Raw genomic sequence first — 128,551 nt, forward strand, 5'->3', positions numbered from 1 at the left:
ATAAACGAGGCTTGATCGGATGCTCTTGACTTGCTTCAATCTCTCTTTGTCTCCCCCGTGTTCTCTTCATCCCCGTTCCCCTTCCAGGTACACCCCACGGATTGAATAGCAGGCTGGATCATAAATAGTATGACACTGAATGTCACCTGATCACAACTGTGCTTAGTAGGCCTTCTCTCTCTTTCACTGTAGGATTGTGGGTGATCATCTCCCAACAACAAGCAATTATGAAGGAAATACCATCTGCAGAAAAGGAGAAAAAGGTGTGATGGATCACTTAAAAAGAGATGTATAAATGTGGGAAATAGTGCAAAATCTGTAGAAAATAACCAGTTGAATAATACTGTACCAGTGCCAGCAATGAATCTGCTTAATGACAATGCAATGCCTCATTTCCATGAAATCTTCAAAAGTAAGTAAAAGCAAGTGTCACTGGTTCCTTGTTAAAACTGCATACAAAGAATAAAATTCCATTGAGCCAATGGATGGCAGTGATTCTTTTAATGATTGAAAGCATCTTCCACAATAAACATCTTCCCTCTTGTCTGCCTCACACCAGCCATGATGGTTTTCAAAAGTACATGCAAGATAATTTGTAGGTTCTGACCAAAATGGTGGAGTGGTAAGTGGCAGAGAAAGAGCCTCTTAGTCACTGTCCAGACACTAAAATATAGCAATGTGAGGAAGACAAGAAGGAGAGAGGTGGGTCCCCAGAGCCCAGGAAAGATCTGAAGCATGAATTTAAGCCCACAGACAGAATGAAGACAAAAACTTCAATGAAAAAGAAGGCGGTACCTAGGCAGTGCCTTCTCCTTGAGACAGAACTCACTGCACAAGAGGAACATGGCAGAAAACTTTCCTGGTAGAGAAAAAGAACCTGACATACAAATAAATGGCACATACAGAACTCTAATTAGCCATGATCAAAAAATATCTACAGCCAGGCATATCATAGTTAAGATTCCAGAAATTCCACACAAGAATAGAACCTTAAAAGCTGTTAGGGAAAATAAACAGACCACTTATAAAGGAAAGCCCATCAGAATCACAACTGACTTCTCAGCACAAACTCAAGGAGATCTTGGAGTGAACCGTTTCAAGTTCTAACAAAAAATAGCCTTTAACCCAGATTGATGTACCTGTAAAACTATCTTTTAAAACTTATGGAGAAACAAGATACTTCCATGACAAAGAACATCTGAGGAAGTTTATGACCACTCAACAGCACTCCAAAATGTTTTGAAGGATATTCCAGAAAGAGATGATAAGACTACAACTCCATGAACCACAATAGAAAGAATCCACCAGGCCAGGCAAACAATCAAACAGAGAGAAGAATAAAAAAAAAGAGGGAGAGAGCTAACAACAGGAAAATAATACAATAAGGGCAAGTCCATATATATCAATTATTATATATTAATGGTCTCAATTCACCAATCAAAAGACACAGACTGGCAGAATGGATTAAGAAGCAACAATATGTTGCATAAAGACAACACATTTAATTCAAAAAGAAATTCATAGACTGAATGTCAAAGGTTGGAAAATAATACTCCACATGACAGGAACCCAGAAAAAAAGCAGGCATAGATATTCTATTTTCAGATAAAGTGAATTTCAAGACAAGACTGATTATGAAAGATAAATAAGATTACCACATCCTTGTAAAGAGAATAATCCAGTGCGAAGAGATAACAATTATAAATATATATGCAACAAATTCTGGTGCATCTAATTGTATAAAACAAATAGTAACAGCATGAAAAATCAAATAAGCACTAATATAATTATATCAGGGAATCACAATACCTTATTGTCACAAAAAGACAGATCAGATTGACAAAAAAAATTAACAAGGAAATATTAGAACTGATCCAAACTTTTGGAAAAAAATAATATAGTGGATGTCTACAGAGTCTTTCAACACACACACACACACACACAAACATAACATCAGAAAATATATTTTTCTGAGCTGCACATGGGACATTCTCCACAAATAGACTACATGTTAGCTCACAGAACATGCTTAAATAAATGCAAAGGAATTGAAAGGAATCTATACTAAAGATTATAGCTTACCATCTCTGCCTCATGTCTGCTACTCCACTTCTCTTATTTTCTAGAAGTTTGAGGTTCACCATTAAATGGTATATTTGCACTTGTTCTGTTTTCCTGATACAGGTATTTACTGCTATAAATTTTTCTCTTATGATTGCTTTCATTGTGTCTCATAAGTTCCAATATGTTGTATTATCATTATCACTTAATTATAGAAGCTAATTTCATCTGTGACCCATTGCTTGTTCAGGAGGGTACTATTTAATTTCCATATGTTTATGAAGTTCTTATGGTTTCTTTTGCCATTGACTTCTGATTTCACTGCAGCATTCTATAAACAGGACATTACGGTCTCATAATGTACATGTGATATACCCAGAAAAACTCTCTCAAAATTAATGGAGAAATAAGATGCTTCCAAGACAAGGAGGAACTGTGGGAGTTCATGGCTACCAACCCAACCCTACAGAGAGTGCTAAAAACATTCCAGAGAGAGAGAGAGGAAGGGATACCAGGATTCCAGCAACAGTGTCAGAGAGGCCTCAATGAACAGGGCAGACAGTGGAATGACAGAGTCAGGTGGACAAATTATAGCAGTAAAGTGGAGTAGCAGACATGAGGCAGAGATGGTAAGCTACACTGTAAAAGCTACACTACTGATACACTATAAAAAAGGGCAGAGGTCATTGTTAATAGTGTATAAGGATTTAAAAGACACAGTAGTCTTATCAACCTGTTTAGTTTGAATTTAATTTGTTCCGGTCTGTCCACTCATCTCAAATTTGAGGGCATAGACATCTGACCCAAAAATAGCATGTTATACCATGGTAACTATCCTTAATTTCTCTTAACTTAAACTGAAACCCTGTATTACTTACTTACATTGTCTTACTATGACTGATCTTATTTGAATCCAATTCATTAGACTGTGGTTTTGCCTTGGCTGATTTTATTTGAATTTGGTATGCTTGATAGTATCAACCCTAAAATTAGAGGCAAATACTCTGAAGATGACAAGATATAAAAGATACCCATACCGGTATTGATTATTAACTGCTCTCAAGTCCTACAATGTTTTCAAAATTGTGTTTTTATAAAAATAACTATGTAATACTATGCTTAACTATATTAAGCCTGATGATGTGGACACATCTATTGAAAATAACAAGGGAAAGCATAGTAACTACTGTAGATCACCTAATATTGTGGTCTTATGTGTCTCTTCTATTGCATGTTTTTCTAAGAATTTGTTTTGCTGTCTTGTTATGATTTGTTTTCCCTATAATACAGAGAGGATAGATATACATGTAGAAATTCACACACGAGAAGATTTTTTTAAAACTATTTACGGGAGCAGATTATATAATGCAAGATGTAATGAACAGATACTCTGAAGAAGAAGAGACACGAAGAAACCCAATGCTAATTCTGTAGCATAATAAAATCTAACAATACTATTATTCACTGATCAGAGTTCAATTTCAGCATATGTAAAGATAAGGACAGCTACTCCAAAGAGAATGAGAGATACTATGGTAGTTATTATTGTCTTCCCCAATGTCAGATCTTGAAGACCTAAAAAGCCTTCATCATCCTGTGATGATTTGATTAGTTCTATAATGTGCAGTATGTATTTAATGTATGTGAAGATGGGGACAACTATTTGGAAGAAACTAGAGACAAGTAGATAAACAGTGAAGATCTCCAGTAGACTTGCTCTCTAGCTCTGTGGATTTCAGGGAAATGTGCAAATACATATAAAATGTGTATTAAAGAAAGGTGTATATATTTACAGGGGGTGGGAGACAGACAGAATGTGCATAGACCCAAAATAGTTTCTCTACCACCCAGTACAATTCCCAATAGGGTTCTTTTTTTTGCATTTTTGTTTCATATTTTAATTTCTGCTTTCTATTCAAAATGAGAACTCCTTTCATCAAAGTAAACTTTAGAACATTTATGTTAGGGTTTACTTAAGTATGGCAGAACATTCAGAAGATCTTAGCATGCGTCCACTTGAATTAAATGGTGCTGTAATAAGCCTAAATGATTAAATAATATTTGTTTGAAATACAGAAATTCTGAAAAGTCATTTCATGTCCTAGAAAAATAGTTTTATTTTTCAATAACAATATCATTAATATAATGAATTTAAAACATGAAACCAAACATTTTGCATTATATTTTAGGTGAAATAAGCAAGCAAACCTACTCTTTTCCTAGTCTTTGGCATAACAACACAAGCCGCGCTCCAAACTATCAAATCAGCAGCTTACAAATTGCCTATTACAAATCGGCAGTTTACAAACTGCCTATTGTTCAATTCGCAGTCCCGGATGGAAGGAACAAAATGATGTGGCAGTTTATTCAAACAGTGTAAAAAAAAAATCTGTGCAGGGAGGCCAAGCCTACGAAACTCCCTTATTTCACAAAGATCTGTTTCACTTCCTGCATTCAAAACGCCTGGCTCTTGATGCTCCCTGCATGTTGCCACCTAGTGTCCAACACCGTTGCAAGGATTCCTAGAATGGGATCTGCACGTTGGTTAGGTTAGTTAAAACCGCACCACCCGGCGCCCCGCGGCCTTCCCCTGCAGCCCAGGGTCACACGGTCTTGTCCGCTAGCGCCCTAGCGACAATGCCCGCGGGCACGGTGTCCTCGCGCTGGGCTCGAGCCTGTGCAGGAGAATGGAGCCCAGGGAGAGCGCGGTCACCAGCTGGGAGGTCCGGCTGCCCCAGCCGTTACTGGTATCCTCCTTCTATGGCTCTGAGGATGAAACTCAGGTGCTTATGGATCTTTGGTCTGTGTTTAGCAGCTAGTAAATTCTCCAAAGTCCCATCTATAAAAGACCCACAATTTATCCAACAGTGTGTTGCGCTCCACAACGAATTTCGAGGCAAAGTCATTCCTTCCGCGGCCGATATGAAATATTTGGTGAGAAAAAGAGGGGCTGAGCTTGTATTTCTCTGAGTCATCCTAAGATATCTAAGAGATTGCACCTTTCATGGATTTACTTGTCTGAATGGTCTGAACTCTGCCTGTAGTTTAAAGAAAATCACAGTTTAACTGTGATTGGATGAGAAAGGACAGTTTGAAGCTGTTTTGTTCCCTAGACTAAGCTTCTTTGGGACAGGGAGGGAAGGTGGTGGTTGAAATATGATGGTTTAAGTTGCTTCATCATTCTCTCTCTCTCTCTCTCTCTCTCTCTCTTTCTGAGGAGAAGTAAGTTTCATATACATTTGGAACATAATATAAATTGATCTCTTTAATGCAGAATTGTTAAAAATATTTTAATATGTAATGTTTCTCTTAATCTTCAACAGACTGGAGAAGTTAAAGGTATTTATTTGCTATGTAGTTTTTCTAGTATTTAATTGACTATAGACTTTTTAAAGACTATACTATGAAAATGCTATTTAAATGTGTGTACATTTATATATTTACACATACATTCCATATAATCACACATATATGCTATATTTTCTAAAGCAAAAATAAAAAGATGAATGTAAAACTAATTTAAATGTACACAGAAACCTAACAAAGAAGAGAGGCAATAGGTTACAGGAGACAAGAACAAAAATGTATCTTCTTTAAATTTACTTTGTTCTATAATTTAACTTGGTAAATTTGCAACTTTTTATGTAACTTTAATATTTTATCCCAGAGAAAAAATATCCTTTAGAAACAAAATTTTAAAAATAAAACTCACATATCAAATTGACCTCATACATATACTTAAAAATTACGTAAGTGACTTCACACTGTATTTTATGATACAAAAAAACTGTAATTATGTTAGTTTTTAAAACTCAAGAATTTCAGCATGAGGAGTAGACATAGGACATATTCAAAATTAAAATACTCTAATTGCTAAATCAGAGTTGAAATGTTAACATGAGTTCATGATTTCTTTATTAGTTATTTCCCAGCTTTGTCCCTTGAAAAAGTATAGGATCAATGATCACCATTAGCAGTAAGAATTAGTAACACCTATATTTTTGTATTTTTACCCTGATAGAAGATTTCTGCGGAGGAAAAACAAATGGGTGAATTCAGATGTGGGACAGAAAATATACAGGCACAACCTGGAACACTGCTAAAGTACTAGAAAGAAAGGAAGCCCTGAAGGTTAATAGAGCCAAATTTTTTTAAAAAAGACTAAGACATCTTTTCTTTTTTTTTTTTTGTTTTTTTGTTTTTTTGTTTTCTTCTCTTTTCTTTTTCCTTTTTCAATACAGAGGATGGAATTCAGGAGTACTGTGCCACTGAGCTGCATCCCAGCCCTTTTTTGTTTTGTAACAGGAGTTCACCAAGTTGCTCAGGTGACCCTCAAACTCGCAGTCCTCCTGTCTCAGCCTCCTGAGTAGCTGGACTCTTCTTACAAGGACGTAGAAGTGTGCGAATGCAGTTAGTCTTTCTATAATAATGAAAAAACACTGAAGAAAGCTTTTTTTAAAAAATTCATATTCTTTAAAATCATTGAAGAACTAAGGACTTGGAATAACTAGACAAGGGATTTAAATAACAAAATATGTTAAGGAACTAAGAGAAATACAGAGGCAACATGAGCAGAGAGTGCAAAATGTCAGCAAATCAATTGAAACTTAAGAACCAAGTGGAAATTCTAAAATTGAAAAGCAATAACTGAAAGGAAGTGTAGACTTTTTAAAAGACTAAATGCAGCTCCAGAAATGATTGGTAAATACAAAGATAGGTTATTAGAAATTACTCACTCTGAAGCACTAACAAAAACGACAATAACTACGAAAACAGAATATAATACTAGAACAACTCCAAATAGTCTAATGTACATGTTCAGGTATTCCTCATTTAATGCCCGAGTTCTTGTCCTGCAACCAGAATTGGTTGCTAAGTGAGGAATTTCATTACAATATTCAGAACATGAAATGGTCAAAGGAAACTCTAACTTTATGACTTTGCTTGTATTTGCATAACTTTTACATGCAGCATTACTATGTATAGTAGAACAGCAAATCTCAGTACAGTACTGCAGAGTATAATCAGCAAAATTACAGTACTACACCATATAAAAAGCCACCAAAAGGCCAGTCTGCCACTCACATTCCTGTGTCATGAGTCTGAGAGGGTTGCCTTATTTTTATTGGGGCGGGGGGATTGCAAGTCTCCAGAGATAGAAGTAAATTTTAACAGTCTATAACCAGGTAGGTCATTTAAGGAGGAACGTCTGTATTAGAAGGAAATAGGAAAGAAATCATATATATAATGAACAGAACTTTTCAAACTCTATGGAAAATATAAAGTCACAGATGCAAAGTCATCAAAACTCAACCAGACTAAGTATAAGGAACTCACAACTGACATATGAGGGACAAATTAGTATCAGCAAAAGATAGGAAAAATCTTGAAACAAATTTGAGTCTGGGAATGAAATGTAATATTCCCTAAAACATAACTGTAATACTGCATTACCCTCATTCAACATAGAAAGTAAACTATAAAGAGAAAATGATTTAAAGAAAACTAAAGCAAAAGACATTTGTAGGCAAAAATAAATGCTAAGTATGAAAATACAAAATAATATAGCTCTGTAAGAAATAACAAAGTTTTTGAGCCTTCCGGGAAAAGATCTCAGATGAAATCCAGACTTGAGAGAAGAGTTACAAACAGCAAATGTGGACTTTTTAGCATAATAAATCTCTTTCATGTTTCTTTCATACTATTGGCTATTTAGAGGAACTGTAAGGCATTCGAGATGATTTAATAGAGGCACCCAGCCTTAACCTGTCTCCTTCACAAAGAAGAACCAGGGAGTAAGTATATAACTGCATTTGGTGGTGAACAGCCATAGATGAACACAGATGAACACTCACTGCTGGACCTTTCACTTCAGTGAATCAGGAGAACAGCCCCAGCTATTACCCCACTAAAGGAAAAGAGGCCCCAATAGGAATTTGCCTGGATCTGGCCAGGAACCACTCCCACTAGCTCAGGAACCACTCCCACTAGTGGCAAGCACTGTAACTGTAAGGGTATGGGGTGAAAAGCCCTAGATATCACATCACCCTCCAGGTACATCTAACTGGAAGTATGCAAGTCTTGTTCCTGGGTGTGTGCTCCCACAGTAGCAATAGAGTTTCTGTTACTACTGCACCGTCATGGTTCCATGAAGGAACTATGCCCGCTGCTCCTACACCTGTCTGACCATCCACTGCTGTCAGGACCGTGTCTGAGAACCACAGAGGGGCTACTGTTGTTTCAGCCATCACTTCTTTCATGAAGCATCTGAATTTAAACCATCATCTGGTCAGAGGACAGGTGCTTCAGACATCTCACCACTACTGGTGCAGCAAATGCCAGAGCTCCTTACAAGTAACAGATGCACCACGAGTAGTGTCCAAGGAGACCCTCATCCCAGATAAGGTCTTCCTCTTCTATCCCTAAAGTGTGCAATGTGCACCAAACACATAAACACTGTTATCTACATGAGGCCTGCCTGAATTACTAGTGTCCCCTATGGTCTCGCATACCATAAAAGAGAAAGGGTCTCTCCAACACAAGCGTGGTACCTACTGTGCTCAAATGGGCTAATCACAGTGAAAGAACCTACAGGAAAACTATATTATGGTGTCCTGATGGAAATAAAGCTAGCATTGTGTCACAAAGCAATAACACAAAACACATCTTTAAATAAAAGCTACTTACAGTAATGGCCATCCCATTGAAGTGGAGGAATACATGATCAACTATATATGCAAATTTTTATATAGGACATAAGAAATATGAAATTCAAAGTGATAAGGTAGCCCCCAAACATCATAACTCACTGTTACCATACTCCAAATAAATTTAAATGGATGAACCCGTGATAAAAATTTCCAAAAAATGACTTTTTGAAAAGTTTTATATCCAAGAGAATACAGATAAACAGTTAAGTGAAATTTGCATCCGAATGAATTGGGATTTGAATGAAAACTTCAGCAAAGAAGACAGAAATTTTTAAAAGGAACCAAAACAAAAATCTGGAAAATTCAGAGCTTAATAAGTAAACTAATACTAATCAATTGAAAGCCTCAATAGCAGTCTATGTAAAACAGAAGAAAGAAAATCAGAGCTCAAAGACAGGCATATGAAGTATCTTTCTCAGACAGAAATTTTAAAAAGAGAAAAAGTGAGAAAGCATAGAGTCTTCGAGATACTTGAGACACCAGGCTATCGCGGCTTTCTTCAGGACATCTGACCTGTTTTCTCCATGGTGCTCTTTTATCTTGCTTTTTTTTCCTCTTTTTCTCAGCCCAAGTTCACTCTACAGTGTGAACTTCTCTATCATTCTTCACTTTGACTTTTTCCACTGAAATTTGCTAGCATTTAAAAAAGAATGGGACATCATTAAGCAAACAGATACCTACATCTCGAAATACCTGAAAGCAAACAGATAAAGGAAAGGAAAATCTGGTCAATGAAATAATAGCATAATTTCCCAATCTTCAGAAACCATATAGATCCATGTGCCGGAGGTTTACAGAACCTAACTGTGCATAACTAGAAAAGATCTTCTCTATGATACAGCCAAACTGTCAAAATGTAAGAAAAAGAAAACCCAAGTCACAGTAGAGGGAAACCCATTCAATGCCAGGTCACTTAGCAGAATCTCTATAACTCAGAAGAACATCATTGATGTATTTTAAATTCTGAAAGAAAATAACTTCCAACCAAGGTTATTATGTTCAACAAGGTTATACTTAGGGGAAAAAAGAGAAATAAAGACATTCAAACACAGTAAAAATAGGAAATTCAAGATCACAAAACGTTCCCTGCAAAAGATCCTTATAGAATTCATGCATTCTGAAGTGAAAGATACAATTGTGTGGAAATACAAATCCTACGTACATTGTATTTATACAAAAGAGAAAAGAAAAAATCAAATTCTATTAATGCAGTAAAACATCAAACTACAAAGATGAACAAAAACAGCTGCACATGGTGATGTATGCCTATAATCTCAGCAATTGGGAGGATGAAGAAGGAGAATCACACGACTGGCAAGTTAGAGAGAACTTGTCTCAAAACAAAACATTGTTTTAAAGACGTAGGGATTAATCCAATGCAAAAGTCCTGGGTTCAATTCCTAACAACACACACACATAGAGTAGGACACAAAACAAGTACTTACACTTTTATTCAAGCACTTTGTGGATATAAATTTCATTAACTTTGAAATAAACACATGTTAATAAAATAGAAATTTTAGAAAGATTAACAATAGAGAAGAGAAAGACAAGCAAATAGCTAATGACAGGGCAATGTCGTAAGAAGTACGTCAGCTGCTATGAAGCACAGTTTTATATAATCACTGACCTCTCCCCCAAAAAACATTTCCCTCTGGTCTTTTCTTCACCTTGTAGAGTAGACTCCATGTTTCAATATTTCCATTGTTTTTCACAGTCACCATTCCTTTTTTTTCTCTTTCATCATTCATCAAACTGTCTCTTAAAAACTCAAAACACAGGGCTGTAAGCACAAAAGATGGGAGACAGAAAAAGGTTTACATCCTAGGCAAAAAAAAACTAGTAAAAATGGAAAAATTTAAGATTACTAATGTGTGTTAATAAAAAGAACAATCAATGAGTACTTTTTATAATAAATTTGCTGAGCTCTGAATTACTAGATTTCTTCTGCCTTCTTTTATTCACATTCAGAGTATTTGTTGAGTGCCCACAATGTACCAGACCATCTACTATGTACTGCCAATAGAAAAATGAACTGTCATAAATGAATAGTGTATATATTTAAATATAAAGAAATTTAAATCACCATGAACATAACAAAACTGTATTTATTAAATTAATAATCTAAAACAATTGAGTATAGTAATTAGAATGATTTTGATATAATTGAATATGAAAACTTTTATTTTTTATTGTATTTTTCAGAGTTGGGATCATGGTTTAGCAAAGGTGGCTGAAGCATGGGCAAAACAATGCAGATTTGAACATAATAAATGTTTAAAAATACCCTATCAATGCTACCGAGATTTTGCACATATTGGAGAAAATCTTTGGTTAGGTGGATTGGCACTATTTACTCCAAAATATGCGATTACTAAATGGTATAATGAATCTCAACACTTTGATTTTAATAATCTATCGTGTTCTAATATTTGTGGCCATTATACACAGGTAAATATCTGAAAGTTTATTATTTTTTTATTTGTGCACATTTCAATTGAAAGACCTTGTTTAAGAGTTTTATCTTTAATTTGTTTTCAGTTTCTGAAAAATTCACCTTAATTTGAAAGGCAATATTTATGTTAGATATAGAATTTTGTGTAGTGGGTTTTTTTTTTCCAACTTGAAAATCTTAATAGCCAGGATAAAGAAAAATACCAACAACAAATGCTGGAGAAGCTACGGGGGAAAAGGAGCTCTTCTGCACTGTTGGTGGGAGTGCAGACTGCTGTAACCACTGTGTAGATCAGTTTGGAGGTTCCTCAAAAAGCTGAGTTGGAAGTTCCATTTGACCCAGCTATTTCACTTTTAGGCAAATTCCCAGAAGGACTGAAAGCATCATATCACAGTGATATATGTGCACCCAGGTTTATAGCAGCACAGTTTGTAATAGCCAGCTAAATGCCCATCAACTGAGAAATGGATAAAAAAAGATGTGGTACTTTTATACAATGGAGTATTATTCAGCTGTAAAGAATGATCACATTGAAATATTTATAAGTGGATGCAACTTGAGAGCATATTCATAAGTGAAATAAGTCAAATTCACATGAGTAAATACTGTATTGTCTCCTTAGTGTAAGAAATGTAAGAGTAGATAAGATACAAAATCCTCAATAAATACAGTGAAGTGATCAGAATCTGCTTAAAGAGAAAAAATAATATCTCAGGGAAAAAAAGGAAGGGAAAAGAAAAAATATCTAAATTTGTATAAACACACTTAGGAGGATAGCTAAGATGACTGTGCTACAAATTCTATAAGTTCGTAGAACAAAGCAGTTAATATTCATAAGATTGAACAATTTTGCATGTTTATGTCAGGTGACCTGAGGAGAACTTGAAGATCACTATGTAAAATACCAACCTTAGTTCTGTTCCTACCACCATGTTTTGAAGGCCTGTATCATTGTTTTGGGCTCTTTGCTATTGTTATTTTTTTGTCTTTTTTGTTTTTCTAGTAATCTATTTTGTTTTCCGCTCTAATGCAGAAAAGATAGGTATACATGTAGAGCCTTATACATGCCTAGAACTTCTCCTAAACAGTTTATTATGTGTGATGAAATGAACAGTTATTTTGAAGAAGAACAGACATTACGGTATCCATTGCTGATTTCATATCATCATGCCATGAAATCCAATAATGCTTCTATTCTTTGTTTAGAGTGGTTTTAATCTGTTTTGTATTGTTTAACTTCAACATAAATGAAGGTATGGACAGCTATTTTGAAGAGAACAAGAGACATTATGGCAGCCATTTTTAATTTTCATATTGTCTGGTTTTGAAGGCCTGTAATGCCTTCATTACCGTGTTCTTATCAGTTTTATACTATTTTGTTTTGAATGAATTCATTGTATATGAAGATATAGACAACCATTTAGAAGAAAACAAGGGACATTATGGTAGCCACTATAGATCTCCTGTTGTCTTGTTTTGAAATCTGTATCACTTACATTGTTTATTTCTGATCTGCTTTGTTCTGTTTTGTTATGTTTAGTTTTACCCCTTTTTAAAAATAAAATAACTTTTTTAAAAAAAGGAAATCTTACTCTGCTATCATTATGTTGCATTACTTCTAACAAGAAATCTACTGTAATCCTTTCTTTTGTCCTTTTGTATGTAAAACTTTTTATTCACCTTTTTTCTTAATCATCTGTCTTAAGAAACTTAGTAATAAATGTACCATGGTTTTCTTTATCTTTCCTTGCTGCAGTTGATTGAATTCTTAGAGTTCTAAATACATAGTTTAAACCAAATTTTTAAAAATATTGATCATTGCTTCTTAAACTATTTCTATCACTGTCTCCCTTCCAGTGTCCAGTTACTTATGTGGATCACTTGTATTTACCCCAGGGGTTTCTAAATTTAATCTAATCTAATTAGTGCAAATTAGTAATGCAGAATAATAGATTTTCTTTTGGTATATTAGTGCATGTATATGATACACTGTGATTATTTCCTCCGCCTTGTTCCCTCTCCCTACCTCTCACCTCTTTTTCTGTTCATCACTTACTTATCTCTAGTAGACTAAATTCTATAAACCTGTCAGTTCCCTCACACATACCTTTTTCATAGACACTCCATATAAAATAAAACCTGTTATTTTTAACTTTGTGAGCTTGACTTATTTTACTTAACAAGATGGCCTCCAGTTCTACCCATTTTCCTGAAAATGACATGGTTTCCATCTTCTTCATGCTTGAATAAAACCTTACTGTGGGTATATATACCACAATTCCTTAATCCATTCATCTGTTGATAAACATCTAGCCTATTTCCACAGCTTTGCCATTGTTACTTGTGTTGCAATGAACACAGGTGTGCAGGTTTCACTCTAATAAGTTGTATTTAATTCTTTTGGAAATATAGAGAGGAGAGGTTCGGTTGGAACAATGGTCTATCTATGTTTAGTTTTTTGAGAGACTTCTAAACTGATGTCCATAATGGATGTACTAGATTACTGTCTTAGTTCCTTTTCTCATGAGGGAGGCAAAATATTCAATACTCAAAGTGAAAGGAGGAAAGATTTGCTGTAGCTCACAGTTTGTGGAAGTTTCAGTCCATAGCTGACTGCCTTCAAGACAGGTGGGCACAGCCGAGGAATAAAAGCAGCAGTCCGTGGCAAGGGAGGGGTGGCATAAAGTAGCAAGCTATGGCAGTAGCCCTCTTTCTGTACCTTCTGTTCCATCCAGGATACCGGCCTTAGGGCAGATAGCCTCAGGTGGGGCACTCTAATTCAGCATCACACCACTAACCACGGCTTCTCATGTTGTTCCCACCGTCACACACCCTAGACCCAGCCACTCCGTGAAAGCTCCACCTATAACCTCATGAGGCTTTGGGGAACATCTAGATTAAAGCCATAATGATTGGGATTCCGTTTCACTCTGCTCCTCACCAGCATTTGTCTCATGGATTCTTGATGATAGACAGTCTAATGGAGGTGAAATGAAATCTCAGAGTAGTTTTGATCTGCATTTCCTAATGGCAAAAGAAAATGTTGAATTTTTCTCATATCATAATTGGCCAGCTGTGCTTCTACTTTTAAAAAATTATCTATTTATTTGTGCAATTACTGAGTGGCCTACTTGATTTTTTTGCTGTTCTTTGATGTATATATATATATAGTTTCAATGTTATTCTTCTGTTGGATGTATAGTTATCAAAATTTTCTTTTATTTAATGAAGGCTATGTCTTCACTTTTATTTCTTTTACCATACAGATTGTTTTTAATTTATTTTTGCTATTGTTTTCTTGTTACCTGAGTGCTTTTCAGGAAGCCTTTCCTGTGAGTAAGGCTTTTAAGTGTTTCCCTTATATTTTCTTCTCTTTTTGTTGTTTTTTGGTTTTTGCTTGTTTTCCTTTTGTTGTTTGTTTGGTTTGATTTTTTTATTTTTTTGAAGCAGGATCTTGCCATGTAGTTCAGGCTGGCTTTGAACTCACGGTGTACCCCAGCTGGTCTTGAACTTGCACCCGAGCAAGTTCAGCCTCCCGAGTGCTGGAATTACAGGGTGCACCACTGTGCCTGAATCTATCTATGTTTCCTTCTAGCAGTTAAATGCTTCAGATGTTGTACCCATGTCTTTGATTTATTTTGAATTGATTTTAGTACAAGACCGGGATCTACTTTCAATAGTTTGCATATGGATATCCAGTTTCACCAGCACCATTTGTTAAACAGGGTGTTTTTTCTCTAATATGTTTTTGGCACCTTTGTCAAAATTCATACTAGAATAGTGTCTGGCATTGATTTGCTTTTGTGGCATAGGTTTGTTTTTATGCCTTCTGCCATGTTCCCTGTTCTGAAAGTTTCTGTGTCAGCAGCACGTTGTCTATGCTGCTGTTGACAGCAATATATTTTTAATCAAGTAAGGTGACACAGTACTGCGTCCTCCCCTGCTCAGGACTAATTTGGCTACTGGGTCTTTTGTGATTTCATATGAACTTGAGAGTTATTTTCCTAGTTCTGTGAAGAATGTGATATGATGGGAATTTCATTGACTCATTTCTTTTGATAATGTGGTTATTTTAACAGTATTGTACTTACCAACTATGAACAATGGCGGTCTTTCCATTTTCTAACATTTTCTTCAATTTATTTTACTAATAATTTGTAATTTTTATTGTAGAGCTTTTTACTTCCTCGTGTAGTTTAATTCTAGGTATTTTGTTTGTTTATGAAACTACCGTGCATGAAGTTGTTTTCCTGATTTCTTGCTCATCAGACTCACTAATAGTGTACAAAAAATTGTTGACTTCTTGGTATCAGTTTTGTATCCTGCACTTTGCTTGAATTCTTATGTCAGATCTAAAAGTCTTTGGTAGATTTTTTAGCATTCTTTAGTTAAAAGATCATCTCTGCAAGCAAGGATAATTTTACTTCTTTTACTATTTGTATCTGTTTAGTTTATTTCTTTTGCACACTTGCTTGGGGTATAATTTCATGTTTACAGTGAATATTTATGAGATCAAATACACTTTACTGATTCCTGGTTGTACAGAAAATACTTTCATTTTTTTTTCTCCATTCAAGATGTTGTTTTCTGTAGACTTCTGATATACAGCTTTTATTATTTTGCAGAAAAATAATTCTATACGCATTTTCTTTGGGCTTTTTATTAGGAAAAAGTTAGATTTTTTTATCAGTGACTTTTTCAGTATTTATTGAGATGATTATGTAATTTATACCTTTGACATATTTATGTGATATATTACACTGATTGTTTTAGATATATTGAAACATCCCTGGAATGAAACCAACTTTGTTATGGCATATGATCTTTTTAATGTGTTTTGAATTCTGTTTGAATCTTATTGAAGATTTTTGCACCCAGGTTTATCAAGGATCTTGGTCTGTAGTTTTCTTCTTTTGCTTATATGATTTTGATATAAGCAAAATACAGACTTCATATAAGGAAAATACAGGCTTTCTTGATTGATTTTGGAAACACTCCTTCCCTCTCTTATAAAAAAATTTGAAGAGCATTGATGTTAGTGTTTATTTAAAGGTCTGTTAAAACTCAGTAGCAAATCCATCTAGTTCTGGGGTTTTCCTTTAAGAGAGTTTTGTTTTTAACTTCAATTTCATTGCTTGAATTTTTTGTCTATTTAGATTTTGTATGTTCTCGGTTCAATTTTTGTAGTCACGTGTATCTAGATATTTGTGCATTTTTCCGTATTCTACAGTTAGTTTCTTGTAAGCCTATGGATTTTGGTGGTACTTACTGTGGTTCTGACTTTTTCTTTACTTTATTAACTTGGGTCTTCCATCTTTTTCCTGTGATTAGTTTGGATAAGGATGTGTCAATCTTATCTATTTCAGGAACAAATTCTTGATTCATTGATCCTTTATATTATTCTTTTAGTCTGTTTTAATAAGTTCAGCTCTGATTTTATTTTATTTTTTTTCTTCTACAGGTTTTGGTTTTGATTTGTTCTTGTTTTTCTAGGATCTTGGGATGTATCTTTATTTGTTTGAGATTATTTTTCTAGACATTCACAACTACAAAATTCCATTGAACTGCTTTTAGGGTATCTTAAAGGTTCTGAATGTTTCCATTATTATTTAATTTTAGAAATTTATTAATTTCCATACTTCTTAAATGACATGCTGACCATATAAGAGTATGCTGTTCAATCTTCATGAATTTGTGTAGTTTTTGTGATTTATTGATGATTTCTAGTTTCCTTCTATTGTGTTCTGATAAGTTGTATAAGATCATTTCTATTTTTTGTATCTATTAAGACTTGATTTGTGACCTAAAATATAATCTATTTAGAAGAGTTCTGAGAGTTGCACATTCTGTTGTTGGCGAGTATAGTCTATAGATATTTGTTAAATTCATTTGATGTACAGTGTTGTTTAACTCTGACTTTTTGTTGGACTTTTATCTGAATGATATATCTATTTATGAGTAAAGGGTATTAAAGCCATTCAGTATAACTGTTCTGAGGTATATTTATTCATGAGTAGTGCTCATGTTATGAAATTGGATGCACTGACATTCCTTCTTGGCATTGTTCCCTTTACCAATGTATATTGACCTTTGTTTTTTCTTGTTAATTTTACTTTGAAGTTTGTATGGTTTGATAATCCTGCTTGCTTTTGAATTCCAAGAACTCGAAGTATCATTTTCTACCCTTTCATTTTCAGTCTTTATGAATTGGAGGTGAGATGTGTTTCTTACATTACACATATATTTTACATTTGGATCTTGTTTTTAATCTAATCTGTCAGTCCGTGCAATTTGACTGGAGAATTAAGACACTGCACTGTGTGTGTGTGTGTGTGTGTGTGTGTGTGTGTGTGTGTCCAACAACAAAAAGGCCTAATATTTCTCTCTTTGGAGGTATTTAGAATGAGGACAATATTTTTCCCAAAGTATCTATTATAGGACACCATCTGATGTAAGTAGTATTGTGAAAACTTTAGTAAAAAATTCTCCATCTCAGCCTCTGTCCAAGAAGGACAAATTGCTTTTGCAAGTCTGAAGGCGAAACTCAACCCGTAAGGCAAAGTTTTCAGTGTTAAAACTAAATTACACCAATATCTAAGGCTTTTGCACCCATAAAAGAGGGCATGGCTAGTGTTGGAACTGCCCACCAAGCTTCTCACATACCTTGCCCATTGATTTGTCAGGATTGCTGGCCACATGCCTGGCAAGTGTCTTCACTACAGGACATACTCTTAATGGTTTTGCTCAGCGCAGAGGTGGTGGGGTGCACAGCATCTGGCTTGGTTGAGAAGCCACTGACACATAGCTTTCCACCAGCTCCAAAAGAAATGCTCCTGACCCTAACCCCTATCCCTGACAAAACTTTACACAGCAGGATTCTTTTCCTTTCTAAATCCAACTCTTTTTTTAAAAATCCCTTCACCTAGCTGAATGTGCTGTGTAAATGCCAGTTGCATTTTCTTTGCAGGGCAAACATGTAGGGCCTTTCCAGACCCTAGAGTTTCCTACAGCCCAGGACCGCCACTGAGTTGTTTCTCTTTTGCTCATTATCTTAGTTACTTTGTGTCATAGCTATCATTCTCCTCAGTCCAAGCTGAATCTTAAAGAGGCTGCCTTCTGCTCCCTCAGAAGCAGCTGCTGCATCTTACAGATAGTAAATGTGGGAGCACATGTGTACTCCCAGCACTCTGGAAGGCCAAGGAAGGATGGAAATTGGAGCCCAGCCTAGGCAACTTAGTGGCTTACCAAGACCCTGTCTCGAAATTTAAAAAGAAAAATGATCCTAGGATGTAGCTCAGTGCAAAGATCCTGGGTCCAGCTACCAGTCACACACACACACACACACACACACACACACACACACACACACAGCAGAGGTGTTTTTCTTTCCTTCAAGGCCTGTGAGACTTCTTAAAATGGAGACTTCTTAAAATGGGGGCTTCTTAAAGTGGCTCCTCACGCCAGCACTGTTTAAATCTGCTGAGCCATTGTGTCTCCTACACTCAGGCACTGACAAGACTCAGGTTGTCTTTGTGCTCAGGCTGTGTACTTGTCAGGTAGCAGAGTACATTCTTGGGTGTGTGCAGGCCTCTCCCACTGAGCTGGAAACTGTTTGGTGCTGGTGCGTACTATTTTATTATTTCACTTATTATTTTAATACCAACATTCTGTGTTGCACCTGGATGCGAGCTCGCTCAAGTTGTCTTCCAGGGATTTCCTACAGTTATCCCATTTCCTCAGTCATAACAGTCAACTTGGACGAGTATCCCAGAGAAATTTGTGAGTTTTTCTGCCTCTAGTCTTCTATGAATATTTATATTTTTTGATGTTCTTGTTGAATTTTTTTCTTGAATTTCTTTCTCTGTGATTAATTTCAGATAGTTAGGTAGCTATGTCTTTAAATTAGATCTTAATGTTTGCATTTGTAGAAGATTAATTGGGTATTGTTTGTGTCTTCAATAAATATACTACTTAGTATATTCCTTATTTCACTCAACTTTTGGGGTCACATATAGCTTTTTAAATATATAATATAAATAAGAATTTTATGTTTTCTTTGATAAGCCTAGCTCTGCATTAGTTTTGAAGAAATATTTTGTTCTTCATTATCAACGAAATTTTCTCGCCTTTTATTTTGTCATGTATATGTCCTTATACACCTAACATTGTAAAATTTGACCCTTTGGGGTATTAATTTCATTTGGGTTGTTCATTCATTTTTAAATCAGGGCTTAGCTATATATTTTAGTCTTGATTTGAATTCACTAGTATCCCAGACTGGCCTTGAACTCACTGGGATCCTCCTCCTCAGTTTCCTGTATACTGAGATTGCAGGAAAGCAAGACCACACCTAGCAATTTATTTTTATTCCTATAAATATTCATGAGCATCTTCTAGGATATAGTTAATTTATACACTTGATGCTTTTGATTATTGCTTTTAAAACATGCTACGTGGAATGAATGCAATGTTTGGTCTAGGAATAGTTGTATCTCACTACTTAAGCAAGATTCTTCTAAACGCCCTACAAAATGCTCTGAGAATTTTGAAGTGTTCCACTCAAGATAGTAAGGACATGTCCTGCTCTTGCCTTGGATGAGCCTTGGCGTATTTCCTTCTAGCTTTTACAGGTAATCCTTTCCTAGGCCTACACTAGTTTCTTCACATGAATGCCCTGCTGAATAGCTGGTGAGAATCATCTGCATACACCACAATGTGTTACTGTATTATTCTCACCTCTTCAATACCATTCCCTATAAACACCTATCACCGTAGTCTCCCCAGACTCTCAATTCAGACTCTCAACTACATGAGTACTTCAAGCTTTTCCTGGTAATCCTCTTCCTAAGTTCCACAATGGGAAACTATCACAAGGAATAAGCTGTAACAATTGTACAATACACCCCTTATCTCCCAAACTCTCAGAGTGTTAGCATTTGCTATCTATGTCTAGTGTCTTAAAAACCATTACTTCCTGAACTTTTCCAAATTTTTTGGTGGTTTCAGGTAGGCATAGAACTTTAGACATGTTACTCTTTTATGATGAGAGGTGCAAATCACCTTTTTGCCAATTGTAGCCTGGATACCAAGCTCCTAAGGCATGTTCAAGAAATAAAAAGGGCTTTCTATGCCAAACTTTCCAACCTGTAGAAATTGAATTAATACTTAGTGTTCTAAGGCAATTCCTCTTTATTGGAGGTTAAGTGAACAAGAAAGCAGCAGTTTTCATGTTCCCCTTGTGCTTATTTTCATTATTATTGTAGCTCCACAAGAGGATGGTCTTCTAAGTCTGGACATCCTCTAGGACATCAGAAGAGAGGATGTTGGCAAAGAGTATGACCTGGCTATTACTGGTAAAATTGATAGAGAGAAAGCAAATGTCAGAATTACTGATAACAAGCAGAATGTGGCATCAAAGCTAAATCATGGCTTTTATTTTTGTTTCCTCATTTGTTGCAAGGAAAGGAACTTATTCCCAAATGTCTTCTCCCTAACAACTGTTAAGTAAGAAATGAGAGCTTCCTCTTCACCGCCAAATTTACACATACACTTAAATAGTTAGAAACAGGTACATTCTTCTTATTGATTTGACAACCATATCTTGCTTAATATTCTAAACAAAATGAGACAAAAATGTTTTACATTTACCATTCATTGATATAACAAAAGCGTATTTGGTATTTTTATTAATATTATTCCACTCAATTTCCTGAAAGCAGTATATTTTAAAGCTGTTCAAAGTGACTTTTTCACATTTCCAAAGCTACGAAAAAAACACTAAACATCTTAAGAAAATAGAATTTTGTGGTTTATTCATGAAGCAAAATTTTAAACATGGTTTCTTTAAAATGTGTACTCTTGCATTTGCATACTTTATCAACTTTTTATAAACTTGGAAAAGAAAAGCATCTTTCATCTTGTTCGATCATAGTTTATAGTAAGTGAGAAACTAGTTTGAAATTGACCTGTCCCTCCTAGCCACAGGTGATGAGAAGCAAAACTCATCTCTTAACATTCGGTTCACTAGATTTTTCATTGAATTGTGGTATCTATCAGGCAACCACAGAGCCATTAAAATATAATTTTTAAAATTATGAATTGTGTCTATACCACATTTATGAAAAATCCATTTTGTGGACTAGCTTAATATGCTTTTTTTAGGACAAATGTCAAGTAGAAACAAAAAAATTATGTATGTTGTCAAACTTTCTTTGATTTATTGTTTCACAAGTTCAATAAATCAAGTATTTTTCCATTTTTTCTATTTGAAAAACAGAGCAAATTCCATTGTTACAAAGGACTAGCAATTTTTTCACCTCTTCATCACTCTCCTATGATGAGTTTTCCACTCTTGAGTAACATGCGTATTTCATGATTAAGTAAAAATAAATACCATCTTTATGGCAGAATTTGTTTTTTAGAAACTCAATATGTTCTTAATCCATCCTACCTATCTCTTGTAACTTGACATCAATAAGAATTTATGTAAAACTATAAAATTAGAAATGCAATAATTAAGCAGATTTTTATGAGAAAAATAAGATTATTTGTTCACTTATAGTCTGATTTTAATGTTGATTATATAATATGTCTATGGGTAGAATTAAAATTTCCTAAATCATGTAGAAGAAATTACAATTTTGGCTACATATTGTGGTTTAGACTATATATTTTCCTTTCGATTTGTGAGAATTATCTCTGAAGAAAAACTAGTTTGGTAACTCATATAAATGCAACTTAAAGAAAAAGTCACATAAACTTAAAGGTTATAGAAAAAATATAGTGAATATTTACATATTATTTTTAATAGCATGACAAAGATTATATCTGTTCCAATGATGAATTGTTACATAGAATTGCTTCATATATGTTGGTTTATAATTTCTTCCCTTACAGGTAGTTTGGGCCAATTCATATAAAGTTGGTTGTGCAGCTGCATCTTGCGCTAACTTTGGGGGAGCTACATTTGCAATGTTTGTGTGTAACTATGGACCTGGGTAAGTTATTTTGCTCTTAAAATTATGTTATGTTGATGTTATGTTACATGTTAATTATTTACCAAAAAGTACCATATACAGGAAATAAATATTTTTGTATTTTTTCTATAGTACTTTACTTACTTATTTAATTATTTAGGTTTTCTGAAACAGAGTCTCACTATATATCCTGCTCTGGCTTGAAACTGTGATCCTCAGGTCTCAGCCTCTCAGGTGCTGGGATTATAGACATTCTCTACCACCTCAGCAGCACTTAATGATTTTATTGCTTTATTCTCGCCTTACAAAAATAAAGCACATTCAATTGCACTATAGTATTTCTTTGATAACCAAAGTTTCTCCTTGTTTCTACTAAGAAATGATCCTTTGTGGCTATGACAAAATGGATTGAATATTACAAGATGTCTATATTTCCGATAAGAAAAATCTCCCTCTAGAGTACTAACAAGACAAGATAGGTGAAAATAGGAAGTGGTGAAAGAACACTGCCTTGTGTAAAGCACTTTACTGGAAATGACATATTTAAATGAGAGTGAAAATGAGAGAAATTGTTGCATAAATTTAAAAAAGAGGAAATATAAAATTAACTGCCACGATTCTATCTAAATGCTGGAACACAAAAGAATTTGACAAATTCTTATCTAATGTAATGGTAACATAAGTAGAATGAAAAATTATCCAGAATGATGGCAAGAGCACTAATTTCTGAAAAAAGAAAATGATAATTTTCATGCCCTCCTAACAATTAGTTATCTAAATGGAAACATAATACAAACAAAAGTAAAATTTTGAAATTCTAATTCCAATGGGTCTATATAAAAAATAGAAAAACAATTAATAATATGATTCTTCAACAACAAAAAAATTTTTTACAGCAAAAATTTTAAAATAAAATCTAGGAATGATGAAAATCCAGACTAAGAAAATCTATACACTATTGGCAACAAGGAACAGGTACATGCCAAAAATACGTTGATAGATAAAAATGTGTGCATCTACTTCTGATTTTCACTTAGATGCACAAATAGTAAAAATATATCACCTAAAATGTCAGAGTCGAGTACAGTTTTCATAGATATTAAAGAACAGCAGAGTTACTGCCATTTATTACCATGTTGTCTTTTATGGACATTAATCACTGAATTTGAAAGGAAAATACAAAATTATTAATAAGATATTAAGACTCAAGATTTCCTGAGCAAATCATATTTTCAGTTCCAAGCAAATCATGTACATAATAGATTTCTTATAGATTTTTGGAAGCCTAAGAAGATACTGTAAAAGCACTGCTTACCAAGCAATAGGGACCAAAATGCTCCACCACTAAAACAACCACCACAAAGAGAAAACAGACAAAATGCAGTACAAGGAGCAACACTGTTTAAGTACGTGTCATACAGTGAAGGACTAATGGAGGGAAATTGAGAGAATATTGGACCTTCTGAACTGAACTGAAGAAACAAAGCCAAGTGCAAAGAAGCCAATACAGCTAGAGATTATGGGGAAAAAGTACAAGAAAAGAAGTAAACATAAAAAGAACCCTGGAGATCTGAAACTGGTATGTCTTCCATGCCCAGCATATATGGTTGTCCTGTGTCTGTGAGGAAATTGAAATTAGCATAGGAAACATGTGAAGGAATTAGAAAATACAGCTCTTGTGGGCTGGGGATTTAGCTCAGCGGCATAAGCACCTGCCTTGCCAGCAGGCGGTCGTGAGTTCAATCCCCAGTACTGACAAAAAAAAAAAAAAAATACAGCTCTTGGCACTCACACAGGAAGCAGAACCAGGGGGCTCCAGACTGAGGTAACAATTCTACAGTAAAATTTTGAAAACTCAGAATGTTCCCAGGTAACATAAGTCCATAGAGAAATAATATGATATCCAGAACCTAACACAATGTCTGCTATCTACTTAAATATTACCAAGCATGTGAAGCAGACAAATGAAATTTATATAGAGAAAAATAATAAATCATTTGAAACTGATATAAAATTTTAAAAGTATTTGAATTAGTAAGGAAAGAATAAAGTAGTCCTTATAATTGTATTTCATATTTTCAAAAGTGAAAAGGAGACATATAAGATATTAAAAATAGAAGTTGAAAAAAAATAAGTTAATGGTAGACTAGATATTCCAGAAGAGACTAGTGAACTCAAAGGCATAACAGTACAAACCATCGCAACAGGTTTCTAAAGGGAAAGAAAATCCAAGGATGATGAAGAGGGTGTCAGCTGCCTATGTGATAACTTTAGTGTCAATTGATTGTCTCAAAAGAAGTGAGACACAGTAAACTATTTAAAAAAATATGAACAAATCTTTACAAGTTTAATGAAATTTGTAAATTTATACATCCAAGAAGTTTATCAGACTCCCTTATAGAAAACATAAATACTAGTACACCAAGTACCTTATAATCCAAACTTTCAAGATCAATAAGAAAGAGAAAAATTTTTAAGTATCAGGATAGCACAGATATGTTACACACAACAGAACAAAATAATAATGACAATATCTTTTTTAAATTTTATTTTGAATGTAGTAAAAACACAACAGAACAAGACAGAACAAAACCAATCGACAAGCGTAGTGACGTTGGTACAGAACTTCACATCAGGATACTGGGATAGTAGTAATAGGTACTATGGTATATCTCGTTATCTTCACAATAGTTGTCCAGTCAGGTATAGTGAAATCAAACCAATAACAGAATGTTGTAAAACCAGTTGAAGGAGAATATTAAATAGAGCAAAACACTCATTACAAAATGTAACATTGAAAATAACCATTGCCTTCAAACAGAACATAGAAACTCCCCATGCTTGCTATATTGCATGTGGTCATCCTCCCAAGAGATGCTCAGAACTCTGTCCCCAGGTGCTGATGGGGGATGAGGGAGATGTTTGATTCTCAGCCCGAGTGCCGGTAGGCTCACGGGAACAGCTAACTGGTTCACCTCTGAGAGGCACCAGGGGCACTTGCTAAGACGGCGCGCAATTGCCTTCTATACAGCAGCCTAAGTCCCAACATCCACAGGAGTTTTTTTGTTTTTTTTTTTACCTTCTGGAAACAATAAGACAGTAGATAACAATAACTTTAAATACAGAAAGAAGAGAATATATCTACTAAGAATTTTGTATCCACATCTTTCAAAACTAAAGGTGAGGAGACTGAGGGAGGAGGATCTCCAGTTCAAGGCCAGCCTGAACTATATAGTGTATAAAAGAAAAAGAAAGAAGAAAAAAAGAAAGAGAAAGAAAGGAAGAAACAAAGAAAGAAAGAAAGAAAGAAAGAAGACAGCAAGAGAGAGAGAAAGGAAAGAAGGAAGCCTACAAACCTCTGCACATGACTAAATACTTGGGTAATGTGTATGCTATGCTGTTTTTCTTAATATTCTCTTTCAAAAATAATCATTTAATCAAAGATGCTAATGATGTGTTTTAATGGCTATTACATACATGAAGTTAAAATTCATGATAAGTATAAAAGTCTGAGAGGCCAAATGGAAGTGTACCATGCTAAGGTTCTTGTACTTCATGTAAACTGAGATAACTGTAAGAGATGCATACTATAAACTCTAAAGAGTCTAATAAAAAGAGAAATAGCAAATAAGTTTACAAAGCAATTATAGTGAAGTTTTTAAAAATACTTGATTAATCTAAGGAAAAGCAGTGAAAGAGGAAGGGGAAAAGAACAGAGGAGATAAAGAAGATGACAACTTCAAAAATAATTACGTCAATAGCTATCTCAAGTGGAAATGGTATAAATGTCCAAATTGAAAGACAAAGATTGAATATTGGGTAAGAAATTGGGAATTAGTTTTATTGCTGCTTATAGGAAATATACTCTAAACATAAAAACACAGATTAAAAGTAAAAGAATGATTTACCATGCTAACATTGGTTAAAAGAATCCTAAATGCTATTATCATCATATGATGTATAATTTAAGCATAAGATATTAACAGGCGTAAAAGTCATTTCAAAATGTTAAGAGGGTTAATTAAGAGAACTTAAGAATCCTAAATATTTGCACTTCATATGAAGCAAAAACAAGTAGAACTAAAAAGAGAAATAGATAATGCAAAATTAGTATCAGAGAGCTTAACACTCTTAACCGTAATAGTATAAGCAAGTAGACAGATGATCATCGAGGTCATAGCTTAGCACAACACGCTGAACCCACTTTACCTGACTGACCCTGACAGACTGCATCATCCACTAATAACAGAATACATTTTATTCAACACACATGGAATATTTACCAAAATAGGTTGCATTTTGGGTCATAAAACAAGTCTTTATAAATTTAAGTAGATTAAATATATATAAAATGTATTTTCTGAGCATAATGGCAAAAGACTGCAAATTAAATTCAAAGTAAAAAGAATAAATGAAATAATAAAGTCAGAAATAAATGAAATAATAAAATTAATAGAGAAAATTTTAAAATCTCAAGGTGTTTGTTTGAGCAATAAAACTGATAATTCTTAGACCACATTGATTAGGGAGAAAAAGATGAAAGTCAAACATTAGATTACAGCACCACATATTTCTCAAACATTAAAATGATGATATTAGTAATATTTATACCAATAATTTACATTTTAAATAAAATTGAAATATTCCTCAAAAGATACAAATTATAATGAAATAAAAATTACAGTGCAATATGTCTCACAAACATAGGAACAAAATCTTTGACCAAAATTTAGCAACTGACCCAGAAAAAGCATAAAATACCTTGTCCAAATGGGATTTATTCCAGGAATTTAGAGATCATTTAACATTCTAAAATCAATCCAAGTAAATTGTAATGTTAATCAGCCTAAAAATAAGGATCATACAATCATTTAAATCGATTCAGAGAAACTCAAATTTATTCCTGATATAAACTCCCAGCAAACTAAAAACAGAATATCTTAAGCCTAATAAAGAATATCTACGAAAAAACTTGCAGTTCACTTTATAACACACAGCAAAATCTTTTTTTGTAAAATACTAAATAATAAATATGTTAAGCTTTGTGTGCCATATTCAATATCTATTATTTGTTAATCTTCCTTTTCTTGTTTTCAGTTACCCTTTATAAATGCAAACAAATCCCTGATTTACAGACTGCGCAAAAACAGCCCGTGTAGTCTATGTGTCATATTTTATGACTTCAGGCTTATAAGTCTATGTAGAAAACTCAATAGAATCTACCAAAATTTTGGGGGGCCTGATCAGTTTGGCTATTTCTTGGAATACAAAAATCAATACACAAAAGTCCACTGCATGTCCACAAAATAGAAATGAATAATCAGAAATTGAATTAAAATAGCAATACCACTTATAATAACACCAGAAATTATCTAGGGATTAACCTGGAAAAATAGGTGATAGACCTCTATGCTGAAAACAACATTAGAGAAATTAACAAAGGTAAAACTAACTAGAGAAATGTACACTTTCATGAATTTGAAGACTCACCATTTGTTTACTAAATTGATCTATGAATTTCAATACAATCTTAATAAAGACCTCAGAAGACTTTTATTATAGAAATTAACAAACTGATCATCAAATTCATATGCAAAAGCTAAACACTTAGAATTACCAAAATGTTTTAAAAAGAATAACTTGAGGAGTTAACATCACTGCTTTCAATAATTATTTAAACTACAGAGAAATCACAGCATTATGGTGTGGCATAAAATTATACAAGATCATTTTACAGAATAAAGCCTAGAAATGAGTTGACACATGGATAAACACATGTATTCAATTTATATTTTATAAGGCAATGCAGAAGAAAAGCAATAGATTTTCAGTAAATGATGCTGAAACAGTTATCCGTATGGGAAAAGAAGTTTGGAATTATACAAGATACCAAAAAAAAAAAAAAAATTCAAAATAGACTGCAGACCTAAATGAAAAATCTAAAACTATAAAGCTTTTGAATGAGAACTTTGTGACCTTTACGTAGTCAAAGATATTTCTAACTACCATATCAAAAGCATGATTCATAAAAGAATGAATTAATACATTGAATATTATTAAAATTTAAAACATCCAAAGACATTAAAAGAATGCAAAAATAATCAATAAACTGGAAGAAAGTCTGGAAAACATATCAAATAATGGACATACTGATAATAAGGAAAAAACACTGACACCTCAATATTCTAAAAAATTTTAAACTTACTCTTGAGAAATAAACACCTGAAAAAATGATTAATCACTAAGGAAAAGCAACTAAAACCATAATATATTACCACTACTGAATTATTAGAATGGCTAGAAGCTGGCCATTGCATGTGCTGAAGAGGACATGAAGGACTTGGAGTTCTCCCTTACTGTTAAGTAGGTATTCGTTTAAGGATTTATGCACAAATGGTCTAAATGTCCATACCCACTTCATTAGAAGTTACCAAGAGCCTGAACAACTCAAATGTCTACCAACAGTTGAATAAACTGCAGTATTCTTCAGTCAAATACCATTTGTATTATTATGATTGTCTTTGCGTATTCGAGGTAAGTAACACTTTTGTAAGTCTTTCACATGCACAGAAATGAAAAATCAGGAGAGGTTTGTCAAAATGCTTTGGCTTATATAATTTAAAACTAGGCAAAATAACTATAAACTCTGCATAGGTGGTCAGGTGCTACCAGAACTAGATAAGATGACTATAGTACTGTACTTTTAAATTAAACTACAGAACATTATTTCATTTGAAATTTAAATTTTACTTATTCCATTTACCACAGAAATAATTATAACATCTATGATAAAAATTTTGTGGCTTTCATATTCTACTACACTGGGTTCATACATAATTTATGATTTATGTGTTTGGGAACATCCTGTAAAGAACATCCTGTAAACTACTGACATCCAGTAGTTTATTTTTCACACACAAAAATAATTGACTGTAAAGTTTTGACAAAAGTTACTGCTGTTTTCTCTTTTCAGTATTCATGAGTGAGAGACAAAACAACCTTGGTAAATTACATACAAATTAGCAAATTAATAGTCATTTGGCTGTAAGTATTTCTTCTTTTCACAGAGGAAATTTTAAAAATGATCTCCCTTACACACAAGGACCACCCTGCACGATGTGCTCAACAGAAGAGAGATGTGTAAACAAGCTCTGCCGTGAGTAAAATAGAAAACAAAATCATAACATTATTATAAATTCATTATATTTTTAAATATGGTCCTCCAACTTACAATTTATGGATAAGATTTGATTGCTTCTGACAATGAATCATGAATGATTTATCATAAAGGATCGCATTTAAATTCAGATGATCCTTCCCATCTTCACTATTTTCCCTCTGACGCTAAAGGACAGAAAAAAATGAGATACAACCATGATCCAGTTTGCTGGACCAAAGTACCTACTGGCTGAAATGTTTATTTTATAATTCCTTCTATTCATTTTCTTTTATTAATTATTAGAATAATGACTTATTTATCAGTAAACATTAATCAATGCCCAAAATTAGCTGTGAAGTAAAATTAACATATTTGTCTTCCAGTATCAGGAGGTTTTTTTGTTGTCGTTCAACACAAATATTCTTTCTTAGGATGGAATATTCTGCTGGAAAAAGATGCTTATGTGTGTAACCATGAAAGGAAAGAGATACAAAAATAGTGTTTATCCAATTATTTTATTTCTATGAAGTTCAAAATGAGGTAAAATTAATCTGTGTTTTTAGTTGGTACAGAGAGTTACTGTGGAGGAATTAGTGTTTGAGAGACTACAGTAAAAGGGCTTCCTGCACCTATGCTGTGGCTACTTCGTGCGTGCTCTTTGTAATAATTCATCAGTCTTTCCATTTATCGGATATAAATTTCAAGAGAATATAGTAGAAGTTCCCTTCAATTTCAGATTTAATTAAAAGTAGTTTTAAAAATAAATTCATCATTTATATCCTATTTATAAGCTGATGTTTTCTAGTCAAAGAGAAAAGTAACAACGCATTGGTTTATTTTACTTTCTACCCAGCTTCCTAGTCAGTCACTATTTGCCTGACTTTGTCTCCCTCCTAATTCTCTTACTTCTCTCCAAACTGTTTTATACATAGAAACTCAAGTCAAATAAAATGATTTTTTTTCTTAAATTCCTCAGTGCCTTTTTATTACAATGAAAGAAAAATTTGATTCTGTATCGTGTGACTAACATGACTAAGCACAATCTAGTTCAGGTCTCTTCTCTCCTACTGGACATTTGTTTTCCTCTCAGAAACAGATAGCAAACTCCAGGATCCCTGACGGTTTCTTTTTTTCATTCATTTTGTTTTCTTTTCTCTTGGTTTTGGTAGAGCGATCTGGTTTTTGTTGTGGGGTGCATTGTTTTCAAACATCTAGAAGTGGAAACTGGTTTTCAACTTCTTGAATAAGACCTAGCTATAGTGTTAGCTCTGAGCGGCACACACTATAAGTCTGGAAACTTTGGCTTTTTTTTTAACGTATTGAAAGTCCTCAAGCATATAAAAAAAATGCATGGTATCCTATCGGAAAGGTGACTTCGAGAAGCCACTTCGCTGCTTCAGCTCCGACGGAGCCATATGTAAATGTTGGCATGATGTTGAACCCTGCTGATATCATACAGCAGAGGAATTACCTAGAAGAACCAAAGAAACCAGACAATTGTGAGAAATACTAATAAATTGTTTTGATTTTAAGTTTTGGAGAAGTTTGCTTCACAGCAGTAGATGATGGAAACACTTATGAGGCTTGGAAAATTTTTATTAAACACTTAACATGTGAGACAAAATGTAAACGTTTCCACCTTTTCTCTGATAGTAAAGGTTGTTTATCTGAATTCAAATAAAATTTAGTTATGGATGGGTTCAATTTATGTAAGGTTAGTCAACTTCAGCTGTCCCTGCTCCAGGAGTGTAGACTCCCAGAGATTTCCAATGAGATGCTGGTATGTTCCATTGAGGCCACTTCCCTGCTGGATTTTGACTTCTGCTCTTTAAGGCTTTAGTGTCATGAAATGGCTGAACACGTCTCTGCTTTCCAGAGCCTTCAGTCTAGGTGTCCAGCCTCTTGTTCTTCACACCATCAATATTAAACAAGTTACTAGAGTACAGAACAGGCACGTCCTGTCCATTCTCCTCTCCTCTTCATCACACCTGGATCTTGATCCTTCAATTCTCCAGTTGTATCTCTCTAGCTCTGCAACTCTAGCAAAAGCTTTACTGTATCCATTTCCAAATATCAGGCTCTGCCTGGGCAAAATCCAGGTTTTCAGCCTTATTCTTGAGCCCAGAATCAGGAGCGTCTCAGGAAAAAAAAAAAAAAGCAGCCTTTCTTATACCAACTTCTATCTGTATGAATCTCCTGCTTTGAAATCTCCCTCTAGTTTGCTGCTCTAAGGAAATTCTGAGGCTTTAACACTGAGTTTTGTTAGACTTAGGAACGATTTTCTAGCTGTGGTTGATGGGAGCTTTTGTCAAGGAGATGGAAGCAGCCACTGACAATGGACTCTAAAACAGCACCACAGTCTGCATGGGTCATAGGCCTGACTGGAGGTGTTTCCCAATTTGCTCTTTTTTCCAAATTATTCAGGTATTCTCAGCCCTTTGCAAATTAAAATTAGGAAAAGCTATCAATTCCACTAAATTGATTTTGGTTAGCATTACATTAAATGCATAGGTAAACTGGGAAGATTTATAAATTTGGCAAGAATTGACATCTTCACAACATTCACTATTTCCTCATATTAAAAGTTCATTTAAGATTTCTCAGAGCTGGGTGTGGTGGCTCATGCCTGTAATCCCCAGCACTCAGAAGGCTGAGGCAGCAGGATCATTGGGAATTCGAGACCAGCCTAGGTTACAAAGTGAGCTCATGACCAGCCTGAATTACATACAGAGACCCTGACTCAAAAAGACAAGAAAAAAAGTTCATTTAGTATTTCTAAAATGGCTTTAAGTTTTAAAATTTTCCCAGAAAAAAACACTGTACATCGAATTAGAATCTTTAGTGACATAGAAGTATTTATATTATATTTAAAATTACATTTCCTAATAAATTTGGCTGATTTAAAAAATATAAATGTTCTGACCCAGGAGTCTATTACCCAGGAAACTTGCTAAACTCTTTTGTTATTTCCAATAATTTATTGATTCACTTGAATTTTCCCTAATAATCACGTTACCTGAAGGATAAAGGCATATCTTGTCCTTTCTTCTAATCTTTATATCCAATATTTGTTTTATTAATAGTAACAGGCAGCGGATTCTCCAGGACAATGTTGTATATAAACTGTAAGAGAGGATACCCTTCTCTTAACTGACTTAAAAGACCATGTTTCAATGTTATGCATATTTACCTTATGTTGTTTTAAATTTGTCCTCAGTACCAGGTTACGGAAGTAGTCTCAACTCCAAATTTTTCTAACGATTTCTTAACTTCAAAGAATCTTTAAGTAGAGCAAATTTGCTCTATTAAAATGGCCCTATAGTTTTTCCTTAAGTGTCTAAATGTTGTAAATTTATTAAAGGAGCGTGAAAGCAATTACAGTCATACTGTATAATTTCAAAAGGTACCAGGAGTTAAGTAATGAATCAATAATCCAGTATTACACTGGAAAGTCTTGTGAATCTCACAGGATATTTTATCATAACTATATTAAAGAAAAAAGAAAATTATGAGATTCACTTAGATTTATTTATTTCACTTGTAGATAATGACAAGTATCAGTTCCAGGTTGCTTTTTGGAATAAAAGTTATTAGAAACCATTGACTAACTCAGCATGTGCACTGCATGTGAGAATGAAAGTGCAATTAGGAACATGTAAGGGCTTAATATGGTCAACATGCACATCAGTCACTGACAGAAGATTAAATTCATTGTATATTTTACAAATCTCAGCCTTCAAATTGCTAATTGAGCTTTAATTGGATTTTGCTCTAATTTAACTGTTAACATAAACCAAAAATATTTACTGAAATATGAGTGAGAGATGTGATGGTCATGTAATAGGTTCTACTTACATCTATTAACTAAATGTAAGTCATTGATTTTCAGACACTACAATTCTACTAGAATATTGCTGAATAAATTTGAAATGTTAAAATAATCCAGTATTAAACCACTCTTCCTTTCCTGTGGTAAATTAGATTTGGCCATTCAGTTTTCTTTATAGATATACAGCATCTTAAGATTTTTTATTTTTAATTTCTGCATTTAATTTTAGAATTACCTTTGGCCTAGAGTTTTCCTTCTTCATTTCCCCCTACATGACTTTGACTTCAGACTTATAGTAGTTGTGGAATATGTTGGAAGATAAGAATGTTTATGTCTTTTAATATTTTGGTTACAGTTTAGTAGGATTCTGATTATCTTTAATTTTGAGAAGACATTTTTATAAAAATATTTGTTATATTTGTATGTGTGTATTATGTTTATAAATTTTAATTACTGGGTTAATTTCTTCAATGATTATGTGATATATAAGTTTGGGGAAGGCATTAGCAACTTCTCATACATTTGTCTCTCCTCTAGCTACAGATACGTTATATTTAGGTACTATAACTTTTGACTTATGTATTTTCTCTTTCTTATTGATCACTATTAAAAACCAACCTTTATTTTACTTAACTTCACTTTTTCGGGCAGGAGCTATGGCATAATGTTTAAATAGATAGGTATTGAGTCAGTGACAATTCAGGAGGTGATTATTATCATATGATAAATCATACAAAGTGATTCGAGTCCAAAAACAAAGTAGAGACTCAATAAATTTTAACTAGTATTATAATTAAGTTCCTGATTATTTATTATCAATTGACCCAATTTATATTTTCCATTGTAATTACCACTGTCTGAAATGATTAACTTTTAGATTTTTCTCCACATTACTATAAAAGACTTTCATTTATTCATTTATTTATTGACAGTCATTACATCTGAAGCTCAGACTCATCCTCAATATATAGTAGAAAATGAATGAAAATGAACAAATCAATGGAAAAATAGCAAATTAAAAAAATGAGTTCCTACTCTTTTGAAGATCACTATGTAAAATAACAACCTCAGTTACGTTCCTACCACCTTGTTTTGAAGTCTTGTTTCATCATTGTTTTGGACTCTTTGTTATTGTTATTTACTTGTCTTTTTTGTTTCTTATTTTTGTAGTAACTTGTTTTGTTCTTCCCTCTAATACAGAAAGGATAGATATACATATAAAGGCTTATACATGCCTAGAATTTCTCCTAAACAGTTTATGAGAATCGATTGTATTATGTGTATGAAATAAACAGCTATTTTGTAGAAAAAGAGACATTATGGCATCCATTGCTGATTTCCTACCATCATGCTGTGAAATCCAGTAATAGTATTATTCTGTGTTCAGAGTGGTTTTAGTCTGTCTTGTATTATTTAATTTCAGCATACATGAAGGTGTGAACAGCTATTTTGAAGATAATAAGAGATATTATGGCAGTTGATTTTCCTGTTGTCTGGTTTTGAAGGCCTGTAATGCCTTCATTACCTTGGTCTGATCAGTTTCATACTATTTTGTTTTGTGTGAATTTGTGTATGAATATATAGACAACTATTTAGAAGAAAACAAGAGACATTATGGTAGTTAATACAGATCTCCTGTTGCCTTGCTTTGAAATCTGTGTCAGTTACATTGGTTTCTTCTGATCTGGTTTGTTCTATTTTGTTCTGTTTTACCCTCTTTAAAATAAAAAAAATTACAAATAAAAAAAACAATGAGTTCCTTTAAAAATCAGATATTATTGCAATGGTAAAGTCAGGCACATTTTTGATATAGAAAAGGTGTGAGCAAAATTTGGGGCAAAGAATACTACAAAGATAAAAATTATATTTAAAACTCAAAATCAAGGAATTACATTTTGTCAGGGGTTTGAATTGGACATGGTGAAGCACCAAAAATACAGTTAACTACTTTGTAGCTTTTTCTAGTTTAGATTCTTATGCCTTTAATATAAAAAGTGTTCTAGAAGTATTATAAGCAAGACACCATTGGCAGGCATTTTATAAGATTTTGATGTGCTACAGGGCTTGTGTAGAAACTTTCATTTACCTAAGTTAAAAAATCAAACTAATTTTTCTAAATTGATTATCTTGTTCTTAAGTCAGAAAAACGAGTGAATGCTTTTCATTTTATTTTTTCTTATATTTAAGATCTCTAAAACCTATTGCACTTGCCATAGTACATGTCAAATATTTTAATATTGATTCAATGATTGCTTCCCCCCTGTGATTAAATTGAGCTTTTAATTGTTCCATTTTATTGACAGAACGTAAAGACCTGAAGCCAACGGGGAAAGCACCTCAGCAGATAGTATACAATGTACTTAGCCTAGGTTTTATTCTTCTGAGAGCAATTTAATTGTCATTTATACGTGAGAAAAATGCTTAAATTTTATAATAAAGGAATACTTAATGGTTAAATGTAACTCATTAGAAGTTTAATTCTCTATTAAGTCTTCTGTACTCTTGTCTGTTATCTAAATTTAATGTGTTTTATTTAAAATATACTGTAATTGTATAATGTAAAATGTAAAGTTGTAAAATTATAAATTGTGTCATGTAAAATAATTGTAATTTGGAAAACAGAAAACAATAAAATAAACTCTTAAGCTATTTTTTTTAAATTACTTTTCACATGTCTGGAAAGAGTCTCAATCTCTAATTTTCTAATGGACATGAATTTTTAAAATATTAAATTGTGCCTTAATAAATGGATTAAATCAACTCATTAAATTTCGTAAGTAAAATTAATAAGTACATATGATTTCAAAAGTAAATTTATTTCTTGAAAATTATAATTAATTTTTTAGGATATTGTATTTAAAAATATGTCATATATAAAAAAGAATGTAAATGATGTACCTTTTTTTTGGTACCAGGGGTAAAACTCATGACCTTGCACTTGCCAACCAGGCACTTATGCCGCTGAGCTAAATCCAGCAATAGTGTACCTTTTTAAAGCTGTACAAAATTATCTATCATATAGTATTGCAACTTTCCTACAAACCAAAGAATTATGCAATTCTAGCATTTCTTTTGTCTAAGGAAAAAAATCAAAAGCATTATTCAATGAATTGTTTTAAATGTCACAAATGCTGAATTATTGATTCTTATAAACCATTTTTTTATCTAAGACCAGGCACATTCCACCCTATGTATTTAAAAGCACTATTAAATGGATTTCTAACAAGACTGAGAATTGTTTTGTATATATTGCCAAATATTTAGGAATTTCTACATAACTGGGAGATTCTTGCTATTTTTCACAATGAAACTTAGTGGGAAACATGATAAAACTAAGGTTTACTGGGTGTGGTGGAGCACCCCTATAATCCTAGCTTTTGGGAGGCTGAAGCAGGTAGATCACCATGAGTTCTACACCAATCTGGGCTACATAATGAGTTCAAGGCCAGCCTGAACTGCATTAGCAAGACCTTGTGTCAAAAACCAAAACAATAACAACATCAAAAACTAAGATATGTACAGAACAGGAAGTTGGTGACTTTCAACTCAAATCTAAAGTTACATACATGTAACACTCATTATGTATATTTTTATTTTACTCATTCTATATATTTTTATCATTGAAGATACATATGATAAAAACTAAACAGGGTGAAAGATAAAGGAATTAGAAAATAAGTACTAAGAGGATATATTTAAGGCAGGAAGGTAATAAAACCACTTTTGGCACTTGCATATGGTTTGCTGGCACTATCATCTGTATAATTAATTTAAATTTCTCTTTCAGCTGTAGTGCCAATATGCATCATCATTCTGAATTGACTGGTTTAGCTAAACCTACATAACATAATCTATAATTAAATTTACCTGGGCTCACAAATGACTGCAAGGGAAAGACGTAGAATATATAATCATCACTCTCAGTGGAGCTCCCATCACACCTCAGGAAACTCACACACCATGAGTCCATGTTATCCAGTCAAAACTGACAGACACTCAGCCCTGGACACATCAGAGACACCACACTGATTATTGTCACAACAGCTTAATAAACAGTTTTAGGCATGCACAACAAAGCTGGCACCACGCTAAGTATTAAAAATTAGTTTTAGTTCTTGTCAATGTAAGTGAAAATGATATCGTATTTTGATTTAATAATAATAATGACAAGCATTGAGTAGTGTTTATAATATTTCAAGCATGGATTTACATATTATAAGTAATATAATTTTTTCAATAATTCTGTGAGGTAAATACTAATTTTTGCTTCATACACTCATAGATCTAAACATATTTTCATAAACGGCATTCCAATTTATCAAGACACTGAGAGTTATTTTGTTGTTTTACTTTGTTTTGTTTTGTTTGAGACAGGGTCTCACTATGTAGCCCAGGCTGGCCTCAAACTCACAGTGATCATCCTGCCTCTGCCTCCCCAGTGCTGAGATTATAAGCATGTGCCACCACATCCAGCCTTGAAAGTTATTAAAGTAGGTTTGAAATGCAATCTTTTCATGAAGTTGAATTGTTCAGGCATCTAGCCACATTAAGTACTGACCTGAAAAACATAGGAGTTGTGTATATTTAGGAGTAATATTTGTATATAAATACTCGATGTTATGACCTCTTGGATCAGGACAACCTGTATTTGAAATCATCAGACTTATATTTGTCATGGAATTTGTTTATATACAATCTGCCTTTAGTACGTGAAAATAGAAGTAGCATGAATATTTCTACCATACTGGTGCGGTTTTTTTCTTTTTTGTGTTTTTTCCCTAGCCCTTTGATGGTTTTTTTCTTTTACTTATTTTTCTTTGGAAATGACCTACTCATCTATGTACATTTTTCTAATGGTGTTGGTAACACTTATTTTTTCAGAAATTTTTAATGATTCCTAGCATGTCAGGAATTTTAATCCTGTGACATTTATCCAGCAAGTATCTTTGTCTGTTGTTTTCCTCTTACATTTTAATGAAGTAAAGTTCATATTTCTATTTCCAATGTTGGCTTTTATGTGTAGTACCACCATAATTTTCCCTTATACAGTTCTTCATGTGCCATTATTAAAACAACATATTTACACTACAGAAAAGATCAATTCAGGATTTATGGAAAATAATAGGAAAAGAGTCAATAAATTTTAAAACAATGTATCTTTCCAATAGTACCTATACACAGATAAAAATACATTTCAGGCTCTTTAGCTTTGTTATAGTAATTCTCACTAAATAAGCATGAATAGAAAATTCTGAACCAGCTACTTTTCATTAAAACCAGAAAGTTACAAATTACAGTTAGTTTTCTTAAAATGTCAAGTATAGTGTACAGAAACAATACTTGAGGGATTTTTTACTGTCCAAAATCATTCAATATAAGCAAAAAGCTTAATTGCTTTGTTTCTAATGCATTCCTAGTTTTTAAAAGGAAGTACTATCTGTTAACCAAAACAACATAAAAATGGGTATCACAAATTCAGCAGCAAAGTTTAAGTAAAATAAATGAAAAATATAATTTTCCACATTTCTTGTAAACAAATAAGTAGTTTTGTCAATATTCTCTAACATTTCAAGTACCTTCAAGCAGCTTAATGTGCTAAATTATTGTAAAACTAAGGAAGTTAAAAACTGCAGAGCCAGCTATTTGCTTACTGCTGAGACACAATATGTGACACTCATAATCTAAAGAAAGAAAGGTTTATTTTGTCTCGCTTGTTGTTGGGATTTTAATCTGTATTCTGGCTCCAAGGCAAGACTGCGTGGCAAAGTGGCATAGCAGTGGATAAACAAATCATGACACGGTGGCAAGAAGAGAGAGATAGAGGAAGAGTGGGGGAGATATACCATTGCAAGCCACACCCCCAGTGATCCACTTTCTGGGAACCTGCTTTGCCTCCCAACATTTTATTCAGTTATAAAAATATTACTGGATTAACCCTGAAAGTGCCACCTATGAGCCTATGAGGCTTTACGTGGACATCTAGACATGAACCATAGCAAGTTCCAAATTTTAATATTCAAAAAGTCACAAGCAGCAAAATCTTACTAAAAATATAGCACACCTTTTGATCCTGAGGTAAAAATTATCATTTAGTATTATGTAGGCTGCCACTGGAAAAGGTAAGTTCCTGCACACCATCCCAAGCCCCAGGAGAGTTTAAGATCCTCGCTCCCAGAAATCAAGGACCCACACAGCTTACAGCCACACTAGATGGGGCTCTGAAGGTATCGGCCTGCCTGGGCCACACCCAGTGACTTTGTTTCAATCTAGGGAACTGCACTGCTGCCAGAGGAGGTGAGATCCTGCATACCATCCCAAGCCCTGGGAGAGTTTAAGATCATTGCTCCCAGTGATCAAGGACCCGTCCAGCTTCCAGCCCTAGTAAGCTAGGCTTGGGAGGGTTTGCAGCCTGACTACATTACACCCAGCCACCTTCTTCAATCAGAGGAGTTGAGGGAATATGAAGTGGGTTCCAGTGCATTGGTCCTAGCCTGGGGAGAGCTTTAGACATCCACAGTGGTTAGGTGCCCACCCAGCTTCCTGGAACACTGGAAGTGGCACAGAAGGTTCTGTGGATCTGACTGGACCATGCTCAGCAATGTCCATTCAGTTCCAGGAGCCCAGGGCACAGGAGATAATTTCCAGCATGCCCATAGGAAGCCTTGGAACATCAATTGAAACACAGAAATAAAGGGAAATGATAAAACAAAAGACCAAAATGCAATCTCAAACCTCCAGCCCATCCCAAGAAAGCCTAAGAGCCATGTACATAGAAGAAAATATATGCCATACACCTGAAACCTGAAATGATAGCAACTAAAATAAAGAAGCAACTACGGAAACCTTTAAAGGAATTGAAACTAGAAATAATCTCCCAGGTAAAAGAAGAAATTATAAAAGTAGTGAAAGAGATGCAGAACACATCTAAAGAAGACACAATTTAAAAATTAAAGGAACAAAACAAAAGATTTCCTGGATGAACATATAAGAAACAAATATAAGATACAAACAGAATACATGAAGCAGAGTCAAAGGGATATACAGGAAATCAAAAATTCCATTGAAAGTTGTAAAAACCACCTCAGTGAAAGTGAAGATAGAATTGCAGACCTCGAACACAAGATTTCAGCTAGTGAACAGAAAAGGAAACATCTTTTAAAAATAACAAGGAATCAGGAAACAATTCTACAGCTGCAAGATGATGCAAAGAAAAACAACATAAGATTGATAGGGATAAATAAAAAGAAGGGGACAACACAAATGACATCAATAGGCTATTTACAGAAGAAATTGCTGAAAATTTCCCAAACATGAGAATGAAAACTGACATTACGATTATTGAAGCATGTAGAACTCCAAATAGCCATAACCAAAATAAAACTACACTCAAACATATAATCACCATCTCAGAAATCCAATGTAAGAATAGAATATTAAAAGCTGTTAGAGAGCTATGAAAGAAAACCTATGAGAATTACAGCAGACATCTCAACACAAACAATGAAGTCAAGAAGAGCATGGAGTGAAGTATTTCAGATCCTAAAGGAAAATTATTTCCAACCTAGACTAATGTAGCCTGCAAAACTATCCTTCAAAATGGATCGAGAAATAAGATATTTTTGTGACAAAGAACAGCTGAAGAACTTCATGATCACCAAGCTAACCCTGAAAAAGAATACTGAAAGACAGTTTAGATACACATAGAAAAAACCACTAAGCAAAGAAGACAAACAGAATGGAAATATAAAGATCCAAGAGCAGAAAGAAAATGTGTCAACAATAAACCAATATATAACAGTTATAATCATTAATGTGAATGGTCTCAATTCACCAATTAAAACAGACTGGCAGAATGGATCAAGAAACAACATCCAACCATATGCTGTCTACAAGAAATCCATCTAACACAAAAGGACACTCACAGACTGAAAGTTGAAGGATGGAAAACAATACTTCATGCAATGGGAACTAGAAAAAAGGCAGGGGTAGCTATGCTGTTTGCAGACAGTGTGAACTTCAAACCAAGAATGATCCTAAGAGATAAAGAAGGTCACTACATACTGGTTAGAGGCAAACTTCAAGAGGAAGAGATAACAATCACAAATATATATGCACCAAATTCCAGAGCACCCAGTTATACAGATCAAGTATTAATAGAAATGAAAAATCAAATAAGCAATAACAAAATTATAACAGGAGATCTTAACACACCATCGACACCAAAGGACAGATCAACCAGACAGAAAATCAGCAAAGAAATAACAGAACTGAATCACACCTGTGAACAAATGGACTTCATACACATATGCAAAGTGTTCCATCCAACAACATCAGAATATAGATTCTTCTCAGCAGTACATGGGACATTCTCTAAAATAGACCATACACTAGACCACAGCACATATTTAAATAAATGCAAAAGAGTTGAAATTATCCCATTCATGTTATCATATTATAGCACCATAAAACTAGTAATTAATGATAAACTGCAAAAACCCCACAAACACATGGAAATTGAATAATACACTCTTAAGCAATCAGTGGGTCACAGGGGAAATTAAAGAAGAAATCAAACAATACCTACAAGCAAACAAAAATAAATACAACTTACCAGAATCTGTGGGATGCAAAGAAAGCAGTCCTCAGAGGAAAATATATTGCACTGAGTTCCCACATCAGGAAAACAGAATGAACACAAACAACCTGATGCTACACCTCAAACATCTAGAAAAAGAAAAGCAAATCAAGCCCAAAGCCAAAAAAGGGGAGGAAATTATAAAAATCAGAGCAGAAATTAATGCAATAGAGACTAAGAAAACAATCCAAAGAATCAAGGAATCAAAGAGTTGGTTCTTTGAAAGTATAAATAAAATTTATAAGCCCCTAGCCAACCTTATTTTAAAAAGGAAAGAAAAAACTCAAATTCATGCAATAAGGAATGAAAAAGGTGAAATCACTACACTCTATGGAAATACAGAAGATCATCAACACCTATTTCAAAAACCTCTACTCTCATAGGTTGGATAACACAGAAGAAATGGACAGATTCCTAGAAACATATGAACTACCAAAGCTAGGTCAAGAAGATGTAAAATTGCTGAATAACTCAATTTCTATTAATGAAATTGAAAATTTAATTAAGTCCTTACCTACAGAGAAGAGCGCAGGCCCAGATGGATTCACTGCAGAATTCTACAAGAAATACAAAGAAGACGTAATGATGACACTCCTCAAACTCTTCAATGAAATTGAAAAGGAAGCAATTCTTCCTAAGTCATTCCAGGAAGCAAATATTACTGTAGTACCAAAACCTGAGAAAGACCAAACTAAAAAAGAGAACTACAGGCCAATCTCCCTAATGAACACAGATGCAAAAATTCTCAATAAAATATTGGGAAATAGGATGCAGCAAATCATCAAGAAGATTATACACCATTACTAAGTGGGATTCATCCTAGGCATGCAGGGCTGGTTCAACATACATAAATCAATAAATGTAATCCACCATATCAATAAAGCCAAAGGTAAGAACCACATGATCCTTTCTATAGATGCAGAAAAAGCTTTTGATAAGGTCTAACATTCATTCAGATAAGAACCTTATAGAAAATTGGAATAGATGGAATTTACCTCAATATGATAAAGGCCATCTATGAAAAACCAACAGCCAGCATAATGTTAAATGGCGAAAAGCTGAATGCCTTTACCTTAAAATCAGGCACAAGACAAGGATGTCCTTTATCACCACTCCTATTCAACATAGTACTGGAAATACTAACCAGAGCAATTAGACAAGAGAGAGAAATAAAAGGGGTAAAGCTAGAAAAAGAAGAAGCTAAATTATTATTTGCAGATGACATGATACTGTACATAGAAGACCCCCAAAACGCCATTGAAAGACTCCTAGGTATAATAAATTCATAATAATAAATCCAAATAAATTGGATACAAAGTCAGTACTCAAAACTCAATAGCATTCTGGTACACTAACAACAAAACCACTGAGAGAGAAATAAGAGAAACTACAACCTTAACACTAGCATCTAAAAAAATGAAATACTTAGGAATTAATCTCATGAAGGAGTAAAAAAATCTATACAGGAAAATTATAATACCCTAAAAAAAAGAAATTGAAGAGGATTTCAGAAAATGGAAAGACATCCCTTGTTCATAAATAGGAAGAAGAAATATTGTGAAAATGGCCATTCTCCCAAAACTGTTATACAGATTCAATGCAATCCCAATAAAAATATCATCAGTATACCTCATAGATTAGAGAAAACAGTCCTAAAATTCATTTGGAACCAGAAGAGACATAGAATAGCAAAGACAATTCTAAGCAGGAAAAACAAGGCAGGAGGCATCACAGTCTCTGACTTGAAGTTATACTACAAAGCAACTGTAATAAAAACAACATGGTATTGGAATAAAAATATATCTGAAGATCAATGGAATATATTAGAAGATACAACTACAACTACAAACACAACAACCTTATCTTTGATAAAGGGGCCAAACATGTTCACTGGAAGAATGACAGTCTCTTTAATAAATGGTACTGGGAAAACTGGCTCTCCATATGCCAAAATCTAAAACTAAACACATGCCTATCACCATGTACTAAATTAAAATCTAAATGGATCAAAGATCTGAATATTAAAACAGAAACACTAAATCTGTTGGAAGACAAATCGGATAAAAATCTTGAAGACATAGGGGAAGGTAGAGAATTCACGAGCAGGAATCAAACTGCATTGGAAATACTTGACAGAATCAATAACTGGGATCATATCTTATTAAAAAGTTTCTGCATGACAAAAGAAATCTCCAGAATAGTGAAAAGAAAACATACAAACTGGGAAAAAATCTTAGTGAACTATCCATCAGACAAAGGACTTCTGACTAAAACATATAAAGAAATTTTTAAAAATCAGGCCCTAAAATTCAAAGATCCAATCCAAAAATGGGCATCTGAGATGAATACACACTTCTCAGATGATGAAATACAAATGGCAAATAAATGCATGAAAAAATGTTCATCATCACTAGTCATTAGAGAAATGCAAATTAAAACCACTGAAATTCCATCTCACTCCAGAAAGAATGGCCAGCATCAAGAAAGCTACCAACAACAAATGCTGGAGAGGCTGTGGGGGAAAAGGAACTCTCCTGCACTCTTGGTGGGAGTGTAGACTGGTGTGACCATTGTGCAGGTCCATCTGGAGACTCCTCAAAATGCTGGGATTGGAAGTCCCATTTGTTCCAGCTATTCCACTTCTGGGACTATTCCCAGAAGAACTGAAAATATCATACCACAGTGATATATGTGTACCCATGTTTATAGCAGCACAGTTTGTAATATCCAGGTCCTGGAAACAACCTAAGTGTCCATCAACTGATGAATGGATAAAAAAGTTGTGGTAGTTTTATATAATGGAGTACTACTCAGCTATAAAGAATGGTCATACTGAGATATTTATAAATAAATGGATGCAACTTGACACCATACTCATAAGCGAAATAAATCAATCTCACATGTATAAATACCATATAGTCTACCTCATGTAAGAAATGGTAAGAGTACATAAGAATTTATGATAATCATGATTCCCATTACATTGCTTTCGAGCCTTATAATGTTCCCATTCATTAGTTGGAATGGTTTTATCCTGGGTTATTAGATTTTATTATCTGTGATGTTATGAACAGCTATTTTGAAGAAAACAAAACATTATAATAGCCAGTGCTAATTTAATATCATCTTGTTTTGAAGTCCTACCATTTTTTTTGTTCTGTTTCCATTGGTTCTATCATATTGTATCTTATCGGATTTTATTAGGTGTGATAGTATAAACAAATCTTTTATGGACAATGAGATAATATAGTAACCATTTTTCATTTTCTGTTATTTGGTTCTGAAAGACCTGTAATACTTTCACTCTCTTTAATGGTTTTATACTATTTTGTTATGTTTGATACTATTGTGTATGAAGCTTTAATCAACTATTTCAAGGAAAGAGACATTATGGTAGCTACTGATATAATGGGTTGTCTTGTGTTGCTTAAATTGTTCTGTTCTGATCTGCTTTGTTATGTTCTCTTTTGTCTTAATCTCTTTAAAATAAAAAATACAAAAAAATTATGTAACATAATGGTTAATAATGCTTATGTATTATATGCCCCTTTAATTTTTTTTTAAAAATATCTTTTAGGGAGTAATGCAATTAAAATTTTTCTTGTACTTACATGATGTGATCTAATGCATTAACAGATCCAAAAGGTTGAATATCTGCAGAACATTCTCAGCAAACCCAATTCTTTCCACAATAAATCATCTGGATTCCTTTATGTGCTCTAACATTCCTACTTCTATGTTAGTTACTTAGGTTTAAAAACTAGCTCTAAATACTAAAAGAAATCATAATAGGAATATAAATTTCAAACACAGACATTTCAGAACAAAAAGAATTGTTAAAGATAAACAGAGGCATTATTTCATGATAGAAAAATTAATACTTAAAAAGCATGACTACTAGGATGTCAAAAATATGTGCAGCAACAATGGAGAAATAGATAAAGAAATAGAGAAATTTACTATTATAGTTGGATCTTCACCACATCTTCATTAGATATGTATAAATCCAGAAAGCAGAGAATCAATAAAGACAGAACTGAACTCAACATAACCATGAGTAAACTGGATATTACTGACATCTAGAGATTGCCTCACCTCACAGTCACAGAATACTCACACTTCCCAAGCTCATTTGGAATGTTCATCAATATAGTCTGGAGTAAAAAATATCTTCTGTACATTCTGAAATTTAAAAAAATACCTTAACATTTAAGACATTAGAAATCATATGTTTGTTTTGGACAATGAAAAATTAAACAAATCAAAAACTAGAAAGATAACTAGAAAAATTCCCCAAAACACATAGAGAGTAAAAAACATACTTCAGATCTCAAGTGAAACTTTAAAATATTTTGAAGTAAATGAAAACATAATTTATAAAAGTGTATGAGATGCAGCAAAATCAATATTCAAAGGGAGATTGAATAGATATATTACAGAAAGTATATTGGCATCGAGTAGATATATTGGAAGACAGATTTAAAATCAGTCAAATTTTTTACCTTAAGAAAAACAAAAAAACAAATCTAAAGATAAAAGAAGAAAATAAAAATTAGAACAGAAATCAATAAATTTGAAACGAAACTGAAACTCAAAGGTGTTTCTTTGAAAAGTTGAGGAGCTCTACACTGGTAAAGAAAAAAGAGGACATAAACTACTATTACAAAAATGAAAACGGAAATCTCATGGACATTAGAAGGGTAACTGAAGAATGCTATGAGTAGCTCTATGCCCACAGATTTAGAAATCTAGATGAAATGGATCAATTCTTTGAAAGACACAATCTGCTAAAACACAAAAAGGAATAGACAACTTGAATAGGCAATACCTACTAAATAAATTTGATCTATAATTAGTAGCCTTTCAAAACAGAAAGCACAAGACCCAGATTAATTCATTCATGAATTCTACCAAACATTTATAGAAACTTATTATTCCAATTCTCTAGAATTTCTTATTCAAAATACAGAGGCAAGTAAATACAAGTAAAGGAATAAATATTTCCTAACACATTCTGTAAGGCCTTCAGTACAATACCAAAACACACTGCTTGGTAATATGCATTGAAAGAATAAATGCATGAATGAACCCATCTTTTACAGGTATATTGCTTTTCAATTATGTTAAATAGATCATTTTAAGAGTACTTTTCTCTTTATATATTTTTAGCTTATCAGTTATGATGCTTTCTTTGTGGCAAAATTCAGTCCTAAATGTCAATGCTTTCAGCAGTCTCCTTAATACATAAAATAAAAATGTGTACCCTAAAACAAATAGATACAATTCTTTCCTCCCCAGAATTTAAATTTAAACTTCAAAGCAAGTTTTTATTGACCAAAATGTTTGCCTAGAGGGATAAGTCAAAATCTGGCTGGTGACTAGTCATTTCTGTATGAAAGAAAATGAAAACAAAAAATGAGTTCTTCCTGTGAATGTGACAGTTTGTCAGTGAAGAACAAGAATATTAACCTTTCTAAACCAATCTTACTAAAAATGTGCTGATGAGAAAAAATAGAGTCTATAGATTAGTCTTCAATGATCTCTACCCTCGTCCCGTAATCTTGAGCTTTCTATGTTTACATTTATTTCCTGGTTTTTTATAAATTTCACTTTAAAATTTAAAATAAAAACAACAAAACCTGAAAGAAAATCTCAAAGAAGTCTCCATTAAAGACGTCATTCTATACACGATGAACAAATGAATAAATGGTGAGTCATACAGCAAATTTCCAACTCAGTGGATAAGGATGGGCAAACAATGTTTATTGAGTTTTTATCAGCAACACAGGATGAATGACTATTTTCCCTTGCATGGGTAGATGACTCTTCAATCGTGTTCAGTATTCAGCAACTGGCATTTACCACACAAACTGAGTTGGTTAACAGACATCATTCCCTTTCAGAAATAATTTCTAGATAGATATTTTGAGAGACTAGAACAGTGAAAAGCCTGTGTGCAGTACTCATTTAACTCAAGTCTCCCTTTTAGTTAGCAGGCAGGCATTTACCCTGAACTTGCTCCACCTGGAAGTTCCCATTTGCCCTCTTCCTTCACTTCCATTTCCGCTTCCTGGTACCCAGGTTTCCCAGCACAGCCCCGCGGATTGGCAGAGCGCAGGGGCGGGCTGGCGCATGCGCAGCGACCTGTCCGGCTAGGAGGATCATGAAAGCCCCAAGGCCCTCGGACCCGGAGAGGTGCTCCCAATTGCTCCCTCTGGCGCTAGGAAGCTTTTGGAAGCTGCAGCTTTGTGAGTTGTGGATACTACTGTTGGGTTCCAGTTTGAATGCCAAATCTCTGCCACACGAGGAAGACGTAGACTTTATCAATGAGTATGTGAACCTCCATAATGAGCTCCGCAGCAAAGTGAACCCTGGAGGGGCGAACATGCGCTTCATGGTGAGGCCCAAAGGCCGTTTCTCAAGGCCCCCTCTCCCTTGTCCCCGGGCTCCCTTCTGAGCTGGAAAATTTAAGCCCACTGCTCTGAGTCCTAAGAATCTCAGAGAACTCCTCTGGTAGTTTAGGATCTAAAATACTGTACACATGATTCGGTGTGTGGGACGCAGCCTGAGGCAAACAGAGTAATGAACATTTCAAAATTTTAAACAATACAACATCCTTGATACGAATTTGAATCAAGTGAGGCGTATTCAGAGTAAGGCAAGTTCGGTTCATATTTTTATTTAAAATTTTGAATTTTTCCCCATTGTGAAAGTTTTCACATTAATTCTGACTTTGAAAAAATAGAATTTGTTTTTGTTATTGAATTTTTGGCACTCACTTCATTTTCCTACCCGGGCAGTCAGCATCTCCTCACTCTGGACTAGACTCTTGATTTTGCATTCTCATACAATGTTGTTCTTACTGTCGCCCCCACCCCTTTTTATCTTATTTCCATATAACATCTCATTAAATAATAATCCCTTATTGCAATGGAGATTTAATGATAGTCATTAAAAATGGCAAAGAAATCCAGCAAGAAAATAATCATCTTCCTAGTCGGCATTTAATAACTTCTAATGTGCATTACAAATTATATTGCAAAGATGACCTCAGTACACATGTCCTCTCATCTCCTCCTTCAGGATTATACCTTACCAAAAATTTCAGCTGTGGGATAAATAAATTAAGGGTTTGATTTTTTAATTGCAAATGCTATTATGATTGCACATGTTTTAGTTCTTGTTCATTTTCTTTATCTTTTGTATTATCACCATTTCCTCTTAGGTACATCTCTTCTTTATATGCTCAGACGTACTTTACCACAGAGAAATTCATTGAGCTTGGTACTCCTATCTTGACATAAATTTTGTCCAGGTTTTCATAGTTTGTTTGGTATTAAATGCACAGACTAGCACTTGTGCATGTGGATTGCCTCTAATTTGTGACCCTGTCTAACTAAATGTTTTTTTATACTTCTTGGGTTTTGCTACTGTTTGACTTCTTACAACCAGTTACTAGTAACTGGAATACCACTGTGCTCCTGTTTGCTGAACAAGGTATTTTCCAAGCCAGATTTCATCTTTTGAATTCAGCCATAGAATTCAGAGCTATTTCAGAATTTTAACCATATATTTCTCACCTTTTGTGTTTGTTTCTTCCAAATTTGTAATTATCCTTCCTCCTGAAAATTGATAAACACAAAATATTTCCTAAAATTCTTTATAGATTTTATATTTCTGATCTCTAAAAATTATATAATATTTAAAATATAAAATATAACATACTTGTGAACCTACATTCTATAATTTAAAATTTGGACACGTTTAAAGTAATGATATTGCCAGGGATGTAGTTCAGCAGCACAGCACCTGCCTGGCATACACAAGACCCTAAGTTCTATTCCTGATACCAAAAATAAATAAAGTAGTGATATTTTCAGTATAGTTTAACACTGGAAATAAATAACATGTAAATATCATAACACTATATTGTTTACGTGTTTGGCAATCGATTTTTTTATTCTTTACTGGTTAATCTTAATTTTGTTATATACATGCTTCACATTGCAAATTCCAAAATTAATATCAATAATTTCCTTCTTAATAAAAAGACCTCAGAAAACCTAAGTTATGAGTACTTCCCTTTTATGTCCACATTATTAATGTGTGATATTTTTGTTACATTGTCTTATAATACCAAAAAAGTATTACTTTCAAAATGTATACTATAGTATATTATATTATTATAATACTATATTATATTATAATTATATAATATTATATTTACCATTTTAGCCACTTTTAAGTGAATAGTTTTGTGGCATTAATGACATTCATATTGTTGTGCAAGCATCACTACCACCCATCTCCAGTATGTTTTTCGTGTTCTTAACCATAACTACATACCTGCCAAACAATTAGTCTTCATTTTTCTTCCTTCCCCCATTCCTGGATTCTATTGTTGAATTTTCTGTTTCTATAAATTTGCTTAAGTTACCTCATGTTCTTTATAAGTGGAGTCACACAGTATTTCTCTTTGTGACTGGTTTATTTCATTCAGCATATCTTCTAAGTTCATGTTATCATATTATTAGAATTTCTTTCCTCTTTAAGACTAAACAATATTCGACCAGATGTTTATACTAATTTTGTCTATTGATGCATCAGTTCAGACGCTTGGTTTGCTTCGACCTTTTGGCTGTTGTGTTTAATGCTGCAGTGAGCATTTGTGTTCACATATAGTTTTAGATTCTGCTTCTCCCTTCTATTAAGAAATCCAATTGAAATTTCTGGGTCATATGATAATTTTATGTTCTTTTATAAGGCATTCTGTTTTCCATAGTGGCTGTCCCAGTTTCCCATAAGGAATGCAAAAGGATTTCAGCCTCTCCACATTTTCACCAGCACTTGATATTACCTGTTTTCTTGATGATAGAGATTTAGTTGATGTGACAGTTAAGCCAGATTATAAATATGATTAACTGGTGACCACACAAGGGACTAGTCAATCACACTTTTGAATGTATCTGAGTGAGTCATGGAAGTGTAACCTTGCATATAATATCTTGCCCCTGGCCCATTTCTCTTTGCAAATATTCCCCAGCTCTGCTTCCCAGCCTACATGACGGGAGAAGCTTTACTCCACCCCACTGTTCTACCATCAGGTTTCTGCCATGGAAGCCAGCAAATCTTAGACTGAACTCTTAAAACAATAAACCTCTCTTCTTTTAAGTTGTGAGTGGTTCATATTTTGTCCCACAACAGAACAGCTCATCACTACCCAAAACTGATACTAAAGATGAGTGATCCTTGCCATAATGGTACCTGATTATATAGTTCAGAGAAGGCTTTGGAAGAAGTTTGTCAGAGGAATATGAAAAGATTTGGACATGCAGGCTATAAAAGCTTTGATTTACTATAAGCAGAGCTTGATGAGTAGTAATGGTTAGAGTTCAAAGGCCAGAACCTTGATAGGAAAAACATACAGTGAATGTCAGACTCATGAGGTTTCTGTTGGGAATATGGACTAAGGGCAGTTGGACAAGAGACCATGCATGTTTTATTCTGGAAAAGAATTTTTCTGTGATTTTCTATGCCCTAAAACTTTGTGTATAGCTAATCTCTAGGACAATAGACTAAATGTTGTGGAGGAGAACATTTTAAATCGACCAAATGTTCAGGTTATAGTATGAGCGTTGGTGGCTACTTTTAATCAATTAGAATCAGGAGCAAAGAACAGAAAATCTAGATTTGAGTCATTTAAATTTTGGCCCCAATAAAACCACACATAGGGGCTGGGGATTTAGCTCAGTGGCATAAATGCCAGCCTGGAAAGTATGAAGTCATGAGTTCAATGCCCTGTGTTAGGACCAAAGGAGGTGTGGCTGCCAACTGGATTAGTACAATTTAAAAGAAACCAAGAACTCTGAACTGAAACAAGAAACAAAGATACTTTGAGGGGATCTCAGATATCATCTAGATGCTGCCTATTGCAAGCTCAAGATTATACAAAAAATAAACCTTTCATTTGAGCAGAAAGCCCTTGGGCCTCCTGCTCAAGAAGGATTATTGTAGGGAATTGCTGCCTGGGATTCATTTCACCATGTTCAGCCATCCAGGCTCTCAGAAAGCTCTTCAGGCATTGTCCAAGGGGTCACCCTTGGAGCTCATTATAGACCTTGACATAATTCATATGGTTGTTCAGGCATGCAGATATAAGAGTTGCATATTAATAGAAGCTTCTACCTAGATATCATAGGAAGATGTGCAGGTTAAATTGTTGAACTGTTAAATTGTTGAAATGTACAACTACCACAGTTGTACATTTTCATTTTAGCTCTAGCTTTACTGTATTCCATACCTGAGTATATTGTTTTTATTTTTATATACCCTCAATTTGTCTGGTGATTTCTTTGTTAGTCCATTGGTTGTTTTAATAGGGCATTGGCTGGGCATGGTGGTACATGCCTATAATCCTGGCACTCTGGGGGGTAGAGACAGAAAGATCCAAGTTTAAGACCACTCTGAGCAACATAGTGACTTAGCAAGACTCTGCTCAAAAAAGAAAAAAAAAAGACCAGAGATGTAGATCATAAAGGTCTGGGTTTAAATTCAGTCCCTAGTACCACGTACATTCACCCACACACGCACGCATGCACACACACACATACACACACACACACACACACACACACAGCACGGCATAGCAGGTGTTGTTTCACATTATTTCATCATAATTATTTTTAATTTTTGTTCAGATTTATCAGGACCAATTTCTTTGCTAATCATTCCTCTTTGTAGCCCACTTCTTTCTGGATTCAGGTTTCTTATGTCTAAAATACATTTTCTAACTGTTCATTCATTAAGGATGTGTAAATAATGAAGTCAGTGTTTCTATATCTAAAAGTCTTCATTTCATACTCACTCTAGAATGATAGGGTTTTCTCTCAAAATCATCTTCCGGCTTTCCCTGTTGATTTTAATATTTCTTCTGTTAGTTGAACTCAGCACTTCCTTATATCAAAAACATGAGTGTTACATGTCAATTTGTTAGAAATGAAAATTCTGAGGCCCTTCGCTAGACCTAGTAAATCTGAAATTCTTGGTTTTAAACCCAATAATCTGTATTTTTTCAGTTCCTCAGATCATTCTGAAAGTACCAAAATTTGAGATTACAGGTCTTATTTTCGCTCTTTTTTTTTCCTTTTTTAAAAAATTTTATTCAAGGAGAATCAGAAAAAAAAAACAAAAAGGGTACAAGTTGTACAAAATATATATTCTGTATATTCAGCAGGGATATCTCAGAAAAAATAAACAGTAGGAAATCACTAGTTAATAGATTACATATTGTCATCTTAGAAATAATTGTTCAAGTTACAGAATTAAAGCATATAAAGTGGACATTCAAACAGTGAGACTGCCAACAGTTCTGTTCAGTGACCAACAAAACTCAGTAATATGGTTATCTATCTTATACACTTAAATATACATGCAGTTATATCCTTTAGAGCACTTTCTTTTCCTCTCTTTTGTACAATGACAATTACACATTTTGGGTTTTATTACTCCCACAGTTCTTATTACTTTTTTTTTTGAAGAAAGTAAAACCAAATATGACATACCAGGACAGAGTCAGTCAAATCAAAAGGATGGACATAATACATAATGTAAAAACAAAACACAAGGTGATCAACAATGGTTACCATAATGCCTCTTGCTATCTTAAAAAGAATTGCCTAGTATCATCAGTTATAATAAAATTGAACAAAACAGTAGAGAACAAAACCAATAAAACCAAAAACATTGGAGACATTAGAGGACTTCAAAAGAAGATAATAGTCAACCAGAATGGGTATCATAATGAATCTTATTGTCTTCACAGTTGTTACCTATACTTTCGAACTTGGTACTATCAAGCAAAATAGAATAGAGTAAAATCAGCCAAAACAAGATGGTGAGAGCAAAACAGAGTTTCAAATCATGTTAACAGGAAATCAAAGTGGGTTACTATAATATATCCTGCTATTTTTTATTTATTTTTCCCTTAATTAAAAAATAAAAATGAAAAAATAAGTAATAAAAAAAGGAGATTGAGATAAAAGAGGGAATAACAACAAAAGTGCCCAGGTCAAAACATAACCATTTAAGCAAAATAGTGTTTCACCACAAGATATCCCGACATAAAAGTAGTTACCATAGTGTCGCTTTCCTTGAAATCTTTGAGTATAACTTGGTATACTGTAGTATCAAACATATCAAGACAATGTAAAACCATTCAAAAGAATGACAGCATTACAGGGTATTTAGAATCAACTAACAGAAAATGAACAATGGTTTCTGTATAATCTCCTTGTCTATAAAAGTTTTTGTTTATATTATCACATATAATAAAATCCAATAAGATACAACATGTTAAGACTGATGGAGACAGAAGAGCAAAAGCTTGATGGGACTTCAAAACAAGATGATATTAAATCAGTACTAGCTATTATGATGTCTTGTTTTCTCCAAAATAGCTTTTCCTACCATCCAACCTTCTCTGCCTCTTTTCTGTTGAGTTCATTTTCTGTCATTAGTTGTCAGTTTGTCTTCTTCATTTCACTTTCTGCTCCATTCATTGTGGCCTCTCTGCCACTGTTTCTGGAATCTTGGTATTTTTCTTTTTTAGAATATCCTGCAGTGTTCTCTGTAGAGTTGAATTGGTGGTTGCAAATTCCCCTAATTCCTCTTTATCCTGGGAGCACCTTGTTTTTCCATCAATTTACAGAGACAGTTGTACAGGATATATCAATCTTGGCTGGAGATTATTATCTTTCAAAGCTTGAATTATTTCCCCCCATGCTCTTCGTGATTTGATGGTTTGTGCCGAGAAGTCTGCTGTAATTCTGATGGGTGTTCCCTTGTAAGCGATCTGTTTCTTGTCTCTGATGGCTTTTAATATTCTATTCTTATATTGGATTTCTGGAATTTTGATTATTATATGCCTGGGTGTAGCTCTGTTTGGATTGTAGGTGGCTGGGGTCCTGTGTGCCTCATACATCTGAGTATCTTTACCCTTTGCTAAATTAGGGAAATTCTCTTGGATTATTTCTGTGAATAGCCTTTGTAGTTCATTTGTTTATGTCCCTACTTCTTCTTTTACGTTAATTCTTAAGTTATAGATCCTCTTATGATCTTCTAGCCTTTGTATTATTGCTGTTTGTTTCCTTGTTATTTTTAAGAAGTTTTTCATTTCATGCTGCCACTTTACAAATCTGTCCTCCAGTTCAGCTAATCTATCTTTAGCTTCTTTCAAGCTGTTATGCCAGCTTTCAGTGGAGTTTTTAGTTTCCTGGTAATCTCTTTGAACCTGCTTCACGTATTCTATGTTTTCTCTATTTTGTCCATCAAACAATTCTTCCCTTTTTTTTCTGTTCTTCCATTCCACTATCTGTTTTTTCTTGGGTGGTGCTTATTATTTCTCTAACTATTCTACTTATATCTTGCCTTACTTCATTAAATACTTCACTTTTGAACTCGTCTCTGAGGCTCCGGAGATATTGCTTTATGTCTATTGGTGCCATGTCTGATCTGGCGTGTTTTCTGTCCTCATTCTCCTTTGCATTTACTGATCTCCTTTCCTGGATCAGTGTTCTCAGGATAGGGACGGAGGACCCTTTCTTATTGCTCCCTCTTCCCATACTTTTTTGTTCCTTCCATACAAGCATATATAGGAGGCCCAGTTTCTTTCTTTGTCAGTTACAGTTTGTTTGAATCCACCGGGTAGGTGTTCCCTCACACTGCAGTGTACTAGGGAGACACAGACCTGGGCAGCCTCTGCTGGGCCCACCCCTCCAGGTCAACCTACTGAAGGCTTCACTGCTAGGGTGCACTGCCAGGCACTGGGAGCTGGTTTGGGCTAGCCTACTGGGTCTTATTCCACAGCATCACCCAGGCTAAGTGCTCCCCACCAATCCTGCTTGAGAGGAGAATATGTGACTAAAGTCACTGCAGCGTCCTGTTCTAGCTAGTCTGCCAAGTCTCAGAATGTCCTCTGTTGGAGCCTCCTAGTCTATGGAAGGGTCCCCGTTCCTCTCACTCACCACAGATCGATGCAGGGCTCCCCGCCAGTCCCACTCTCAACTCTGTTCACTGATTCCCGCTCTCAGAGCTTTCATGCATCTCTCCCCCTGCTGTGCCAATTCAGATGCAGCAGTGGCATCAGGAAATTTAAATCACGGTGTCCAGAGGCACTGGTTCCAGCTTCGGTGCTGAGATTTTAATCTGTTCTGGTTATTGCACCGGGACTGCATTTCCAGTTGGTTGCTCTCAGCTTAGTTTGTTCCTGGGTCGCCAGGGATATCTCCCCTTGCTTAGGACTCTTCACACCACACCATTCCTGTAATTTAAGCTGGCTGTCTCAGAGAGCTTCTGTAGCTGCTGTTATCTATCTTCCGTGTTCTCCCCTTATTTTCACTCTTTTAAAGATAATTTGTTTTTCATCGTTAGATAGTTTAAATATTTTTTTTCCTTTTTTGGACCTGTAGTTTTACCATGCTGATGTGGTGTGCATTTTACTTACTTAATTAATTAATTTAATTATTCTGTTCAAGGCTTGATCTTCTTGAATCTTTGTGTTGATATCTATTGAAAAGACCAAAATTCTTCAGGACTATTCCACAGAGTGTTTCATGTTCCTCCCGTTTTGTGTTTCATGTTTCCATTCATTTTCTTCACAGATATTTTTCTTCTCATGTAGTCTCTTTTTCTCTATTCTTCTGAATCATTTTTTTCAAAACTCTTTTTCAATCACTAGTTCTCTTTTCAGCCTTTTACAATATGTATATGGGGCTCATTCTTTAAACTTTCTAGATCTTTTTAAGAATGGTCATTTCTTCCAGTGTTTTATTCTTAAGATTTTATTTCTACACTCAATTTGCTATTCATTTTGAATAAATTATTTTTATAAAATTTTTTTAATTTCTTATTTTTGTTCAGGTGTTAATTTTCTTATTTAACCTCATATTCTCATCTTCAGTCATATACTCATCAGTAGAAACTATGCGAAAGGATGCCATGTTGTCTAAATATTTCCAGAGTAATATTGTGCTTCATTGCTCTCTTACAATAAGCTTTTATATTAATTTTATGATTGCATATTTAACAGACAAATGGAAGTACATTTCCACATATATTCATAGTATATGCTTCCACTTAAATTTCTTACATGACCATTAATTTTTTTTCTGTCTAATATTCTTTCAGTTCCCTGGTTAGCTGTGTTGAATTTTCTAGAGTCTTTTCATTTAGGCAGAAGTTATAGTCCTAATCTTTCCAAAGGTCTCAGGCCTACAACTTGTCTTTTGTGGCTGGATGGCTGAATCTTCGTTCCAATATTAGTAATACATCTATATATCTATATACATATCTATATCTGTATCTGTATCTGCATCTGGTAAAATAGCCACTCTCCTTAGATTAGGCTAATGAATTTTTACCCTGGATTTTGACTTTTCACTTCTGGCACCTAAACATTACCCTTCTTTCCTTTGAGCTCAGTAGATTTTGAAAATGTTTCCATTTTTTGTAGAGTGAACTATATGAAGTCTTCACTTATTTTTTTTTCCAGAGGACAAATATGATTTCATAGATTCAACCTAAATTTTTATTCATAAATTTTGCATATTTTCAATATCAGAATATTGTATCTTACTTTAGTTCTCTTTGTTGTGGAAGCTGTCTTACATTATTGGATGTTACAAGCTTAGAATCCCACCTTTCTTTTTTCTGGGTTCTCATAAAATTGGGTAACTACTAATTCTACTTTAATCTTGTAATACTAGTAAGAGGGCCAAGACTTAGGTTTGCGCTATCCTTATGTACCAAAAAATGATCTATAGCTTGATATTTAATAATAATATTTGACTTAAATATTATAAGTAACAGTTTCTAGTTTTAAAATTTATAGTATTAACACCCTTTAATACACAATTCAGCCCTTTTCCCTCTTTTTGTCCATTCCCAGAAGCAGTGATTTTTGAGTTTGATATGAATTCTTCTGGTTCATTTTTTTTTAATTTTTATTTTGAAAAGAATAAAACCAAATAAAATAAAAACAAAACTGGGATCATTCAAAAAAAAAGGATGGACATAGTATATGATTTAAAATCACAATACAAGGTGATCCACAATGGTTACCATGATGTCTCTTGTTATTTTCAATAGAATTGCCTCTTTCATCAGGTACAATAAAATTGAACATAGCAGTATGGAACAAAGTCAATAAAAACAAAACATTGAAGACATTATAGAGCTTCAAAAGAGGGTAATAGTCAAACTAGAATGGGTATCATAGTGAATCTTATTGTTTGCAGAGTAGTTGCCTATACTCTCAGACTTAATACTATCAAATATAACAGATTTGAATAAAATCAGTCAAGACAAGACAGCAACAAACAAAACAAATTCAAATAAAATCAGTCAAAACAAGGCAATTGAAGGCAATACAGGGTTTCAGATTAAGTTAATAGAAAATTACAAATGATTGCTGTAATATATCCTGTTATCTTTGAAATAGCTGTCTATGCCTTAGAATCTAGTACCAGTAGACAAACTGGAACAGAATATAACCAAACTAAACAGAGTGATGAAAGCAATATGGGTTTCAAATCATGATACAAGTTTAACAATGTCCTCTGCCTTCTCTATTTAGACAATTCCTCCCCTTTTACTTTCCCACCATACATTGTATATTTTGTATACCACTAACTCCTTTAGTTTTTAGGTTAGTAAGGCAACCCACTATTTACCTAAGTGGTTCTGAACCTTTTTACCCCTGAGCTTGGTCACAAGTTGTATCCATTTACATATGAGAGCCTCAAGGTTTTCCTTCCTTATAGCTGAGTTGTTCTCCATTGTATAAAACTGTCATGTCTTTCCAACCAATATGAAGCTGATGGGTGAGCTACCCCCCCTTTTTTCTGGTTCTGTGTCACATAGAGCATTATTTGCTCGTCTTTGACCTTTGGTCCATAAACCATGTTACAGGTTAACTCTATTTCTTATATAGAGCATCTTGATGGATCCTATCTCCTGATCCACTCTGCCTGTGTTTCTTTTTATTAGTGTATCGAGGCCATCCATGTTAGCAATTTTGGCCAACCTTCTCTGTCTCATCTCTGCAATATTATTTTTCTATAGTTGGTTGTCTACTTTTCACCTTCATTCCAATGTTTGCCCCATTCAGTGAATCCCCTCTGTCACTGTTCTTGAAACTATGGTCTTTTTTTTCTCTCTCTCTAGAATGTCCTTCAGTGTTTTTTGTAGGGTTGGATTAGTGGTCACAAACTCCCGCAATTTCTTTTTGTCATGGAAGCATCTTGTCTCTCCATTAATTTTGAGAGATAGTTTTTCAGGGTACATCAATCTGGGTTGGATTTTCTTTCAGGGGTTGGAATACTTCGCTCCAAGCTCTTCTTGGTTTGTGTCGAGAAGTCTGTCATGATTCTAATGGGTTTTCCTTTATATGTGATCTGTTTCTTTTCTCTGACAGCTTTTAATATTCTGTTCTTGTGTTGAATTTCTGGGATCTCTATTGTTATATGTTTGGTTGTAGATCTATTTTGGTTATAGCTGACTGGAGTTCTGTATGCCTCATATATCTAAATATCATTTCCTTTTCCTATGCTTAGAAAGTTTTCTTTAATTATTTCTGTAAATAGCCTTTGTATTTCCTTTGTGTTTACCCCTGCTTTTTCACTCACATTTTTTATTCTTAAGTTATAGATCCTCTTATCATCTTCTAGCCTTTGTATTGTTTTTTCCTGGTTCCTTGTTATTTTTAAAAGATCTTTCATGATCACAAGTTGCAAACCTGTCTTCAAGTTTGATAGTCTATCTTAAGTTTCTCTCAAGCAGTTTTGCGAGCTTTCAATGGAGTTTTTAATTTCCTGGTGATCTCTTTGAATCTGTTTCATGTATTCTAGATTTTGTTATATTCTTCATCAAAGGTTTCTCTCTGTCTTAGTTACTTTTTACTCATTTCTGAGAAAAAATACCTGATGCCCAAGTTGGGAAAGGAAGGGTTTATTTCTTACAGTTTTTGGAGGTTCCAGTCCACACTCAGTTGGCTCCAAGACAGGCAGGCATGGCTGCACCGCAGCTCATGGCAGCCACCAGCAGCAAACTCAAACCAGCAAAGAGAAAAACACACCTTCCTGCCATTACATCACATCCTGACTCCACCCCTATGTGGGTGGAGCCATCAATCCAAGCACTATACAATGAACCATCACAAATGAACAATGCAAACTCATGAGGCCTGGGGGACACAAACATAAACCATGACATTCCACCCCTGGCCCCCAGGACTCATATACATCCTTTATACAAAAGACATTTAGTCCACCTCCAAGAGTTGCCAAAGTCCTAACAGCTTCAACATTGCTGAAAAGTCCAAGTCCCAAGTCTCCTCCAAGATCTATGGCAAACTCTTAACTGTAAACCCCTGTACAAAAGAAACAAGGTTAAACATTTCCGAAATGCAAAGGCACAAGATAAACATTACCATTCCAAAAGTTACAAACAGGAGAATAGAAAGCATTCGAAACAAAGCAATTCCAACATCCAGCAGGGCAAACATTAAGTCCTAGAGTTCTACACTCAGCATCTGAAGCAATCTGGTTGCAAGTTGCAAAAGCCTTGGGTGATTCCATCCCCAGGGCACTTCTGGTGATTTCAACTCCCGCAGCTTTTCTCTTAAATCTTCTCTGCTCACTTTTTGCAGCTTCCCTTGGATCATCCACATTCCTGGCTTTTCCAAACTTCTGGGGTCTCTACTGCACCTTCGGCTTCACCTTTACATCTGCACAAATTGCCCTCTCAGGGTCACACTGCTTGGCCTCCCAGGCCCTTTACAATTGAGGTGGAAGCCGTCTTACCCTCAGAATTCGTGCATTTTCCTTGCACCTAAAATTAGTACCTTGTGGATGCCGCCAAGGTTTGCTGTTAGCTGAAGTAGTAGCCAGGCTTTTCTCTCTCTTGACTGTAGGGGTCAGTTGCCTGGATCGCAGGGCTCTGTCTACCTGATTGTGATGAAAAGCTTCTCTGTGTTGCCGCCATTCTGGAACCTCACGTGGCCTCTGTTGCCATTCTGGAGCATGGCATTCTTCATCTTTGCTATGAGGCTGCACAGGGTGGGGACCTGCTTCCTGGGATGCCCCAGGGCCATCTTTCTTATCTCTCTGTTTCTCCTCAGGAATCAAAATCTCAACTCTGTCTTTACAATCCACACCCTTCCTGGAATCTTCCTTCGGGCCAAACTCACAGCATTGTACATTATCCTGCTGGGCTCTTTGCTCCTGATTCGAAACATAAAGCTGGCTGAAAGCCACCAACATTAGCCATGCCACAGCCTCAACATTTGGTTGCTTTTTAATTTCTTTTTCAAGATTAATCAGTCTATTGCCCTTTGTCTCAGTCTCAGGTAAAGTCTCTGGGCAGGAGCAAAATGCAGACAAACTTTCTGCTAAGCCATAACACACATCATGTGGAGTCCAACAACCAATGCAGTCCTTCCCAGCAGAAACCTCCCAAGCCTGGTTTTTGCCATCAGGCTTTCTATCAGCTTTCTGGTCTCCTGAGCTCTGACCAGAATCTCCTCTACAGAACAGCCTAAGCTGCTCCAGCTCTATGCATCCAGGCATGTCCAAACTCCACCCACAAGCCATTTCCAAAGCCTCTTGAAAAACATGGCCAGGTATAGTCACAGCAAACGACCCCACTCCTCAGTACCAAATTTCTGTCTTAGTTACTTTTTACTCTTTGCTGAGACAAAATACCTGATGCCCAAGTTGGGAAAGGAAGGGTTTATTTCTTACAGTTTTTGGAGGTTTCAGTCCACACTCAGTTGGCTCCAAGACAGGCAGGCATGGCTGCACCGCAGTTCCTGGCAGTCGCCAACAGCAAACTCAAACCAGCAAAGAGAAAAACACACCTTCCTGCCATTACATCACATCCTGACTCCACCCCTATGTGGGTGGAGCCATCAGTCCAAGCACTATACAATGAACCATCACAAATGAACAATGCAAACTCATGAGGCCTGGGGGACACAAACATAAACCATAACACTCTCCCTTTCTATTATCTTCCATTCTTCCATCTATGTCTTCTTGAGAAGAACTTAGCATTTCTTTTATTATTGTTCTTATATCTTCCTTTACTTGTACTAGTATTTCTGTTCTGACTATTATAACGTTACGAAGGTAATTCTTCATGTCAAATGCTGCTTTTTCAGGAACTGCGGATGTGCAAGCCACAATCTCTTCTGTGTTTACCTCTCCTGGGCCAGTACTGTTTGGGCTGGAGGCTGGAGGCTTCCTTCTGTATCTTCCTCTTGTCATGTTTCTGGTTTCTTCCATACAAGTGGATAATGGGGGCCTTGGCACTTCCTGTATTGGCTATGATTACACTTTGAAGCATACTGACTAGGGATTGCTACCCTCCCCACTCTGCTAATAACCACTGAAGTACAAGCAGGAGCAGGAAGGTAGGCTGACCCCTCCCTTTTGAGCTGGTCAACCACTGGGAGTCTTCACCACATTAGTGTGTTCTGCACTGTTGGGGCAAGTTGGGGCTAGCTTCAGGGAGACCTGGTCCTTGGCTATTGGATTGAACACAGGGACAGGACTGAGTCCAAGCAATTCTCATCAATCTGCTTTGTGCTAGGAGTGGCTGACTGAAGCCTCTGAGATTCTGGTTCGGGTTTATCCTGTCTGACTCCAAAATGTTGCCCAGTCAATCTCCTACTCCCATGGGAGGACCAAGTTCCTCACACTCACCACAAGCTGGTGCAGATCTCCGAGCCACCACTCCCCTCTGCAACCACGTACTATCCACAAGGCCCTTGGGCTCACCAACCCCCAACTTCACCACAACCACACATCTTTGGATTCCAGCAGCATTTTATACAAAATGGGGCTGGCTCCAGTGAGAGCACATCTGGCTTCAGCATTCCATCCACATTTTTCTTTCTTTTTTTTTTTTTTTCCTTTTCCCTTTAGTTTCTTCCTGGGTCAAGAGGATCCATCTCCTTTTGTCTAGTCTTCTCCAGGATGTTTTATTCCAGCATTAGAGCTGTTTCTCTCAGACAGGCTCTTTATTTTGCTTCCTATTGATCTGCCATCTTCCCAGCTTCCTCCTGGTTCATTTTTTAAGCATTTGAATACATGTCTGGTTATATTCACCAAAAGTATGTTTTTTGATGCTTTTGCTTTATATTTCCATAAATATCATGTAGTACTTATCATATGTCACTTGGTTTTTCACTCAGAACTATACATTTGAAATTTATTTGAGTTAGTATAAACTAGTCTGTTTTTATTTGCTGTGATATTTATCCTAAAATTATACCACATATTTTTTCTGTCCATTTGGATTATTTAAAAAATAAAGTATGATTAGAAAGGAGTATTTAAAAAGTGAAGGTAACCAGCTATATTAGATTGATTCTCTGTAGACTAACCAAGAAAAGTATTGCCAGACTTTTGGAGTTTAGGTGATGTCATAAAGGAGCTATAATATCTGAGGGTGGTTTTAATTTTTAGTTATCTCACTATAAGCAAAATTGTGCATATTTGCTTACTAATGGGGGCTCTTTTAGTATCCTTTATCCATTATTCAGAGCTTTAACCTTTTTCCCCCCTCTTCTTGCTTATTGGGAAATTAGCGCTTTATCTGTGGTATGAATTATAATTACTTTCCCCAATATATCATTTTTCTTTTTATCTACATATTGCATTCCTACCATTCAAACTTTGCATATATTTATGTAGCTGTTCAATCAGTTTTTCCAAATGGCCTCTGAATTTTGGTATAAAAATTCAGAAAGATTTTCCCTACTCTGTGTCTTACTGGTTTTGAGAACAAAATAATGCAATCCCTTTAGAGAAGAATCTGACAAGACCTGCATATAGATTTTCCCATTGTCTTTCGGATCCACTTATGAATACTTATTCGAACATAGCATGTAAGAATCAAATGAGATAATGCAACATCATTCATTATATTACCATCACATTTCTTAATATTAGCAATTGATTGTAAAATTACCAAAATTTAGCATTAAGAGGCTAAAGTATTATGGTTCATGTAAATAAAAGAGTATCATGCCTTTGTGAGGGGAAAGGAACACAGAAGCTCTCTATATTAATAAGGAAATATCTAGTTAACTGAAAAATTATAGTACAGTTTGATTCATGTAAGAAAGAGAAATGGAAACAAATTTTTATTTAAATAACACTGGGGAGATCAATAAGGAACCAGCTGCTTATCTGTGTAAGGCCTAAAAGATATGGGAGGGTAGGCAGCAGGCCAGTAAGACTTTTCAGTAATTTTATTTGGTGTTTACTTTAGACACTATTGGATATATTACCTGTTCAAAAAATAAAATAGCAGTATATTGGATAATACATAGAATAAATTGCTTAATAATATGTTTTTTGTTCTTCATTTTTCTTGTTATGTGCAATACATTTTTAAATGTGCTTTGTGTGGGTGTGGGTGTGGGTGTGTGTTTGACATAGGGTCTCATAGAGTTCTGGCAGGCCTTGAGCTCACCTTGTAACCCAGGCTGCTCTTGAACTCACGACAATCCTCTTGTCTCAGCCTCCAGAGTGCTGGAGTTAAAGGCATGAGTTACCATGCCCAGATAAATGTGTTGATTTTCTAAAATCAGTAATATGTATATTTTGGCAAAGATTCTCTCTTTGGTCAAACTGAACTCCTCTAATTAGACCTTCAATGTGGGCCTGTCCAGCATTCTGAAAAGTTCTAGCAAAAATTCTACCTAACCAAATTTAGAAAGAATACCCCACCATTAGTATTTAACATGATAGTCTTCCTTCGGCAAGAATTCCTTAGGTTGGTTTAGCAAGAACCCCTCAATTCTTAATTTTAGTGCCTTGTCATCCACTGACCTCTTTATTTTGTTCTATGTGTATAAGTCCTGCTTGTCCTTGGTATATTTGGATTTGAGCTAATCTGTCTACTTTGTTATTGTTATGGTCTTGACACCTGTCACAATAGTTTTGAATAATATCTTCCTTGTTGTATTAACAAGTGTCACAAATAATTTTTCTTTAACAGTTATGGTGCTGTGACATGGATAGGATCAGTTTCGTGATTAAATCCCTGGATCTCTCAACCAAAGCTTCCAAGGATACCACTTTGAAGTCTAAATCTTCACACCTGACTGAATGAGCAGGTGTACCTTTATGAGTTTGATTCACGAGCCAGTGCTCTGGATGAGGTTCTTTGAAGAACAGTGAGATAGATCTTTGACCCTGAAAATTCTGAGTAAAGCTCTAAGACTGTATTACAGCTCCAGGCCTCTTTGTCTGAAAGGCATCTCTGGAGTTGGAAGTATTTTCCTGCCACTTTTATTCAAGTGGGAAATAATTCCCTGAGTCCTGAACTGGAAGTTATTTTTTCTGGCTGTTTGTTTTGAGGGAAAGTTCTCTTCTAGAGTCTTATGCCGAAACAGATTTCCTAGCTATTATGAACTCTGTTTATAATCCTTCTCCTCTCATGGGACTTTCTCAGTGTACTGAGCCCCTTCTCTCTTAAACTCCTGGTGACTCTATGCTCCACTAGTTCTGTCTGATTCCTTTCCTGCTGGCATGGTTTTACCCAGGATAATTTTGAAATTAGGGGCCTCTTTGGGAAATTTCAGCTCCCCCAAACAGTCTCCTTTAAGCTTCTCTGTTTTTCTTTATTTTTAACTGTAATTTTATTCATTATTGAATACATAAATTTGAAACTATCATAATTGATTTGTACATAGTCATGAGAAGCAATGAATGAAATAAAATGTATACTAACTTGAAACGGAAAATTAGATTTCTAAAATTTAAATCCCAATTTTCACAATTTACTATGGGACATCAAGTAGTCTAGTTAACCTTTTTGTGTTTTACTTATAAATTCTGTGTAACAGAATAACAGCCACTGTGACTATAGATATGATGCTATAGTCCATATAATCTAGATGTATATATACTAACCTGTACCATCCAGGTTTGTGTAGGTACACTGTATGACACAATGACCAAACTGCTGTCTCAAAATGTATCTCCTTTGCTAAGTGACCATGACTAATAATAATATTATACACTGGATAGGACAGTTGTAAAAATTAAGTTGAAGACTACTTTGAAAAAAACTAAAATTAGAAACTTTTGCAAGATAAGGTATGTGAACTATATTCAAAATAAGTCACTACTAGGAAAGTCATAGGGCATTTCCCTTATGATTGTCTCAAATACATTTTCCACTGTAAATATTCCACAAACAAGACTCATAAGTACAGTGTTAGAACCATTTTCCTTAAATGACAGAACTCCAAAAAAATAATTTAGAACATAAAAAAACCTTATTACTATTATTTTCTCTGCCTCTTGTGTGTTTTTTTCCAGACATGGGATGTAGCTCTGTCACGAACTGCAAGAGCATGGGGGAAGAAATGTGTGTTTGAACGTAATAAGCATCTGGAAGAAGCACAAATGGCCCATCCTACATTTAATTCTGTTGGTGAAAATATGTGGGTTGGCCCTGCAAAAGAATTTAATGCAAGTGTTGTTATCAGAAGTTGGTATGAGGAAAGAGAAAACTATACTTTTCAAAATGACAGTTGCTCTGCAGACTGTTCTTACTATGTTCAGGTATCTAATTTTTATGTTTTTATGAATGTTGTATACTTCTTAGTTGCTTTGCTTTCTAGTTTTATGTTTTATCCTATAAATAAACTCAACTGGTAAAATTATTACTTCTAAGGAAGTCAAAATTCTAATTAGTCTTCTATCTTCAAAATACCCATAATTCAACTACGTAAACTATATCATCAAAACAATACTTAGTGTCTAATACTTAGTATCAAAACAATAGTGTCTTAGTTGCTTTGCTTGCTGAAACAAAAATTATCCAACATCCAAAGTTAAAGAAAGTTTTATTTGGCTCACAGGTTACAGAGGTTTTAGTCCATAGTTAACTGACTCCATGTTAGGGAAGCATGGCTGAGAGACATCACATAGGATAAACAACAGTGCATGGTGTGGAAGGCAGGAGGCAGTAAAAGCAAGCTAGGGCAGTAATAGGAACAGCAGTGGCTACAAAACAGAAACAGCCTGTTATATTCTATCAAGATGTAAGCCTTTTGATTAGTACCACCCACATCCAAATGGGGCACCCTTAACAGCAGCATCACACACTTAATCCCAGTATCACAGATCCTAGATCCAGCCACCCTTGAAACACCCCATGTGAGACTCTGGATACAAGCCATAATATACAGTATATCCAAAAATGAAAAACACTTGTCAAAAATAACACATGGGGAAAGGAAATAAGAATACAGTAAATATTTACTAATAATATTTACAAATTCTTAACATAAGAATTATTTCCAAATTATTGACTATTAAAATAGAAGCTTGATTTTTTGTACCAGTTTCATAATACAGTATAACTGACAGAAAATTTTAAACAAAAATCAATGACATTATTTCCCTTCCTCACGCCCAACAATCCACGCTTGTACCTGAATACTGAATCACTTTTTATTATTTGTATCACCTTTCTTATTTCACATATCAGAATGAGTAATCACCTCTGTTTAATAATCTTCAAATTCTCTATCTGTTAAAAACTGAGGCCAGAAACCTTTACTTCTCCTCATATTTTCAACACTGCATGACATTTTTGAGGTCTTCAATAAATATTTGTATCAGAACCAAGAAATTACTGAATGAGCTTTCACGTTTATTTAAAACATGATTAGTTTTCAATCAGTAGGCCCAGATATATGGTTTATTTAAAGTTTAAAAATTTGAAATTTATTCATATTGAACTTTTTCCATTAGATAAGGTTCAATTTTTTTTCTTTTTGTCCTTTCTCTTTATTTAGGAATTTAAAATGATTTCCTATTTTCTTTTCATATTAGTGTTAGATTCCTTAATATAAAACTATAATACTCTCAGTAAACTAACCAAATCTGGTCCATGACACACTACTGTACTTTGTATTTTCTGCTTCTTAATTCCAGTCTCCTAGGCACTCTTGTTTTCTGCATTTGATTTCCTAGACATCCTTTCAACTCTTAAATTACATTTTCTATTCTTTTAATATATCAATCATCCTTTAACAGTCAAACTTTTAAACCACTAATATTTGAGATAGTTTTTTTTTAATAAAAATGATTCTGCTTCCACAGATGTTCCACAGAACAAAACAAGTGCTTTCTTGTTTAGAGTATTGGAAATACTAAAGCCATACTGAGAATTTCTAAAATGGTCTTCACCATTCTTACATTTTTCATTCTAATCCAAGATCTATTTTTTTTTTTTAGAAACTGGCTTTTTTCTTGTTCATCTTTTTTTCTGATGAAAAGCCTTTACATTTTTATCCTGTAATTTTATCAACCAAAAGAAAGAAACATACTGATGCCATTCAATTTCTGCCATGTCTCCCTTCCATAATCTTTGCTTCCCTTCCATAATCCTACTGTCTTTCTCTCTTCTCTTTACTACTTCCATTTTGCAAAACCTTTTTTCTCTCCAATTTTTCCTCACTGTTTCCAGGGACCTAAAACTAGAATTCAGTCAGAGGTTGAAAATTAACATACCATATGTGACTCTGGTTCTGAAGCATTTTTCTAGATCACTGTTCTCAAGCCATTTTGCCCTAATACAATGTTAATGGAACCTGTTAAAGTGTTTCTCTAAAAAGGCTTTTGGAAGTGCTCTCCTAAAGCATAATTTTACTTTTGTCTAAATGAAAATAGTCATATTCTTTGAATTGCTTGTTAAAGATTTTGTATGAATGGAATATATTATAGTTTATAAAATGAGAGAGTAGTGTTTAGAATTAAATTTTGTATTTTTTGATCACTGTATTTTAGCTTGTTTGGGACATCTCTTACAAAGTTGGTTGCGCTGTGACTGCATGTTCAACTGTTGGGAATATTACACGTGCTGCACTTTTTATATGCAATTATGCCCCAGGGTAAGTTACTTTAAATTAATAAAAGTACATAAAACTAAATTGAGAATAGTTGAAGTTTAAGTTTCCTTAGGTCCTAGTATATTCTTCTAAATGTTTTATGAACTATAAAAGGATTAAATATAAGGTTTTTGCTAAAGATGAGATATTTGCAATTCTATAATGAAATAAGTCATAATTTGGGCATAATGATTTTATTTGTATTCTAGTTGTGATGCCTTCTAGAAGACTCTTAATATTATTTCACAATATCTAACCTAAATAATGTAAGGTTTAAAATATTTTCAAAAATATTATATTGCCATATTTATAATAAAATTCAAAATGAAAGAAAAGTATGTATGTTGAAATTTACCTTAGTACTTGCAACAGCAAGCAGAAACACCAAAACATCATCCAGAATTTGGAGACTGATTTATGTCACATTGATAGGCACTGATTGGGATCATTCCTAAAATGCCAATCCCCAAAAGCCCAGAGAGAAAGGTTTTTATGAATGTGAAAGCAGAAATACAGAGGCAGAATATTTGGCTGTCTTTCATTGATTTTTACAATCTGCATCATAGTGCCTAGCTGTGTATCACAGTGCCAGCCATTTCTAGGAGACAGAAGCAGTCGGAACTGCAATAGGAACTGTCACCTAAGCAACTGAACTATACGGACTGGGGGGTGGGAGCATTTTATGCTACATAGTAACGATTGTTTCAGAATATATCAGTTGGGAAACATGAAGAACATTTAATGGGCACCAAGAAGAAATGACATTGATTGGGGCTACTTTCTTGCATGTAAAGACCCATAACATCTTAGATATGGATGAGCATTTCAAGGTCTTCATATCCTTCCATTTACTCATCATGTACCTGTTTATCGTATATCTGAGTACTTGCCTCTGATAGTAAATAACTACCTCTCAAAGATCTTCAGTCTCTGGAGAGCTCTGTTGGAAAGTTCAGTTTTCTCGCAATCTGATATTATACTACTACTACTATTTCTAAGATAATAATATGTAATCTATTAACTAGTGATTTCCTACTGTTTATTTTTTCTGAAATTCTGTATAACTTGTACCCTTTTTCTGTTTTTTTTTTCTTTTTCTCAAATAAAAAAAGAAAGTGAACTAGAGTATATGTCATCTGCAATTAATGATAATTTAACTTGTTGTTTTCCTATCTTTACGCCTTTTATTTATCTCCTTTGTCTAATTGCTCTGGCTAGTATTTCCAGAACTATATTAAATAGGAGCAGTGATAAGGGACATCCTTATCTTGTGCCTGATTTTAAGGTAAAGGCCTTCAATTTTTGGCCATTTAGTATGATACTGGCTGTTGGTTTGTCATAGATGGCCTTTATTATATTGCGGTAAAGACCATCTATTCCAATTTTCTGTAAGTTTCTTATCATAAATGAATGTTGGACCATATTGAAAGCTTTTTCTGCATCTACAGAAATGATCATGTGTCTTACTTTTGGTTTTATTAATATGTTGGATTACATTTATTGATTTACCTATGTTGAACCATCCTGGCATGTCTGGGATGAATCCCACTTGGTCATGGTATATAATCTTCTTGATGATTTGCTGCATTCTATTTCCCAATATTGTATTGAGGATTTTTGCAACTGTGTTCATTAGGGAGATTAGTCTGTAGTTCTCTCTTTTTTTAGTTGACTCTTAGATATAATAAATAAATTCAGCAAGGTGTCTGAATACAAAATCAATACTCAAAAATCAATAGCATCCCTATACACAAACAAGATCACAGAGACAGAAATAAGATAAGCCACACCCTTCACACTAGCAACCAAAAAAATGAAATATTGAGGAATTAATCTCACAAAAGAAGTGAAAGACCTATACAAGGAAAATTATTATACACTGAAAAAAGAAATTGAAGGGGATCTCAGAAAGTGGAAAGACATCCCTTGCTCATAGGTAGGAAGAATAAATATTTTGAAAATGGCCATTCTCCCAAAACTGTTATACAGATTCAATGTAATCCCAATAAAAAATACCATCAACATACCTCATAGATCTAGATAAATCACTCCTAAAATTCATCTGGAGCGAGAAGAGACCTAAAATAGCAAAGACAGTTCTAAACAGTGAAGGCAAGGCAGGAGACATCACAATCCCTGACTTGAAGTTATACTACAAAGCAACTGTAGTAAAATTGATGTGGTACTGGAATCAAAACAGAGCTGAAGATCAATGGAATAGACTAGAAGATTTAACCACAGCTACAAACACACTCAACCACCTTATCTTTGATAAAGGGGCCGAACATGTTCACTGGAAGAACGACAATCTCTTTAATAAATGGTGTTGGAAAAACTGGCTCTCCATATGCCAAAAACTAAAACTAGACCCATGCCTATCACCATGTACCTAATTAAAATCTAAATAGATCAAAGATCTCAATATTAAAACAGAAACACTAAATCTATTGGAAGACAAATTGGGTAAAAACCTTGAAGACATAGGGGTAGTAGAGAATTCATGAACAGGACTCAAACCACATGGGAAATACTTCCCAGAATCAATAACTGGGATCACCTCTTATTAAAAAGTTTCTGCATGTCAAAAGAAATCTCCAGCATAGTGAAAACAAAACCCACAAACTGGGAAAAATGTTAGTGAACTGTCCCTCAAACAAAGGACTTCTGTCTAAAACATATAAAGAATTAAAAAAAATCAGGCCCCTAAAATTCAAAGATCCAATCCAAAAATGGGCATCTGAGAAGAATACACACTTCTCAGATGAAGAAATACAAATGGCAAATAAATACATGAAAAAATGTTCATCATCATTACTCATTAGAGAAATGCAAATTAAAACCACACTGAGATTCCATCTCACTCCTGAAAGAATGGCCAGGATCAAGAAAACCAACAACAACAAATGCTGGAGAGGCTGTAGGGAAAAAGGAACTCTCCTGCACTGTTGGTGGGAGTGTAGACTGGTGTGACCATTGCGGAGGTCAGTCTGGAGATTTCTCAAAAAGCTTGGATTGGAAGTCCCATTGTTCCAGCTATTCCACTTCTAGGCATATTCCCAGAAGAACTGAAAGCATTGTATCACAGTGATATATATACACCCATGTTTATAGCAGCACAACTTGTAGCCAGATCTTGGAAACAGTTGTGTTCAACAACTGAGGATGGTTTAAAAAGTTGTGGTATTTTTATACAATGGAGTACTACTCAGTTATAAAGAATGATCACATTGAGATATTTATAAATAAATGGGTGCAGCTTGAGACTATACTCATAAGTGAAATAAATCAAACCCACGTGTATAAATACCGAATAGTTTCCCTAGTGTAAGAAATGACAACAATACATAAAAGTATGTGGTAATCATGTTTCCCATTATATTGCTTTGAAGCCTTATAATGTTTTCATTCATTAATTGTAATGGTTTTATTCTGGACTGTTTGATTTTATTATCTGTCGGTATGAACAGCTATTTTGGAGAAAACAAGATATCATAATAGCTAGTGCTGATTTAATATCATCTTGTTTTAAAGTCCCATCAAGCTTTTGTTCTTCTGTCTCCATCAGTCTTCACATGTTGTATCTTATTAGATTTTATTATATGGATAGTATAAACAAAAACTTTTATAGACAAGGAGATAATATAGAAACCACTATTCATTTTCTGTTAGTTGGTTCTAAATACCCTGCATTACTGTCATTCTCTTGAATGGTTTTATATTGTCTTGATATGTTTGATGCTACAATATAAGAAGTTATACTCAAATATTTCAAGGAAAGAGACACTATGGTAACTACTGTTATGTCGAGATATCTTGTGGTGAAACACCATGTTCCTTAAATTGTTATGTTCTGACTTGTGCTGTTGTGTTGTTATGTCCTCTTTTATCTCAATCTCCTTTTTTTATTCTTTATTTTTTTTATTTTTATCTTTTTAATTAAGGGGAAAAATAAATTTTAAAATATCAGGATATATTATAATAACCCACTTTGATTTCCTGTTAACTTGATTTGAAATTCTGTATTGCTCTCACCATCTTGTTTTGACTGATTTTACTCTATTCTGTTTTGCTTGATAGTATCAAGTATGAGAGTATAGGCAACTACTTTGAAGACAATAAGATTCACCATGATGCCCATTCTGGTTTGACTATTCTTTTGAAGTCCTGTAAGGTCTCCAATGTTTTGGTTTTATTGGTTTTGTTCTGTACTGTTTTGTTCAATTTTATTATAACTGATCATATAGGAAATTTTTTTAAGATAGCAAGAGGCATTATGGTAACCATTGTTGATCACCTTGTATTCTGTTTTTACATCATGTACTATATCCATCCTTTTGATTTGACTGACTCTGTTTTGTTATGTCACATTTGGTTTTATTCTCTTCAAAAAAAGTAGTAAGAACTGTGTGAGTAATAAAACCCAAAATGTGTAATTGTCATTGTAAAAAAGAGGAAAAGAAAGTGCTCTAAAGTATATAACTGCATCTATATTTAAGTGTATAAAATAGAAAGTGTATCCAATAAAAACTGAGTTTTTGTTGGATCATTGAACAGAACTGTTTGCAGTCTCACTGTTTGAATGTCCACTTTATATGCTTTAATTTTGTAACTTTAACAACTATTTCTAAGATGACAATATGCAATCTATTAGCTAGTGACTTCATACTGTTTTTTTTTGAAATTCTGTATTACTTGTACTTTTTTCTGTTTTTTTTCTTTTTCTCCATAAATAAAATTTTAAAAAGACAGTGAACTAGATTCAGAAAACCCATTTCTGATGAAAAATGACTGTATTTAGCTTATAGTCTTATTAAAGAGAAAAACACTTGTTAATTATATATAAATATATAATATTTTAGCTGAATAATAAGTGCACTATAAAATAAATCTGAATTATCAAATAAGGAATGATTAATGTAAAAGAAGACAGGGTAGTTACAGATAGAGGTAACACTGGAATAGAAAGTCAAATGATAAGAAGATGACTAATGAATATTCCAGTTGTAAGTGTATTCATAAAATCTCTGAGGTGGTATGAGTTTAGTATGTTTGAAAAGTGAATAATTATGGATAGATGTAGGAGTTGAAGTGAGTTAGATGATAACACTCCTTGTGAGAAATCAGTACTTGTTCATAGCACTGTTAATTCTATTTTTATCCCCTCCCCCTCCTCACATCTTTGTTCCATCTCTTTATCTCTTTCTATTTTAGAAGGATGTATTTGTCAACTTCCTATTAGCTGCCTTTTATTCTCTTTGCTTATACTTCAAGTTTCTCATATAAAAGAAACCATGTGATACTTAAGTTTGTGTGCTGCATCTTTACCTGGGAATGCCTTAAGTTTATCGCAGTGGCAGAGTAGTACTTAATCATGTCTACACACCACATTTGCTTTGTCTGTTCATCTGTTGATGGACTTATAGGCTGCTTCCACAATTTAGCTGTTAAGAATTGTACTGTCGAGGAGGAGAAAAAATGGCAGCTTACTAGGGGGCTGGATGGAGAATCTCTGTGGAGAAATCAGATCAGATGCTAGAATATGACAACATGGAGAGGGCCAGATGATTGGATAATGATTCTTATTAACCAAGGTGGTAATCAAAGGTAAAAATAAAACTAGGAAGAGAAAGGAAAAGCGCAGGTGGAGAGCTGAAACCTGACACACTCACTGAGACCCATTCTGCACTGTACTAGGCGCACCCAGAGGATCCAAAGTCGCGCTGAGACCACAGATGCCGATAACGGGAGTCGGTGAATCCTGGGTGCCTTAATGGGAGGATATGGCAAAGTGAGCTGTGGATCCAAGGGGAAGAGCTATATTGGCTCCCAGTGAGTGCTAGAAATTGGGACGTCAGGCCCTGCGAAGCAGCCAGAGCCACCTGGCCACACTGGAGGAGACTGTGAGAGGACCATACACCTGGGCTTGGAAGCTGGGCACCACACAGGTTCCTGACTGATCCATGCTGTGCTGGGAATGCAGTGAAGATAGGTGGTACAGTATGCAGTGGACCCAAGAGGAAGAACTGCATTGATTCCCAGTGAGTGCTAGGGATTGGGTCCCGTGGCTGCTGTCACTGGCTGAATGGACATCTTGGAATTGGGCAGAGCCCAGTGCCATGGCAATATCAGTTGGCTGCCCCTGACACAGAGAGCACTAGTGGAGGACATCTTGGAGTTGGGCAGAGCCTGGCACCATGGTGATGTCAGTCAGCTGCCCCTGGCACAGAGAGAACTGGTGGGGTCTGCTGGGGCTGAGCCACATCTTTGGTTGGGACCCAATAAACAGGTAAAAAAAATGTCATGATTCTGTGACAGCCACAAGGTACAGCCTAACTTGCAGGTTGACTGGCTCAGAGGCTCAAGGCTAGCCTGTACCTCCTTGCATCCCTTAATGTACCTCAGATAACACCAAATTGGGGAGGGCGCAAAACCCCAGTCAGCACGCTTCAGAAAGACCCTAAGCAATACAGAGAGGGCCAGTGACCTCCCAGGACACACCAGTCTGAAAGAAACTAGAAACATGACAAGAGATAGAAATAAAAAAAATATCTCCAGCTGCCAAACCTGGAAAAATAAGCCTAGGAGAAGTAAATACAGAAGAGAACCAGTGCAGTAACCATCCAATACTAGACACAGAATCAGCAGACATAAATAAATACCTTCATGACCTCATAGATGAATTTAAAACTGTACTTCTGATCCAAGTGAGGTAAGATATAAAAAGATTAATTAAAGAAATGATAAGCCCCTCTTAAGAGAACACAGATGGAAGAACAGAGGAAATCAGAAAAGAAGGAGAAACCTTTCATGAATAATTTAAACATGACCTAGAATACATGAAACAGTTCCAAAGAGATTACCAGGAAAGTAAAAACTCTGTTGAACACTGGCAAAATGCATTGACAGAAACTAAGGTTAGCCTTTTGAAACTTGAAGGAAGATTTATGATACATGATCGTGAAAGAAAAGATCTCTTAAAAATAACGAGGAACCAGAAAGAAACAATTCAAAGGCTAGAAGATGACAAAAGGATACATAACTTAAGAATAAAGCATGTGAGCAAAGAAGCAGGAGTAACCAAAAATGAACTACAAAGACTATTCACAGATATAATAAAGGAAAACTTCCCAAGCATAGGAAAAAGAAATGATATCCAGATAAATGAGGCATACAGAACTCCAGCCACCTACAACCAAAACAGATCTACACCCAGACATACAATAATCAAGATTCCAGAAATCCACCACAAGAACAGAATACTAAAAGCAGCCAGAGAAGAGAATCAGATTACCTACAATGGAAAAAATATCAAAATAACAACAGACTTTCAACACAAACTCTCAAATTGAGAAGAGCCTGAGGGAAAATAGTCCAAGCCCTGAAAGAAAATAATCTGCAACCAAAACTGATGTACTCAGAAAAACTCTCTCTCAAAATTAATGGAGAAATAAGATGTTTCCAAGACAAGGAGGAACTGTGGGAGTTCATGGCCACCAACCCAACCCTACAAAAATTCCTGAAGGACATTCCAGAGAGAGAGAGAGAGAGAGAGAGAGAAATACCAAGATTCCAGCAACAGTGGCAGAGAGGCCTCAATGAGTGGAGCAGACAGTGGAATGAAGGAGTAAAGGCAGAGTAGATTATGGGGCAGGCTCCATTGGAGATGCTCTGAATAGAAAATACACTCAACTTGAAAGAGGGTTAATAAACTCGAAGTCAAAGATGAGAAAGCAAAGCTATATGTGATAGGAAATCAGAGAGAAATAGGGACAACTCATCCAGCAGCCACAGATAGATTGGAAAACTATGACACTTTGGGCAGTATAGAACTACACAGCTTGAATGTAGGAAAACCCTATGACTTTAGTAAGCAAAAGAGTAGAGCTCAAGATCAAGTTCAGAGGTAAAAAGTTTCAGCAGCACTCAGGTAGACAACAGGCTGGTCCCCTAATCTAAAAACTAAGGGGCCTAGTGGGACCCAACACATACAATCATCCTGAGAAGGGGAAAAGTTAAAAATAGCCTAAAAAAGGAAGGCAGAGGTCATTGTTAATAGTGTATCAGGATTTAAAAGTCACAGTATTCTTATCGCTCTGTTTAGTTTGATTTTATTACATAACTACAGTAGATCACCTAATATTGTGGTCTTATGTGTCTTTTTCACTCCATGTTTTTCTTGGAATTGGTTTTGTTGTCTTGTTATGATCTGTTTTTCCCTATAATACAGAGAGAATAGATGTACGTGTAGAAATTTACACATGGGAAGAACTTTTTAAACTATTTACGGGAATAGATTACATAATGCACAATGTAATGAACAGATACTCTGAAGAAGAGACACTAAGAAACCCACTGCTAATTCTGTAACATTATGATATAAAATCTAGCAATATTATTATTCATTGTTCAGAGTATATTAGTCTAGTCTCTTAAGATCAATTTCAGCATACTTAAAGATAAGGACAGCTATTACAAAGAGCATGAGAGACATTATGGTATCATTAATGACTTCCCTAATGTCAGGTCTTGAAGACCTAAAAAGCCTTCATCATCCTGTAATTATTTGATTAGCTCTATAATATGCAGTATGTATTCAATGTGTTCAAAAATGGGGACAACTATTTGGAAGAAAACTAAAGACAATAAGATAGACAGTGAAGATCTCCAGTGGACTTGCTTTGAAATCTGTATTTCTTTAAATTGTTTCTTTATGAACTGTTTTTTTCTGTTTTGGTATGTTTAATCTTACCCTCTTTAAGATAAAAAACAACTGTGTAGGACTGATAACCAACTACTAAGTTTTTGTTGGATCATTGAGCAGAACTGTTGGCAGTGTCACTATTGTAATGTCACTTTGTATGCTTTAATTTTGTAACCTGAACAACTATTTCTAAAAAGACAATATGTAACTTTTCAACTAGTGATTTCTCACTACTTATTTTTCTGTAATTCTGTATTATTTCTACCCTTTTTTTCCTCTGTTTTTTTTTTGCTTCTTTATCTTTAAATAATAAAAAAAAAGAATTGTACTGCCAGCCAATTGTACTGCCATAAGCATGGCTATGCATGTATCACTGTAATATGATGTTTTAATCATGATATTATCACTGTAGTGTGATCTTCATGGAAGAGACCTAGAAGGGCAATAGCTAGATCAAATGGAATTTCTAGTTTTAGTGTGAAATTTTTATGTGTGAGGAATCTCTGAATTGATTTCCATACCTGTTGTGCTAGTTTACATTGATACATATTAAGGATAGGAATTTCAGAGATACCAAAGAGGACATTACCTTTCTATCCCTGTCTTCAATTATGCTCTCCAATATTTTAGCCTAAAAGAGGTATTCCATATGGATATGCAATCTTTGTGTTTATTTCTCTAATTCAAACTAGGATACCCTATGCTTCCTGTGAGGTCTCTTAAATTTTTTTTCACTTAAGACATATTGTAGAAGTCTTTCTATTTGAATACAGAAAGAGTTTCCAAATTAACTTTAATATTTTTACAGTGTTTTTAATATATATGTGAAAATGTATTTAAACAGTGTTCTTTTGATGCACATAATAGTGTTTTATTATTTTAAACAATGCTTCTGCAGTTATCCAGATAAATATATAATTCTCATATAAATAAATACCTGTACTATAAATCCAGTCATGCAATCACTAGGTCAAAGAAGATGTGCATTTTCAATTTTGATATACATTAGAAATACCTGTTTATTGTGCTGGTACCATTTTTCTATTACAAAATTTATTTTACAATTTAAGGAAGAAAGCCTGTTTCCCACATTGCTTGCTTGTATTCTCAAACACTCCATTGTTTACTAGTATTTATTGGGGACTTGGCCTAAACCTCTAAAACAAGTTATGGCAAAGGGTTAAATAAAAAGAGACAGGAGATATGGTTTTGGGGGAATCCAGTAAGGTCAGAACTCTTCCAGGAGTAAAGACTTTCAAGAAGTAAAGACAGGGACTATTCCATTGCAAAGAAAGAGCTCTAAAATCTATTTGAAAATCATCTGTAGGTTCTATAAAAACACCTAAGGTATACATTTCAAGACAAAATTTTAGAAGGATTATCAGCAAACAACTATTCAAAGATTGAAAGACCTGCACAGAGTTTTCAGATGCTTCACAGTGCTGAGAAGACGGAGTCACAGTTTGGCCCCAGCTAAACTGAAAAAATATTGGCCAGCACTCTGGGCATTCAATAGAGGTCTCAGAGGCCATGCCCTCAGAGTAAGAACCATTCTCCAACAGTAAAGGCCATCATAGGTTAAAAAAAAACAGTGATCCAGAAGTATTTAATCATAAAACAAGCCAAAATAGGATCAAGCTTATTTGCCAATAGTTTAACTGCCATATAAAACAAACTTTGCCATTTTTTAAAGAAATCTGATGTGTCAGAGTTAATGTTATATGTCAACTCAGCTAGGATATAGTCCCCAGTTCTTTGATCAAACCAATCTAGGTGTTGCTGTGAATGTATATTTTTATGTGCTTAGCACTTAAAACAGTAGACTTTAATTAAAGCAGATTATCCTCAACAATGTGCATAAACTTCATCTACTCAAGTGAAAGTGAGATGTTCTTTTAGATTTTAATTTAAAAAAAGCCCGAATTCTTTAAAAGAAAATTGCCTCCATACTTTCTTCTTCAAGCCCAAGATTATGATACCAGCAAACTTCTGGATCTCCAGCCTGCCAGCCTGATTTGCTGATTTTGAACTTGCCAATCCGTACAACTGTGGGACCTAAACCCTTAAATTGTTCTCTTTCTCCATGTGTGTGGCGTGTGTGTGTGTGTATGTGTGTGCATATACATATATCCTATTGGTCATGTTTCTCTGGAAAACCTTGTCTAAAAGTGGCATGTGAGTTCACAGATATCTTTTGGATCTGCTAAGCCATAAAACAATGGGATTCACAATTTATTTGATTTTAAATAGGCCAGGCAGAGCCAGGGATTTAGCTCAGTGGCCTAAGTGCCTTCCTGGCAAGTGCAAGGTCATGAGTTCAAACCCTGGTACCAAAAATAAATAAATAAATAGACAAAGTAACTAATTATGGAGTTCTCAGCAAAATTTTTAGAAATATGAGATGTGACAGATAAATTGCGTTGTCAACTTGCTGGCTTGAGATTGATCAAGGGGATTGTTGGGGAATTAGTAGAAGACACTTCTGGGTGTGTCTGAGTGGGTCATGGTAGTGTGACCATTGGTACTATATCTAGTCCCCTTCCTTTCTGGTGCTGTTTCCTTACTCTGCTCCAAGCTACCATGAACTAAGCTTTGTCCCATCATAGCTTTCTGCCATGATATTTCAAATATGGAGCTAGTCAACAATGGACCGAATTCTCTGAAACAATAAGCCAAGCCAAACATCTGCCCTTTAAATTATGGGTGTTTATTTTCTGAGCAATAGAAAAGTAGACAAATAGTTGAAATGGTACCAGTGAAGTAAAGTTATTAATATTGGGCTGGGGGTTTAGCTCAGTGGCATAAGTGCTTGCCTGGCAAGCACAAGTTCCTGAGTTTGATCCCCGGTACCACACACACACACAAAAAAGGTATTAATGTTACTATACAGGGTTACATGTTTCAGAAATCTTTGGAATTTGTTTGTGGCAGAGAAAGCTCAGAAATGTGGGCTAGAGCAGCCATGGATTGCTATAAAGCCTGGTCAGAGCTCAGGAAACTAGGAATGCTAATAGAAATGTGGACAATAATGGCCAGACTTGGGAAGTTTCAATTGAAAATAAAGATTCTATATGAATGTGGATGAAGGCCCTTGCATGTTATGCTCTGGCAAAAATATTATCTATAATTTGCTCATGTCCTGAGACTTTGTAGGAGGTCTGAGTTTAAGGATCTGGCAAAGAAGACTAAAGGCAATCATGTTCAGTCTGTGGCATAGATATACTGGATGCTTTTAATTAGATTTATGATAAGAAACAGAAACAAAGAGCAAAGCAAAAATATTTGAAAAATTTTAAATTTTGCTCTGAAAGGAGCATGTGTAAAGTTGGGGCCAGAGGAAGTAGGGTTGATGAAGAGACCAGAATCATTAAAAAGAAACCCAGTACTTTGAACCACACTAAGAAGAAAGATGTCTTGAGGGCATCTCTAAACCAACAAGACTCCACTCACTACAGTCTTGGGTATAAACATTCCATTTGCAGTCTCTCCTTAAGGTTATTGATTTCCTAGGATTCATTTCATCACATTTAGCCATCCAGGTACTCAGAACCCTCTCCAGTAATAGTCCAAAGGGGCCTATGTATTGCTCAAGCTGACATCAGACTTTGGCACTGTCTATGTGATGCTGCTTTATAGGCACACATAGTTAAAGAGTAATAGGATAATGGAGGCTTCCACCCATATTAAAAAAGGAAAGCATCAAAGGACAGGCAAACAAATCCTGAGAAGACAGTGCATGAAACTAAAGGTGCAGTGGAGGCTCCAGGAAAAGAGAGATACCAGGAATAACATCTGCTAAGGAGATCTACATGCTGCAAGTGCATCCAGCCTGAGAGAAAAGCCATGTGAGTTACAACCAACAAGGCCATTTGGTGAAGCTACCTAAACTCTGGAACTCACGGCTTACCTCTGTGTTCCTTGCTTGGTTTCAGTCTTCTACTAGACCTGTTCTTTTCTGCTTCCATATTTCTCCCTTTTCAAATGTCAGTGGCATTATTCCTTGGGATTGTATAACTTCATTGTGATTTTTACAGAGGTACGCAGCTGACTTTATCTTGAGTTACAGAGGATACTTTGAAATTGAACTCTTGAGTAATACTAGAATTTGTGAGAATTGAGAAAATATTATTGCATTTTCAGTTGTATGATAATAGTAGTATCATGTTAAGCAGAATTATTAACCTGTTAATTGTCTTTATTTGGAGACTATGCTTTAAAAAGATATTCCAAAGGATAGAATGTTAAGCTGGATTGTCAACCTAATTGGGCTTAGAGTTACCCAAGAGAGTAAGGAATCCTACTTCTGGCTGTCTGGGTGAATTATAGATGTTAAGCCATTCAAGTTACTTGTCTTTATCTAGGGCCTGAACACATGTTCCATAGGTGGCAAATACTGAAGGCATATCTAGACAGGAGGCTAATAAAAGCTCACGTGGGCTATGATCAGAATCTGGACTTTTTTGCAATGACCTACTAGGCTGCTTCTTAGAAAAGCCAAATCCCAGAGATAAGTATTTCATCTATTTCTTCAAGTACTGCCAAGGCACCTGAAATTTCAGTGATACTGGTACTTATATATTGTTACTTCCTAATCTCTCCTAATAATTCCAATTGCAATTAGGAGTTGTACTGTGGAGTCCAATTTGAATTGACTTAGGTTTAAATTTCTTAAATATTCAGAAATATAGGAAAATTGGTATTGGAGAACATTAGCCTGTCATTTTTAGCTACTTAAATAATGATTATGAAATTAAAATCTAAAAACTGACTCATTGTACTTTAGCTTAATGTGTATTTTTTTTTTTTGCTCTTCAAGAGTTTTTTCAAATTATGGTTATTCAAATATGGCACAGGATGACTCACCTATGTTCCAAGGGTAAAAACCAATCTTAATAGTGAGTGGCTTTCTGCATAGATACAAGGGCAGAGATTCTCCATCCTGGAGGTCATACAAGAAAATAAACTTTGCTTTTGTGTTGGAGACATCTGTTTCTATGATAAAGAGGATGGAAAAAGTAAAGTAAAATAAAGTGTAGGTAAAAATAACTGGATTAATTTTTCCATTTTTGGAAAACTGGTTGAATTCTAAATAAAATATACTCCTTCCTTAAAATATTTGATAATAAAGTAATAAAATTAAAGAAGCTAGCTTCGCACTTACTACTCCCACAAGGACCAAGGACCCAAGCCTGCGGCGCTGGCACTGAGCAGTCCCTGCCACCGGAGTGCCCCCGAGGTCCCCAAGCAGGTGAGAGTGCCTTCGCCGCCACCAGGCCCGTGCGACTGAAGCCCACAGAACCACCACCGCCACCACCACCTCCAGATCTGGGCCGTGTCCCAGGGGGTGTGAGAAGGGTATGTTGCAGCATCACAGGCATGGGACCGGACCTACTGGGATGCATTGCCGCCTTCGTACTCGCTGCTCATGCAAGGACCCAAACCCATGGCGCCATGGCAAGGTCCCCAGGTGGGCGAGTGTGTCTTCATCACCAACAGACCTATGGGACCGAGCCCCAGGGAGCCGCCACCGTGAATGGAGCCCATAGAAGCTGCTTATGAAAGCACCTCTTCAGAAAATAATCAAAAATACAAAACCAGAACTTCCTGGTTTCCTGCCGTGATCAACCAGCTTCAGGAAATTGGGCCTGCCTGCCTGCGCCCTGAACTCTGGACTGGGCAGCCTGGAGTGAGTGTCCCCACATCATCCTGAGTCCTTGGGAGGGGGTCTAAGATACCTCAGATAACAGCAAATTGGGGAGGGCAGCAAAATCCCAGTCAGCACGCTTCAGAAAGACCCTAAGCAATAAGGAGAGGGCCAGAGACCGCCTGGACACTCCTGTCTGAAAGAAACCAGAAACATGATAAGACATAGAAATAAAAAAAAAAACCTCCAGCCACTGACCCTGGAAAAATAAGCCCAGGAGAGATAAATACAGAAGAGAAACAGTGCAGTAATCACGCAATATTAGATATAGCATCAGCGGACATAAAGAAATACCTTCATAACTTCATAAACAAATTTAAAACTGTACTTCTGATCCAAGTGAGGTGATATAAAAAGATTAATTAAAAAGTGATAAGCCCCTCCAAAGAAAACACAGATGGAAGAACAGAGGAACTCAGAAAAGGAAGAGAAACCTTTAATGAAGAATATAAACAAAATCCAGAATACATGAAACAGATCCAAAGAGATTACTGGGAAACTAAAAACTCCATTGAAACCTAGCAAAATGCCTTGACAGAAGCTAAAGTTAGCCTTTTGAAACTTGAAGAGATATTTATGGTGTGTGATCATGAAGGAAAAGAATCTCTTAAAAATAACAAGGAACCAGGAAGAAACTACAAAGGCTAGAAGATGACATGATTTATAACTTAAGAATAAAAAATGTGAGTGAAGAAGCAGGACTAACTACAAATGAACTACAAAGACTATTCACAGATATAATTAAGGAAAACTTCCCAAGCATAGGAAAAAGAAATGATATCCAGATAAATGAGGCATACAGAACTCCAGCCACCTACAACCAAAACAGATCTATACCCAGACATATAATAAGATTCCAGAAATCCACCACAAGAACAGAATATTAAAAGCAGCCAGAGAAAAGAATCAGATTACCTACAATGGAAAAATTATCCAAATAACGACAGACTTATCAACACAAACTCTCAAATCCAGAAGAGCCTGAGGGGAAGTAGTCCAAGCCTTGAAAGAAAATAACCTCCAACCAAGACTGATGTACCTGGAAAAACTTTCTCTCAAAATTAATGGAGAAACAAATATTCCCAAGACAAGGAGGAACTGTGAGAGTTCATGGCCACCAACCCAACCCTACAAAAAATACTGAAGGACATTCCAGAGAGAGAGAGGGAAAAAATACCAGGATTCCAGCAACAGTGACAAAGAGGCCTCAGTGAATGGGGCAGACAGTGGAATGAAGGAGTAAAGTGGACAAATAATGACAAAAGAATAAAATAGCAGAAATGAGGCAGAGACGGTAAACTGTAATCTTTAATATAGATAGCCCTGATACACAAACACAAAAAAGAAACACAGGCAGAGTAGATTAAGAGGCAGGATCCATCGAGATGCTCTGAATAGGAGATACACTTAACCTGAAAGAGGGTTAATAAACTGAGAGTCAAAGATGAGAAAACAATGCTATATGTGACAGGAAACCAGAGAGAAATAGGGACAACTTGTCCAGCAGCCTCAGGTAGACTGTAAAGCTATGACACTTTTGGGCAGTATAGAACTACACAGCTGAAAGGAAGAACAACCTTGTGGCTTTAGGAAGTAAAGGAGTACAGCTCAAATCAAGCTCAGGGATAAAAAGGTTTAGCAACACTCAGATAGATAACGGGTTGGCCCCCTAATCTAAAAACTAAAAGAGCTAGTGGGACCCAAAATACACAAAGCACCCTGAGAAAGAGAAAAAGGAACAATTGTGTAAAAAAGGAAGGCAGAGGACATTGTTAAGAGTGTATCAGGATTTAAAAGTCACAGTAGTCTTATTGCTCTGTTTAGTTTGATTATATTTTGTTCCAGTCTATCTACTCATTAGATTTGAGGGCACAGACAGCTAACCCAAAAATAGCAGGTTATATCATGGTAACTATCCTGAATTTTCTACTAACTTACACTAAAACCCTATATTACTTACATTGTCTTACCATGACTGATCTTATTTGAAGTTGATTTATTAGACCACTGTTTAGCCTGACTGATTTCATTCAAATACGGTATCCTAGATAGTATCAAATCTGGGAGTGGAGACAGCTACTCTGAAGATGACAAGACATAAAAGATATCCATTTGGTTTTGATTATTAACTGCTTTCCACTCCTATAATATCTTCAAAGTTGTGTTTTTAATAAAATAGCTATGTAATGTTCTGTTCAATTATATCATGCCTGATGATGTGGAAAATTCTATTGAAAATAACAAGAGAAAGCATAATAACTACTGTAGATCATCTAATATTGTTGTCCTATATGTCTTTTTCATTTCATGTTTTTCTAGGAATTTATTTTTTTGTCTTGTTTTGATCTATTTTACCCTATAATACAGAAAGGATAGATATACATGTAAATATTCACACATGGGAAGAATTTCTAAACTATTTATGGGAACAGATTATATAATACACGATGTAATGAATGGATGCTCTGAAGAAGAGACACTAAGCAACCCAGTGCTAATTCTGTAGCATTATGATATGAAATCTAGTAATACTATCATTCACTGTTCAGAGTGATATTAGTCTAGTCTCATGTTCAATTTCAGCATATGTAAAGATAAAGATACCTACTACAAAGAGACTGAGAAACATTATGGTAGACATTATTGACTTCCCCCATGTCAGGTCTTGAAGACCTAAAAATCCTTCACAATCCTATAATGATTTGATTAGTTCTCTAATGTTCAGGATATATTCAATATGTGTGAGAAGATGGGGACAACTATTTGGAAGAAAACTAGAGAAAATAAGATAGACAGTGAAGAGCTCCAGTGGACTTGCTTTGAAATCTATGTTTCTTTAAATTGTTCCCTTATAAACTGTATTTTTCTGTTTTGTTATGTTCAATCTTACCTTCTTTAAGATAAAAAACAAGTGTGTAGGACTAATAACCATATTACTAAGTTTTTGTTGGGTCGTTGAGCAGAACTGTTTGCAGTGTCATTGTTTGAATATCACTTTGTATGCTTTAATTTTATAACTCAAGCCACTATTTCTAAGATGACGGTATGTAACTTATTGACTGGTGATTTCTTACTGTTTATTTTTCTGAAATTCTGTATTGTTTCTACCCTTTTAATCTGTTTTTTTTTCTTTAAAAAAAATAAAGAGGCTATATAAGACATACCAATAATAACAACCTACAGATGTCCCTGACAAATATAAATGCTTTCAGTTTATTGGCTATCACCTAACCCCTTTAAGCCTCTTGATTAAATATGATACGGTTAATAAAAATGATATTTAGACTCAAATATATATTTCTCAGATTTTCCCATTCTTCTAGATACAGTGGCTAACCAGAAACTAATGTATTTAATTATTATTTTTATAACTTCTACTTGTCTAGTTGGTAAATAAGTAATCTTATTTAAATGACCAAACTAACTCTTCCACTCAGAAATATCTTCTCCCTAAACTCTTCTCTTTCTCATGCTAGTTTTAATATAAATTTTCCAATTTGTATCTACTTTGGAACCTTTTTACCTTAATTAGCTCTGGGCAATTGATGCAATAATTTCTCACTTTTTTCTTCAGCTCTGTATAATGGATTAAATCAACTTCATAAAATCCTATTTATATTCATTTGTTTGTTTTTATATGTAAATATTTTGTCATGTAGATTCCACAATAAGCATTTCTGAATTTTGTAAAGTCTTCAAATAATTAACATGCGTTTTATATGTAGAGTTTTTTTTTTTACATTTGTGCCAATTGGAAAGCAATTAATTATAAAACCTTCTATATCGATTTTAAAGGACATATTTTTCTGAAAAATACAAAACAAACATTAAAGTTCACTTTTATATTTAAAGCACAACACTGTTTCAATGACATAAGAGTAAGAAGTTTCAAGAAGAGACAATTTGGCATAACAGCTTGAAAGAAACTAAGGACAGACTATCTGAACTGGAGGGCAGATTTGTAATATGGGAGAATGAAATGAAAAACTTCTTAAAAGTAACAAAGAAACAAACAGCAATAATACAAAGACAAGAAGATGATAAGAGGAGCCATAACTTAAGAATTAAGAACGTAAAAGAAGTAGGGACACAAACAAATGAACTACAAAAGCTACTCACAGAAATAATCCAGAATTTTCCTAATTTAGCAAAAGGTAAAGATACTCAGATGTATGAGGCATACAGGACCCCAGCCACCTACAACCCAAACAGAGCAACACCCAGGCATATAATAATTAAAATTCCAGAAATCCAATACAAGAACAGAATATTAAAAGCCGTCAGAGACAAGAAACAGATCACTTACAAGGGAACACCCATCAGAATTACAGCAGATTTCTCTGCACAAACCATCAAATCACGAAGAGCGTGCGGGGAAATAATTCAAGCTTTGAAGGATAATAATCTCCAGCCAAGATTGAGATATCCTGCACAACTGTCCCTGGAAATTGATGGAAAAACAAGGTGCTTCCAGGATAAAGAGGAACTGGGGGAATTTGCAACCACCAATTCAACTCTACAGAGAGTATTGCGGGATATTCTAAAAAAAGAAAAATACAAAGAATCCAGAAATAGTGGCAGGGAGGCCACAATGAATGGAGCAGAGAACAAAATGAAGAAGACAAACTGACAACTAATGACAGAAAAAGAGCTCAACAGAAATGAGGCAGAGAAGATTGGATGATAGGAACAGCTATTTTGGAGAAAATGACGTCTTAATGGGTAATACTGATTTAGTATCATCTTGTTTTGAAGTCTCATCAAGCTTTTGTTCTTCTGTCTCCATTGGTCTAAATAGGTTGTATCTTATCAGATTTTATTATGTACGATAGTATAAGCAAAAACTTTTAAAGACAAGGAGATTATACAGAAACCATTGTTCATTTTCTGTTAGTTGATTCTAAATACCCTGTAATGCTGTCATTCTCTTAAATGGTTTTACATTGTTTTGATATATTTAATGCTACAGTATACGAAGTTGTACTCAAGGATTTCAAGGAAAGAGACAATATGGTAACTACTTTTATGTCAGGATTATCTTGTGGTGAAACACTATTCTGCTTAAATGGTTATGTTTTGATCTGCGCTGTTTCGCTGTTATGCCCTCTTTTATCTCAATCTCCACTCCATTATTTACTTTTTTATTTTTAGCCTTTTAATTAAGGGAAAAATAAATAAAAATGGCAGGATATATTATAGTAACCCACTTTGACTTTCCATTATCTTGATTTAAAGCCCTGTATTACTGTCACCATCTTGTTTTTGACTGATGTCCCCCCATTCTGTTTTGCTTGATAGTACCAGGTTAGAAAGTTTAGGCAACAGCTGTGAAGATAGTGTGATTCATTATGATGCCCATTCTCGATGACTTTTATCTACTTTTGAAGACCTACAATGTCTCCAATGTTTTGGTTTTGTCGGTTTTGTTCTTTACTGTTTTGTTCAATTTTATTTTAACTGATGATATAGGCAATTCTATTAGAGATAGCGGGAGGCATTATGGTAACCATTATTGATCACCTTGTATTATGCTTTTACATTATCTATTATGTCCACCCTTTTGATTTGATTGACTCTGTTCTGTTATGTCACATTTGGTTTTACTCCCTTCCAAAAAAGTAATAAGAACTGTGGGAGCAATGAAACCCAAAATGTGTAATAGTCATTGTACAAAAGAGAGGAAAAGAAAGTGCTCTAAACTATATAACTGCATGTATATTTAAGTGTATAAGATAGAAAACGATATCACTGAGTTTTATTGGATCATTGAACAGAACTGTTTGCAGTATCATTGTTGGAATGTCCACTTTACAAGCTTTAATTTTGTGACTTGAACAATTATTTCTGAGATGACAATATGTAATCCATTAACTAGTGATTTCCTACTGTTTATTTTTTTCTGTAAATCTGTATAACTTGTACCCTTTCTCTGCTTTTTTTTTTCTCCTTAAATAAAATTTAAAAAAAAGAAGAGACAGTTTTCTGGGGTGGGGAGAAAGGAAAGACTGCATTTTTGTGTATTTCTTTGAGTTCATTTTCTTCATTTAAAAAATCTTTCAATACTAGTTCAAATTGGTAATTATATTTTTACATAAAATATAAAAATTGAGTCTTTTCCTGTTGTCTGCTTTTTTGTAGAGGAGCTCTGAGCAGAAGACCTTATCGTGCAGGAATATTTTGTACCCAGTGTGATGGACGAGACAGATGCACAGATCTTCTATGCAGTAAGATAACTTAGAAAGGAAAAGAGTTCATAAAGCATAGAACAAAAGGAAAAGTAAAATGACTGAACACTAGCTTTTCATTGTGCTCTTAATATTGTTTCTCTCACCCTAAGGCTATTACTGTTTTATTGAAAGATTAAAACACTTCCACCTAGATTTTCCTAAAATTACACAGCCTTTTCTGTTTTCCCTTGATCATATTTTTCCCCTAAAGACACACCAGAATGTCAGAAATAATAAAAACTAACAGCTAATATTGAAAAAGCTTTAAAACTAATTTCTGAAGCAGCAAACAGCTTGACAATGACTATGTCAAAAAGAATATTACAAAATATTTTAAAATAAAAAATGTCAGATGCATGTATTAAACAGCTTTTTCTCATTGTTCCCTCCCTAAAAACTTAAAATTTCCTGAATTTTCAGAGCACAAAATGTAAATCAAATGTTTGATTAAAATTTTCTTTTAGTTTTTCCAAATGTAACCCCGTATGTTCCAGAACATACATTATAGCTGAAACATACAATGCTTAGAAGAATGTCATAGGGACTGAATTTAGACCATATTATGTTTTTGTGCTTAAAACAAACAAACAAACAAACAAAAAACAGTTTCGGTGTAAAAAACACTATAGAGGTGAACCCACCCTAACATTTCTGCCTTCAGTTCACTTGAATCAAGATGCAAAGTCTTGCTCTTTCTCTCTTCTTTTCCTTCTCTTTTGTAAAAGTTCCATCCTTTGGCCATTAGCAAGGGTCATTATCAGGTAGGTATCTATACAGAGGGGCAGCCAGATTGATATATTAAGCATTTAAACTGGATGGCAGGGGATCCACAGGAAGTGCTGTGGGCATGAGGAGACCAATACCCTAAGCAAGATGAGAATGGTCTCCACATGGAGTTATGACTTGGTGTAAAGTCAGAGCCTTCATGGAGAAAAGCAGTTATCCACACCTGAGGTGAGACTTGTGTGGGATATTAGAGCCAAAGCAGGATGAAGGGATGTCCATTCAAGCACGGCTTGACATATATCCGTGCTCATGCAGGGTGAGGAGAGGTTCAGAGGGAGCAGCCTGCTGTAGGGTATCAGGGTGTGAGTAGATGAGAAAGGCACTCATTGTGGAGTGGTCTGGCTCTGGCTGTTGGAGCTACAGCAGAATACTGAGAGGAATCACATGTCAGGGTGCCCTGGCAAAAATATCAGAACTGAAGCAAGTAATAGAAACATCCATGTGTAATGGCAAGCTCATTTTAGGGGTTAGGGCCCAAACTAAGACACACTGAAGAAGCCCAGAATTGCATTTCAAAGTCTGAGCAAAGTGAGAGGATTTCAAGTAGAGGGCCAGTAGTTGCTTAGACACAGGACACTTGGTCAAATTCAAACATTAGAAAAACAGTGGCACTTTTAGTGTGAGTGTATATCAAATGTTACATGAAAAATACTTATACTAAAAAAAGGAGTCATTTTTAAATTCAAATTTATCTGGATATCTTCTATTTTTGTTTTCTACATGTGGCCACACCTCAGCCCCTGTGTGGGTTTTCTGACCCCTGGCAGTGTGAGAACACCTATATGGGGAAGAAGGTGCAAGCAGTAATGGGAGATTAGAAACATACTGGGAGATTGATTAAATAATTTACAGATAATGGGGCTAATTTTCTCACAAATAAAGTGCAAAAATATATTGAAAGAAAAGCATGAATCTTTGGGTGATGAATTGGAATTAGAGGCACTGGAAATTAATGACATCAGTAAATCTAAATCTACATATATTTCTATTTCTGAGTGTGACTTAGACAGGTAACCCACAAAACAGCAAGCATAAGTAGAACTGAGATCTAAGTTTCTAATTCTAGCGTGCAATAAAAAGGAAACAGCTCACTGGAGAAAAGCTTGGATTGCAGGGCTCAGGCAGGGGAAATACAAGGTGAGTCCAGAACATCTTTTTATAGAAGGAAGTGCTAAAGAATGATAGGAACGGGGCGGGGATTTAACTCAGCAGCCTAAGTGCCTGCCTGGCAAGCACAAGGTCGTGAGTTCAATCCCCAGTACCAAAAAAAAAAAAAAAAATGGGGCTGGGGATTTAGCTCAGCGGCATAAGCACCTGCCTTGCAAGCAGGCGATCGTGAGTTCGATCCCTAGTACCGATAAAAATGAAAAAAAGACAAAAAAAAGAATGATAGGAACATAAAATAAAAGGGGCATAGATTGGTTCTTCACTCCTATCAAATGAGATAACTTGAATACTAAAATAATATTAATCAGTTATAGCCCATCGAATAAGATAGAATACTGTGATTTCATATTGATGTAAGTTAGTAAGTGAATAAAGGAACAGTTTGATGAAAAATAATACATTTACCTAGATTTAAAGTAACTCCACGTAATTTCTGTGAAGGAAAGAGAAACTTCAGAATGGAGCAGCCTGTGTAACGCTACCCTTCTTTAGTGACCAAAGTGAAAACCATACAACTGAAAAGATGCAGTGAGAAGAACATCATTTTTGTAGCATACTTGGCAAAGATGCAAAACTTAATTGAAATACAAGAGGGAGTCACATAAGTGTTGAAGATTTGCTTACAAAGGAACTGGTTTAAGGGGCTGGGGATTTAGTTGAGTGGCATAAGCACCTGCCTGGCAAGTGCAAGATCGTGAGTTTGATCCCCGACACCAACACAAAACAAACAAACAAAAAACTGGTTTGTTTTTAAAATCTGATGACCATTAAACTCAAAGAATAACGAAAACTAAAACATGAAAACTAAATGCAATGCCGTGATTCTGCCAGATTCTTTTTGCTGTTAAGGACATTAGTACAAGTAGCAAAAATGGTAATAGGGCTTGAAGGTTAGATTGTAGTAATGTAATTCTTAATATCCTAGTTTTGATGATTATGTTTTGGTTCTGTAGAATAATGTCTTTGTTTATAAGAAAAATACAGTAAAGTGGGATGATTAGACCAGGTTGCCACCTTGTATTCAAATGGTTCAAAATAAAAATTGTTTGTACTACACTGAAACTTTTTATATAAATTATGGATTCTTTTAAATTAAAGTTTTTTAACTTCAGATATTTTTGTTGTAGTTCAGGAGAGAAAAGAGGCTCCTACTGCAGTATTCATAAGCAAAATTAAGATAATGAAAAGCTTTGGTTAATATTTATAAGGCAAAATAAGCAAATCTTGGAAAGTCTGATCTGGTGATGAGAAAAGTGTAAAATATCAGATTTGGGTTATGAACAGTACAATTTATTGAGTTAATGAGCAAATATAAAGAAAGGAAGCTATAGAAAGTATGAAAATTCAGTTTTGTTCTTTACTACCAAAAGAGATCTGTTTGAAATCTAAGACTCAGAATGTTAAGGAAGAGATAAGAGCTACATTTTGAAATAATTAATATATAAATAGGATGAAGAATATTGAAGGAGAAAAACTTAGCTGAATATGACACATAGTAGTAGAATAGAGTACTAAATTCAGGACACATAGAGTAACATATATAGGGTGGAATCTTGGTGGGAAAAAATAATCAAAGAGGATGGAGAAAAACAGTAGGAGAAAAATAAGAGAAAAAGAACTTTATGTCTGCATAGACCGTTGCTAGGATTTTGATGGAAATTTCATTAAAACTTCATCAGTTTGGGAATAATGAACACTGACTTGTTTTTCAGTTTCTAAACCATTTGCTTTTTCCCTTGTTGGGTTGTCCTTTGAGTTCTTTTTTCAATGTATTGTAGTTTGAGAATTCAGATTTTATACATATTTTGCTACAGTTATCCCTACATATTTAATTTATTTTATTTAAAATGATTCTGTTATTGATTTCTAGTTTGATCCCATTATAGTTAGAAAGCAATGTACATGAATTTAAGTTCTTTGGTTTTTTTTTTTTGTTTTTTTTTTGCTTTGTTTTGGGCATAAGCTGTGTGCTATCTTGGTATATATTCCATCAATGCTTTTATTTTATTTTATTGTCTTTTAGAAGCATGGTCTCGCTATGCAACTCAGGCTAGTCTTGGGCTCACTTTGTAGCACAGGCTGGTCTGGAACTTGCAACGATCTTCCTGCCTCAGCCTCCAAAGTGCTGAGATTACCGGGGAACACCTCCTTGCCTGGATCCATAGATGCTTTAAAAGAGTGCTACTCTGCTATTGCTGGATGTAGTATCCTAAAAATGTCAGTTTGATGCTGTCGATTTTTAGTGCTATTGAGTCCTTCTATATTCTTTTATTTTAATATCAATTTTATTTTAGTATCAATTTTTTTTTGAAAAGTTAAAAATTCCTTAATTTTTTATTCCTGGTACCACTACCACAATTTACAGGGCAATATACCTGATGTAATGAAAAGAAAGAAAAAGACAAAGCTACAACAGATAAAAGACCTCAGGAATGTACATCTAATTGACACTACATTGCATTAATCAATAGCTGCACTTTTTGCAAACTGTGGCTATGACAGTCCTGAACCAGAAGGGTTTCCTGTTTAAGCTGCAGTAACTTTTCTGACTACGGATCATCGTTCCTTCTGTGGCAGATTTTTACAGTTCCTCTAATGCATTTGGGATGACTGTCTCAAAGTAACCTGCAGCTTTCCTGACAACTCCTCGCTCTCTCTCCTGCTAAGAACTGTAGCCCTTTTCTGTTGTTTTTTTTAAAACCTTCTGCTACCATATCCACCACTTCCACCACCAGATCCATAACCACCACCATAAGGACTGCCAGAGCTTCTGCCACCAAAACTGCCCCCCTTCATGGGTCCATAATTTGACTGCTGTTGTCCACTGTAATTTCCAAAATCATTATAGTTCCCACCACCACCATAGTTACCACCACCAAAATTGCCTCCTTCGTTGTAACCATCATATCCTCCACCACCACCACCGTATCCACCACCTTGGTTTCCATATCCTGGTCCTCCACCGTATCCTCCTCTACTACAGTAACCAGGTCCACCACCATAGTTCCTACCATCACCGCCAAATCCATTATATCCACCATCACCTCCTCCATAACTACCTCTGCTGCCACCTCCACCACCATAGCCACCTCTTCCACCAAAGTTTCCACCATGGCCAAAATTCCCTCCACCACCTCCAAAGTTTCCTCCACGACCCATAAAGTTGCCAGAGCCACCTCCACGACCTCTTTGTGATCCAGCAGACTGCATCTCTTGTTTAGAAAGGGCCTTTTTCACTTCACAATTATGCCCATTAATAGTGTGGTATTTCTGAACAACAATTTTATCAACTGTATCGTGATCATCAAAAGTTACAAAAGCAAATCCTCTCTTTTTCCCACTCTGCCTGTCTTCCATAACTTCTATGGTTTCAATCTTGCCATACTTTTCAAAGTAGTCTCTCAAATTATATTCTTCTGTATCTTCTTTAATACCACCAACAAAAATTTTCTTCACTGTTAGATGGGCACCAGGCTTTACTGAATCCTCTCTAGAAATAGCTCTCTTTGGTTCCACTACACGCCCATCAACTTTGTGTGGTCGAGCACACATTGCTGCATCCACCTCTTCCACACAAGAGTAAGTCACAAAACCGAAGCCCCTGGAGCGTTTTGTTTGGGGATCTCTCATTACCACACAATCTGTGAGTGTGCCCCATTTCTCAAAATGTTCTCTTAAACTATCATCTGTAGTTTCAAAGCTCAGACCACCAATAAACAGTTTCCTCAACTGCTCTGGTTCCTTTGGATCATGGCCCTCCATTTTGAGACCGGACTCGCCTCTTCCAACTCGAGTTCAATATGGGACCAAGTTGTATCAATTTTTGAGAAAGATGTTGAAGTTACCAACTATCGTAAATTTTTTCAATTCTTCATTTTATTTCATGTAAATTCAAATTCTGTACCATGCACACACAACTGAAATTATTATGCTTTCATGGTGAATGGACCATTTTATCAATAGGTAATTCAAGTCCTCATTAAGTTATTGATAATTTTCCTTCCATCGCAGTTTATTTTTCCTGTCCTGCCTCAGCTCTCTGTTCACTTCTACTTACTTTTAAATGACCTATATTACACTTCAAGGAAAAAAAATTTTTGTACCAAGAATTGAACTCACAACTTTGTGTTTGTCAGGCAGGGGCTGTGCCACTGAGCTAAATATATTTCTGGCCCTCAAGTAAATTTCTTATAAAAAAAATATTTAGTTATGTTTTTAGTGCAGTCTGATAGTACCTGTTTTTATTGATGTGTTTAAACCATCTACAGTTAATAAAGTAAGTAATATATTTGAAGATTCATTTTATAGCTATTTTTTCCAATATTTTGTTTCTCTTGTTGTGCCTTCATTCAGGTTACTCAAACATTTTTTCATATTCAATTTAATTTATTTATTATGACTTTGACATATTTCTGTATAATTTTAATAACTGCTTTTGGGATAATAACATATATACTTAACTTTTCAAACTATTTAGAATCAATAATTACCATTTTCTCCTATAAGACTTTACACTCCGTATATATCATAAATTTGTTTACATATTATACATTCAAAATGCCAACAATGATATACTTTGTTTTCAACTTTCAAGTAGATTTGAGGAAAACATATCCTTTTATATTTATCTCTTTGTGACTTTTCCTTCATTCCTGATATTCCAACCTTTCTTCTTGCTGTCATTTACTTTCTTTTTTTTTAATTTTATTTAAGAGGAAAAAGAGAAAAACACAAAACAAAGCGGTGTAAGGGTACACATAATACAGAACTACAAAAAAAAAATAACAGTAAGAAATCACCTGTTAATAGATTACATATTATCATCTTGGAAATAGTTGCTCAAATCACAGTATCAAAGAATACAAAGTGGACATTCAAACAGAGAGACTGCAAACAGCTGTGTTCAATGATCCAAAAACATTAATATAGTCAGCTATTTAACACCCCTAAACACACTTGCTGTTATATCCATTAGAGCTCTTATTTTTCCCCCTCTCTTTTTTACAACAAAATTTACACATTTTGGATTTTATTACTCCTTAGTTCTTATTACTTTTTTGGGGGGGAGAGAATACAGTCAAATATGGCAAAACAAAGCTGTCAGTCAAAACCAAGGATAGACATAGCACATGGTGTAGAACAGAGTACAAGGTTATTTACTGTCATTTACTTTCTATGTGAAGAAGATACTTTAACAATTCTTTCACAGAAGGTTTGCCAGCTGTAAACTTCCTTAGAGTGTCTTCATTTGAAAAAGTGTCTTATTTCTTTTTAATTCCTGAAAGCTATTTTTGCCAGCTATAAAATTCTTTTCTGCAAAAATATTGTGCCACTTTGTAGTTTCTGTGGTTTCTGATGAGAAATATATAGTCATTTAAATCCTCGTTGCTTATTAGGGGATGTTATTTTCCTCCAGCTCATTGCAAGTCTCTATTTTGTATTAAATTTTCAACAATTGGATTCTAATGTTTCTGAGAGTAGATTTTTTTGGACTTACTCTACAGGATATATGCTCAGGTTTTTGTATCTGCAAGTTTATGTCTTTTACCAAACTTGGAATGTTTTCAGCCTTTATTTCTTCAGACAGTTTTTCATCATCACATTCATTCTCTTTATTAGACTTTTCATGCCATGATTGCTAGATGTTATTACATATCCTTCCTGAGAGGCACTTGCTTTTCTTTTCCCATTAAATACCTTCATGATCCCACCCCCACTCCATTATTGAATCGTATCTGTTGGTCTATCTCCAAGTTCAAAAAATCTTTCCTTCTTGTTATCTTTAGTTTGCTATTGACTCATCCCAGGTTTTTTATTCTTAACTGTTTTCATTGTAATTTTTTGTTTTTAAAATTTTCATTTTATTCTTTTCTATATTTTCTGTTTCTTGGCCAAATCTTTCCATTTTGTGGCTGAAAATTTTCAAAGCTCATAAAGCACATTTTAAAATAGGTGGCAAAAACTGAGAAAAAACTACCTATTCCTTTTCCAAGACAAATCAACAAAATTCACAGAATGGAATGAAAACTCCTAGAAAGTTTTCCACAATGAGCAGAAGAGGCAGTTTGCAATGGATTGAATAATATCCCTACCCTCAAAATTAAATTTTGAAATATTTCATAATGTTACTTTATTTGGAAAGGAAACCCAGTAAATAGTAAGTATTTATTAAGTCCTGAAGTTCCACAGGCGATTTCCAAGGCAATCTGTGGGAAGTTATGAGCTCCAAAGGGTTTGCATGACTTCACCTTCCTGAGGCTATAGCTCCTGTGGCTTCTCCCCAGGCCCACTCTGCTCCCTCGCAGGCTTCCTCAGATGATCCACATTCCCAGCTTCCCCACACTTCTGAGGCTTCCACTGTACCTTTGGCTTCACATGCCCAGCTTCACATATTGCCCTGTTAAGGCTCACTGTCTGGCCTCCAGGCCTTCAGAAATTGAGATGAAAGCCACCTGGACCCCATGACTGCTGCATTCTGCATACACCTAAAACCAGTGCCACACGGATGATACCAAGGTCTGCTGCCGGCTGGAGCAGGAGCCCCCTCTTTGTTGGCTGTAAGGGTCAAGTGCCTGGAGCACTGAGTACGCTGAATCCAGTTTAGGAGCAAATTCCCTGGGCTGTTGCCATTCTGGACCATAGTGCTCTGCAACTTTCTCCTCAAAGCAGTCTTTCACTCTTGCAATTTGGAAACTGCAAAAGGTAGATTCCTACTGCTTTCTGTGAAGTCTGCAGCCCTCTTTCCTATTGTCCTATTCCTTTTCAGCAATCACAGTCTCTCTGCTCTTTCTTTGTAGTCCTCAGCTTTACTGGAGCTTTATATTCTGGCAAAGTTCACATTTTAAATCATTCTTCTGGCCTTTTGGTTTTGATTCTCAACATAAGTCTTGCTAAAAGCCCCAACAATAACAGTGCCGCTGGCTCATCATTTGACTGCATTGAAAATTTCCCTGCCCATTTAATTAATCTGCCACCCTTAATCTCAGACAAAGTTTCTAGACATCAGCAAAATAAAGACACTTATGTGAAGCCATAACATACATCATCTGGATTCCTGCACTCAGTGCAGTACTTCTTCCCAGCAGAAACCTCCTGAGACCAGTTTACTGGTTTTCTGATCTTCTGACCTCTGATCAGAATCTCCTGTGCAGAACAGCCTAAAGCGTTCCAACTCTGCTTTTTCAGGCAACGTCTCCACACTTTCCAAACTCTTCCCACAAGCCATTTCCAAAGTCTCTTGAGCCACATGATCAAGTATGGTCACAGCAATGACCCCACTTCTCTGGTACCAAATTCTGTATTGTTTACTTTTCTCTCATTGCTGAGACAAAATACCTGACATCCAAAATTAAGGAAGAAAAGGTTTCTTTAGCTCACAGTAACTCAAAGACCAAGAACAAAATGCTAAAATAACCTCAAAGTTCCATTAGAAAATCAATTCATTTCCAAAATTCCTGAAGGATAAGTTATAAATTTTCTCCTTGGGGCAATATATTTTTGAAGCAAAGCCCAGGTTGACATTTATGCAGACTCTTTTTTTTTTTTTTTTTTTTTTGGTCTTTTTTGTTTTTATCGGTACCAGGGATCGAACTCATGACTGCCTGCTTGCAAGGCAGGCGTTTATGCCACTGAATCCCCAGGCCCTGCAGATTCATTTTATGCTTCTACTCTTTCCTAGTGGAATTTGGGAATGTTGTCTGACCCAGTCTCCCACAGTGAGCAGATGAAAGGCAACTTATTTTCTGAAAAGTATTATGATTGCATTGAGCTAGGTAGCTAAAAACACTAAAGATCAAGCAATAGGGATAACTTTGTCATCTCAAAAATGAGGAGCAATGAAAAACCTCTGAAAATAAGAGAAAAATGAGTTCATTTATAAGATTAATCTGGAGCAATCTAAGGAGAGAATGAGCGATGAAAACAGGACACATAAAATCCTGCATAGTCAGAACTGGAACAATCTTTGGAAGGCAGAGGTAAAGTGGCTTACATAAGTAAGGTGACATAGTGATGTAGACACAGAATTGGCACTACAGTCCATGTCACCCCACTCGTGTAATTCCATACTTTCTTGGATGCCAGGCTGGCTTTTATTAAAAAAAATATTTTTCAGTTTATGATTGGCTAGTTGACGGGGGAATTAGTTGGAGGAGGGGATATCAAAAATGAGAGAATGATGCCTGAAAATTAGGAGAATGGTGACAGTATTATTGGAGAAATTCTTTATTATACAGAAAGAAGAAATGTTATATAATTCTTTATAGACTTTCTTTTTCTTTCTAGGTAATGCAGATCGTGACCAAGCCATATGTATGTATCATTGTCCTTTATTTCTTGAACAATTTAACTACTTTCATGTGAAATATAGCTTTCAATTGCTTCTTTATTTACAGATTACCAATTTTGGTATCCACGTTGGGAAGTGCCCCGGCCAATTGTGTGTGACCCACTGTGCATGTTTGTTTTATTAGTGAGAACAGTATGTTTTCTGCTATGTATCTTGATTGTATTGATTGTACAGCCTCATTTTCCAAATATCTTCTTGGAAAAACAGATGATATTTACCCCTGAAGAATCGCAAGCAGAAGTAAAGGAAGAGGAAGAGAAAGAAGAAGAGAAAGAAGAAGAAGAAGAGGTAGAGGAGGAAAAAGAGGTAGAGCAGGAAGAAGAAGTATTATCATAAGCCAAAAGTGTATTATATTACACAAGAGGCAAAAAAGAAAAATACACATGAACCACTATTGCAATATTTTTATTCTCTTTACTATATTTATTCAAAACAAATTTAAATTTGAAAAACCAAATGCAAACAAAATATATGTGTTAAATATAAAATACTAATACATGCTCATAGATACTACACATAGATAAAGGTAGGATAATAGGATCACTTTAAAAAATGATTTGACTAACCTAATTATCTTAAGATGTCACCAGGATATCCTAATAAAAGAGTAAGTCATATCTTCTAAATCTGGTTCTCCCTCTGGGCTTTAAATATTTATTATAGGAGTTAATAAGTTTCTCAACTATTAAATAATATTGTCTATATAAGGTGCTTAGGCCCATTCCAGTTCAGAACAACCATTTAATGAATACTGGTTGATTTGTTTTTCTTATTACCATCAGAGCGTTATTGGTGCTGCTGACATTTTCCATATGATAATGTTTTATTTATCTTTATAATATATGTTGTTTGAATGATTTAAGTATATCCTGTTAGAAGACAATTTATATCCTGTTACAAAAATAAATTTATTATTTCTACTCCATGTGCAGTATTTCATTAAAGATTTGCTATAAATTTGTCAAGGAATAATAAAGGTAAAAATTTATGTATGGTTACAGTATGACTGCTTCCAAATTTATATGATAAAATAAAATATTTTAAATTATTCATTTGTAGTTTTTCAGAATGCTTAATAGAGGTAATAATTTCAGTTAATATTTACCAAAACCAATTGACGAATTGAATAAGATTCTTAGCAATCCAAAACACATCAAATGATATAAGCTCTCTACTTACTAATTCTATTTAGTTGTAACAATATTATATTAAAATTCTATTCTACAATGAGACAAAATTAGAATAATCACCCCCCCAAAAAAAAACCTGAACCATCCTCTCACATTTGCGTTTCTATAGTATGTTTCTGTTCTATTTCATAGCTTCCAAACCACTTTCACATGATTGTTTAATACTCTATGAAGTTGTTATTGCCTCCATTTTAAAAATGAGAAACTTGATGTCCTGAAATAGCTTAACCTTGGACTAACAACAACTGAATTTCTGAATACTTCAATACATTTACAACTATAAATTCTTTATGATACTATGCTAATTTTCACATCTGCATATATCTCAATTATAATCTTTTGTATCTAACCTTCAACGTATTTTTCAGGCAACTTGATGAAATATGATTACTATAGAAGAGCAACTCCTTAAGTGGCAGCAATTCTCCCCCATCCAGGGTCATTTACCAATAGCTGGTAACATTCTTGATTGTCATGAGCAGGGAGGTATTTCTGTTTCCTAATAAGTAGAGGCCAACAATGCTGCTAAATATCCTGTGATACACAGAGCATTCTCCTATAACAAAGAATTATCTAATCAAAGTTGTCAGTAGTGCCGGATTTGAACAGTTTTGCTGTAGACTTATTTCTATCCTGAAGATGTATAAATTATGTATGCTTTATATATGGCATCATTTTTCCTTAAACTACTTCTCTGAAAATCGTTCTCCTGTTCTCTCTCCAGGGAAAATTATATTTCCAGGGAAATTATATTTATTATATTTAAATTATATTTATTCTATTTTCATGGCACTGAATTCAAGAAAAAACTTCAACAGAGTGTCCTAGACTAGATAGTTTGGAGTAATAGATGAGCTTCTAGTTCTTTCCTTAAAGAACTCCATATTCTAGTCTGTACTATCAAACTCTAACTACTGAGATTTTCCTGACCCTAGTGAAATAATCTCTAGTAAGCCTCTATACTAGACTATATTCAGGATATGACTAGGGCTAGAAGAAGAGAGATATGATTTTAGTCGTCCCTTGATTATACTTTGCAGTTTTGCAACCACACATCTGCTAGTGAGGTTTAGTGCTATTGTGGTTGTAATGTTGTGATTACATTATCCACTGCTGGATAATGTTGTTGATTTGCCTGTCTATATGCTAACATTCTTTTGTATCCTTTACATAAGTAAACACTAATGTTCTCAAATGTTTTGCCTTTTATACTCATCAGTGTATGTACTGATGTCAGAATAGGACTTGTACAGAGTGACAGCAACTGGAAATGACTGTAAGTACTCCATATCTAATATGGACAAAGCCTGTTAGGAGAATTCTGAGATGATTAAAAGGATAGAGGTGATATTGTGACATCAGGGTGAGTTTTTGCTGGCCTTTGACTTAGCTAAAGGCTTAAGAAAGTGTGTCAATAAATATTCATAAAATGTTAGTAATTCAGTGCTATCGTCAGGCTTCCATTTAAATAGTCATGGGTCAAGTATTTTATTCCTTAAAACTAGATAAACAGGAAAGTTTCTGGGTATTCTGTGGCTCCTCAAATTCTCATAGCAATGAACTATAAAGCTGATGGGTAATAGTTCTACACAAAGAGAGACGGGAAGAACAAGCAACAACACACAGCTGTTGGGGGAAACTTGCTAGACAAGGTTTGGGGACTCTAAAGGGAGTAGAACCAACATTCATTCAGCACAGGCATGAACCTCTTCTCTGTCATTCAGCATAGTGTCACTGGGAAGCCTTGTTCATTTGCTGGAATTGATTTGTTTATGTGCTGGGAGTCACTGAATAGTACCCATGGTACCCATGATAACAACTGGCGGTCAACTTGTAATACCACCCAAACTCAACAGCGTGGTGCTGAGCGTGGGTGGCCCAGCTGAGGCCTGTTGCAACATAAAAAAGGAGACCTGGAAAGGAAGAGTTCAGTGTTGTTTGATGCAGTTGATTCTCCTGTTGCTGTGAGTTGTCCTCCAGGAGCTTACTGAGCTCCTTTCCTGGTATGGACTTGGCTGTTCTCATCATTAGAGGAGCTTGGGACCTTGTTGTCACTGAGAAAAGCTACCATTCACTTTGTGGGAGCTCTCATTCTTACTTTGAGCATAGCTACCTGGCTCCAAAGAGGAACATGGTGTGATGCTCAATCTCAAGAAGCTTGTCATACTGGTTTCCCGATTTGAATTTAACTGTTATCAGAGGAGCTCGGGACCTCATTGTCACTGAGGATGGCTGTGGTACTTTTTGGTGGGACTCTGGTTCTTACTTTGAGCATTGCTTCCTGGATGCAGTGCTCTGTAGTGCTCAGCCTATTGGCACAGACTTTCTAGCTTCCATTGTTGACTCTGGGGCCTTCCCAACACAGATCTATGAAACAGATTTGCAAGAGATATTGTCATAGGCTCTAGACCTCCAGTTGGATTCATGAGGGGCATTGTCATAGACTCAAGGTCTTCAGCTGGACTCATGCATGACATTGCCTGGGATCCAGGTCCACGGCTGGATTCTTAGGGGTCTTTAGTGTGGACAGATTTCCTGCACGTTTTGTGTTTGACTCTTTGGGTAACTATTATAAAATAATCCTATAAATTATGTATCCTTATATAATTATATAATTGTTTTCCTTGCAATCCTTAACTGCAAGAGTACTTTTTCCTTTCCATCCATGGCAGAAGTTCAGTACATTTGTCTTGAAAGAGGTAACTGTCAAAATTACATGCCCACTAACAAATTGAAAATGCCACTTTGATCAAGGAAAAAACCCTGATCAGTATGAAACAGAATGTCTAAAAATATTTAAAATCTGAGAAGTACCTGTAATATTCCCCTTATTAAGTATTCTCAATAGACTCATCAATAGAGAAAAGTATTATCACTAACTTGTTTTACGTGAGTTGTAATAGTGCGGCAGTGGTGACTAGTCTGCCCCATCTAGTACTACCACGAAGCACTAACAGTGTGTGTGTAGGATTTAAAGACACCCCTACTGTATCTTCTGGCAATAACATGCCAGTTTTAGGGAACAGAACTATAGAGCTGCACAACACAAAATACCCAAAGAGGCAACAGGAATAATGATAATTAGACCACCCACTTCCACCTGTTGGTTCCTGTTCTCTTACAGGCTTCCTGGTGCTGTGACCCATGTGACCCTTGAGGTTCTTGGAGGGAAGGACCATGAGAAGATGAGAAACTAACGAAGAGACAAAGATGGGGTCAGGTGGAGTCCTTATCCTCCTGATTGGAGGAAAAGTGCTCCTTAACCAATGTAGCATGTTTATATACTGGGAAGGATGATTTCAATTGCAGTCCCACTGCCTACCAAACCATTATGTGGATTATCTAGAGGCTTTGTGTTTTTCATTTCTCCACATGGCTGAACCAGGTGCTTTTGGTTTTCGGGATAATCATGTCCCAGACGTGCCGCAGCCCTGCATGTGTGGTCAATTTCCAGCTTCAATGGCTCCCAACATCCTAGGAAAGACATATTCTTGCAGAATAGTGCCTATCAACTGAAGAGTTAGCTTCCCCTTGCAGAAACTATTCTAATACTGAGTAAGACCAACAAGTTAACATAGTATTCTTTCTAATACACCAGTGGATTCCCTAGTTAGGCTCTGATAGCATTTTCCCCACACAGTTCTGCCTAATCATCATGGCAGAGACCCAACGTGGTGGAAAAGCACAAAAAGACACCTTGTCAGACTTCTTGATCCAAGCCAGACTTCCTGTCCTTCCTTCCCATGCATGCCAAAGATTCCCCAACCCCTAACTTGCACATACTAACATGTAACAGTAACCCACCACTATCAACCAAGCAAAACCCTCCCCAAGAGATAATCTAATACGCAGCCCCAGCCCTTTGTCTTGTGAGAAAATCTCTATATTTTTCTGCAGCCTTTCCCATGCCCTTTCTAACGGCCTCTTTACACTTTGTTTTCTTTTTATTTCTCCTACACCACTTCAGATTGAGTGCCAAAAATAATCAATCAAGCCTCCTATAAATTCTTCACTATGAAGTACAACCTCTGACTGGGTAATATCTTTGTAGCATTCTGTTCCTGTGTGTCAGGCAGTCAGAAAATTTATACACTGGCATCTGAAGCTGAAGGCAAAAAGTCAAATACGTACCCAGAATTAAGTGTCTATGTTTTTAGCTTTTACCTATCAAGTCAATCAGGTGATGAACCAAAATTTGACTTCTTTCTTTTAATGGCTTGGGAACCTCTCTACAAATGGTGAGTCGAGAGCACCCAGTAGTACAATTAGTTTAGGTGACACAGAAGTCTAGCATATCTGCTCATGTAGTTTATTCATGGCCTCAGAGCCCACTTAGGTTTGATTCTAGCTATACACACACATATATATAATATTATATATATATATATATATATATATACACACACACATATATATATATAGTAGGTGGGCCCCTGCTAACTTCATGACTAAGTGAGTCTAACAATACATAGTACATGACAGGAGGTTCCGGACCCGTGATCCCTTTGTATCCAGTTAGATGTTACATCTCTTTGATTGTAGTAGGTTATAGTAATGTGGAAGTCATATTTTTTTCTTTTTCTGTTTTTTTTTCTTTCATTTACTTTTGAGGAACTGCCTTGATATCTTTCTTTTAGATCTCTTCCTAAAATTCTTATTAAAATTGCAAGTCCTTTTGGAGTACAGACATCTAACTAAGGCCCTAGCATATTAGCTACATCTTGTTCCTCTTGGCAGGTCATCATGACTCACTGATGTAAAAGATCAGTGTGAAGTTGCACAGCATACCAGACAGTGTGCAAGTCTTTTCATTGTATTCTGACAAAGATAAATGGTTAATGTAGTTCTAGGGAGAAAACGTTTCCCTTCCTTACATATGCTAAAATCTTCTTAACCAACTTAGATGAAAAAAAATATACTTTCCAAAGTAATACATATAATATTATAATATGTTATATATTATGTTATATTATTTTGTGGTGATCTATGAGCATTCTCGAGGTTCTATCTGGCTTCTGCAGGAACCAGACAAGTCCATTAAAAATATATATGATTGGAAGAACCACTATTGCTGCTTTTTTGTTTGTTTGTACCAGAAATTGAACTCACAATCTGGCGCTTGCCAGGCAAGTGCTGTGCCACTGAGCTTTATCCCTGGCCCTGTTTCTTCCTTTTAAATATCTTTTAAAGTAAACTAATCTTTGTACTATCCTCAGGATAAAACATTGGTTTTGATCTTTTATTTTAGGTCAGTAGTATCAGAGGCTTCCACTTGGTCTTCCTCCACAGCAGCCAAGCGTCCAATATGGAAGCTATTCTACAAGTATCCGTAATCACAAGAGTATGTTCAGGGCCAGAGAAATGGCCATGCAGTGTGTTGACAAACCAAGTAGATTGACTGTACGCTGGTCTTTGGCTAGCATCCTCTGCTATGACCCCAAGTGGCTGCCCCTAACAGCAGCCCATGATGATATCTTCATTTTCTACATATTACTGTGAGCTCAGATCCTGTGTTCAGTAGTCTTCAACCTATGTGGACATTCATCTTTTTAAATATATTTTCATTAAGTAAGCATCATAGATACATTTGGGAAAAGACTAGGTAAATCTTTGAAGTACATACTTGTGAGGGCATACTAGTGGCTTTCTCCTGGGGGCTCAGGATCCTCTTTGGTCAGTGGGTCTGAAACTGGCTCCAGTCCAGTAACCAAGGAAGCAATAATGATTTATTACTTCTTACTCTCTTTGCCACTACTAAAATTAACTCCCAGTTCAGATCCTCCCTCAAGACAGTGTCAAGGCTGAGTCATGAGTGCAAGAGATTTATTTGATGCCAATAAAAACTGAGATCAAAGAACACAGTATAGGAAAGAGCAGAAAATAACTTTATGGTGGAGAAAACTGACGAACACTGTATCAGCCAAGAGATGTCAGTGGCAATAGTGGTATGTGAGGTTAATAGTATATATTCTTGATTTGCTATGATAAAACAGCACTTTACCTCTGTGGTCTCCTTCTTAAGAACATTTAACCCCAGTATAACCAGGAAAAAAGCATCAAGGTAATTTCTAGCAGATATGCTAAAATATTAACCAATACTCAAATCTGTCAAGACCATCAAAAACAAAGAACATCGCAAACAGGAACCTAAGTGTTGAAACTTAACTACTGAACTGATATATCCTGAAAAGGATCTGAAACATAAAAGAAAACATCAGTAAAATATACACTTTATTTAATGATATCAATATTCATTAATGTGAAAAATGTTAATCTGTAAATGTTAGTAATAGGGAAAAGTAAATGTGAGTTATATGGAAACTGTGTTGTCTATATACTTTTTTCAGTAAATCTAAATAGGTTCTAAAATAGGTGAGTTTTGTAAGAAAATAAAAACTATTTTGTTGCATGTGAAAATTATATAAAATTCAAATTGTGCTAGTTTTATTGATATAAGTGCACACACACACACACCACAAAACGGGTAGAGGAAGCCCAAAGTAAGAAACACTTCAGATTACAAAGCATATCTGACACCTGTTAAAGAAGTGGGGCGCACAGAAGTTTCCCTATGAAGAGGCTCAGGATAGGAATCAGCTGTGAGGAAATTTCAGACCACCCACACAAGGGGGCACTGTGGCACAGTGATCCTTCATGGAGATCTTTCATGATCAAAGAAATGTGTGTTGGTGGAAAACAGCTTAATGCAGCCTTCACGCTTAGTCATTGACAGAACCTCCTAGGAAAAGTGTGACCTTATCTGGAATGCTGGGGCAGATTCCGAAGGCGCTGCAGCTGAAGACTCAGTTAATCGCACTCTGTGAAGCAAGTCCTTTGGAAGGAAAAACTATAAAGGATGCACTCTGTAAAGGTAAGTGCCGTAGATCCAGACTGTGGAATCTGTGAACAAGAGAAAGGCACTTTCCTAGAGCCAAAACTGTCCCCAAGGTGATTTATCTTTAACTGTTAAGGCTTGTGACCCATTGTATGAACCTCTATATATATTCAGGAAAGGGGGGGGGGATGGAGCTTGATTTATGGCTGACAGTAATTCATTAATAGAAATTTGCACCTTGAAAGAATGCCAGGTAACAGAAAATTTCTAATCAACCAAATTGTCAGAATTATATACAGTGTGGCTGGAATGCCCTGTCAATGAAAAAAATAAATGAGATAGACAGTCATTTGTTTTTATAATGAATCAGTCTGCTTACAATGTGTTAGGGGGACACTGTGAACAAACCTTAAAAATAGCTAGACTGGTCATTTCAATACACTTTAATCACATTTTGATAAAGAAAATAATGGTCATTTTGATAAAGAAAATAATGATAAAATAATTGAGACAATGAAATGTATTTACTTTTTCAAGCTCTTTTAGTTTAGGTTACAGAAATGAGGGTACTTTGCGGCTATAAACTAGATGTCAATAGATACATTTCCAAAATTTGCTTTATTTCTTTGGATTTTCCAGATAAATAGCCTAAGACACTTACATTTTGGCTGGTAAATAGATCCCATGGTTACATAGCTTGTCACTCATGGAACCAACAAATTTTAACCATGTTTTTGTCTAATATTAACAATTTTTCTGGTTTCCGCTTAAGACTTGGGCCTTGCCAAAGATGCAAAAGACTTAAAAACTTTCAACACATTTAAACATCCAAACTGAGATCAAACAGATCAAGGAATAGCAAAATTAAAAGACTATCTTAGAAAATTCACATTAAAGATCAATAAAGGTACATACCAGGGGAAATGTTTCTAAGCCATGGAGTAGGCAATGAGGGACTAAAGATAAAAGGTACAATTTATATCATAATTATTCAAATAACGTTTAAACAATTTTTAATCCAGTTCTTATTGCTTAAAGAGAGATTTCATTACGTGTTTCCTGGATAAACATTACAATTTCAGCAACCCATGATGTTTTATAGAAATGTGACTCTCACAGTTTCATCCATAGATTTGTTAGCCTGGTTTTTTTTTAGTACAGAGGCAGATCCCAGTGTGTGTGTGTATCTATAAGTGTATTTGTGTGTGTATAATGCAGTTCCACAGGCAACGTATGTGTTAAATGCTTTACATGTGATTTACCAATTAACAGAGGAAAGAGCTTGGTCGCGCCCTATGTGCTCCTCACTATTTGAAGTATTTCTCCAGGCTTTCTTCTCTGACATGAGATACTAGCAGATCAAGAAAAGATGCAGATGGGGAAAGATAAGTGTTGGCAGAACCAGGTAACTTAGATACTTTGTAGTACAGAGCAAAAGAAAGTGTTGGGGAGCCATTCTATAATCCTACCATTACGTTCTGGTCTTTTAGTGACTTTGTGTCTCCTGACTGTGAATGTCACAACTGCTTCTCAGATCTTCCTTCTACTTCATGTAAGACAGGTGGCTAAAATTGCTGGAATTGGGTATTTTCCTTCTCCTGGATCAGGTGAGCTCTGATAAAACTGCAAGAGGTTGGGCTTTTTAGGAAGTTTCTGTTGAGGATTGACCTTGTTAAGAAATTCGAAGTGCTCTAGGGCATTTCAAAATGGTTGCTTTGCTTCTCTTCTTACCAAAAAACACAAGAGAATTTTCCTCAGATGTGTACTACAAGGCCTGCCTGCTAAGGCTCCCAAATGTGAACTCAAAAACATGAGAATCCTCCCTGTTGGAGGATTAAACTCCAGGCGCTATACTGAGCCTCCATCAATTCAGCAGTGACCCTCAGGTTACCATCCTGCTCCAGTCTCTGGTGGTGTCTCTTCCTGTCCCTTGCTCTGGACGTGGTGAGGGCTTTTATTTGGGACACATCTTACCATGTGCTTTCAGTTCTTTTGCAGATACAAAAACAGTTGCAGATTTTCAGTTTGTTCAGCCTTTGTAATTGCTAGAAGACTAGTAACTTCTAAGCTCCTTACATTCAAAACCACAAACCAGAAATATCCTTACTAGCATTAGGATTGTTATAATCAGTGTTGTATTTTATCTGTACCTTAAATAGTAGTGAAAATTGACATTTCTCAATGCAGTTTTCCCATTTAGGATATTAGCTTCATATTTATTCACTTACTGTTACCCTTCTGTGTGTCTGTGTGTCTGTGTATCTGTGCAGTGCCAAGGGATCAAGCCTAAAACCTTGAGCATACTAGGCAAGTACTCTACTGCTTTGGCCTAACATTTTAACCCTTCTTATAACCAAAAATTGCAGTGGTTCCTGGTCATACCCACCTACATTGAGGCAAGAATAGTAGTAACTCATTGTTATTCAGATTGATTAAGTAAAAAGAGAAACCAGAACCTGTTAATACTGATCAAGAAAAAAAAACAGACAAAAATTACCAAAATTAGAAATAAAATAGGAATATTACCAGAAGTCCTAGAGAAATTAAAGTAAATATAACAAATAACTTTATCAGATCCAACAATTTAGATGAAATGGACATATTCTTGAATCAACATTAGAGTAAAGAAAAATATCTGTGTAATCATCAAGAATTCTGAAATTTCATCCTTGCAAACTAAAAAGCTACAATTTGAAAACTACTCAAAGAAAACATGAGACTTCTGGGACAGAGACACAGAATCATATTTTATTCATATTAAATGTGTGAATTAAAACTTTAAAAAATTTTGTTTCTTAAATTTTGTTTGTATTAAAATATTCATATCTATAATTTAAGATGCCAAATGCTTTTAAATTCAGTAATTTTTAAAAAATGTTTTCCCCAGAGCCATAGATGCAAACACATATTTTAAGAGATGCTTCAGCCAGAAAAAATTGCAAGAAAAATTTGAGAATTAGTGTTCAACAAAAATAGAAAATTTGCTATTGAAACCATTTCCTTTGGGTTGAGTAAGCTCAAAATAATTTCTTTCATTAAATAGTTAGTTTAATTGTATAACTATTAATTTAATGCTATTAGACTATATTGGCTATACTATCTCTTTAACACTGATAGCTTGTATTCTTTCCTATAGTAAAAATTCAGTTTTAGATACTTATCAGGTTCAACTCATCAATAAATATAGCAACACTAGTAGTATCATGTAAGCATTTCATAATGTAACCATCAATCTATTCATTTTGTTTCTGCAAATTTATTTACAAAATACGTCTTGTGTGAATGTGTGATTTTTAGAATGTAGGCATCAAAATTATCTTCAGATAATTGGTGTCAGAAACAGGGATCAGAAACTCAAAATAAAACATGGGAGATATTTCAATGGACTTTTCCTTAAAATGTGAAAGTAAAAATTTGGAAATTGAGTATTTTTCCTCATTCTTAATAATTTTTTTCTGAAATTTACAACTATGAATGAATCGTTGGACACAAGAATCAAATGAGTATTCTCAGAGGGAGTTAGCATATTTTTTAGCAAAATGATTTGATAAGCAAAATAGAATGTTCTGTTTCACACATGGCTTTCAAAGTAAAGATCATTAAGAATTATTTATCAGAGATCTTCATCATTTTTCCAAAAATACCTTCCAATCCTTCAATATTTAAATCATTCTCAGAATAGTGAAGTCATTTTTTATTCACTCTCAAACATTAATCGGTTTAACTAAGACCACTTATTTGTCAACAACATTTATTAATATATATTAGTTGTATATAATATTGATGTTCATTGTGAAATTTCAGTGCATATATAGGACCTATAAAAATAAACCACCCTCTTCTACATCATTCCTACCCCCAGGAACAATGGCATAGTTGGTGAGGGTTGGGCGTTCACCCTACACAGCATGTTTTAGGGGTAGCATTATTGGACAAAAGAATAGCATTGTAACATTTGCTATAGTTTAACATTGAGGAGATTTGTTCACATCCAAATATTACATCTGTACTTTATTATGCTCTTAAAATGTTATCTAATTTCTTTTATTGAATTCACTCTTTGCAACATTTATAATGTTTTGTAAAGAATTCTTTTTAAAGTATTATTTCTAATTGTATTAGTATTTCTTTTACTCACATCAGCTATTATCATAATCTATTAGAGACCATAATAAATTATAATAATTTATGGTCCTTTTGAACTACAGGTGGTGTTAAACTAAGGTAACCTATGTATGCCTGAATGCAGCAGCATCTCTAGCTGTACGACTGGTTACACATGAATTTTAGTAAGTGGTTTCCCAACATATCTTCACTGTTCTGTTAAATGACCATTCCATTGGCACAAACTATCAGCACCACTGCATACCTAATTATAAAAACTAAGTCCTTATATCCAAGATGCAGAAAGATTTCAAATAAACAGTATCTTTGGTACCTGTAAAGCAGGAACAAATTTTAAAAAGCAATCTGAAATTCATATGGAAGTACAAAAGACCGCAGAGAGTTAAAGCTATATTAAGCAAAAGAACAAAGCTAGAAACATCTACAATTTCTGATTTCAAGACAAAATGGCACAGTGTTGGCATTAACACAGATACATAGATGCCTGGAACAGAATTGAGATCCCAGATACAAACATTTGTATTTATAGTAAATTGTTTCTTGACAAAGGCCTCATAAACATACACTATATGGGAAAAAGCCTCTTCCATAAACAAAAGTAGATATTTGCATGCAGAAGATTGAAATTTGATGACTATACCTTATTCAAGAACCAATTTAAAATGACCTGGGCTACAGCTCAGTGGCACAAGTGCCTGCCTGGTAAGTGTGAGTTCATGAGTCTGATCCCTGGTACCAAAACAAACAACAAACAAACAAACCCAGATAAAAACAAAAAATTTAAAATAACATATTGGTACAAGCAGTGTTTTCTGATTAAGATTCCAAAAGACGAAACAAAGCCAAGAACTGACAAATTGGAGTACATCAAACTTAAAGCTTCTACACAGGAAAGGAAAAACCAAATGAAGAGATAAACTATAGCATGGAAAAAATATTTGAAAACTCTTCATATGACAGAGGCTTAATATCTAGAAATATTAGGAACTCAAATGACTTAATAACAAAACTAATCCTATTTAAAATGGGAAATGGTCTAAATAGACACTTCTCAAAAGAATAAAACACAATGGTTGACAACTATATGAGAGAATGGTCAATATCATTAGCCATCAGAGAAAGGGAAATCAAAACTCCAATGAGGTACAATGTCATGAATCAGAATGGCTATTAACAAAAATCAATAAGTAAATACTGATGAAGACATGGTGAAAGGGAGCTCTAACAGATGCCAAAGTGAATTAGTACAACCATACGGAAAATGGTATGAAGGTTTTGCAAAAATACTCTGGACAGATTGACTCATCTATCCTATTTCTGGATATAGCCACACACAAAAAAATGAGATCAGCATCCCCAAGGGATACCTGCCCATGCATGTCTGTGTGGCTCGATTCAGAATAGCTAAGATACGGAATCAGCCTAGGTGCTCACTAACAGATTGGATCAATAGTAGTATCTATAAACAACTGAGTATTACTATTATTAAGCCATGAAGAAGCGTGAAATTCTGCCATTTTTAGTAAAATAGAACTGGAGATATTAAGTGAAAAAAAGAAAAACAGGCAGAGTAAGAGTTGTATCAAGCGTCTTTAGTTATTATAATTAGGTGTTCCATCAGTTTAGCGCTGTGCTGTGTTCTATGCCTTTAGTTACGTGCTGTGTTTCCATTTTCACTTGTTTCAAGAGGTTTTTTTTGTTTTTGTAGTACAATTGAACCCACGGGCGCTCTACCCTGTGCTATATCCTCACATCTTTCTTTCTTTCTTTCTTTCTTTCTTTCTTTCTTTCTTTCTTTCTTTCTTTCTTTCTTTTGAATCAGAGTTGCATGAAGTCTTTAAGTTGCAGAAGTCAAATCCAGGAACCTTCTGTGTCAGTTTTCCAGAGTGCTGGGATTACAGGTATGCTCAGATCAAGATATTTTTAAATTTCTCTTCTAAACTACTGTTCATTCGAAAGTGTGTTCAGTCTCCACGTATTTACACAATTCTTGCATTTCTCATTTTTACTTCATTCTTTATTCTGTTGCAATGAAAAAAGATACAGAATATTTCAATATTTTTAGACATTTAAGACTTGTTACTTGATATATGGTCTATCATAGAGAATGCCTCATGTGCTGATGTAAAGAATGTGTTCTTCAGTTGTTGAATGGAAAATTCCATTAATGTTTGTAAACTGCATTGGTCTACAGTATATTTCAATTCTAATATTTCTTTGGTTTGGGGGACAGGTCTGAATTAATTTGCTATTGCTGCAAATAGGGTACTAAAATTCCCCATCATGACTCATAACACATCTTAAATTTTTATGTTCTCTTTTTTCCCCTTCCTCTTTTGTCTCTATTTTGTGGAGTAGTACTTGGTTTCAGGAGTTAGAATTAATAATTCCATTTGTTTGTGGTGTGCAGCTGGGAAGTCTGCTTTTAGTCTGCTGTAAATACTTTTGAACATGACTTAGCACTTCTGTGCTTTTTCTTTTTTGATTTTGAGACAGAGTCTAACCCTGTAGTCCAGGGTGGCCCTGAACTCACTATGGACCCCAGGCTAGGATCAAACTCACAGCGATTCTCCTGCCTCATCCTCCAAAGCACAAGCATGTACTACCATACCTGGCTCAAGTGCTTTTGACAGCTTGACTATGGTGATAAGATATTTTCTGATTTTATTCATTTGGAATCTTACAAGTCTTCTATACTTAAATATCTATATCTTTCCAAACTTAGGAAAGTTTCTCTCCTATTATATCAGTGAGTAGTTTTTCTCCACCCTTAACTTTTTTCCTCTGACCTCTGGGCAGTCTGACAGCAGGGACATTTGTTTGTTAAATGGTGTTCCAAAATCTTCAGTGCTCTCTTCATTCTTTCTTTCTGTTTTTCAGCAGATTCAGATATTCCAAGACTTCTTTTTCAACTTAGATACTCTTTCTTCTGCTTGATGCATTGTTGGGTTTTCACTGTATGTTTCTTAGACTTACTGAGCTGTGTCCATGATTTCTGTTTGATTCACTTCCAAAATCTCTGTAACAATATTAAATTGCTCATTCATACCCCGTATTTTATTCCTAATTTCATTTAACTATTTATTTATATTCTCTTGGACCTCACTGAGCTTTTTAATGGTCAGTTTTGTGTATAGTTTATTATGCATTTCATCCATTTCAATTTCTTTGGAAATTGAGCCACATCACTGATTGGCCCCACGTGCTGTGTGGGGAGAGGTGGTTATGGGAACCACAGCACCTGCTTTGCAGCACTGACAACAGTGCATGGCAAGACAGGGTGCAGTGATGGAGCACTGATTGGTACTGCATAGGTGGGATGGCAACAAGAACCATGCCATTTTTCTGTGCTGTTCCATCGGTGGTACTGGCCTGGATGGGCCCTGGATGGGGTGCCCTCTGTTTCACTGTGTTGTGGCACCCATCCCCAACAGTGGAGGGCACTCAGCAGGCTTGAGTCCATTCACTGTGCTGGGCCAAGCTGGACTAACAGGGCAGCTACCCTCCTAGCCAGTGCAGTGTCATGTCTGTGGTTCCAGAGATGAGAATATGCAGGAGTTTCTGTCCTACTAGATTTGTCCAAATTCAGAAAGTAGCTCCTTCTCAAAATGATTCCTGGCTTCAACCTACTGTGGTTCATTGGGAGATGATGAGATTTTTTTTTTCTGAAGTCAGGCTGCTGTGCATAGTTCAGGTAATGTATCTAAGTAAACTCTAAGCCTCTGAGAATTGTAAAACTGCAGAATTATTAACAACTGCACTGACAGATTTTGCTGGGACTCCTGCAAAAAGGAAACTTTTACTATACTGGCTATAAGATGCTGGGTATTTTTTTTTATGCTGTTCTCCCAAGTTTATGAATTTTGCAATGTTCAAGTCTCTATTGATTTTCAGTGTTCTCCATGGTCACTCACCACAAAATGCAGCTATACTTTTATTCTTTGTGGTGGAGGAGAAGGAGGTAAATATCATATACCTGTATATAGCAATCTTGTCAGATCTGTCAATAACTTTTGAATGAATCCCTGAAATCCTGAATCCTTGGCAAGAATCACAGTGTCACTTTACAAATTACTTATGATAGTGCCTTTTCCCTGTATTTTTGGTTGTTAAAAGCATTGCAATTTAGGAAAAGATATACAAAATGGAGATTATTCCTATAAGAATTAATTGTAATTTGACAGGAAGTAGTTGTATTAGTTTGTTAATGAGTGGTTCTGTGTGTGTTCATGAATGCACGTGTTGCAGCCTACTTTAGCTGCCCTATGTCGCCTTGTGTCTTTGGTGACTCCAATATAAAGATATCTTTATTTTGTTATACAAGCAATCTTGATCAAACTGTGGTTTGATTGATCAACTGTGATAAGAAATTTGCTATAACCTTACTCTTATCATAGGATTTATCAATCTTACTTGTATATCTGGAATTCTGCAGGAGAGAATAACTCAAAAAAAGAGCAAATTAGAAAGGCAAAATGGAGTTAGGCCTTCGGGTTTTCAGCAATGACTAGAAACTTTTAGGTGCTACTACAGTGGTCTAGAATAGGGTGTTGTAAAAAACTAGCAGTTGATAATCTATTAATTATAATGTCCCTACAAATCTTTAAGGTACCTAAGTTACTCTCAGTGATTTTGACCTTGAAAGGGGAATGTTGGATGCACAGTGTCTAAATGATTGTTCTAAGTGCAGAATTGAGCAGGAATCTGATCCAAAATTAAAGGTGGCAAAGGAGAAAAATGAAAAATTAAAGTGATGATACAAAGCTTTTATCATGCTTTTAGTTACACATCAGGCATCTGCAGACCCAAGTAAATTCAGTGCTTTTAGCAAAAGGATTCTCTACATCCATATGATGTTAGGATGATGACAGTAAGACTGGAATTTGGTACAGAACAATGTCATACACCTCAGAGGTTGCTGAGGGAAGAAAGACAGCGTAACAGTGGTCTGGAAGCAGCAGTGAGAAACTGGAAGAATTTGGTGCTGACATCCCAAGACACAGTGAGTTTAGAGTAACGGATAGCACGTCATGGGGCAAAACGGAGCACCATAGTATAACGTATTGGTTCTCAAACTTCATATCCCAGAAACACTAGGAAGAGCTAATTAAAGTCACTAGTGGATCCCCATCCTATGCATATTATAATCCATATCAAGTTATGAAAATCATTATTATGAAGAAGAGAACCTAAATTTAATTCACTCCTTTCACTTAGTATGGGAACTTTAGGAAATTACTTAACTCTGACCCTCAGTTTCCTCATTAGCAGCATAACTACACATTTTCCAGGATCATAAAGAAGTGAACACTAAGAATATGCCAGGTTATCTCATGTCATCAAAAATACAAACCTGGTACTCATGAGCCACAAAGGTGCTGCACTCTGAGTCATAAAATAGACCAGTGCGCTCTAGTCTTCCCCAGACAAGAGGTGGCGTTAAAACTAAAAAGCAGAAGAGGAAGTTGTGTTACTATGGTAACATGGCACCAGCTGTTGGCCTCTCTGTAGGAGAGCTAATTTTCCTGCACACACTTTGCAAGAAATTGTACAAAGGCCCTGTACAATTAGCTTGTACAAAGATCTGTGCTCAGCTAAGGAAAAGTTCATAGTAGAACTGCTAATATATAAAATGTTCTCTGAGAGCATCTCAATGGAGGCACTGAACAGGCTCAGCATATACAGTAGGAAGTTCTCTCTTGCCCTACTAAAACATGAATCCCTTTGCTCCACGGAGGAACAAAAAGGAGGCCTCATGCAAATATTTGTGCTGAAAGTGGGTTACTCATTTCAACCTGAAAGCATTCTTATCAAACTAAAATAAAAAGGATATAACCTTTTTTCTGAAACACTATCGATGCTAAAGAAAGTTTTAAAATTATTTGTAAAAAGGCAAATGTAGCAATCTTGCAGAGTTTAGAAATGTACGTAACTCAATTCTCATAGTAACATTATTTTTCAAAAACTGACTATTCTCTTTAAGTATGAGCAGAATTGATCTCAGCAGTTATAAATTTGTTTTGGGAGCTGTCTCTTGTTATACCAGGCAACAAGTCAAAAGCAAAAAGCAGAAGTTGTACTTTAGATTTTTTTTTTTTTTAAAAAAAGCACTCTTCAAGATCGACTAAAATTAGGAAGTGGTAAACTAAAATCTAGCATGCATGGGAGAAAAATAATGAGAGTTTTTGGAATTTGAGTTCGTTTGTTTGTTTGTTCTTTACCAAAATAAACCTAGGCTTCCCCTCTTCTAGGCTTTGACTTTAGCTCCTTTGCTAGATCAACAAACCTAGTTTTAGCAAAATTCCTCTTATGTCTGTTTAGAGAGAACCTCTCCCATCCTTAGCGTCTGATCATCATGGCCTACCTTCAGCAAGAATCCTGGTAAATCAGTCTAACAAATATCCCCTGGCCCCTTGATGTCCTTTCTTACTAATTTTCTGCCCACTGACTCTTCCTATCCCGTGTCCACTCTTCTTAGTTACGTCTCCATATTTTTATTGTATTTGGAATGAAGCCCAGTTTTATACGAAGATTTCTTTTCCTCTATTACAATAGTATCTGCAGCGGCTGGAGATTTCTCTCAGCAGCACAGGGCTTGGCTGGCAAGTATAAGGTTGTAAGTTCAATCCCCAGTACAAAAAAAAAAAAAATAGTGTCTGAATGAAATCAATCTTTACTACTTTAGTTTCTGATTCTGGTTTTCTTTAATAATATTCAAACCCAGCCAGAAATCATGGCACACACCTGTAATCCCAGTATTCAGGAAGCTGAGGCAGGAAGATCACTGCAAGTTTGAGACCTGCCTAAGCTACAAAATGAATTCAAGGCCAGCCTGAACTGCATAGTGAGACCCTGCCTCCAAAAGATGTCATCAGCATCAGCATCATCATCGTCATCATCATCATATCCAAAGCCAGATACATGTATAGCAATACTTAATAGTTCCAATGTTTAAGATAATATGAGATCCTAATGTATATATGCTGATCATAGCAACATAAACTCTGTCTCCCCAAAAGTAGGACCTAACCAGGAAATAGCCTTGAGAACTAGAGATCAAAACCGCCAGCCCTAATCTGCCCATCTTTGCTGTATCTGCCTTACAGAATAGCCACCAAGCAAGAGATTAGTCATGGCACCAAAGGCAAAGTAGGCTGATTGGAACTGGCATTATCTATTCCTATTTTTCAAAACTGATTATTTTCTGATTAGGTTTTATTTTTGGGGAAACACTACAAGTGCTGGGACGATTGGTACTATCCCTTACATATAAAGATAGCTAGCTAGCTAGCTAGCTAAATATAATAATAATAAAGATAAATTGAAAAATCAGAACTGAGTATCTAACATGAATATGTTGTATAAACCAGAATCATATTCATGAAATGATGTTTAGGAAAAAATTGTAAAACACAACACTGCGTAGATTTATTAATTCAAATAATTTAAATATATATATATATATATAAACATAAGACTGAAATAAGGATACAAAAATGTTAAAAGAGAGGATTTCAGAAGTACAGTAGTACATCAGAAATACTTCTGGTTTTTGCAAACAATTTGGTGCACAAACAAAAATGTTTGATAAAGTTTTTCTTCCATTCACAAACTCCACATTGAGTGAACAATACCGCCAATGCCATCTTCCCCACACAAACACAGATAGCCATCTTCCCTAAAATCATACAACAATTTAAGTCTGTAAACCGAGGTACCACCATGCTGTATACTGACAGACTTTTGTTCTTCTTTCTTCTTCAAAAAGTCAGTATTCCTCATTGTGAACAAAAGCTATTCTATGAAAGTTAGGTGAAAAGGAACTAAAGAACTAAAAGAAGAAACTAGGTAGCTGACAGCATGATAAAGGGGATTGGAAAAAATGGTCGACTTCCTTCAGTATGTGCAGATCTGGTCAATAAGAAACCATCACTGTTGCTGTTACTGAGTAATTCAGTATCAAACTTTTCTACAGCTTCTAGAAAACTACCACCTCTTAAACTGTAATCCACAACATTCTGTTGCTTTCCTTCAGCAAAACTAGAAACTTAGACTTTATTCTTGTCCATTTCTGAATCAAAATTTTGGAGGATTTTGAGTAGAAAAGTAACAGAACTGACATAAAGCAAAAGGCTAATTCTAACAGGTCGGACAGTGTAGTACAGAGAGCAGGAAGGAAATGCAGAGACCACTTAGGAAGCTGCTGTGATAATCCAGGCAAAATAGAAGGAGGTATGGCTAAAAACTGTTTGAATTTTGAATATATTTCAAAGATAAGTAGGACTTATTAATGACATACATGTTATAAGTGGGTGAAAGGAAAGTCCTGGATGACTCCAGGATTTTTGGCTTTAGAATCTGAAAGACTGAGTGACAGTGTGCTGAGATGGGGGAGATGACGGGTGGAGATGATGTTTAGTGATCAGATGCTTCAGAGGAGCGTGAGGTAGACACACCTCATGGTATGGGAAATGCTTTGCCCGGCGGCTGACACCTAGCAAGGGATTTCCTGTTGAGTCCGATCTAACTCTGAGCACATTCAGAGGTGTCTGGTCAAAATCCCATTCTCATTAAGACTAAGGAGCCCACCAGGAAGCACTCCTGCTGCTCTTGACCCAAGAGAAAATCCCTTAGATTTTGACAGAAAGGAGGAATTCTGAACATCATGGGTACTATCACTTGGATTTATCTCATAGTCCAAACCCTAGAGGAGAGCAGAGAAGATGTTTTAAAAAAAAAGATTGAAAAGCACTTGGTCAAAGAACACTTGACTGGGGACCCATTGTGGTGGTCCAGCTCCTGGAGGAAGCCCTAATAGAAATGCACGCACAGTGGCCACACAGAGCAAAAGGCCAGTGCCTGCAAAAGTAGTGCAAGCTTTTTCTGGACATAGACTCTGCCAGCTAATGTGAACTAAATGAAACACTGAAACATTGAAACATTGAAAAATGTTTTGTAGGTTATTTTGCAAAACTTTGAGGTCCTATGTTAAGTAGTTGTAGGCAAAATTTCGAGGCTATCAAGTTACAAACTGAATTTTATGCAATTGGTTCCACTTGAGGAAAAAGGCTCTGGCTTTAATATTTATCATTAATGTAGGGGATTGAGAAAATGAAAGTAGTAAGAGTACAAAACAAACGACTTCTTCTTTTTTCTAAGAAATTGAAAGGAAATACAACATAGCAGAATCTTTAGTAACTATTTAGTTACTAAAGATTAGTAACTGAAGATTTAGTTACTAAAGATTCAGTGTAATCATAGTTATGCTTGAATATAATAAATTAACCTAGTCATGGAACCACATGTAACTCACAGTCATCCAAGCTAAGCAAAAAACATTGAAGTAAAAATCAGTTTTAAAAAGCTTCAGATTTTAAAAGAGCAATTATTTTTAATGTGTCAATTGTTGAGTAATGAAATACATAAAATTTAAAGCATCAAAGCATAACAATCTAGGTGTTTCAGTCTAACAAATTCATATTTCTGCCTCATGCATTATTTTAGAAGAAATGAGTGTATTTTTTTAGTAGGAGAATTTCTCTGGCCCAGTGTTTTTGTATGAGAAATATCATTGAAGGGGGTGATACTTGCCTACCACATTTCATTTAAATCTCTAGAAACACTGAAAAACTATGAAGAATCATTTTTTCATCAATGCATCCATTTCTAATATAAAATAAAACTTAGAAAATAAATTACTCATTTATACTATCCAAATGAATAACAAAATCAGATGTATAATAAAATTATAAGATGAAAAAATCTATTAGTAAAAAGTCTAAAACCATTTAAAATAATTTGTATCAAAATCCATTGTGGCTGGGCATGGTGGCACATGCCTGTAATTCCAGCACTTGGGAGGCTGAGGCAAGAAGATCGCTGTGAGTTTGAGGCCAACCTGAGCTACCTAGTAAATTAAAGGCCAATCTGAACTACATAGTGAGACCCTGTATCAAAAAAACCAAAAAATCCACTTTGGATGTATAGCATAATATTAAACAATTTTTCTAACAACTAATTGGACTTCATTTTATCTAAATGTAACACTGTAAAGTATGAAAATGTTCTAGATTGAATATAGTCTCAAATATAGATACACATCTGAGTATCTAGGGAATAATGAATATAGTATAATGAATAATGAATATAGAATATAGGAATAATGAATAAAGAATTTATTATGTGAAAACATGCTCTAAGATTTTTTTATAATTTCATCAATTCAATGACACATTAATATTACTACTATTGTTATCATTTTATACATAAGAAATCAAAGAACAGATAGTTAAAATGCCCAAAGTCATACAGCGAGTACAGAGTTGATTTAGACCTAATATAACGAACTTTCTCATGGCCGGGTATTTAGCTCAGTGGCATAAGCTCCTGCCTTGCAAGTGCGCAGTTGTGAGTTCAATCCCTGATACCAAAAAAGAAAAAGAACATTCTCTTAACAACTACAAACAGGGTTTGCAATCAGATCTTAAGTTAACATATGTTATACTCTTTGATATTGATCTCCATAGCTACATCTGCTAAGACCAATTCATAACATGGGTTAATGATCACATTATGTTTCATTGTGGTTTTTTTGTTTGTTTGTCTTTTTGAGATGGGGCCTTGAGCTCACTTTGTAGCCTGGGCTGGTCTTGAACTCACAACAATTCTCCTGCCTCAGCCTACAAAGTGTTGGGATTGCAGGCATGAGCCACCATGCCCAGCCTTTTTTTTTTTTTCAATGTTTCATTGTTAACTAACTCTATCTAGGATATGAGTTGCAATTGTACATAATAGCATACAAGAAGACTAACTTATATCACATAAACTCATACAGTGTGTAAGAGTGATGATTTTGTCTAAGAAATATTAGCATCCTTCTCCCTCTATGGATCTTCTGTGCCCTAACTCACTGTACCCATAGAATACATACTAGAGTACTTAGGGACCGAAGTATTTATAAAATTAATTAGAAAAGATGGGAGTAGAGAATTCTATTTCTCCCTAGAAATAAAATTGTTAATCATGTATCTTAAACAGATGCACTCAGGATAGTATAGCAAAGATGAAATCTTCTTCCATATAATATATAAAGTTATCTCTGGCTACACAAAGTGTTGTTTTTTATAAGGACTTATAAAAACATGCTGAGATAGAGAAACATCCTATCATTCATTGTTAATCACAATTAATAACAGAAAATACTAATGTCTTTTTAGTCTTTATCTATGTATAGGTTTAGCAGACCATGTATGTGTTAGTTTTTGCATTTTATTAAAGAGCCCCTGATTTTCCAAAATAAAGGTTTTAGTTTATTTTCTGGTTATGAAAAACAGTATATCTACACTGTGAAATTAAACAGTAAAGAGGGAAAAAAAAGGTAAAAAATACCCAAAATGCCACCATTCAATGGCAAGTATCAAAAACAAGTTTCTCTTTCCTGTTTTTGTTTTTTGTTGGTTTTTTTGTTTGTTTGTTTCTTGTTTCTGGTATTGGGGGTTGGGGGATCAAACTCATAACTTGGCATTTGCCACGCAGGCATTTACACAGCTGAGCTAAACACCTGGCCCTCCTGAGCTAAACCTCCAGCCCAAATTTCTCTTTCTTAACTCACATGCATACTAATCAAGGTGCCCATGGCAAAGGAAGAGGGTAAGAAGCAGAAAAACTCAGCAAAATTCTAAGCCTTCTAAGAACTGAAGGCTGCATTTGCTTCTAGGTAAATGTCCTGGTCTGTGGTAAACCACTTCCATGGGCTGTCATTGTAGAAATGTAAAGAGATTTAGGGTGTGAGTCTGAGGAATTAAACCGTTCTTCATAGTAACATTACAACAGTTTTTCTGATGGTAAACTCTCCGTTTTGATAATTGTCTTCAAATTAAAGAAAACATTGATGCATTCATTTCAATACCGAGACAATACTGCTAGTTTTGGGGACCTGGGTGTGTACAGTGGGGATTGCTCAAGCAACCACAGATGTCATTGAATTTGCTTGCATGTGAGATCTCATTTCTTGTGTTCTTGCGTTCAGTACCCTGATCTAACTCACAGAAACCCCGAAGAAGATGGGAAGCAGACTCTAGACTTGGCCACCAGTTCAAGCTAGAGGAAGGCATCACTATAGTGAGCAAAAAGTTGCCCCTGAGCTCAGATTAGAAGATGCTCGTCCTAGTCAGTATCCTGAAGGAAAGGACTGTTAGTTGAAACGGAGCAGCCTAAACAATACTGGGAATTAGACATACCTGTTTTGTAAGTTATTTGTATATGTAGCAACAGTAATTCTACCTTAAATTTCTGCACCATTTCTTTCCTTTTGAAATTGGCTATAATTAACAAAACCATATAGGTTTAAGGTATACAAGTCATGTTTTGAGATACATACATATTGTAAAATGTTTCACCCCACATACTTATAGAATTCTTAATTTCTTCAGTTTACAACCATTGTATAATAGCAAAGGTCAGAACATACTCCTAAAAATATACTCCATATCTCATTCCCAGACATGTATGAAAATAGTTAAGGGAACATTATTCTTCATTTATCTCTATATATTAAAGCATTTTGAAAACAAAATATTGTTAATGCAAGTATTAGTGTTTTGTAACTCCTTGTTTCACTTAAAAGAATGGAATGGATGCCTTTTCACTAAATTAAATAAATTCATGTCAATATTGTAATCTCTTTTTTGGAGATTAACGATGGTTAATATATTGTATATTGTTATCTTCAAAGTACTTGCTCTGATTGCTAGCTATAGGTATGAAAAAAGATGAAACAATGAAAGAAAAAATAGTCTTTTTGATGAATTAACAGAGATAATTATCTATCATGTGTGTATATATATATACATACAAATACATATATATAAATATATATATATATACACACACACACACACACACACATATAATCTTTTCTCCTCTCTTTTTTCCTTCTTTCCTCCATCCCAACTGATTTCTCCTTTTGAGCAGATTAATCTCCTTTCACTTCCACAATATCTACTTTACATTTTGGATCTTATTTACTCTTTCAGTTTTTTTTAACACTAGAAAAACAATACAATGTTTACACATGCAAGTCTGATTTATTTCACTTCTGAGTATGGTTTTAAGTTACATCCATTTACCTATAAAAAAACTTGAGTTTATCCTTCTTTGTAGCTGAGTAGTACTCCATTATATAAAAATATCACATCTTTTTAACCCGTTCTGTGGTTGATGGGCATTTGGGTGGTTTCCAACATTTAGCTATTATAAATTGTGCTGCTATAAACATGGTTGCACATATACTGCTGTGGCCTGATAACTAGTAACTGTTTTCTGCTGTAATAGTCACTACTAACTATTTTCTATCCCCCGTTATGCTCCTTTATATCCCTCCCACCCCTCCCTATTATTATCTTTTTTAATCTAATTATAATTTTTCTTCTACATTTGTATCTTCTGTTTTACGTTCTACATGTGATACTTGTCTTTCAGAGTCTTTTTTTTTTATTTAACATGATGATACCTAGTTCCATCCATTTTCCTTGCAAATGAAATAATTTTGTTCTTTATTATGGCATAATACTCTATTGGAAATACTTTTATGAAACACATTTTCTTTTTCTATTCCTCTGTAGGGAGGTTCCCTGTCTTAGCCATTGTGAATTGTGCCACAGAGACACAGGTATCCCCAAAGTGTGCTTATTTTAATTATTTCATGTATATACCATAGAGTGTTATAGCTGAGTATTGTGGTAAATCTATTTTTAGGAACATCCATATTGATTTATATAGTGGCTGTGTTTATATTCCCCCCAGTAGTGTAGACTGCCTCCTTTCCCTCATCCTACATCCTCACCAGCACTTACTGTTTTCTGTATTTCTTTTATTTTAAAAAGCAAACCAGAAAAAAAGGCTAGAAAAGATACAGAAGTTCAGAAAAATAGTAGGAAATTAACACTTGTTAATATATTGCATATTGTTACCTTAGAAGTATGGTTCAGGTTATTGATACCATTCTGACTGCCGTGAGAAGGAATCTCAGTGTATTTTTGATTTGCATTTCCCTAATGGCTGGAGATGTTGAACATATATACTTACCGCCCATTTGTACTTCTTTTGAGAAGTATGCAGTTCATTTGCCATGCACTGATTGAATTGAATTGAATTGTATAGATACAGTCACTTTAACAATGTTAATCTTACTGATCCATGAACACAGGAGGCCTTTCCATCTTCTGTAGTCTTCAATTTCTTTCTTCAGTGTTTTGAAATTCACATAGAAGTTTTTCAGCTCCTTGGTTAGGCTGATACCTATGTTTGTTTTTGAAGTTGTGGGTAGAATTGATTCCCTCATTTCTTTCTCAGTTAGTTCATTATTGACATATGGAAAAATAATTTATTTTTTGATATTGTTTTTATATCCTACTATTTTTCTGAATTCTCTTATTAGCTATAAAAGTCTTTAGTTAGAGTCTAGGATCTCTAACATTTTTTTCTAGAGATTTTCATATGAATTTTCCCCATCCCATTCCATTCTCATATTTCTTGATTTTCTAAAAATTCCAGATGCTTTCTGAAGCCAAATCAAATTCATCAACAGCTAAAATCCTCCTGTGGCCTCTATCACCTTTGTGATAAAATCCAAACAGTTGGCAAAATCTGGTAAATCTCTTGCCCTGACTCTTATCTCTCTCCCTAGGAAAGTATCATTTCTACTCTATACTCCAAGAGAAAGCAGTATCATATTCTATTAGCCAGAGTCAATATTTAAAAGACCATATTTTAGAGAACAACAACATATAACAGAATTAAAGACTGTCTTTGGGAGGAGAAAGGCACTGATTCCTCACTTGGGACTGCAGATGCCCCGCGGGGAGCTAAAAGCAGGATAAAGCTGACCTCTCCCTTAATCTTCAATCTGTCTCCTTTAGTGCTTTAATTTTGGGGTTAGAGACCCGTACAGCTCTTCACACAGGCTCATCAGTCACTTACAGAATGTCTGTTGAAAAACTTATTGTAGCCCTAACTTCACCTAACCTATCTCATTCTCCCTTCAAGATTCAGGACACCAAAATAAGACTAAGTAAGGTATTTTCAAGATTTGTGGGAAAATTCATTTGCTAGCTTTTACAACATCCTGTTCCAGAGAACCTGAACCGGTACCTAGAATATCTCGGTCACTGCTCTAAACCTTGGATAGCAGAGCCTCACAGACAAACCACCCCGTGATGAAAACTTCTGCCTAATTAGCAGTAATTACCCCATGACTGAAAATGATGCCGTCCCCCGTCTGCTTAAGCAAAAATAATCATCTCATGCAAACTAGATTACCTCAAACAGTCAGGATTTCCCCAGAGCCACCTGGCAGAACAAAAAAAGCCCGCATACTTCTCGTTCCCCCACACTCTACTTTTTCCTCTAAACTTAAAGCTCAGTCCTAGTCCCCCTTATCTTCCCAAAGGAGCGAGGCTGATGAAAGTTCCTTTTCTCTTTCATAATTTCTCCATTTGCTCTCTTTTTTAATTTTTTAAATTTAATATTATTTTATTTGATTTTTGAGACACATGGCCAGAGTTTCCTTGTTGGGATGCGCAGGTTCAGACCTCCAGCCTCGGACTCTGCCGTTCTGTTCTTCCACCCTTCTTCCATTCTTTCCAAAACATCATGCTTCCAACTTCCTGTCTAGGTATCCTGACTCCAGTTATCTCATCAGCCCCTTTTCACTCAGTCATAGCCTGTGTGGTTCTAGTTTCTGCAAAACACCTCACTTGATTCACACAGGAGGCCCCTCCGCCCTTTCCAGGACGGTCATGCATCCTTTCCTATCGCATTCCTCTACCAGAGCTTTAATAGCCTCCACTGCGACCACCCTTGTCATTGTCCACAGCTCCTATCACTGTGTGCTCCTTCAGGGCAGTGACTGTAGTTTTAACTGTGTTTACTAAGCTGGATACACTGAGCAAGATTTTAATGTGTGTCAAATTAATATAGTATCATCTAATTCATTTAATCAGACCTCTGTGGTCAAGGGAACAGAAAAATCTCCATGTTCAGTGATTTAGTAGGCATCTGGGGCTATGAGAATTCAGTAACTTATTCTAGGTCTCATAGCTATTTAGGAACTGAACGTCCACAAAAATTTGAGCTTGAGACCAGTATTCTTTCCACTCTTCTCCCCTCCTTTCTAAGCATGCATGTATATGCACACATGCATGTGCATGCACACACGCGCGCGCACACACACACACACACACGCATCTCTATGGCTGAATTTCAGATCAAGTTATACCAATCAGATACGCCAGTCCCCCTTGTCCATGGTCTTACTTTTTATAGTTTCAGTTACCCATGGTTAATCACAGCACAAAAAACATTAAACAGAAAATTCTAGAACTAAGCACCATCCTACCTCAAGAAGTAAATCATCCATCTGTCTGGAGTAAACACGTCTATTCATCATGTAGCAGCTGTCTCAGTTACCAAAGTGACTCATGCTGTAACAATGCTTATGACCAAGTAATCCTTGTGTTACTAATAGTCTCAAAGCCCAATAGTAATGATACTTTCATTTTATTACAGTATATTGTCATAATTGTTCTATTTTAGTATTAATCGCTTTCTTTACCTAATTTATAAACTTTACCACACTTACATGTATTTAGGAAAACAACATTACATATAAG

At 35.2% G+C, this 128,551-nt stretch overlaps 3 protein-coding genes across 3 annotated transcripts; 2 read left to right on the forward strand and 1 right to left on the reverse strand.

Moving 5' to 3' along the window:
• Positions 1–4,762: 4,762 nt before the first annotated feature.
• Glipr1l1 (GLIPR1 like 1) lies at positions 4,763–35,629 on the forward strand. Its single transcript, XM_005006521.2, has 5 exons — positions 4,763–4,995; positions 10,977–11,222; positions 22,123–22,223; positions 29,270–29,358; positions 35,494–35,629. The coding sequence occupies exons 1-5, from the start codon at positions 4,822–4,824 to the stop codon at positions 35,583–35,585; spliced, it is 702 nt and encodes a 233-aa protein (XP_005006578.2). The 5' UTR covers positions 4,763–4,821; the 3' UTR covers positions 35,586–35,629.
• Positions 35,630–47,975: 12,346 nt separating this feature from the next.
• On the forward strand, positions 47,976–100,689 carry Glipr1l2 (GLIPR1 like 2). Its single transcript, XM_003475914.2, has 6 exons — positions 47,976–48,222; positions 66,218–66,463; positions 68,699–68,802; positions 89,343–89,428; positions 99,668–99,694; positions 99,778–100,689. Exons 1-6 carry the CDS (start codon positions 47,989–47,991, stop codon positions 100,065–100,067), a joined length of 987 nt encoding a protein of 328 aa, XP_003475962.1. The 5' UTR covers positions 47,976–47,988; the 3' UTR covers positions 100,068–100,689.
• Positions 93,700–95,186, reverse strand: LOC100729942 (heterogeneous nuclear ribonucleoprotein A3-like). The gene has a single exon (XM_063255168.1). It carries the CDS (start codon positions 95,144–95,146, stop codon positions 94,079–94,081), a length of 1,068 nt encoding a protein of 355 aa, XP_063111238.1. The 5' UTR covers positions 95,147–95,186; the 3' UTR covers positions 93,700–94,078.
• Positions 100,690–128,551: the final 27,862 nt, after the last annotated feature.

This window comes from Cavia porcellus, unplaced genomic scaffold, assembly GCF_034190915.1.
Source record: "Cavia porcellus strain 051 isolate PalLab524CR breed Dunkin Hartley unplaced genomic scaffold, mCavPor4.1 scaffold_8, whole genome shotgun sequence".
Lineage (NCBI taxonomy): Eukaryota > Metazoa > Chordata > Mammalia > Rodentia > Caviidae > Cavia > Cavia porcellus.

Coding starts and splice junctions, on each gene's coding strand:
- Glipr1l1 (XM_005006521.2), top strand. CDS start 4,822: ATGGCTCTGAGGATGAAACTCAGGTGCTTATGGATCTTTGGTCTGTGT. Junction 11,223..22,122: donor TTTGTGGCCATTATACACAG/GTAAATATCTGA, acceptor CTTCCCTTACAG/GTAGTTTGGGCCAATTCATA. Junction 22,224..29,269: donor GTGTGTAACTATGGACCTGG/GTAAGTTATTTT, acceptor TTCTTTTCACAG/AGGAAATTTTAAAAATGATC.
- Glipr1l2 (XM_003475914.2), top strand. CDS start 47,989: ATGAAAGCCCCAAGGCCCTCGGACCCGGAGAGGTGCTCCCAATTGCTC. Junction 48,223..66,217: donor GGGCGAACATGCGCTTCATG/GTGAGGCCCAAA, acceptor GTTTTTTTCCAG/ACATGGGATGTAGCTCTGTC. Junction 89,429..99,667: donor ATGCACAGATCTTCTATGCA/GTAAGATAACTT, acceptor TTTTCTTTCTAG/GTAATGCAGATCGTGACCAA.
- LOC100729942 (XM_063255168.1), bottom strand. CDS start 95,146: ATGGAGGGCCATGATCCAAAGGAACCAGAGCAGTTGAGGAAACTGTTT.